This window comes from Eulemur rufifrons, chromosome 15 (genome assembly GCF_041146395.1).
Source record: "Eulemur rufifrons isolate Redbay chromosome 15, OSU_ERuf_1, whole genome shotgun sequence".
NCBI lineage: Eukaryota > Metazoa > Chordata > Mammalia > Primates > Lemuridae > Eulemur > Eulemur rufifrons.
In genome coordinates this window covers 2,988,834-3,133,012 of record NC_090997.1, presented here as the reverse complement: position 1 = coordinate 3,133,012, position 144,179 = coordinate 2,988,834, and the positions used below count along the sequence as shown (strand labels likewise).

Below are 144,179 nucleotides of genomic sequence, written 5' to 3'. Positions count from 1 at the left end.
GGAGATGATATGATTGTTTTCCATGAAAATCCTTACAAATGTTCTGTGGAAAGTAATATAGAGATATCCCAAAGAGCTACAAGGAAAACTACCATTTGATCCAGCAATCCCATTACCGGGCATCTACCCAAAGGAAAAAAAGTCATTCTATAATAAAGACATCTGCACTTCAATGTTTATAGCAGCAAATTCACAATTGCAAAAATGTGGAAACATCCCAAGTGCCCATCAATACATGAGTGGATTAATACAATGTGGTACATGTATACCATGGAGTTCTACTCAGCCACAAGAAACAATGGTGATCTAGCACCTCTCGTGTTATCCTGGATGGAACTGGAGCCTATTTTCTACTAAGTGAAATATCACAAGAATGGAAAAACAAGCACCACATGTACTCACCATTAAATTGGTCTTAACTGATCAACACTTGCACACATGGAAGTAGTATTCATTGGGTGTTGGAAAGGTGGGAGGCGGGCGAACGGGATGGGTAAATTCACAACTAATGGGTGCAGAGTGTACTATCTGGGGGATGGACACGTTTGTAGCTCTGGCTTGGGCCATGCAAAGGCAAAAAATGTAACCAAAATGTTTGTACCCCCATAATATTCTGAAATTTAAAAATTAAAAAACAAGCAAATTTAGCAAGATTACCAGAAAGAAATTTAATATAGACAACTGCATTGCTTCAGTGATCTATCACTATGTAACAAACGACACCAAATTATTGGTTTAAAATCACTAACAAAACTAGCAACTTAAAACAACTATTTTGCTCATGAATCTAAACCTGGGTAGGGCTCCATGCAGAGTGCTTCTCTGCCCCAGGCAGCTTCCGCTAAGGTGGCTTGAAGGCTACTGGATACCCCACGCTTGAGGCTGAGGTCAGCGAGAGGCTCATGCACGTGTCTGGTACGAGATGCTGGTTATTGGCCAGAACCTTCCCAGGGGATTTGTCTCAGGTGGCCCTTCTTTGAGGCTGCGGCTTCTTCCCAGCATGGTAGCTGGGTTCCAGGTGTGAACACAGGTATACATACTACCTGTCACACAATTTGGGGGCGATATAGAACTGCCAAAAGGAACATCATAGATATTCAGCTTCTGTCACCTGACAAAAAATTTAAAGCACACCAGTGACATTGGGTTGTGCCGTGCTAACCTATCAGATCTCATGCGAAGTGTTCTTATCAACAATAATAAAATGAATTAAAATAAACTGGAAAAAAGAGGTGGCTCAGAATTATAATTGTTTTTTTCTTTTTTAAAAATTTTTTTAAATTTCAGCATATTATGGGGGTACAAATGTTTAGGTTACGTATATTGCCCTTGCCCCACCTAAGTCAGAGCTTCAAGAGTGTCCATCCCCCAGATGGTGCACACTGCACCCATTAGGTGTGTATGTACCTAACCCCCCCTTCACATCTGCTGGACACCCGATGAATGTTATTACTATATGTGCACTTAAATGTTGATCAGTTAATACCAATTTGATGGTGAGTACATGTGGTGCTTGTTTTTCCATTTTGAGATACTTCACTTTGTAGAATTGGTTCCAGCTCTATCCGGGATAATGTAAGAGGTGCTAGGTCGCCATCGTTTTTTGTGGCTGAGTAGAATTACATGGTGTACATATACCACATTGTATTAATCCACTCCTGTATTGATGGGCACTTGGGTTGTTTCCACATCTTTGCAATTGTGAATTGTGCTGCTATAAACATTGAAGTGCAGATGTCTTTATTATAGAATGTCTTTTGTTCTTTTGGGTAGATGCCCAGTAGTGGGATTGCTGGATCAAATGGTAGTTCTACTTGGATCTCTTTGAGGTATCTCCATATTGCTTTCCACAGAGGTTGTACTAGTCTGCAGTCCCACCAGCAGTGTATGAGTGTTCCTATTTCTCCACATTCATGCCAACATTTATTTTTTTTTTTTTGGAATTTTTGATAAAGGCCATTCTTACTGGGGATAAGTGATATCCCATTGTGGTTTTGATTTGCATTTCCCTGGTGATTAGAGATGTTGAGCATTTTTTCGTATGTTTGTTAGCCATTAGTCTATCTTCTTTTGAAAACTTTCTATTCATGTCCTTTGCCCACTTTTTGATAGGATTGTTTGATTTTTTTCTTGCTGATTTTCCTGAGTTCTAAATAGATTCTAATTATTAGTCCTTTATTGGATGTGTAACATGAGAATATTTTCTCCCATTCTGTAGGTCGTCTGTTTGCTCTGGTGATAGTTTTCTTGGCTATGTAGAAGCTTTTTAATTTGATCAGGTCCCATTTCTTTATTTTTGTTGTTGTTGTGATTTCCTTTGGGGTCTTCTTCATAAATTCTTTGCCTAGGCCAATGTCTAGAAGAGTTTTTCCAACATTTTCTTCTAGAATTCTTACAGTTTCATGCCTTAGGTTTAAGTCTGTTTTCCACTGTGAGTTGATTTTTGTGATAGGTGAAAGGAGTGGATCCTGTTTCAGTCTTCTACATGTGGCTATCCAGTTTTCCCAGCACCATTTATTGAATAAGGATTCTTTTCCCCAGTGTATGTTTTTGTCTCCTTTGTCAAAGATCAGATGGCTATATGAGGATGGTTTTATATCTGGGTTCTCAGTTCTGTTCCATTGATCTATGTATCTGTTCTTGTGCCAGTACCATGCTGTTTTAATTATGATAGCCTTGTAGTATAGCTTGAAGTCTGGTAAATTGATGTCTTCTAATTTGTTCTTTTTGCTTATGATTGCCCTTGCTATTCAGGATCTTCTCTGGTTCCATAAGATGTGTAGAATTATTTTTTCTAGATCTGTGAAAAATGATGTTGGTGTTTTAATAGGGATTGCATTGAATCTGTAGATCACTTTGGGTACTATAGATATTTTAACAATATTGATTCTGCCAACCCATGAGCATAGTGTGGTTTTCCACCTGTTTATGTTCTCTGCTATTTCCTTCCTCAGTGTTTCATAGTTCTCCCTGTAGAGGTCTTTTACCTCCTTAGTTTAATATATTACTAGGTATTTTACTTTCTTTGTTGCTATTGTGAAAGGTATTGAGTCTTTGATTTGGTTCTCAGCTTGACTGTTGTAGGTGTATAGGAATGCTACTGATTTCTGTACATTGATTTTGTAAACTGAGACTTTGCTGACTTTGTTTATCAATTCCAGTAGTCTCATGCCAAAATCTTTGGGGTTTTCTAGACATAAGATCATATCATCATCAAAGGGCGATAGTTTGACTTCTTCTGCCCCCACTTGGATGCCCTTAATTTCTTTCTCTTGTCTGATTGCTCTGGCTAGGACTTCCAACACTATGTTGAATAGAAGTGATGATAAAGGGCAACCTTGTCTGGTTCCAGTTCTAAGTGGGAATGCTTTCAATTTTTCCCCATTCAGTATGATGTTGGCTGTGGGTTTGTCATATATGGCTTGTATCATTTTTAGGTAAGTCCCATCTATGCCTATTTTGTTAAGCGTTCTTATCATAAAAGGATGTTGAATTTTGTCAAATGCTTTTTCTGTGTCTATTGAGAGGATCACATGGTCTTTGTTTTTGCTTCTATTTATGTGGTGAATTACATTTGTAGATTTGCATATGTTGAACCATCCCTGAATCTCTGGGATGAAGCCCACATGGTCACGATGGATTGTTTTTTTGATAACTACTTGAATTTGGTGCTAGGATTTTGTTGAGAATTTTTGCATCTATATTCATAAGGGATATTGGTTAGTAGCTTTCTTTTTTTGTTGTGTCGTTTCCTGGTTTTGGTATAAGGGTGATGTTTCCTTCATTGTTGGCAAGGATTCCTTCCTTCTCGATGTTGTGGAATAATTTCTCAAGATAGGCACCAGTTCTTCTATGTAGGTCTGGTAAAATTCCAGTGTGAAACCTTCTGGTCCGGGACTTTTCTTTTTAGGAAGTTTTTTATTGCTGTTTCAATTTTGGTACTTGATATTGGTCTGTTCAGGAATTCTATTTCTTCCTGATTGAGCCTAGGGAGGCTGTGTGTTTCTAAGAATTTGTCCATTTCCTCCACATTTTCCAGTTTATGTGCATATAGGTTTTTATAGTATTCATAGATTATATTTTGCATTTCCATGGCATCAGTTGTAATTTCTCCTTTTCCATTCCTGATGGAGCTTATTAGACTTCTTTCTTTTCTGTTTCTCATTAATCTAGCCAGAAATGTGTCAATTTTATTTTTTCAAAAAACCAACTTCTTGTTTTATTAATCTTCTGTATAGTTTTTTTGTTATCAATTTCATTTAGTACTGCTTTGGTCCTTATTATTCCTTTTCTTCTGCTGGATTTGGCTTCAGTTTGCTCTTCCTTTTCCAGTTCTTTGAGATGATTCATTAGATTGATTATTTGTGATCTTTCTGTGTTTTGGATGTAGGCATTTATGGATATAAATTTTCCTCTCAGGACTGCTTAGCTGTGTCCCACAGATTTTGATAACTTTTGTCTCCTTTATCATTTAGTTCAAAGAATCTTTTGATTTCCATCTTGATTTCCTCCTTAACACAATAATCATTCAGCAAATGGTTGTTTAGTTTCCATGACTTTGTGTAGAGATGAGCGTTTCTGTTGGAGTTGATTTCTAATTTTATTCCACTGTGGTCTCAGAAGATGCATGGTGTAATTTCTATTTTTTAAATTTTTTTGAGACATGCTTTGTGGCCTAGGATATTGCCAATTTTAGAGAATGTCTCATGTGCTGATGAGAAAAGTGTATATTCAGTAGTTTTCGGATATAATGTTCTACAAATGTCAGTCAGTCCCATTTGTTCTAGAGTTCTGTTTAAGTCCATTGTTTACTTGTTTATTTTCTATTTGGAGGATCTTTCCTGTTCTGTCAGAGGAGTGTTGAAGTCTCCAGCTGTTATGGTGTTGCTGTTTATCATTTTGTTTATATGAAGTGGGATTTGCTTTATGAATCTGGGTAAACCTGAGTTAGGTGCATAAATATTTAGAATTGTTATGTCTTCTTGTTGAACTGTACCCTTCACCATTATATAGTGGCCCTCTTTGTCTTTTATCACTTTCATTGATTTGAAGACTAAGTTATCTGAAATTAGAACTGCCATGCCAGCTTTCTTTTGGCTTTTGTTTGCTTCAAATATTGTTTTCCATCCCTTCACCTTGAGTCTGAATGCATCCTTGTGGGTTAGATGTTTCCTGAAGACAGCAGATGCTTGGATTTTGTGTATTTATCCATTCACCCAGTCTATGTCTCTTTAGCAGACAGGTCTAGCCATTCACATTTATTGAGAGAATTGATAAGTGGGATAGATTTCTGTTCATCTTGTTGAATTTAACTTTGTTGCTTTGTTTTCTCTCTTGGGCCAGTGTGGTATCTGGCCTTTGACCTTTAGCTTTTGGATGATTTTACATTCATGAGTGTTTATTGTGCTGATCCATGTGTACTACTGTTTTGAGTACTTCTTGGAGGGCAGGTCTTGTCTTAATGAATTCCCTCAGTCTTTGCTTGTCTGAGAAGGTCTTTATTTCTCCTTCATATACAAAACTTAGCTTTGTGTGGTACAAGATTCTAAGCTGGACATTATTCTATTTGAGAAGAGTGAGAATGGGTCCCCAGTCTCTTCTTGCTTGTAAGGTTTCGGTTGAGAAATCCGACATTATTCTGATGGGTTTTTCTTTGTAGGTTACCTGCTTCTTTTACCTTACAGCTCATAGGAGGGCCTCTTTGGTGGTTATTTTCATCAATCTGATGACTATGTGTCGTGGTGTCTTTCTGTTTGCAATTAATCTCCCAGGAGTCCTTTGAGCCTCTTGTACCTGGATATCTAGATTTTTAGCAAGGCTTGGGAAATTTTCCTTTATTATATATCCTCAAATAGCTTATCCAACCCTTATGTATTTTCTTCTTCACCCTAACGGATGCCTATGATTCTCACATTAGGCCTCTTTACATAATCCCACATTTCTCGTAGGCTTTGCTCTTTTCTCTTATTTCTCTTCTCTCTCTCTGTAACTGACTTATTTAATTGAAGGGTGTTATCTTCAATCCCTGAGAGTCTTTCTTGTGTTTGATCTACCCTGTCCTTGAGGCTTCCACTGTGTTTTGTAATTCCTTGAATAAATTCTTCATTTCCAGAAGTTTGGCCTGATTTTTCTTTAATATTTTGATTTCTTTAGTGAATTTTTGTTTCAAGTCCTGGATTTTTTTGTGTGTGTGTGGTTTCTTTTTGTTGGTTATCCACTTTTTTTCTTGCATATCATTGAGTTTTCTTACAATCCATCTTCAAAATTTTTCTTCTGTCATTTTAGTGTTCTGAATTTGATTGATGTCATTGCTAGAGAGCTGGTGTTCCCCTTTGGGGGTGTGCTTTCCATTTGATTCTTCATACTTCCAGAGTTCTTTCGCTGATTCCTTCCCATCTGGATCAGTTGTTGCTTCTTACCTTTAGATTTTTGTTTGAATAATGACACACCCTGTTTAGTCTCTGAGCCAGTAGGTGGTGTTTGTGGGTGAGATTCGACCACACCCTATATGATGAGTCAGTAGATGTAGTAAAAGGGTGTGCAGAATGACCTTCCTGTCAGTAGGTGGTGCTTGCTGGGAGGGGCAAGCTGCAGTGTTGTTTTGGGGTCCTGTAACCAGCTCTCCTTTCTTTGGAGAGGCACTCTAGTGCCTCAGGTGGTCGGTGGGGCCCTGGGACTTCCAGGTGTGTCCTTATTCTCCACCTCAGTAAGGGGAGGTGGAAGAGTGAGTTTGGGCAGAGCTGGGTTGGGTGAGCCTGCCCTCAAGCACCATAAATGCTGTTAGCAGGTGTCAGAGGTCTGTTGTCTGCTTCTGGGCTCAGCTGCCATGGAGAGGCTGAAATGGCCCCACTCAGCCGAAAAGTCTGCGTGTGGGGCTAGGGCTGTCTGAGACCTGTAGTCTGGAGCAGTCCTCACTCCTTTCCACTCTTCCCTATTCTGCAGTTTCTCCCAGGTCTCTGCCAGCAGGCAGGACCTCAAGCCAGTAGATCTCTCCTGGGTGCAATACCAGCTGGGAGGGTCCCTGCCTAGGATTGCAGCCTAAGCTGGGTGCACGGCCATCCTGTGAGAGGAGAGCTGCCCCTCAACCATGCTGATCTGCCCTTCAAGGTATAGACACTTCAGTAGGCTTGTTCACAAATATCCCTTCTGTGCCCCAGGGCAATGCGATCGAGACCTTGTTGCATGGGATCTGGTCTGCAGGCCTGTCCCCTGGGCCCTCGAGATCAATCCCTGACCCAGCCAGGGAGAGGAGTGCTGGTCTCAAGTTACCCCCAGGGCACCCAAGCTGAATCCATGTCTCTCTGCCTCAGGATTTGCCCAGCTCTGCTGGAGTCACCAGGCAAGCAGCACCTGGGAAGGCTGGCAGGTAGGGAGCTCACAGTCTGAGTACCCCTCAGTCCACTGTAGGGCCCCAAAAGGAAAGGTCCCCAAAAGGAAAGGTCCCATTCCCTGCAGATGTCTCCAGGTGGTGGCTAAATTATCTCTCTTGGGTAGGGAAGGGGAAGGGGAGAATGAAGTGATATGGGGCCTGTTGATCAGCTCAGGTCTGCAGGCCGGGAGGTGCCCTGAGGGAGCTGGGAGCCCGGTGCCCTGTCCGCAAGAGGCTCACCACTCACTGGCAGCAGCTGTTTCTGGACTGGTGTTGGCAGATCTCTCCAACCGCTCAGGAGCCCAGCAGCAGTCTGAGGTGCAAGGAGGGGAAACGTAACTGCTCCACTTACCCTTGTCGCTGGTCTCCACGCCTCTTGGGTACCTTTCTCCTTCCAGTTCTCTGCAGCTTCTTCCCAGGGAGTCTCCTGTAGTTTCAGGCACCCTTCTTTCTGACCCCCATCTGATCTATGTTTGCCTGTTTATTTTTTTTTCACTTTCTTCTAAACTCTGTCTTTCTTGCAGAGACACTCTAGCTGGCGCTTTCTCTCGTACGCCATCTTGCCCTGCTTCTGCAGAATTTATAATTGTTACCAGCAAGAGGGTTATTTCAATACAAGCTCTTCCACCCAGAGGCCAGAACTCTCCTTCCAGAGCTTTTAATTAACACCCAGGGAGGTCTTCATCCCTGAAAACATCAGTGAGAGTTTCAGCCCTGAACTTCAGTATTCTCCAGCCCAGCTTTCAGCCTCCAGTACCTTCAAGAGCCGGCGTGGAATGGGAAGCCTCTCCTTGTTCTTGCCACAGACCTGGGCCTCAGGCAGCTCCAGAGACTTCGTGGGGCCTCTGGAGTTTCGGGCCTGACTCACAGTCCTGTGCTGCACCAGGGCTTGTGGGGAACCTGGCAATGAATTTGAGACCCCTCAAATATCTAATTTCTTATTCAGTCCCTGTGTCACTGCTGAAGGCTTACTTGGTCCTCCTTTCTCCAGCAGATGCCCTGGCTGGGTCCGTGGCCCCTGGTCTGAATTGGCAAATGCCCCGGGGCAGGTGGGGGGCAGCTGGTGACTGCCAGCTCACCTCAGAAAGATTCTCTCATCTCTAGAATTCTATCTCATCTGGTCCATGGTGCTTCCACAGGTCTCCTTTTCCTTTAAAATATGAATTTTAGGCTTAAACTTTTTTCTAGCTGTTATACTGGAAGTGTTGGGTTGATCTGACTGTATCCTACATGGAATTCAAAGTCCTGTTAGTCTGCTCTTATTTTCTGTTATTTTTTTTCCAGCTTTTTGATACTTTTTGTCTTCTTATATGCCTTTTTGTATTGAGGCCATTGCAGAAGAACAATATGAGTGATAATATGAGGCTGCAGATAATGTTATATTTCTCCAGAGGTTATTGAGTTTTGCTGTGAGACAGGGAGGCTAAGGGCACTGATATCCCCATATCACCCAAATCTAGTCTAGGATTGAGCCGATTGGAACTTGGGCGTCAGCCCCTGTGAAGGATTGCTATTTCCATTTCACCCCTATTCCTCATATTAGACTTTCAGGGTTTCTGTGGAAAGTGTACTTTTATCTTAGGGGGCTCCTCATTTATTTGTGAGCCATAAATTCCAAATTTGTCTGTCCAGCCTCATGAGCATGGAGATGCCCCAGTGATTCCTTTTTTGAGTGTTTTTGTGTAATGGGAGTTGAGTCAAATGAAAAGAAGCACAAATACCAAATGCCATGTGGAGCCAACACAGCTAACCACTGGCCTTTCCACTGAACCAGTTTGCTCCTCACGTAACAGACAGCACTGTATTCTCACCAGACCGGAGCTGGAATCCTAGGAGCAGCTTTTGCCTTTGCCTGTACGTCTTCTGGTCTTCGCTGGATCTGAAGGCATCTGGAGAGTTGACTCTCTCCTGCTTCCTCTCAGCCAGTACCTTGTTCCTGTCTCTCATTCAGAGGAATTATCCAGACAGTGGATAATTTGGAGCTGGATAATTCCCTGGATAATCATGGTGTAAAGTGGTGTTTTACTCCCCCATGGTTAGCGGGAGTGTTTCCCTCCCATCACCTGCCTAAGTCGTTTCCAGGCTGCCTGTGCTGGACCCGGCAGCCTGAGATGAGAAGATACCAAATCCAGGCCTCCACGTACCTGGGGCTGTCGTGTGTTCAGTTGTCTTTTGCATACATTGACGCATATCAGCGTGTCTGCCTCTGTGATAGCCCAAGGAGGAGAGAAAATATCAAGGATGCACAACTTTGGAGCTACTGATTTGCTTTCTTTGCTTCTGAAGGTGGCATGATTGGGTTCTTCCTTCGTGATGCCGTATTTCTGGTGCTGATGGCACAGGCTGCAGCTACATGGTGCTCGTACTGCACAGGCGTTATCAGAAAGTTAAACACATTCCATTTCTAGCCTTCACCAAGGATCCTCCCCTTTGAATAGAGCTACAAAAAATATCCTTATGCTACTGAGCCCTTTTTTTGTTTGTTTTTATTCACTTGATTCCTTGTTTCTACTTTATAAAAATTATTTTTACAGGATCCTCAGTGGACAGTATACACCTCTGCCTTTCTCTCTGGCCGCTTCCCAGCTCTCAGTCCCTCATGCTGCTGTTCAGTGACACTCACCTTTGTCCTCTTGACACAACATGGGGAATAAGTAACTTGAATCTAGAGGCATTTCGGGTGTCATTCCACCTGTGCCTTCTCTTGAAGACGTGCTCTGTGACAGAGCCCTTATGAAGAGTTATTCCTGAGGACAACTCAAGCTAAAAAAAAATAAAATATGCCAGCCAAATCTTTTGGTTGTGAATGACAGTAAATGAAGCTTTGGAGAAATCCCGCCAGCTTTGTCAACTCTCAGATACAGTCATTACCGGGCGTGCAGTCTGCATGGCGAGGAAGACTGAAAACCCACGCACGGTGTGGTAGGGACGCCTCTCTATGGCGCCTTCTTTCGCAAAGAGCTGAGATTTGTAACGTCAGGGAACATGATACGAGCATCTTGTTACTCCAGGAACACAACTGTGGAGAAGAGGAATTCCTCTGAAATCGTGATTTGTTTGAAGTGAGTGGGTAACCTTGGCTCCACCTGAAGGGTGGAAATTGTTGGGCAGGAAACGGGGAAGCAGATGACGCAGAAACACACACTGCGGGGCAAACTCAGACTGGGCCATAACGTGGGGTGACGTCTGGGCTGGGGAGGGCAGAGCGCAGCCCCTGTGAGGCTGCTGTCCTGCAGGGCAGCTGGGGGCCTCCCCTGGCATGGCACTGGGGCAGGCTGGGATGTGACCCTGGTGGGGGCAGTCTGTCCCCAGCCAAGAATGGAAGGGGTTGGGATAGTCATGCATTGTGTACAAAAATAGGCACCATTACGAGAATGTTTTGGAAATCCTCAAACATGGGAATTATTTTATTTTACTCCTCATTCCTTTTCTCCCTCCTTTTGACTCCTTTTCCCTCCCTCCTTCCCTTTCTCCCTTCCTCCCTTCCTTCTATACATCCTTTTCTGTCCTTGGTTTATTTTTTTCATTAAAGATCTCACCCAGATGAGCATCTTGGAGGGTGGGGCCTGCCAGGTGACAGGTGGAAACCAGCCAGTGAACTCAGTACTGAGAGATCTGTGATCACACGTCGGTTCAGTATCAGAAAGAGAAGCGTCAGCTTCAATCCGCAATAACTTGCTATAAAAAGTGACCATTCACTTCTAGAGGACAGTGGCCTCTTTAATAAAAGAGCAAAAGGCTCCCAATGCATGGTCTGCTTTTCCTAAGACCTCCAGCTCTCCCATTGATTATCTGTGAATAAATATCAGGTGGAAAATATTGCAGCGAACACCACAAGATGAATTTAAAAAAAAACTATAATTAGAACTCAACTATCAAATTCAAGTTTGTCATGATGAATTGAAGTCTCCACTTTTCTTCCTAAAGGGGAGTTTAATGCAGGCAGGGCTCAGACCCAGCAGGGGAGACCCCGCCCATGAGTGCACACGCAGAGCCCCGGGGATGGCACCGACTGCGGGCACAGACCAGCACCCGGGCAACCGTGGGGACCGAGTCAGGGCGGATCCGCTTCACACCTGGGGATCTCCCAGGCTTCGCCCTCCCCCGTCCTATCCAGGGCACCGAGAGCGGAAACGGCCAGCAGTGCACAGTGCAGACTGAGGACTGGAGCTCCCAGACCAAAGGAAGAGAGAACAGCCCTTAACTGGCCTTAGAGTCACAGGGTGCATCAGCGTGGGGTGTGTCATAGGGAGAATCGGTGGGTGTAGGACAAACAAAAGGCTGATCTTAAACAAGTTTTAGACTGTTTGATTGAAGAAGAGATGGAAGGATCTCAGAAATTACAATGTGACTCTATATTCTAGGGTAAAAATGTCTGGTTTACTCCAGGGCTATTCCAAAATCCATGACTGCCTCCACATCAGTCCACGTCAGCGTCTGTGTCACCTTCCACTCCGGGCAGAAGGCTTTCCCTGGCAGCGTTTGCTTCTAGGCCGAGGCGGTTCTCAGCTCCGGGCACCCTCAGGATGCCGGTGTGTGGAGGGAACCACACTCAGGGGCTAAGACGTGGGACCTTGGGGCCTGGAGCTCCTTGGGCCCCAGAGCTGCGACGCTCCTGTCAGCTGAAAGGACAGGACTTTGCCTGGACAGGGAATTAGCGTTTATTCCAGCTGTAAATCTCTATCCTGCCATCCTCCAACAATTTCAGCTATTTCCCCCTGCAAGCCCCAGTAAAGGGGAATTTGTAACAGCTGAGGCCAGTGGTCCGAGAAAGTCCTTCCCTGCCCTTTAGGGTGGGGTTACAAGGGCCAGGACATGCAGATCCAAAGACCCCCGTGCCTGTGTGCCCAGCTCTGGGCAGCCCCTCTCCCTCTGCGTGGACCTTGGCTCTGTCATGCAACGCAATGAGCATTCTCGCTGCCACCAGCGTGTCTGCTTCGACGCTTACCCAGCTAAAGGGCTTTCTGAAGTTCCACCTTCCTCTGATCCCTCTTTCCTCACCTTCCTGTAGTAAGACCATGGCCCAAACCAAGACCCTTATCACCACCATTTTGGGATTCACCAAAGCAGCAGAGAGTTGGGGGGTGGCACCCCCACATGCTCATCACGAAGTCTAATAATCTATAGGTTTAATTCCACGTGACATTTCATATTTCTATTTCCCTTCATTTGCCCCAACCACCATCACATCAAAGCACTAAAAAAAGCCTATCGGTTTTTAAAATCAGGTATTTGTCCTCAGGGCACTACTTCTATTCTTTAGACTCTCACAAATTTCTATTCTTTAGACTCATAAATTTGTTTTTTGCATAGTGTCCCTCCTGCCGATTAACAGTGCTGCCTTGGGAATCAAGAACTCTTAGCACTTTTCTTTGTGAATTGCTTAGCTCCTACCAGAATGGATAGTTCAGGTTTTCAATATCTGCCGATTGCAGGAAGGTGGATTCCCTATGCTTTGAAAGGTCTCTGGGCACCTGTCCCTCTGTGGTAGCCTGTTTGCCATCGCCTTGATGCGCCACGCCTCTTCCCCTAGCACAAGCCTGGGGGCTTCCCTAAAGGGCCCTCTGGACCTCACCTGCCAAGCGATGGCCAAACAGGTCCTCCCTCCCTGGCGTGGGTTGGTCCTCATCTGGGCTCTAAGCTATCCCTGGGATGCTGGAGAATGGAGATGCAGAGAGCAGGGAGTCTGCTGAGAAACAGTGAGATGAGAGCTGCCATTATTGACACTTTGGGCATCTATTGCCCACACCTGGAGGACCTAGTCCTGGGAAGGAGCTTTCATAGAGCTTGGGGTAGGTCCCTGACAGTGACCCCACATGAATGGTGGGGGTATGTTCCACACGTAGCTGCTCGCACCACACCTCCTACGGACCATGCACCACTGCACTCACTGTGCATCAGTAAGCGACCAGGCAGCTGGTGACACTTCCTCTGTGAGTCCCCCTGGCAGGCTGATCTCCGTGGCAGTTGGGTAGAGTTTCCAGCCAGCTTGCGTGAAATCAATGTCTTGTGGGGGTGAATAACTCATCGTATCCGGCTGCAGCATCTAGGGCTGTTTAGCCACTGGTGAGTCGGCCGAGTGACTGTGGTCCTGGTCGGCAGCTGGAGACCCACGCCTGCTTGTGCAGAGCCTCGAGCGCACACCTGGAGATCAGAGGGAAAGCCCACAGCGATAATCAGGCCCCTACTCCCCTCCCAACAGTCGGAGCTGCTTCTGCTTTGTGCTGGCTCCTGCCCGGAGAAGGCACAAGGACGAGGTTTCCGGCAGGGGTGGACGTGCAGAGCTGGGCTGTGAGACAAGGGTGGGGACGAGGTGTCAGGGCTGCCCATGTCCCCAGCCCCACCCTGCCTATTCAGCCCCAAATTCGAGGTTACAAAGGTGAGTCTCACCAGAGGGCCAGTGCGAGAGACACTGAGAAGAGGTAGCATGGGGTTTGGCAAGTGCTCATGAGCTCCAGCGAGAGAGAGGCCTGTTGGCTGTTCTTTGGACGATACTCAAGTTCTGGAGGCATCCTGGGCCCTCGCACCTCTGAGGAAGAAGGTGGTGCCACCACCCGCTCAGCAGGCCTCTCGGCGAACGGCCCTGGCAGTTGGAGTACTGCAGGTGCAGAAAGTCAGGGGCCATAGATCAGTAACGGACTGGGCTCCAAGACTGGCTCCGGGCTCTAGGGGCACGCCAGGGTTGGAGGGCGCCCCAGCACTTTGCTGAACAAAGTTTCCTGCCAAACCTCTGCCCTCACTCTTCCCTCTTCCGCTTCATTCTCTTCAGTCCTCCACAGCGAAGCTTGCCCAGGGATACTCGGGCAGAGTTACACGCAATAGAAAGCCTGGAGACAGCCCGGGTGTCTGCTAACCAGTGACCAGCTGAGCGAATGCAGTGGAGGGTAGCTGGTAACAGCAATGATGGGGGAAGGGAGGCGACACACAGCGCCACAGAGGACAGGGCTTTAGGCCCAGGCTCAGCCGCAAATGGTCGCTGTGGTAGCAGAAACGGCAACTGGAGGCAGAAGCTGGAACTGGCTCCTGAAAGCAATAATGTGGCTGAACACTGCAGCAGGAAGTGTCACTTACCCGGAGAGTTGCCTGGTTCTGCCAGCCACTCCTGCATTTCTCCCACTGTGGCCTTCCTCTTGTTTAGATACTCCTCCTTGATTAAACCACTCAGAATTATTTTTCACCCTTATTTATCTGATCCAGAGAAAAATGTGGCCATGACAGCAGTCCTAAGCAATAGTGTCCCCGTGTGGCATGCTTCAACAGACGTGATGCTTCCTGTTTTTTGCCTTCAGATTGTGTCAACTACACACCAGTCATCACTGCGCAGGGAATTAACTTCAAATAAGCTGATCTTACTTGAGCAAGGAGCGAAGGCTGTGGGACTACTGAGGGCTTCTGGGAGACGGTCGCCTCGTAAAGGCGGCACATTGTTTACACAGCATGGCCAGCACAGAACGTCGTCTGAAAGTGGTTACCGCAGGAGCGTGACTCCATCTGCCTTCATGGGAGCCTCAGCGTGGACACAGTTATGGCCATTCCTAATGAGCCAGTCTTACTTGACTTCTGTATCCTAACTGCCGTCTCTACCTGCCGCACTGCCCCCTGCCCCTTCTATTTGCCAATGCCTGATAACAGCATGCTTTTTATCTCAGAAACCCCAGGAAAGAAACGCTACAAAACTCATTGTTAGATGACATAACGATAGCGCACCAGCACACCAAAGGAGAGAGGCAATTCACAAACACACACCCTTTAGAAAATCTAGGTGAAGCCCATTTCAACAGCCCTAAAAAATGATTTATTTGCCCATAATTGACATGAAAGTATATAAAGTTATTTATCCATTTGACTGTTAATGGGTACTTGTTTTCAATGTTTTGCTATTATGAATACCGTTGTTATGAACTTGCAATAGTTTCTCCAGGTATATATTCAAGAGTAGAGTGTAGTATAATTTGTATATATTTTCAATGCTACTACATAGTGTTGACTTGTTTTCCAGAATGAGTCTAACAATTTATATTTCTGTCAAGAGTATATTGGTGTAACATTGTACCACATCCAACTGATACATTTTGACATTTTTATTATTTTTCCAGTGTGGTCTTTATTTGTATTTTTCTGATCAGTAATGAGGAGGTTGGAAAAACTTTTCATGTATATATATGTCATTTATGTACCCATGCTATAGAGTGTTTCTCCTTGCCTTTGCCACTGTTTTTCCTCAGATGAATATACTCGTTTACTGACTGGTTTGTGTGTATGCCTTAACTAATTGATTTGTGGGAGGTCTTCATATGTTCTGGGTACTGATTCGTTTATGGTTTAATATACTGCAGCTGTCTCCTCCCAGTGTACTAAACTCCCTCTGCAGTGGATGATCAATCAGCAAACAAACGCACTGTGGTATTTCCTTTTCCCTGAATCCAACTCTGATAATGTACTTTTACTTCTAAGTCGAAGGAAATCCCTAAAAATGTTGGCCGCACTTGTCATGTCCATTCCCCTCCACTCTTCCTTCAACCTACACAAATCAGGAAACAGTCCATAACTTTAGCTGAAATCCTTCTTGTAAATGTTGTAAGTTAGCTCAGTGTTGCCAAATCCGATGGCCGTTTCTAGGATGCTGATTTATTCATCGTATTAGAAGTATTTTTACATACTTGATCACTACTGCATAATCAACATATTTTCTTAATTTGTCACTAAACATTACTCTCTTGGGATTCTCATCACACTGGACTGACAGCCATATCTGAGGCTGCTGCACCGATTCCCCTCGTCTTCCCAACCTCTAAATGATAGAGGGCTCCGGGCCCATCTCTTGCATTTGTTTTCTGTGCACCTTCGTTCTCTAGAAGCTCTCATCCTTGCCCACAACTAAGCACAAGTTTTTGTCATGTCTCTCTAACTTGCATCACTAGCCCTGACATATCACCTGCAGCTCTGAAGTGTGACTGGAAACCATGTTTTGAATATTTATTTTGTTCTTCTTTTTCAGAATACTTTTGGCTATTTTAGGTCTTTTGCATTTCCATATAAATTTTAGAATTATCTATTTCTACAAAGAAACTCAATGGGAATATTGACCAAGATTGTGTTGAAGAGACTTGGTATTTCAACAATATCAATTCTTCTGAAAGCAAAACATGTCATATCTCTTCACATATTCAGGATTTCGTTAGTTTCTATCATCAGCGATTTGTGGTTTTCGCTGCAGAGACATCGTGTATCTTTTGGCTCAATTTAATTGCTCAGTGCTTTCTGTTTCTGTTGCTATTGCAATGAAGTTACCTTTTATTTTATATGCAGGATTCTACTGCTGGTATATAGAATTATAATTGTTTTTTATATTTTATTAAGTTCACACGTTCCAGGCATTTTTTATAGCTTTCTCAGGGTTCTATATGTAAACAATCATGCTTTCCGGGCTGCAATGTTTATTCTTTTCCAAAGGAGTATAAAATTCTGTGAACTCTGCTTGGCTCTAGTTATTTTGTTTGTTCTGAGATGGAGTCTCACTGTGTTGCCCAGGCTGGTGTCCAACTCCTGAGCTCAAGTGATCTTCCTGCCTCAGCCTCCGGAGTAGCTGCGAATATAGGCACACACTACTGTGCCCATCTTTAATTTTTAAAATAGCATCATTTTGAAATACAAGGCCAACTCAATTTTCAAAATTGAAGAATGCTTTAAAAATTGTTTCTTATACCCAATTTTATGTTAAATCATAACCTTTTAGTTAAATGTCTTATATATGATCACGAAGCTAAATAGCAATCATTTCCACATTCCAGTTTACATCACTTTCAATGGCTAGGGTATCTCTAGGGGTATAGTTTCCCTTTCTCCCTGCTAATTTATTAATTATTCTTTGCTCTGTATGTGCCCACACGTACATTTTCCCCTGATACTGAAAACACCGCGTCTCTCATAGAAAATGCTCCAACGTCCTGCCGCGCAGCCCTGAATGAAATACGAGCGATCCCTCACGTTCCGCTCTGCACCACAGCCTCCACGAAGGTCTTCGTCACTCCGCAGTCACTGAATTATTGTAATTTTAGCGCCTGTATTTTAGAGTTCCCATTCTTAAAACTGCAAATGACTTTGAGAGCTGGATTTAAAATGTTTTTCTCCTATTCTTTCTCAGGAGTGCCTGGTGACGAAAGGCGGTGACAATGGATTTAAGGCAATGAAGCCGCCCTCTCCCCTCTCCCCTCTCCCCCTTGTCCCTCTCCCGCTTGTCCCTCTCCCGTCTCCCAGGGTGGTTCGTCACAGAATCCCGCCGGGGCCCCAGGAGATCGAAGCATATTCAGCGGCAGCAGTTTTCCTATTCCTGTCCCCGTTCTGCGGGCTTTGAACTGAGTTTACCACGAAATATAAAAACACAAGTTAAGAAAGCAAGAGATTGGAAGTTAAGATCGGGGACGGTTCGGAGCACGACTCAGTCCTTCCCCGGATTCTGATTCTCTGTGCGCTGGAAACGCCGGGGCTCCTTCTCGGACAAAATGTGCCATCTGCTGGTCACCTGCGGAACTGCAACGGCCCGCTGGGGAGCGCGCTCCGCGGGGAGGGAGCCGGCAGAAGCGCCCAGACCCAACGAATGAAGCCGGGGAGAATGGCAGGCTGGGTGCGTGCAAATGCAGGCGGCTCAGTTCTTTAACCTTCTTTCCCCAACATTCGGAATGTTCTCCTACTGCCAGTGTGAGACATGCCTGCTGGATATCCGCAGATTTCGGGGGTCCTGGGAGGAGTGTGAGGGTGTCAAGGCACATTCTGGGACCTCCTAACTCCCCCAGGGGCATCTGCCTTGGTTTGAGAGCCCACTGGTGTGAGTTTCTCCTGTGTTTATATCTCTTCATTGGGACGTCATTCTAATAGGCTAACACCTGCAGTGGAGTCAGTCTTATGTAATTTATCATTTTCCAAAAATAATGGATGACAATTGGTGATTGCTTATACTTTTGTAACTTTTTCCTAAAAGTAAATTTAAAATTTTTTAAATTTCAGAGGAACTGGTTTGGCAGACATTTTCTGGATTCTACGACGACAGTTGAACAGTGCAAAGAGCTCTTCAGCTTAGGTGAGTCAGAACCAGAAATTGCCTCAATTTCCCAACCCTAAGTGTTTATTTCGGGTACCACAATTCACTATCCAGAGGTTCTACTGCTTGCTTGCTTGCTTGCTTGCTTTCTCCTTTTTTAAACTGACATCTGGTGGCAAATCTCTGGTATGGGAAGATTTGCAGAGACATCTGGGTCTGGATGAGAGTCCTGGGACCGTTGCAGTTGCCCTGTTCTTGTGGCATGAACTTTAGGCATCCCAGTCTTCTTCATTCTCCTTTCAGCGAGCCCTCAGTCCATGGGCTCTCACTCTGTGGACGATTCTCCTTCTTCCTGGGGCTTTGACCAGATGGCAGTGCTGTGCTTCCCTTTTGTTTGAAGGAGCATTGTCACAGCGCTCAGCCCTGGAGGACTCAAGGGGCTCAAGAAGGATGGACGCTCAATTCCACATCCATTGCGTCTCCTGCTGAGGCCACGGTGACACTGGGTGAGGTGGGGGTAGGACAAGGAGGCATTCACACCAGGCACTCAGAGCTGCTTCCTGGTAGTTCACTCCCACAACATCTCCATCTCTGTGGATCCTGAGCTATCACAGAGGGTTCCCGATACAGTCATGGACACAGAGTAACTCCTTTCTGTCCCTACAGGACTTGAGCTGATCCCCAGAGTATTTATGCCTTGGGACACACACCCTGTGGGGGCAAACTTCCTGGAGGCCGGGGGTGACTTGCCCCTGTTTAGTCAGCTGAACTGTCCTCCTGCACCCAGAGCCCCCTCCAGGATCTGCTTCCACCCCTTAATGACCTGGTAATGGCCAGCCCGAACCCATCATTTCAGGCTCAAGTATTACCTTCAAGTGAGGGAATCATTCCCCTCTCCCAAAGCTGGGAGAAAAATACTTTTGCAAAAGGACCAACCAGTAAGTATTGTTTCAAACACTAATTCAGAGCCTCAGGCTTCTTCTAAACAACAACAGAGTCGGTTTCTTTTTTGTGTGTGTGTGCGCTTTTTCTTTCAATTCAACATAAAAACAACTCATACAAAAAGTCTAGATAGGAGACAGGAGAAATTTCAAAAAAGAATATTAAAAGTTAACACTTGCCTAATGTTGATGCATCAGTGCTAGGCTAATAGGAAAGTTGCTCTTATTTTGATCTTCTAACCAGATCAATAATAACCTTTCCATTTCAATAATTAATCTACTTTGCTGCTTAGTAATAATTGATGCTTTCATTGGTGCACAAGCGTCAGGTTCTTGTCTACGGTGGTTCCAGGGTATTAAGGGTGCTGAGGGAGGAGGGAAGGAAGGAGTGGGATCCCCTCCCGAGGTGCTGACTGAACTGTGGCCACACTATGAGGAAAGGCCACCGTCCACCTGTGGGCACCGCCCTCCCCTCAGCGCGCCCAGGAATTCCAGGCCCCGGCTCAGAATCTGGGTGGGCGTCTCAGGAATTCTGCCAGTGCTTTCTCCCCTCTAGCAGGGAGCAAAGCAAGAGGTCTGTCAATGACAAACTGCTTTGCCACCACGAGATGGGGACTGCTGATTTTTCTTTCCTTTCCCCGAAGGAACTCCACATTTCCAAGTCCCATAGCTGGAGGACTCCACAAAATAAGTTCTCCTTCTGGCGAGTTGACTGACAACTCTCAAAAAAGCTTTCCACCAGCTCCCCAAGAAGAAGTTGATGACACTCGCCTGAATTTCTCCATATTCATAGCAAGACTCCTGACATCTCTCAGATTAATGTTGTTTTCTTATACTCATTTCTTATTTCCTCCAGTTTTTTAGTCTACTTTCTTTCCAAGACCCTCCACTACCAATTACAACGCCTTATATCTAAGTAGGGATTTTGCATCATGATTATCTTTTCACTCTACCTTTTTAACAATACTTTAATGTGAGCAGTGCACACAATATCCCTATGTTAAATCTAAGAAAATTGAGACCCCAGAAATGAACGGACTTATCCAAAGTAAAGCTTGCCCAAATTTGCAGCAAACATAGAATGAAAATGCCAGACATCCTAAGTTCAGGCCCCCTTTTGTCATCTAACAGCTGAGGGTACACAAGACAGCCACATTTGAAGGAGGAAACATCCCTAACTGAATCGTTTCTTGAAGAAAAGCTCTGAGCCTGTCTCTGCTGCCCTCTGGTGGCCATGCAGATCGTGACTCCCTCCCCTTCTGTTCTTTCTCCTGCCTTCTCTGAGATGCTTGTTTTTGCCTCTCCTCAGTGCTATGAACGTTTGTCTTGTTATCCTCCCTCTCCCAGATATGGACTCAAATCAGAATGACAAAGAGACTGTGACTCTTTTTTCTCTCCCACATACCAATATGTCCCTACACAAAATGGCCGTGTACCTTACGTAGTATAGTTTAGGACACAGTTCTTGTTTCGTATCTCAACACGGATGGACCTCTGCGAACGTGCATGTGAACGGTTTGCAAGAAAAGATGCACAGGAGTTGAAACAGAGCTTCTTCGCACAGTCAGCTGGTGCTAATGTCGCTGACCACACACAGAAATTCAGAGACGGACACCAAGGCTCCTGCAAGAATTCCAGCACCAGGTAGGTGACGCTGATGCAGAACCTGCGCCCTGGGGAGTCCGTTTTCACACCATGCAGGTGAGAGAGCATAAATTTCTGTATTTTCTACTACTGATTCCAATTCTTGTGCTGAGCACTATTATGTCTTATAGCGGAGGAGTTAACGCGGTAATTTCCAGATGAACTCAGCGGCTTTCACACAGTTATTAAATAATTTAAAAATATTCCCTGCCCAGGGCTACTTCTGAGTTCTGCGGTGGGAGGTGGCGCGGGGTTGGTGCAGAAGGCTCTCCTCGTGTTTCCAGCACCGACTCTCCCTGTGTGTCGTGGTCCCATGGTGCGCCCTGGTCGGCGCTGTCCTTCCCACACTCCAGGACGCCACTCTCCTCTTGCTAGAATATTCTATGCCAGCATTTTAGGCAGCAAACTTTCCTTCCACTGTTGGAGCCTTCCAGGGCCCACCTTTTGTTGCCTTGGGGGACTTTTCCTTGCTGCTACTCTTCAGTGTCATTGCAGGAGAGGGACGTCTGTGGGCGCCACCCCACCGTTCCAGGGACCAGAGGTGAAGTGGGGTGCCGTCCCCTCTACTCTAAGAGAGAGAGAAACAGAGTAAAGAGACACTCATAACCTCATCTATGTTTAATTATTCATATTTCTTTTTCAAGCCACTCAACCTTCAGAGTGGGAAGGGCCTTTATCTGGACTGAAGGATGGAGGCGGAAATTCTTACATTTAGACCAGTAACTCAAGTTAGGGGCCCAATTACAGGCTGCTCATAACAAGGGGGGGAAAGAAATTTCAGGAAAGAAATCTGCTCAAACCTTATGACATCACAATGCCACATATGCTTATACTATTACATTGAAATGAAAATCTAAAATTAAATTAAAAATATTCCTGGAGAACTCTTGAAACCCTGAGACTATATCTGCAGACCTCCCGTCTCAAAGTTAAAAAAAAAAAAAGAAAACAGACTTAATAGAAATGTAGAAAATGTGGCTTAAACAAAAACACACACAAAAATGTGCCTATAAACCCTAGCATTATACTCTTTGCACACATTGTGTTGAAAAGTCTATTATTAATAAATTTCTCGGCAAATATCCGAGAGCAATTAAACCCTTTATTACCTGGCAAGGGGAGATAAGAAGCAAAGTAAAAAGGGCAGTAAACCAGCCCACGGGGCCCTGGCCTGGTGCGCGGACCCCGGAGAGGGCAGTTCCTTTCTCCCGGCCTCTACTTTTCCATCAGTTAAACGAGGGACGGGACCTCTGATGCTCAGTCTTGCCTCCAGCTCTGCAGCCTACGAGTACCGCGCTCAGGTGGACACTTGGCACCGGCCAGGGGTCTTTGGCGTGTGTCCAGGTGGAGGGAAGGGGAAAGACAGACGCGCGCGAGGTGCTGCTGCAGGGACGGCAGGTCTGTGTGGGGGCCCGACTGGGGATGGCACAGACGGGGTGTCGCGTGGGGGCCCAGCGGGAGTGCCCGGGCTTTCCGGGGAGGGTGAGGAGTGCCAGTGTCACAATTTTGTCTGCAGGTCCCCAGGACCCACAGCTGAACCCAGTCAACGTCCACTTGTCCTCTGAGTTTCACTTTTGAGAGGATTACAATCGACAGGAGGGGCACGTGCTACCCTGATTCCAATCTGGTTTTCAGAGGGGATTTGGCTCTGCCCTCCGCTTGGGGGAGGCGGCCTAGATCCTCCCTGCACCCGAACCCCAGAGGAAGCGGGGGCCACCTCCTCCCTCTCTGGCTGTCCTGCGGTTCTGTCCCTGATCAGTGCACCCCAGAGCTCTGACCTGTCTTTGGCACCTGCTGTATGCATGAAGGATACACCTGACACCAAGGGAGGAGAAGACCCGGCAGCCCCCGGTTTCAGCCCGGAAGGAGACACGTGAGTGGTCTGGAAGGTCCCTGGTGACGGGTGGCCCTGGCAAGCTGGGGGAGCTGACGAAGCTGGGACAATAGAGCAGGCAGAGTCGGCGTCCTGCAGGGAAATGCCGCCACCTGGTACACTGCGTCCCACGCAGTCTGCACACGCACATTCACGGCGCGGTTTTCAACGCGCTGTCAGCTCATTTGGTCCTCGGTGTTCCCGCACTGCAGGCTGGGTGAGGAGGGGGCGCTAGATTAAAAATTAAGAAACCAGGATCACATTATTCATTTTTCATGTCTCTGAGCCTTGATCTCCTCTTCTGTCACGTGGTGATGACACAGTTGGAAAAATGTTAGGGTGATTGTCTCCATCAGAGAGGAAAGTAGAGGTTTAAGAAAGTAAAGTGAGATGTCCAAGGTCACCGTGCCTCCTAGAACTCATATTTTATTTTGCTTTCGCTTTATAAAAATATGTTGCTTTAACATATGATGAGCTATAGCTGTTTTTAAGGTCTATATAGATACATAAGCTTCAAACTTCGTGAACTGAATTTATTCTCACTACTTAATTATTATGGCTATTTGGCATTTTGAGGATTTAACATTCAAGGCTCTTAAATGAAAAAAATCCTAATGTCCCATGATATGTAGTAATTTGTAGTTTTCTTTAATATGAATTTTAGTAGCACAGGATGAGCCTTGAAATTCAGAGTTGTCATTCACCTAATGCCTGAACACAAACTACCACTTACTGTTGCATTCTAGCACCTACACTTCATCCAGAAAATTAAATCAAATATGGGATTTTAAGAATTTGATGATACATCTACATATTAGGTCACATATCTTGACATTAACAAAGTTTGCCACATTTAATAAGAATAGCAGTTTCAGAAGATTCTTGCTCTAAATTCAAATGGTCAAACAGAGTTGTCAAAAGCTTATAATTAAATGTTTTGATTTAAATTTCCAATTTAAGTCCAGATATTTATTTACCAAAAAAATGTGCCAAAGATTTGCAACACACTGACAGCAGACCCCATGGCAAGGTTTTTCCTTGGCCTTATTGACATTCAGGGCTGGATGAGTCTTTGTTTGGGGCTGTTCTGTGCATTGCAGGATGTTTAGTAGCTTCCTTGACTTCCACCCATTATATGTCCCCTCCCCCCCAGTTGTGACAACCAACAGTGTCTCCAGATGTTGCCAAATGTCCCCTATGAGCAAAACCATCTCCTTCCCCATTGAGAACCCTGGTCCAAGGCGGTTATTCTCCCCTTTTATTGTCTCTCACGAATCTATCCCTGAGCACCAGAGAAGGTTAAGATGTAGTTTTACAACATTCTTCAAAGCTGCATTGATTTGGGCAATGGTTTTTAGGGTTCATTTGTAGGCTTCCCCACCACCCGCTTTAACACAATTGACCTAAAAGAACACAAACCTATGCAGTGCTTCTTTTTAGTTCACACAACTGAGGAGTGGTGCTTGGTGTGGTCTTTGTGGGGCTTTCTTTGCTCTTACTTGGTGAAAAAGATGTTTCTGCTTTTCACAAGAGGAGTCGAGGGAACATCTGCGCCATCCTCAGTCTAAGGCAGTGACTGATGAGATTCAGGGGCGAGGCACCGCCGGTCTGTGCTGTCTTGTAAGGCGCAGTCCCACTTTTGTGTAAATATGGCAGTGCTTTTTTAGATCTAGGTATTGTGACTGGGCTCATGTCCATTTCCTTAGATATGTCTTAAGTGAAAGTACATATTTTTTTAGAAAGCAAAAAGAGTAATATTTGAGTAATAATAATCTCCTGAATCATCAGTTATTCATCTTCATTTCAGACTGTGGATTCTTCCCCTGCCCCACAAAATCTTACCAGAATTAGTTTCTGGGGAAAATGAAGCAGGAATTAAGTCAGCATTGCCCCTGAGCTGGTTCTTCTACTTGGTGTGAAGCAAATTTCTTTCAATAAAATACTTGACACATCAGATATAATATGTCTTAGGCTTTGTTCGCTCTAAATTTTTCATTTTTCAACAGCAAACCTAGCATTCAATCTTTGTCCTTCCCGGTGAGTTTCAGACTTCTTAGCTGTGCAGGAGTTTTATTATCATGCCCATGGAGGGGGCTTCTTGGGTTTGCCAATCTCTGCCAGTTAGGCTATTTCTTTTATCCATTCCTACATGTTTTCAAGATCCTAAAAGGTTGTTTTAAAGGTGTTTCCTTGTTCATCTGCTGAAGCCCCATTTTTTCCTCCGCTTTCTGAGGCTTCCCGGTGCCCCTAGGCTCTCTGAGTGTTGGCACTGGATGTCGGCTTCCTGGCTGCAGCGTGGGGAAGCAGAACCTGCTCTTTCCTCTGCATGTGGAAAACTGTAGTGAGGAAGGACTTTGCAAGAGAAGGTGAGAGGAGGATGAGAAAAAATATTTAAATTCTCCTCTAAAATTTCTGCATGCTCACAACAGATGGACCTAAGGAGTGTTGTTTTTAAAAAAATATGATAGTCCTGTTAGCTCAAGAGTGCATTTCATTTCAATCAGAAAGCTTCCCTTAGGCTTAAAAAATAACTTAAAGTACAACACGTTAAGTGGGGGCTGGGATGTGGTCAGTAACTGCCGAGAAATGGAGCCAAGCCCATTGCACTGGTTGTGAAAGGGTTGATGTGGATTCCTTGTCCACACTGCACAACCAGTGGAGACGGTGGAGTGTGCTGGGTGTGTCACAGCCTCACTTAGGCACATTCTCCTTTCCCTTGTGTTTGCTCTAGGAAGCATGGTGAATTTTCCAGGGTACAGTCTGTCTGGTGTGCTCGCCTCCTTCTTCTTCATCCTGCTGACCACGAAGCCGTCAGGCAGGACTCCCTTCTCCCCTTACTGTGTACTTTAACCTCAGGGAGCCAGTCCAGTGCAGGATCCTAAACACAAAAGGGCTAGAACAACATCTAAGAGCATAGGTCCAGTGGCCAAGGCACCTGTGTTCTTAAAAGGGCTCCTCCACTTCCAGCAGGGTCACCTTTGGAGAGTTATTTGAGTGCTTTGTGCCTTAGTTTCTTCACCTTTATGATGAGAAGAACAGCAGTACCTGTGTCTCAGAGGCCAGCAGAGGCTTTGGGGTTACATGAGGTGTGAAAAGCACTTGAGCCAGTGGCTGGAGCATGTTAAGTTCCTCATCCATCCTCCCACTTCCGCAGGACAGCCCTTTGGGGGCAAGAAAAGCAGCTGCTTCTTGCCATAAATCAAGCAGCATAAGAATACTCGGGAATAAGGCACTGGAAGGAGACTTCCAAGAAATGGACGTGGAAATCTCAGTATACGAATTTTGTCAGTCAACATGTTGCACCTTGAAAAAGGATTATGGAAATTTAACGTCAGAGGGAGGTATCAGAGCCCCAGGGAAAATGCAGCACGTGAAGTGGGAGGAACCCTGGGCAGGGCATCAGAAGGCACAGGCTCTGCCCAGAGCTGCAGAGATCCTGTGACCTGGGGCTGCCTCCTCTCTGCGCTCCTGCTGCAGTTCCCACCTGTCACGGTCAGTCGCATGGAATGACCTTAGTCCCAGCTTCGCAGGTAGGCTCCATCGTGAAGGGTGCGAGCAGATCTCCACTCAACCTCTGTGGAGACCTTTCGAACAGCATCTAGAAAATCACAGCCCTTAACCCACCACAAAATGTCCTCGTGAAAACTGCATTGTACATAGTCCCAGTACCTTCTCCAGAAAAAAAAAGCACGGTTCCTCGAGAGCAATCCTGAAAGCTGAAAAATCTAATCAATGAATTTATTACCTAAATTTTAGGAAGATGACAAAAGTGTTAACACTAATGATAATATATTAATAGCTTCCAATTTAAAAAGTCAATTTACCTATTAACTTATTTCAGCATAAATATAACCCAGAGAGGGTGGTTTCAGTGTCTTAAAGATGAAGAAAGTAAGACTTCAAATCTCAAAGTGTCACTGAGAATAATAATAGATTTGTCCCCAGTCACACAGGTGATAAATGACAGACTCAGCATCTGATCTCAAATTTTTGACCTGCATTTCTTTTCAGTACACGAAATTGTCTCTATAACAAACAAATATGCAAATCGTCAGGCTGGATTTCTCTAAGACGTTGAAAATGAAGCCCTGGCTCCTCTCCGTGCCTCCCTTTTGATGGGCCTGACACCCCAAAGCAAGCACATCGGTTCTCTGCGTGGCGTTGTCTGGTTCCTCTTTTTCTCTCTGTTTTATAGATGACTTTAGAGTGGTTGGTCCTGCCCGTCCTATCCTGGCCAGGGTAGGGGAGGACGCGCTGCTCCCTGTCAGCTCCTGCCCAGGAGGACGGCCGTGCACATGGAAGTGCGGTGGTACCGCGCGGAGCCTGGTGCCCCGGTGTCTGTGCACCGGGATGGGGCGGTGGTGACCGAGATGCAGGTGGAGGAGTACAGGGGCCGGGTAGAGTGGACAGAGGACGACGTTGCTGAGGGACGTGTGGCTCTGAAGATACACAACATCCAACCATCTGACCATGGGCAATACCGGTGCCGTCTCCAGGAAGGAAACTATGGTGCAGAAACAAGCTTGCTGCTCAAAGTAGCAGGTGACTATTTGGGAAAAGACACGGGGTCCCGGAGGGAGAGTTATACTCATTTGCAGTAAGCTGATTGTCAGTTGGAGAATTCCCTTTGAATCACCAAGGCAATTCCTAATGCCCAATCCTCTACCCTGATTCACTTGAAAGCAAGCGCTTCTGGAGTTTTCAAAGCAAGCTCACTGGAAAAATATTTTCCTAAATTTAACTTAAATGGTTTTGAGTATTCTTTTTTTTAGTGTAAAATATTAAGGGGATACAAATGCTATTGGTGCATGGATAGCTTTTATAATGCTTAAGTCAGGACTATCAGTGTGCCCATCCCCGGACTCCTGCTTACTGTACCTGTTAGGTAGGTTTTTACCTGTCCCTCCTGCCCCCTCCCCCCTCCTGATTTCCAATGACTTTTACTTCTCTCTGGGCCCCCGTGTGCACATGGATTAGTCCCAAATTATTAGAGAGTGCTTGTAGTGTTTGTTTTGACAATTCTTGAGGATTATTTGACATCCATGGCATACAGGCATTAGCAATTTCAAGGCACGAGCTGTGCCACTCAAGGCTGGTGTGCGAGAGCCAGTCGCCTGCTGGGTGAGCCAGCCCGGATGCCTGCCCAGCGCCCGTATCTCGGGGAAATGGTTGCTTTCTACCCAACCTCATCTGTGCAGTAACTGAGATGTGAAAACTTTGTGTCTTTGTGAAACTCCTCCAGCTGGGAAGCTAGCGCTGAGACCAAGAGGTTAAGAATGTTGTGCTTTTATGGAGATTATCATATACCGGGTTCGATGAACTGGGGACTCAGAGGTGCTTCTGGACACAGCCACTGTGAATGACAAGGATCTGCAGAACGCTGCTGTATCAGCAAAGCAGGAAGGGGTGGGGAGGAAGAGGCCAAGCGAAGAATAGATCTGTCTTACGGAAAAATAAGCATTTGAACAGTAAACTGTCCTCTGCTTTTCTGACGGGAATAACTCCTCCATGTCCTAAAGAGAACATCAGGCGAATCTACCGTACCAGGGAACTAGTTCTCTGGAGATGCTAATGGCCCTGGCTGGCGCTGCTTCCCGCCCTATTCCCCCATGCGGCAGCTTCCTAACCTTTTTTTCCTTGACACCCATGGCTGTTATTATTACTGTTACTATATTCATGGTGATTCAAAATGGATTAAGGAATCCATGTTTTTCTGACATGTGGGGGGTGAGGAGGGAAGATACTAATGCATTTCGCTATCATCGACCTTCACAAATAAGCCACAAATTCTCTAAGGCTCCAAGGGAAGAGAGTGGTTTCTTCCCCAGCAAGTGATAAAGACAGAATTTCCATCTGTGGAAAAAAGGGTCCGCTGTTTGGATTTGGAAGTTTCGTTTTGAATAGAGAAAGAACTTCTTGATTACATAGATCTAAGCTAGGATTTCCCAAAAAACATTTTCCCCAATGAACAGGATATTTAGATACAAAGAACTTCCCATGGAACTTCCCATTTCCCACGCTCCAGTTTATCCATTCACATCCCAAAGTCGTGACCACCACCAAAAGAAATGGGAGGGCCAGACCCCAGGGAAGTGATTTCTGACTTTATATTAAATATTCCATCTAAATTGGAATCCAGATATCATCTAATATGTCAGACAAAGTGCCTGATACAGATAATATTAAGATGAAAAGGCAGAGTTTGAAGCATGGAGAAATTCCTGAGTGAATTACTCATCTTTGTTTGCAGTACTAGAGACATAGCAAAATGTCATTGTAGCCCCTTCTCATAGTCACCTGTCTGCATCTGAAGAAATACACTAGTCAGATGGTAAAATGTAAAGATCCAGACTGGAGAACAAATAAAGTGTAACTGATCTCCAGTTTGAATGGGGAGAAGACTTTGTCCCCCTTTCTCGTCCCCAGACCCCTGTCCCTGAGAGCACCGTCACTGGGATCTCGGTCTGCGATTGGTGCCTCCGTGGGCTCCGGGACTCAGCGCCGCGGCTTCTCTCTGCAGGTCTGGGCTCTGCCCCTGACATCCACGTGGAGCGATCTGTGGGAAGCGGAGTCCAGCTCGTGTGCACAGCAAAGGGCTGGTTCCCAGAGCCCCAGGTTTACTGGGAAGACAGCCGGGGAGAGAAGTTGCTGACTGTCTGAGCATCACATCCAGGACGAAGCTGGCCTGTTCTACGTGGAAGACACGCGTGTGGTCGGGAATGTCCCTGTGGAGACCGTGTCCTGCCTCATCCACAACCCCACCCTGGCTGAGGAGAAGAGGTCAGTCATCGACATCGCAGGTCAGTGCTCCGCCTCTAGGATCAACATGCCCAGGTCAGCAGGAGAGGCTCCAGGGGCTGCACCAAAGCACCTCACATTTTTTATCAAGAAAAATATCTAACAGTTAGTAATATGTATTAAAAACTATAGGACATTTATGACTGGAAATATAGGTACTGCATTTTGATTGACTAGCCGTGAATGGCACTTCAGTTATTTTTGAGTTCTACCTTTTCTTCTACTGCATTGATTCGTTTAACTCACAAATATGCATCACATTGTAAAGAAAATGACACTATACACCTTCAAGGGACTATTTTTCCTGTGCTGTGTTGTGCTTAGAATAAATTTACTTCTAGAAATTTATTACAAGAAGATAATCAGAGATGGAGACAACTATTTATATAATGGAATATTAATTATACCCTCATGTATAAATAACAACAAAAACAACCAAAAAAACCAGTGTTGAGTATTAAGTTTCTTATGTTACTATAAGTTATAGCATTGATGAAAAATGGTATTCTCCAATAATTCCAATGATAAAAAAATCCTCATGATGTACTATTCAATGATAAAAGATTACATCTATCTACCTATAAATAGATTTCCAATCATATAAAAATTATCAGCTTTAAGTAACTTATAGCTGCACTAAGACTTTTGGGATGTCCTCTATATTTGGATACAAGAATATAGTTGTTCATATAAATGGATAAAAAGCTTAAAGTAAATGTTATATTTTAATATTGAAAGAAGCTCATAATATGTTATATATATTTAGTCTCTGTATATACTATATATATAATCTCTGTTTGCAATATAGGTGATAATTTCCCATGTGCATATAATTTTATACTTTTCATGCATCTATTATATAAAAGGAACATGTATTATTTTTATAACTTACACTTAAATATTTATATGCTAAATATCAGCAGAAACAAACAGAATCATGGGGAGATAGAAGTGAGAGCATTTTTCTTGTGCAGAGAAAAGAAAAAAACAGTTGTACCACTGGGTGATCCTTGGGAAAGAATGAATATTTTTCTGCATTTCGTATTTTTTCTATGAATTGAGCTTTCCTATAAAATGTAGAACTTGCTTTTATTTTTTTGAAACAGTTTCTCTCCATTCCCTTAGACCAAATTCCTTAATGTGTGATTTTCCCTTTGCAGAGAAGCTCCAGGCTGCGCTGGGTAAGTAGGACGTGCAGCGAGCACCCTGCGGGGAGACTCTGCCGTCCTCAGCGTGTGAGAGTTAACGTAAGACCTCATGAGCCAGAGGAGAAACTGAGGCACAACTTTACCGAATCCTATGTTCAGTGAGCACCAGAGGGGACCAGCAACCTGCAGCCTCCTTAAGAGACTTTTCCACTGGGTCACCTGCCACTCTAGGGGTTCACAGGGATTCCCCTGAGCCTCAGCTGGAGTCCTGCAAGGAGCAGGGGCATCACCTCTGCTCTGTGCAGCCAGAGGAAAGGGCGCTGCCTTGGGGTGGAGGGAGATGGAAGGGGACAGCTGGGCACAGCTGGCCTGGCTCTGGAGGCCTGTTTAAAGCATTTCAAGGGTAAGTGAAGGCAGTGTCATCATGACAACTGGAGGTCACACCCACCCCCTCCACCCTTGGCCCTGCTCTGGGCCCTGCACCCGCAGCTCACTCCAGTAGGCCCCTAACCTCATCGCTGTTGGGAGGGCGCTGCTGCTTCCTGGGTACAGCGTGGGACCCTGTGACTGGGGCGACGATTTTCCTTTTCCTTTCCTTTTCTTTTCTTTCTTTCTTTTTTTTTTTTTTTTTTACCATGTAGCTGGACTTCAGGTATTATTTTATTGTACCTAAGATAAGTGGTTTAAAAAATAACCAACTGATATTCAAGCCCCTTCCAGTTGCTCCTTTAGCTCCTTACCGTCTCCTTCCTCTTTATGGCCTCTTCTCCCAGCCCGAGAGGACCAGCCCAGATGCACTTGACCCTCGTTGCCTCCTTCCCTCAGTACCCTGCTCTCCCTTGCCACCTTCTGCAGAAATGCGTGTGTGCTTGTGTGTGCTTTAGGTGAGCTTACGGGCTCCTTTCAGCACATGTAGAAGTTTTTTGAGGAAAATCAGATGACAAACACACTCCAATCCCTGCCACAGTCTACTGTGGCACCCTTGACCCCATCGGGTCATAAAGATAAAGGGAAGGGTTTCGGGAAGGTCAAAGGTAACTCCACAATGTGGGGAGAGACGCACCTGAGAGCCTTCTGCCTGGGGCAGCACACGTGTCTGATCCCACAGAAACCTTGACGGGCAGCGCGTGTTAGTTACAGATCAGGACGTCAAGCCAGTGTGTGGGGCAGGCTGACACACACCGCTGTCCCTCAGTGAGGAGTTGCTCCTCAGAGTTCTCTGAGACAACTTGATGCACCCATTGGAGACCCAGCACACAAAACACAGTCCCATGTCCTGCTGTGCCTAAATTGTGCCGACCTTCGGGAACCACAATACAACAAGGAGGAAGGAAGGAGCGTCCCTTTGCTCCCTGTCGGTGGGAGCAGGGCTGTGGTCCTGGAGCTTTGCCGGTGAGTGCGGTGACTGAAGAGCCCACGAACTCCACAGCCGCCCCTGTGTTGTCCTCATGAGTCTGAGGCCCAGAGGCAGGACCCACCGCCAAGGGCAGCCAGGACACCCAGCTCCCTGTAGAAATCCCTGCTCCTACTCTGGCAAACCACGTCATTCAGTTATAAAAATAATGACTACTTTTTTTGAAATATTAATTATATGCCAGGCACTACGCTAAGTGCTTTGCAGGAATTCTTTTATTTTTTTTTTTTTTACAATAGTTACAAAGCTGAATAGATTTATCCTCATTATACAATTAGGAAGTCATCTTTGAGACATACGTGGTTTGCAGAAAACCACAAAGAAATTGTGATATTTGCCTTGTAGTGTACGTCTATCTAATTGAAGGGTGCAAGTTCTTAATCACTTATGTGTGATTTTGTCAGCGATTAGTCTCTATTTTTCTCATCTTATAAATGAACAGGTTGACCTTAATCTCCAATGTGGTGTGCAGTTCTCAGAGACCAGACAGAATGTAGTTTAGCATATTTGAGAAATGAGATAGTGCACTTAACGGAATATGCTAATTGAAAGAGGATTGTATGGTATGGTGACAAGATTATCAAGTCTCAAGGAATTAGTGTATAATTCAATGTACTTCACACTCCAGAAAGGATTTAATTTTTCAGTGAATATTCAGAAGGTATTTCAGGAGCATACATACAATACTCAAAAAGAAAACAACAATAAATTTGAACACAAACCGCATGGGAAGCTGTGAACTAAACTGTATACAAAGGGGAAATTATGCGGAGCTGCTCCCAAGGAGCTCGTACTCTAGTAGAACATCAATAAACACACAAGGCTGCAGGATTTGTCTAGTACTTTCAACTTTAGTTTTACTTGGATTCTGGAAAAATAGGAATTTTGTCTAATTACAATGTATCTAATTAATTGAATCTCCACACTCTATTTTGCTTCCTTTAGTCTCCATTAAAGTCAATTGTAGCTCTTAATTACCTATGTCTAGCAGGGCAGACCAATTTGAGATTTGATATATGCCACAGGTCATGGACAGGGAAGAAAATCCTCAATACAAGTAACAGAGATGAAGAAACAGTGTGTTTTATTAAGTAATTTCCTGTAAGACATATAGCTGGAGAAAGAGCTGCAAACTAATCCCCGGTTCATTTTCTCTGCTTCTTACACTTATCTTCAGATTTTAACAGGTACCTAGGGAAAGGGATAACATTGTTTTAGGTGAAAGTGCAGGACAAAGCAAACAAAATGCTGGAAGTAATTGGGAGTCAAATATTATTAACAGCCAAAATAGAAGGGAGTAAACTGAAAATTAGAATTGTGTTGATAGTGACCTTCCTCTCTAGAAAGCTACCTAGCAGTTTTTGGCCAGTGACATGATGGGGATGTTATGCCTTTGGCCACTGACTCCGTGCAGAAAACCTACAATTTTATGACTGTATTTCTATTATAAGTGATCACAGCACATGCAAAACCATTCTTATCATTCGATAGAAGAGGATGACTCTCAATTAGAATAGGGCAAAATTGGCATGGCCAGGGCCTGATGAGATGGAAGTTGGAATATAGCTGGATCCAGGAACTCCCTCAGAGATAATCTTCCCCGCTCTCCACAGTGGGAGAAGTAGATGCCTTTTGTGCATTCATCGTTGTTTCACGGTTGTATTTTGTGGACCTTCTCAATTTTTGATCTTGAAATGTTTCTCAAAGTTATCTGAGGACATTCAGCTTGGTCTGGGTCTACAACCCCACACATGTGGAACATTGCAGAAAGAAAATATGGTGGCTGGACCAGAATTACAAGGCATTATAAGACTACCCAGAGGGAAGTTTCTTAACTTTCATTACCAAAAATCCACATGGGACTCCTGTCCAACCCCACCATCATCAGGGCAGAGGGTGGGGTTGGCTCCAGTGCCCTCAAGCCCCACAGGTCCGTGTGCCTCTGTTCACAGCATGTGGTCATCCAGGTGCCGTATACAGACACAGCAACCTTATCATATGGGGAGGAATATAGCAAATTTATAGCTTAAGAAACTGAGACACAGACAGATTAAGAATTAGTTTAAGATCATACATGTTGCAAGTATTAAAAGAAAAATTTTAGACACAGTAAATTTAGCAGAGTTGAATTGAGCCAAGAATGATTCTGGAATCAGGCAGCCCTCAGAACCAGAACAGATTCAGAGAACTCCAGGCAGCAACTTGATGGGACAGCATTTCTGGACAGAAAAGGAAAGTGAGGTACAGAGACAGCGCCATTGGCTAGAGCTGGCGTTTGCCCGTTGGAACGTGGCTTGGACAGTTGTTCGCCTGTAGCTGGCTCACGTGGGGCTGCGACTCAGTTTGTCACTACCGAAGTGCACTCCTAGTTAGGCTTTCAGTTACCTGATATACCAGGTTAGGTTGCAGTTTGTTACATAAGGACTCACGTACAGAGGTATCCTCAGGCCAAATTTGTAAATCCTTTATTTTATTCTGGGAGATTTTACTGCAAAATTATTTTATTATCAGTCTGTAAACTGAATAAAATTACAGGTGGGGCTGGTGAGGGTTCATCTACTGATTTTTTTTTTTTTTTTTGGACTGACACACATCATGGATGGTCCTTCCTTGAACAAGGACATCATCTACCTGGAGGCCACGAAACCCCCACCTCTCCCAAATATGACCTTGGCCCTCACGGATCCCCTGGGATGCTCATGGGTTCTAAACCCCACTAGAGATTTTCTTGCTGAGGATATAATTTGCCCCATTTTGATACTTTCATTGTGTTTTGTCTGCTGTATTCAACAGCTTCCTTAAAAGTGATTGGACCTTCCCAGCCCACCCTTGTCAGAGTGGGAGAAGACATAGAGTTGACCTGTTACCTGTCCCCCAAGGCTAATGCACACAGCATGGAGGTGAGGTGTGTCCGATCCCACCGTTACCCTGCTGTGCATGTGCACACGGATGGGGACCCTGTGGCTGGAGAGCAGATGGCAGAGTACAGAGGGAGGCCTGCGCTGGTGAGTGACGCCATCGACGAGGGCAGATTGACCCTGCAGATACGTAGTGTCAGACCTTCAGATGATGGGCAGTACCGCTGCCTTTTTGAAAAAGATGGTGTCTACCAGGAGGCCAGCTGGGATCTAAAGGTGGTAGGTAAGCATTCCAGATAGATGTTCCTACAACTTTAAAATTTCTCTGCACCTGAAATTTTCTTAATGCACATTTGTCATCAAATTTATATCAAACCCTCCAACATGCAGGAAGTGTCATAGATACTTAAAGTCCACAAACTCAAATGGACCAAATGTAATTCTTTAGATAATAGAGCTTGTATCCTTCCCAGTATTTTCAAAAAGTGACCATATATTTAGGGAAATCTAAGAATTTTACTCCATAAATTTACATAAACCTCATTAATTCACAGTTTGCTATTAAAATTCTGGAAAATATGGTTACTAGGAAGTATAATAATTTGAAAGATAAACTGGATCCACTGCATAAACAAAAATCATATAGATTGACAGTGTTGGCAGGGATGGAGGAGGAAAGACAAAATCACTCTCTGCATCATGATTTCCCACTGACTACCTCTGAGAGAATCATTTTCCAAGGTTAGCAAATGCCATTGAGTGCAGAGGCCCAAATCCTCGACAGTCTGCACTTTTCTCCCATGGATTCTGAATCTACATTGATAAATGTATTTAGGAAATATCCACAGGGACACATGCTGAGAAGTCAAATGGGCCTCGTCATTTTCTGCTATTGGACGTAGATATTTATAAGATTTTGATCTTTGAGAATATTCTCTCACTGATTTTTTTTTTCTCCTGTCTGTGTGATCCATGCCCTGTCAAAGTTATTTTGTTCTGAGGGACAGAAGAATTATATTGGATTTGAAAATATGTCTTATCTCTTAATCTATCCCAGGATGATTTAGGAATACAAAAAATAAAAATAAAGACAAATAAACAAAACAAAACAAGATGACCCCCCAGCCAGACTCTTCCCTAGGTGGAGCTTCGCTGTCTATCCCCACCCCCTCCACTCTTCATACCCCGCCCCTCTCAGTGACGTCACTGCCACACAACCCCCAGAGAGACTCTAGGCCTTGGTTCCTGGATCTCTATCCCCAGGTCTGGGATCTTCCCCACTGATCACCATGGAGGCCACCAAGGCTGGAGAAGCACAGCTGACATGCTCCTCAGATGGGTGGTTCCCACGGCCCCAAGTGCAGTGGAGGGACACAGAAGGGAAGACAATGCCACCAACTTCTGAGAACCTGACTCAAGGCAGCCATGGGCTGTTCCACGTGGAGACATTTCTGTTGGTGACCAACATCACTGCTGCCAATGTGACTTGTTCCATCAGCAGCCCCCTTCTGGGTGAGGAGAAAACGGCCACTTTTTCTCTCTCAGGTTGGTGATTTCATATGTTCTCCTCAGATTTGGGAAACAAACGTCAAGACCAACCCAAACTTACTCATTTTATTACTCTTCTTTTAAAAATTTTTATTTTCTTCTCTGCAAGGAAGTACCCTGCTATCTCTTGGGAGGCTGGCTTCAGGACACCCAGGGGTCTCCTGCCCTGAGTGTTCCCCCCGCATCCCCAACTAAGGCCTAAAGTAATACTTTTTGTTGGGTGTAGACTAAGTTGAGTCTGTCTTCACTATAACTCCAAACTCTCCTCTTCCGATGTGAAAACTATTACAGCACTTTGCTTTTTTGCGCCTCATGGTAGATTTTCTTCTGGATTAGAAACTAATTTTCCCTAAAACCATCTTCATGGCTGTGGCCTGGAGAATTTTATCCTTTTGCCACCTCACTTGTTCCAGTGATTCTATGATATCATCAGAAGAGAGAAGAGAAAAGCGTGTGTGTACGCGTGCATTTCTGAGAAGAGGGAACACTGAAGTGAGGCCTAAGCTTAGTCTCTGCTCCGTCCCTACAGAGCAGGGAGGAGCAGACCCACCACCTGCCTGAGGGGCCCAGTTCCCTCCTCCCCAGCCCAGGAGCTGCTCAGATGAAAAGGATGATCTTGGTATTGTCCCAGTTTCATGATTTACTGGGATTCTGGGTTGCCGTTTTAGAGCCCCAGATGACTTTTTTGTGGGAGCTACTCCTTCTTTGGGGATTGCTTCTCACTGCGGCTGTAGGCCTGACCAGGAGGAGGAGCCGTGGCAAAGGTGAGTTGGTAAACAGTGCGACACTCTGCGGTGGACCGTGGACCGTCTGCGCGCTTTCCCCAGCCTCCCTCGTCAGCACCTCCACGGGGGCTTTGGAGGAGTACTCGGTCCTGAGAGCCCACGGCTCACGCCCAGGTAATCGAGGCTCGGTGCCCAATGGGGCCACAGTTTACAGTGGCAATAGAAGCAAAAGGACTAAAAGACAATAATTTGATTCCATACTGCCCATCTCCAAGCGATCTAGGGAGAGGAAGAAAAAGGTCAGTGGCTAGCCTCCTTGGTTTTGCAGCTGGGAGATAAGGATTCACTGAGATTCCGTTGGCATGAACATTTCACTACGATCTTTAAAAATGGGGGCACCCACTTATGGTGATTCCTGCTCGGCCAGCGGAGGACTTCCCACGTGTTGACAGAAAGGCTGTTTTGTGCACTCTGTGAAGTTCTCCCACTGTAAATTTCTATGTCAGGGAAAATTTGTTTGCCTGTTTGGATGTTAACAGCATAGAATTAATACTTTTCAATATTGATTAATTATCAGAATGGATTTTCTTTCTTTGCAGTGAATGTGCCACAGGATCCAAATACGGCTTACCGGAAACTGATTCTTCCTGAGGGAAGCAAGGGTGTGTCCCCTGGACATTCCCGCGGCCAGACGTCCCCCAGAGATTTGACTACCTGCTCTATGTGCTGGGCCAAGAGGGGCTCAAGGCAGGGAGGTGGTGCTAAGAGCTGGGGGCTGGGCATGGCGCAGGATGGACCCCGGGTGTTGCCAAGGACAGTGCTGTGAGGAAAGGAGTCATCTCTGTGTCACCTGGGAATGGGGTCTAGGCAATGGGTTGCTATGGAAGTGACGCCTGGGCCATCACCTCTCCTCCAATCCTCCTCTCCCTTAAGGTGGCCCCTGGATAGGTCAGAACCTCCCTGACTGTGCCTCTGAGCACCTCTCCTTTTACAACGCGACCAGCAGGTGCCCTATCCACACCTTCCCCAAGACTTTCTGGGACTCTGCATCCTCTTCATTCTTTGGTTCCTTGATGTAGATTCTCTGGGAATTTTTCTGCACCCAGAAGGGGATCTTCAACATCTCCAAGGAAAACAGCAACTTTGGATTCTAGAAACCCAGATGATGTTCTGAGTCCCAGATCTTTTCTTCTTTCACCAACTGCTTGAAGGGACTCACATGATCATAAGTGCCAAGTCCAGTGCTTTACTCTCACTCTGGCTTCAAATCCGCCTGGAGACTGGGCCCTTCAGAGACCTGTCCTACTGCAGATTCTCTGCTGCGCAGCCTACTGATCACAGCCTCATATCCGATGCCCAGGCACCCTTAGGAAGTCCAGTAGAACATGCACTTTAGCCTAGAGGAAGAAATGAAAGGAATAGTCAAGTATTTGATCAGTTTCTTTAAGATGATGACAAGTAATTGTCCATGTAAGTGGAGCTGAGAAAACAAAAAGCACAGTTAAAAAAGACTGAGATAAAATACAGTTGAATATAAGGAGAAAAATATAATTACTAAGATATAATCTTGAAAATCAGATGAAGTGTTGTGAAATCCCTACTTCAGAAGGTTAATAGACGTTATTGAGTGAGGAAAAATATTAGGCATTCTAATCCAAGAGATAAATTAATTATGTATCATGTATACGAAAATGTCAATTTACAGAGAAAAATAAAATGCACAATTTAAAATTAATAATTATAAGAAACATAAGCAATAAATGCAACACAGAGTAAAAAATATTTTAAAGTCATAATGATTTAAAGAAGAGAACTGCATGTGAAAGAAAAAAGAATGTGAAAAAGAAAGATTTTCGGAAAATCTTAAAATCTTATGAAGTGAGAAAGAGGAATATGGCCGATGACACTGGCTTCCTAGGCGGCAGTTGGCACATGGGCATCACGGTCCCACGTGGCTCATTCGCTGACAGCACTCTGGAGCTTCTATTCCAGGTCACAATTTTTTTTTTTTAACTCAAGATAATATTTCAAACTATGTATTATTCTTCCACAAATATTTACACATTTATTTTATTTTATTTAAAAAAATGTTTCAATTGTGATAAAATATGCCTAACAGAAAATTCATCATTTTGACCATTTTAAAGTGTACAGTTCAAGGGTGTCTAGTACATTCACAATGAGACCATCATCACTATCTAGTTCCAGAATATTTTCATCATGTTAAAGTAAACTCCATACCCACTGAGCATTACTAGTAGTGCTTCAGTTACTACCCATTTTTTCCCTCCCCCACCCCCGGCAGTCTCCTTTCTCTCTCTATGAACTTTCCTATTCTGGGTGTGATTCATATAAATGGAATCATAAAATATTTTTCTGTGTGTGGCTTTCACCTAGCATGACGTTTTCAAAGTTCTTCCTTGTTGTAGTACGTACCAGTACTTCATTCCTTTAAAAAAAAATTTAAAAATACCATTTTAAGACAGTTTTAGGTTTATAGCAAAATTGTATGGAAAATGGAGAGTGTTCCCAGATCCCCAAATCTCTCCACTCTCTCCCCGTAGTTTGTGTGGGACATTTGTTACAACTGATGAACAAATATTGATACATTATTTCCAACAAAAGGTCATAGTTGACATTAGGGTTCACTTTTTGTGTTGCACATTCTATGGCATTTAACAAATGATTTATACATTACATTGATATCCCTTTTATATTTTGAAAACTTAAATTTATTAGTAAATATGCTAGCTTTGCTGGAAAATATTTTAATGTTACTCTATTTTGATTTAATGTAATAAAATGATTTATTTAATAATGCTTGAAGATTAACTGTTATTTTTCGTTTATTTTTGAATCTTCCTTCCCAGTCAATCTGGTTCTTTGCTTGTTGGTCTGTGCTTGTGTGAGCCCTTTAAATAAATATATAGGCTTTCCTGGGAGAAAGTCTCATAAGAATTTTATTTTTAATCAGTCACATTCTGTCAGTGTATACTAAGAAACATATTTCCCTGTAGCTTCCCAAACTGGCAATTAATTTAGTTTTTCAGTTCCAATTCCAGTTAGACCAGGGTGGCTTGAGGACGATGCCCCCGGTCACTGGGACAGTCACTGTGGCTGATGGATGAGTGACTGGATTGGCCCGTCAAGGAGGCAGCCCCTTCCCAGTCCTAATGTGCAGACAGCTGGATGTAGTCACGGAGAGCATGACGACTCTCCAAATAGATGCATGGACGGCTGGATCTCAGTTTCAGGGGAGAACAGGAGGAAGCCAGAGAGACTAAATTTGTCAACCTCCTGCCTGTTAATCTCCTTCCTTTGTCAGCATGGTGTAAATTCGTGAGGACAGTGATTTTGTCTGCAGATGTGTGTATGTCCCCACAACGTAGAAAACTGGCACATATTGGTTGATCAATAAACATTTGTAAAACACATGTATCATTTCATAAAGTAGATATTTATTGAATATCTTATCTATAGAATGCACCCGGCTAGGGCCTAGAGATACAATCCTTGATAACACATAATTCTTGTCCTCAGACCTTCCTTCATTCTAGGGGAGTCACTTTGTTTTTTGAAACTCTTATTATACCTTCATAAACCTTACTGAAAATAGGATTGCCAGAGTAGTCCAGTAGTAAAGAATTGACTGATGGCGCCAGATTGTGACTTCACTTTGCCAGAAAGTATAGGCTACTTGGAGACCCTGCCCTGCTTATTGACCTACCCACAGCCACAGTGGGGACAAGGTGGGCTTTGTTATCCCTGACACTTCTACAACGCTGATTCCAATAGACCATCTGCCTTCATTTTTCTCTCAACATCCACCTCCAGTCACTGCTCCTCAATCCCCAAGCTTAGTTAGAAGGACAAACACACATTAAAATGAGCGGAGAAGTGATAAGTGAAAGAATCTTGTTTTAGAAGAAAATATAAATTCAGCTCCTACAGGAGAGATACTAAAATCTCCTTTGGAAACCTCGTGCTGAATGTCCTGAGTGTGTAAGAAAAGTTAAACATTCAGAGCTGAACCCATTATGCTTCTTGTTCTATGTCACAGTTCCATGCCCCTTTGTTCCTGTTTTGTCGTTACCCCCGTGTATAGGGTTTATGCCCACAAATCGCTTCTTCCCCACCACGTCCATTTGATTATACCTATTAATATTTTCCCACCATTTAGTTGCCTCTCTCCTGCCTTTATCATTTCTTGCTTGAATTATGTAGGTCTTCCGTCTAGTGTCGGTGAAGTTAAGATTCTGGGCTCTGGGTTGATTCTTCCTGGGTTCCACTCCTGGTTTTGCCACTTAGTGACCGTGTGCCAGGGACATTTCACCACGGAGATACATGTTTCAAGAGAGGGTGTTAAAGGACTTGTGGTTTAAGGATCTGGCAATAGTGCAGAAAGACCTAAATGGATCTCTTCCGCCGTCAGGAAGAGAGGGCTCATTTAACAGCGGAAGCTGGTACTCTGCGTCCTTAAAAGCATAAACTTGGTGATAAGCAGCTGGAGAAGGCTGAGGTGCGGTGAAGACAAGGGAAACCCTCAGCAGTGGGAAAAACACAGAAAGAAAATATATGCTAACGTTAGCAATGGCTCTTTCTCCATGAAGGCTACAGAGGCTTCTTCATTCCTACTTAACTGTTTTCTCCCTGAAAGCATAAACTACAACATCAATCCTGTTTTCATTCGCCATTCTCCACAGGACACAATTCTGGACTTGCTCGCCAGTGAGAAATTATTAAAGAAAAGGGCTCTTTCCTCCCAGAAGGCTTGGACTTCCGCTCCAGTGGTTTACAGCTGACATCAGACTTCTCCCTCCCTAGACAAAGTCCAAGATTGAAAGTCGATGGGACACCAGAGCCTGAAGAATGGGCAAACTGAGCTATTAAATGTCGAAAACTTGAGCAGATTTCTGTGTCTCTCCCTCCAACAGTGGGAACGTGTAGTGAGAGTTCACTCAACCGTGACCCTTCCTTTTCAGTCCCACCCTCCTCCATATCTGATAACAACAAAAAAAAAAAAAAGAAGAAGAAGAGAGGTTTTCTCTTTAAATATTGGTTTAAAAATATTTACTTCAACACAACTCAGCAAGAAAACAGAAGAGAGATGCAGGCACTTGTTTAGAATTTTCTTGTGACAAACTGTTATTGCCCACACAGAGACTGGATTTCCTTGATGGTAACAGTAAGGACATTCCCTTGGCATCTTCCCGTTGTCTCATTTCTCTCTCTGCCTCTCTCTCTGTGGAAAAGCCTGGAATCAAACCTACTGAAATGGAACTCCCTTAACCACTCTACCCAGAGAAAACACCCGTAAGAAGCTAGAGCGGAGGCAGCAGAGGTGCCCAGGGACTCAAACATTTGCTTCTTAAGGTGAAATAGAGAGTTCGCTTGTATCACAACTACTTAAAGGAGTTACAGAGGTCATTGGAAAGAATCAGGGCAATTTTCACTGTGACCGGAAGCTGTGCAGATGGTCACAGATGTGCCAGCCCCCTGAAAACTAACATAAGGTTGGACATTCCACAGGTGACTCCAGTGAAGGAATAGATGTGGGATCCACCCACCATGTTGTAAAAGGACACAGCCCCAGCCCCCCAGTCCAGGAACACTTCTGTCCTGTGGGGCGCTGCCGCAGCAACAGAGATTCTGACGGGGAGGTAAGAGCCATGACTTTCCCTTCCTGGTAGGCCACCACCCAGAAAGCCTTCTCTGGACTTTCTACAAACCACCTCTCTCTCTTCACTGTATCTGAGCAAACACCCAGAGCCCAAATCATTCCAGGTCCAACGTCTGTCCCCATATTTACTTCTACCTCCCAATAATGTCTCCCTGCGGTAAAGCAATTCTGACCCAGAACGCAGAGGACGGTTCCATATTCTCCTGGCCCTTGGTGTGTTGGGGCATCACAGTTCTGAGGGACGTTGTCTATTGAAGAAACATGTCTTCTACTCTCAGATACAATGAGCTTGGGATGAGCTGTGTCTGGATCCAGAGAAGCAGCCACTGTGGGTGTGGGGGAAAAAAAGAGGTCAGTCCACAATGGAGACGGATTGGCCTTAGGAAAGATGCAAACACTGGAAAAGCAGGATGGAAGAAAACAAGAGAGAGGAAAATGGAAGAGTAGGTAAAACAATTTATATTCTATCCTAGTAGACACATGATGTGTAAATCATAGGAGCCCAAGGGCGGGTAGGACCCTAGGTGACTATCTGTTCCAGATAGGCTGAGACTGTCTAGCCAGCATGGTTGTCACACCTGAAAATCCCCAGGGTCATGTATTTCAGGATGACGTCTCTCTGTTCTTCAAATGCTTGTTACTCTACTGCTTGCTCTCAATAATTATGCCCTGTCATTCCTCCAGTCATGGCGAGCCCACTTTCGTTTGAGCCTCTTCAGTGTCATTTTCTATGGGCTCATGCAATAGCTGAGTCACCCACGTCTCATACACCCTTATTATATTTCTACTCGTGGAAAGCCTGGTCTCTGTAGTCAGAAAGATCTGAATCTTGATAATCACTCTGTCCTTAGCAGCTGTGATCTTGGTGAAGTTACTTGGCTTCTTTCAGGCACACTCAGTTCTCATGGTGATGTACATAACTATGATACTCAGCATAGGGCTATTGTGAAAAATGAAGGAGACAGTGTGTAGAGAACTGAATACTATGTCTTGTCCACTTGGTTAATTTTAGCTTCCAATAGTTATAGTAACACTAATACCAGCAGTAATAGTAGCAATAGTACTAATACTATTAATCATAGTAATTAATCTGCTTCCTGTCAAATCAAACTTCTTCAATAATTAAAGTTTTTCTCACTAGAATTTGCATATGGGAATTATATTTAAATTTTTGGAGGATTCAATTAATGAGGAAATATTTGTAGGTGCAGGGATATTCAGAGTAAAGTAACATCACTAGAAATTGACAACCCACAATTCTGGAAAGACTCTAAGATGGTCAGGGGCTATTTTCTACTTCAATGAGCTACAAGAAGCTCTTCTCTGTCTCAGGCTGTACTCCTGCGTGCACAAATGCAAGAGTTTCTCACTTGTGTAGAAGAGGTATGTGGGGCAAAACAATAAGGTCACCCACCTGCTTCAAACTGTTCCTTTCTCCAGTCTAAAAACAAGAACAAAATAATCACATGGAAAAATATGCCAAGAACATGTCTCATGAACTAGTGAAATACTCCCCTCCCCCTACTCCCTGTATCTTTCTGGACTCCCAGCTTCAAAATATTATAAAATCTCCAGAAGATGGCACCTCTCTGGAAAATGCCCAGATAATGCTTCATGAAATCCTGGGGCAACTGAAGCCATGAGACAAATTGGAGTTACTCACCAGCATATAACTTTGCATTTCTCCAGTCTGAAATAAAACGAAGGAATTAGATTATCTCATTCCTAAGATCTTCACTTCAGAATATAAAATTACTGTGACTTTATGAAGTCTGAATGTTTATGATAGTGCTATAGTTCTTTGCTCAACATCTCTTAATGACAGTTCTGGGGCATTTGTCTTCTTTGACATCTCCTGTTCTTCCGATCCCATTTTCCACATTCCACCAGTCTGAGGGGCTGGTCCTTTTGGGAGAAGGAGACAATAGGCTTGAATTGTGGGGCTGTGTCGTTAAGCCTAAACTTTCATGTGCTGCCTTGACATCTTTGAGCCTCACAAAGCTCCAGACGCCTGACTGTGGGTTCCCCTGTTCTCACCAGATATGCCCCCACCAAGCAGGGAAGCCCCCCACCCAGCTAATTCCCCCAACAGTCAAGCAGGCTGAATCCTGCTGGGTCCTCGATCGGGGCTTCATCTCCCTGTCAGCGTGGAACGTTATTCAAACAAGCCAACCACAGACTGCCGCAGGAAACAGGGGCCCCTCATCCTCTGGTTGCGGCAAAGCCTGCTCCTGTACCCTTGCTGGTTTGCTCTGCTCCCCCTGGCAGCCCTGCGATCCGCGTGGCCTGAGCCCTCCTCCCCGGACCGTGAGTTTATGTGACTAATAAGCTGCTGTCCAGCCCATCTTTCCAGTGCTGGGTGTCACGTGTTTGACCATCTTACTCCATTTAGGGCGCAGATCCCTCGCCCGCCCAGAAGATGAATTGGAGGCAACCAGCACAGCGGGGGGAGGAGGCAGTTGGCCCAACCACAAAGTCAGTGCAACTCACCTTGCTCGTATAATTCCTTCCTTCCTGCTGAAAAGAAGTAAAACAGCCTGTGAGATGCCAAATACACAGAATGGAGTAAGGACTCTATTTCTTCTATTAATACAATGGCGAAGAAAAGGAAGAACTTACGAAGTTCCTTCATGAGTGATTCTAAAAAGGAAAGAAAATAACAAAACAGATTTTCCAAAAAAAGAAATGCCCAAAGTTTATTTTCTAGTTTATATTACAATCCCAGATCCTGAATGCCACTTGCATATAAATAGATCAAAACCTTTACTTTAATTGAGCATTACTATGATTATTTTTTCCTAACTCCATGTTTATACCAGTAAACTTTCTTTCTCCATTGGATTCTATTATAACATTTTTCTCACAGGGGCCCTGGGCCCTCGGTCTTGCTGGAGGTCTGGGGGTTCTACCTTAGTCTCCCACACGTCTCTGTGTCCCAGCAGGTGCCATCCATACACACAGCCACGCTAACAAACCCACCAATTCACAAACCCCACCATGTCTGATTCATAGATTTACCTTTGGCTTTGCTTTTTCCTTTTCTTCCTTGGCCTTCCATACTCTCTTCTTTTCCTGTTTTTCTTTCCAGGCCAAAAACACAACAGCACTCATGCAAACCACAAGTATGGGGAAAGTCACAGCAAATGCTACCTTCCTCAAAAACATGCCCCAAGCAAGCCGATCCCATCCCAGGTCCCAAATATCCTCTCCTTACTCTTGTCCTGTCCCCAAAATGATCACCACCACCCACCTGGGATAGAAATAGTTTCCATCTGTTCTTGTCCAAAGAAAGGGTTCTTCATGGAGCAGGGCAGTTTTCTCCCTGAGCCGTCTCCCACAGTGAGGGGTGCCTCTGTCTGGGACAGCCCGTCATCATCTTGGGTCTCGTCCTCACAGAGAGACGGTGTCTTCTCTCCCCTTGTGTCTTTCCGCTGGGCCTCAGGCTAGGGAAACCATCCCCTTCCTGTGCATGTCAGCCTTATTCCTTTATCTCCTGGACTCACCATAAGGACGTGAGGACCAGAACACAGCCCTGGAGAAGAAAGTCATTCATCTGAGACCTGGCCACTTTTTACCCTGAAATGCCCAAAGTTACACAGTAGCACCAGTGTGTGCAGGTGGATGAAGCACCATAGTTTTTGGCAGGAGAAGAGGGCGTTTATAGTTCAAAAATCACAGCAGACGTGAAGCTGGTCCTAAGGCTTATACCGAGGCCTGTCACGCATTCTGTCCCCAAGCACATCTGCATTTAGGTCCTAGAGGGATGAGAGAAAAGGGGCAGGGTGAAATTTGCCGATGTTGCATTCTTTCTGAAAAACATCCGTCTATGTCTATATCTATTGATTCTGTTTATTGGAGTCTCAAGGAAGACTATCTTTCTAAGATTAAAATGAGACTTCTGGTAGTCAGTTCTTTAAACAATCTCCCCTTGTAGCTTTTTCCAAACTATTTTTCTTCCTCCAAGTAGACATTATCTAAAAGATGAAGGCAGCTGGGTAAGGCTAATCCTGGAGTCAAGGTGTTTTTACTTTTTGCCCTCACCCCTCTCTTTCCCCTCCTACCATCTCTCTTCTTCAGCTCAACAGAAGCTGTATCTGCAAGTGGATCCATGTAACCAGCGCCCATATCAGAACATACCATTACCACTATGCTACAAGAATCTACCCTGTCTTTGAAAATAATGACTCTCCTGAATTCTAAGACTACATATTATTTTGCCTTTTTGGACTTGATGTCATATGGTACGATCTCCCTATGTCTGGCTCAGTCCTACTCCAGTTCCTCAGCTGCAGGAACTAGATTAGAATTCTCAGCTACATCATCATTTTTTTGGCTAAAAAATGTAACACAGCTAATGTTTACTACCAGACCCTGACCCACCAGGGAGGACACACTCCTGGAAAGCAGAAAGCAATCTGAAAGGCAATGCATCTTCTCAGAATTGTCTGAGGCAGCCTCCAAAGGAAACACCTATGTGGGTAAAACTGGTCCTGAGCAAAGCGGAGCAGATCAAGGCCTAGAAGCAGGAACTGCCAATAGACCAAACAGACCTTGCACCTCCCAGAGGCATATAGCCACTGAAGTCCCAGTTTGAAACAAGTAGACAAGAGCAATACATATGTGGAGAAGAACAGGAAGGGATGCCCATTCTTGAGCACATAAGTGGCTGTACTTGGCAAAGGTTAACTAACTGAATGGAAGGTCAGTGTGGATATATAATTAACCAACTGCTTCTAAAGATCAATTTGTCTTTACACCCATGAGTCAATGAACTGATTTGGGAAAGATACCGAAAAATGCTATGCTCCCAGGAGGTTAGTTCTAGGCTGTGAAAATCTGACCTCTTTCTGAGAGGATCCTAAAGTGGGCTCACAGTAACAGGACTGAGAGAGTCTGTCACCGTTTCCTTCAAGATCTAATGAATTTGGTCTCTTCCTACATAGAGAAGGAAATTTGACATAAAGAAGACGGATAAAATTTCTTTTTCTTTTTGTTTTTCTTTTCTGTTGCCTGGGCTAGAGTGCCATGGCATCAGCCTAGCTGACAGCAACCTCAAACTCCTGGGCTCAAGCGATCCTCCTGCCTCAGCCTCCCAAGTAGCTGGGACTACAGGCAGGCACCACCAGGCCTTGCTAGTTTTCTTATTCTTTTGTAGAGATGGGCTCTCACTATGTTGCCCAGCCTCATCTTGAATTCCTGGCCTCAACCAATCCTCCTGCCTCTGCCTCCCAAAGTGCTGGAACTACAGGGGTGAACCACTGAGCCCAGCCAATATTTACTTTTTAATGAACATTGACAATTTTCAATTTTATATCATGACAAAAATGATGAAACACACATACAGTAAACCTTCACTTAACATTGATATGTTCTTGGAAACTGTTATTTTAAGCAAAATGGTACATTGAGAAGTTTTTGATCCTTGTTTTGAGTCATGATCTTCATATTGAGTTATGAAGGTAATAAAATTCATGTTTAAATCTGGATGTTTGAGCTGGGTGCAGTGACTTACACCTGTAATCCCAGAGGCTGAGGCAGGAGGATCACTTGAGCCCAGGCATTGGAAGTTGCAGTGAGCTATGATCCTGCCACTGCACTCTAGCCTGGTTGACAAAGCAAGACTCAGTCTCTAACAAAAAAAAAATTCTATGTAATGGAAAATTTGCAATCATAAAAGAATACAATCTTTTGTAATTTGTCTATTACATATTGTTAAGGAGGAAATGGCAAGTGGCAGAAAGAACACATTGTGAGATATTTTAAGTGAAAATATCAGTATATGTTAAGGAGCAGGATATTACTTGACATTTTAATAGTGTTAACTTTGCTTTAACTGCTACTTGAGCTTTCCTCTAAGTTTTTCCATCTCCTGATTCCAACTATAATATTTCAGCTTCAGGCATATTTGTTTGGCTTAAAGTAGGAACTGTATGAAGAAGACCTTTCTTTCTATATTGTCAAATGCATACGTTAAATAGAGCAATTGTATAATACAAGTGGGAAAAAAAATGTCTATGAGCTACTGTCCTCAAGGAGAACAGAAAGAAGCTTTGATAGAGTGAGGTGGAGTTTTCTCAGAATTTAAGGAAGGGACTCATAGATCTTCAGATTCTTCTTGAAGAGTTGTATCAAAAGTCTTGAACTATATTCATGACAAGCTTCCTGGAGGCAATGGTGGAGTGATGTAGCAGCCTAGGATGATGAGCATCCCAGTGCTAACCACTGAAGGGCCCAAGCTGGAAGGGATTTGCTGAACCCTGGATGCTGTGGGCTGCACTAGACTCCAAGGAGCTTTGTACAATCATTACTCAGGGAAAAAGGGGTAGGAAGCTCAATTATAACTAAGACATAATCCTCCCCAGCCTGATTGGCTGAGGAATCAAAGACAGTTTTTAAATAAGTTAACAGAAACGTTTTTGAACTAGTTTATTATCAGAGATTAAGATCTGATTCATAAATATATGGTTATGTAAAGAAAGAGATGTAGAAGGGCAGAGAACAATCTGTTATTAAATGTTACATTGGAAGAAAAAATAAATACTGAAGGGAAAGGGAGGATTATCAATTTATATTTTATGCCTTTTTAATCATTTGTGTCTGAGACAGCGAGCTTATAATTTTATTGTAATTGTAAATAAAGCAGCACCAATAATGGCAAAACCCATGGTGGTCAACTCAGTGTTCTGTAGACTTTTCCTCAGTCTATTCTTGCCTTTCACACTAGCCCCTCTCTTCAGGGCCCTTTTATTTCCCGAAAAGCCGCTCTGATATTGGTTTTCTCTACTTCTGCCTCACTTAGGTACTCAACATTCGTTATTTTCTGACCTCAACCCTCTGCTGATAATTTTTTTCCCTGCAATATCAATCCATCATGTCACAACGCTTATGAGCTCTTCCTCCAAACGGTGCAATCAAGACCTCGCCACCAATGCTCACAGCTCAGCCTTGGTTCATCACAGAAACCAGCTGGGGTGCTGGTCTCTGAGATAAATGGTACATTTTGGTGATCAAGGTGCTTTCCTTCAAATGCATGGGGAGACATGAGTGAGAAATAACTTACCTATTTTTTATAGTAGATATTTAGAGAAGTGGTTCAATTTTAAAGTACAGCACAATAAATGCATAGATAGATCAAGAGCATTTGAATGAAATCCAGTGTCCAGGATGTTGTCCAGCTCTGAGCACACCTGCGTGTTTGTCCTGTTCATGACCCTTCCCCAAAGTCACACACAGAACACTTACATTTCCCTGAGAGTGATCTGCACGCTCAGGTAATCACTCACCTATCACCATTAGCTCCACAATGGCTTCTTCAAAATCAATGCCTTTTCTAAAAAAAACATGTCTACAGTCCATTGTCTGAGGCCTGGAGATGGTGGATTCTTTTTTTTCCCCCCTAGGAGTTTAAATGTTTTATTTTTTTTATTTTTTTTTAATTTCAGCTTATTATGGGTGTTAAAAAGTTTAGGTTATGTATATTGCCCATGCCCCCCCACTCCCTGATTCTTTTTTCTTATTGATACATAATAATTGTACACATTCATGGAGTACATGTTACATCTTGATACAAGCACACAACATACAATGATCAAATCAAAGTAACTGGGACATGATTCACCTGAAACATTCATCATTGCTTTATGTTGGGAGCATTTGAAAACTTGTAGCTATTCTGAAATACAATAAACTATTGTCAACTATAGTTGCCCCATTGTACCACTGAACATCAGAGCTTCTTCCTTCTATTAAACAGAATTACTCCTTCGCCACCATCTCTTCGTTACCCCTTCCCACCACCCGTACCAATCTCTAGTAGCCACCATTCTATTCACCTCTTCCTTGAGATCAATTTTTATTTTTAGGTCCCATATATGAGTGTGAAAACGAAGTATTTGTCTTTCTGTGCCTGGTTTATTTCACTTAATGTCCTCCAGATCTATCCATGTTTCTGCAAATGACAAAATTTCCTTCTTTTTCCTGGCTAAATAATATTCCATTGTGTACATACACCACATCTTTTTTATCCATTCGTCCCTTGATAAACACTTAAGGTGATTCCACATTTTAGCCATTGTGAATAATGCTGCAATAAACACAGAAGTGCAAATATTTTCTGGTTACATTTTATGTCTTTGGCTCACCCAAGCGAGGTTTAGAGGCATGCGCTTCCCCTCTACAATGCTCACTGTGTCTGTGACCCTTAGCTGTGAGTTTGTCCCCCCCAACCCCTTAATCCCTGGAGAATATTACTACCATGTGAGCACCATAGTGTTGATCAGTCAGTACCAATTTGACGGCGAGTATATGTGTAGACTATTCCTCGGATCTTGTGATACCTCACTGCGGATAATGGACTCAAGCTCAATCCAGGAAAATATAAGAGGTGCTAGATCACTGTTGTTTCTTATAATTGAGTAATATTCCATTGTATACATATACCAAATTTTAGTAATCCACTCATGAATTGACAGGCACTTGGGTTGTTTCCACATCCTTGCGATAGTGAATTGTGCTGCCATAAACATTCGGGTGCAGATGTCTTTATTATAGAATGTCTTTTGCTCTTTTGGGTAGATGCCCAACAGTGCTATTGCTAGATTGAACGGTATTTCCACTCCCAGCTCTTCGAGGTATCTCCGGATATTTTTCCACAGAGGTTGCACCAATCTGCAGTCCCACCAGCAGTGTGAGAGTGATTCTGTCTCTCCACATCCCCGCTACCATTTGCTGTTTGGAGATTTTTTGATAGAGGCCAATCTCACTGGGGTTAGGTGATGTCTCATTGTGGTTTTGAGTTACATTTCTCTAATGAGTAGAGATGTTGAGCATTTTTTTATGTTTGCTGCGGAGTCGGTGGATTCTCACAGCTACTCTTCCGTCAGAGATGTGCTCTTTCACCGACTCTGCTCTCCCTTTGAAAGCCACCGGCTGTTCCCGCCGGCTCCATTCCGTCGTGATGCGCGCACACAGCCACCGCACTGCCACACTCACGGCTGGGGACACACGGAGGGGCAGGACTGCGTCCGCGCCCAGCGTGGCTCCAAGGGCTCTGAGGAGCCACTGACAAGAATGAACGTGTGGGACAGAGCCACAAGGGAAACGAAAGCCCGCATGACCTGCCTGGGATTTTAGAGCACAGCGCGTTCCCACCCCGGGGTCCGGCGACATCTGCCACTCACACAGTCACGGGCTCGTTCAGGCTGAGGGGTGGCAGTGAGCAGGACAGAGGATTTCTAACCTCAGGGGGGCTTACAATCGACAAGGTAATCTCACATTAAGAAAATTTTTGAAATTTTATTTAATTTTTAAAATTTCAGTTTTTAATTGCAATGGCGGTAAATTTTATCAAGGGGGAAGAAGAGTGCTGGGAAATCATGGAAGCAGGGTTTTTAATCAGGTCTTGGGCATCAGAACATGTATTCCTCCTGAAGCTGAGACCTGAATGAATGAGAAGGTACTAGTAGAATAATTCTACCTGGTCCTTCTCTCTAGAATAATTGTATACTGTGTGGGCAAATAAATCATTATATCAAAATATTAATGAGGATTTCGAATTAATCCAGGTATCTATGAGAAGTGATGGAGTGATTTAATCCTTCTATCCAGAGACTAAGAGAACTCAGGTATAGAAAACATAAAACATTCTCACCTGAGCCCCACACGTACACCTGGAGGAGCCGGACAGAGAGCGGGTCTGTTGGCAGAGACGCGTCCAGGCGTCGCACCGCCTTTCTTAGCGCAGGGGACAGTGGCACAGGGGGCGGTCCTGGCGATCGTGCGGCAAAGGCAAGAATGGGACCCACTGGTAGAAAGATCACGGCGAGTCGTGAGGTCCCTCATTCCATTAGACAGAGATTTGGAAAGGCAGGACACACTTCAGCTTTTGTACTCTCCTTCCGCCTTACTCCAAATCGAATAGGCGAGCCCACCCAGGGAGGGGTACACAGAGCACGGGCCGGGCCCCAGCCGCATCTGCACCTTCGCCCCTCCGAGCCCCTGCATCCAAAACCTGAAACCTTCACTCTTTATATAAGAGAAGTTTTTGTGAAGGGAAAACTCCTGGTTCCTTGCTTGTCTGGACCTTTCTTTCTTTTGCCTTCACACTTAAGTGTTAGTTTTGTTGCTCAGGTAATTCCAGTTTCCACTCAGAAATATAAAGACTAGGTTCAGTTGTTTTCCTGCAATGAATATTGAATGACAGATGTATGATGGAATCGGATTCTTTTTCTTTTGTTCGTAACACATTTCCTGGACTCTGGAAGCTTGGAAGTTTTTGTTTATTTGTTTGTTTATCCATGGAGCTCCAAAACTTTGTAAGAATACATGTGTAAATGACTTATTTTTTTTGTTCCAATAATCCAGCTTTTTATGAAGTGTCCTTTGAATCCAGGGACCTGATTCTTAGCCCTAATTTCCTTCATTCCATTCTAGAAATCCTATTACATGAATGTTGTGGTTCTGGATCTATTGTGCTTAAGTCATGTTTCCTAAATTTTATCTTTTTGATTTAATATGCCATATCCTTGGAGAATCTAGAAACTCCATCTTTTTAGCTCAATATTTTAATCTTCAGTGGCATCTACTCAGGTATTTGACTCTTCCATTTGGTTTCTATTTCAAGCCAGTTTTTTATATGCAAGAATACTGATTGCTTCCCCAGTCCTGGATTCCCTACAAATGAATCCTTCCTGTTATACTTCATATTTTCATTTAAAATATTTTATACACATTATTCTTTCCTTTCTCATATTAGAGAAGTCTGAAAATTATAGATAAACAAAAATTATAGGTAGAAATACCCATTTTTGCACGACTCAGAAATAAGTACCATGTCATTTTTTGCGTGATTTTGATGTTTATCCTTCCATTTTTCTTAAACAAATAGGATCATATTGCTCACACTGTTTTAAAAAACGCTTTTTGAAATCAATAAGCTCTTGTAAGATATCTTTCCTTCTCTCTCGACTTCCATATCTTTCTCTCTGAAACACACAAACACTGGGTACATACATACTCGGTGTAATTTCCTCAGAATGTTCTCCACAGATTACTCCACTTTACTCAAACAATTCTCTATCATTGGGGAAAATATCTAATACATGTATATGAATTTCAAATTTATTTTTTCAGCTTTATTGGAAATATATATCAATCTATTTACATTTTGGACTAGAATATACACACAAACACATATCACAAATTTCAAACAAAACAAGGCAAACAGTGTTTTCAAACTTTCCCTTTTCTCCTTCTTTTTTTCCTTCCTATTCCCCAATATTTCAGACCTACACTATGAGGTGGATGTCAGCGCCCAAGGAAGACAGGAGGCCTCACAGAGCCCCGCGGGCCGCGGGGCCGAAGGGCATGGGAGGAGTGAGGAGGCCTGTGGGGGTGGCGGCAGCCAGGAAGAGAACGGCCGGAGTAAATATGCATAAAACACAATATTGTGCAGCAGTAAAAACAAAGTACTGATACGCACAACGGGGTTGAGTCTCAGAAAACATTCTGTTTCTCTAAAGAATCCAAACACAAAAGCATAATACTGTATGATTCTTTTTTACTTGTTTTGAAGTTTAATTTTTATTTTTGTAAAATTTTTTTCTTGAGGTAAAATATACATATATAATTTACCATCGTTACCATTTTTAAGGGAACATATCAGTGGTAATAAATACTTTTTTTTTTTTTTTTTTTTGACGTTTTGGATTAAGGCAAGATTAAGCTACCATGATTTATATTAGAATACTTTTTTTTTTCTTTTTTTTTATTTCATCTTATTGTTATGGGCGATACAGAATTGCAGGTTACATACGTTGCCCATGTACCGCCTTTCCCCCCAAGTCAGAGCTCCAGGCGTGTCCGTTCCCCAGGTAGTTAGCATTGCACCCATCAGGTAGGTATATGTCCCCCCTTCCCGAGTCAGCACCTTCAAGTGTTACCATTCCCCAAACGGTGTGCAATGCACTCATTGTGTAGGCATACCCCCATCCCCTCCCCCACCCCCCACCTCAGTCTGATATCCGATTGGTGTCGTTCCTAGATGTGTATTTAGGTGATGTTCAGGGAAACCAATTTTCTGGTGAGTACATATGATGCTTGTTTTTCCATTCTTGGGATACTTCACTTAATATAATGGGTTCCAACTCTCTCCAGGAGAACCATAGAGATGTCATATCTTCATTATTCCTTATAGCTGAGTAATATTCCATGGTATACATATACCACAGCTTACTAATCCATTCATGAATTGATGGGCATTTGGGTTGTTTCCACATCTTTGCGATTGTGAATTGTGCTGCTATAAACATTCGGGTGCAGGTGTCTTTTTTACAGAATGACCTTTTTTCCTTTGGGTATATGCCCAGTAATGGGATTGCTGGGTCAAATGGCAGGTCTACTTGAATCTGTTTAAGATACCTCCATAATGCTTTCCACAGGGGTTGCACTAGTTTGCAGTCCCACCAGCAGTGTATTAGTGTTCCTGTCTCTCCGCACCCACGCCAACATGTGTTGTTTTGGGTTTTTTTGATAAAGGCCATTCTCATTGGGGTTAAGTGATATCTCATTGTGGTTTTGATTTGCATTTCTCTGATGATTAGGGATGTTGAGCATTTTTTCATATGTTTGTTAGCCATTCTTATATCTTCTTCCGAGAAGTTTCTATTCATGTCATTTGCCCACTTTTTGATAGGGTTGCTTGATTTTTTCTTGCTGATTTTCCTGAGTTCTAAATAGATTCTTGTTATCAGTCCTTTATCTGATGTGTAGTATGCAAAATTTTTTCCCATTCTGTAGGTGGTCTGTTTATTCTCGTGACTGTTTCTTTGGCTGTGCAGAAGCTTTTTAATTTAATCATGTCCCATTCATTTATTTTTGTTGCTGCTGTGATGGCCTTAGGGGTCTTCTTCATAAATTCTTTGCCTAGGCCAGTGTCTGTAAGAGTCTTTCCTACATTTTCTTCTAGAATTCTGATTGTATCACGCCTAAGGTTTAAGTCCGTTATCCACCGTGATTTGATTTTTGTGAGAGGTGAAAGCTGTGGGTCCTGTTTCAGTCTTCTACAAGTGGCTAACCAATTCTCCCAGCACCATTTATTGAATAGGGATTCTTGTCCCCAGAGTATATTCTTTCCCGCTTTGTCAAAAATTAGGTGACTATATGAGGATGGTAGAATACTGATTGTGATTCCTGGGATGGATTGACTGACAGTGAACATGAGGGAAATTTGCAAGAGATGCAAATGCTCCAAGTTTTGATCTAGGCGGTGGGGGTTACATTTGTATAAGCATTTTTGAAACTTCTTGAAAATGTGCATTTTGAAACCATGCATTCCATTGCATGGAAATTACATCTAAATAAATTTAATTTCTTAAAAAGCCAAATGCACTTCACTAGGTCTAGAGAATATTTATTTAGGATCTCAGTATCCCTTTGCCAGATTGTTAGTGGCTCAATACTAATATTTATGCAATTGCTATTTGTGTCCCTGGTTATCTGGAAAGCTTGTGTGACATGAAGAAATATGAATTAAACTTGGGAAGAATACAACATGGAAAGAAAACTCCTTCTGAGCACACTCGATGTCTGGCACTGTACAATTGTGTTATTATTTGTTATCCTGTTGGGAGCCCCATGGTTCTTGGAGCACAGAGCCTTCTATTTCTAAGCTCTGATTTTCCCCGGCGCAGCTCCGCACATGCCCTCCAACGTCAATTATGGTGTGGTAGGAAAAGTATGCTTCTCTTGGATGTATTCTCTAAATCAGTTAACTTTGTGAGTTGAACATTGGGATGACCTGCAGACCTGAATAGCATACAGGAAGATGATTTCCTCCCCCGATAATGCAGTTTCAGCCTTTTGTAAATGGGAAAAGGGAGCTACGCTGAGAATTTTCAACAAAAGCACAAATCAGAATTCCTATCATTCTATAACTCTGCCCCAACCAAAGTCTCTTGGGGTGACCTTTATTACTTCCACTTTCAAAGTAACTGAAGAGCCGGAGGCAGGCTGTGATTTTCTCCCTAGACTCTCTCTAGGACAGGGATTCAAAAGCCAGGGTATCTTGGCAGCCCTGTTGGTCCTTCTTCCCGAAAATATTTTCGAAATCCAGTGAAGCGTTGGAAACCTGCTGGCCCCAGCCCCTGCAGCCACACTCTTGGATGCTGAGCACAAGAACAATCAGGTGCAGATCGTCTCTGGAGCCAGCCCTGTAGGTGCACCCAGGAGTCCAGGAACTGCCAGGAACCCACCAGCCCAATCGAGATGGTGAGAGAAGTGTGTGGTGATGCGCAGGGGTGTCTGTGGGAGTTGTGGCTACAGAAAATAGTAGGCCTTGACTCTGGGACCCATGGCAAGAAAAGGTTCCTTCCTTTTGGGGGTGAAGCCACAAGAGCTATCTGTGGTAAATAAATAAGTGAATGTAGAAACCTGAAGATAGAGTGGCTGAGGGAGTGGACTGGGTCTGTGTCCGACTTCACTTCTCAGCACTGAACTCAGGGTTCCCAGTTTCCTGAGAGCTCTGGTGAGAAGGCAAATCCTCGGATAAGAAAGAGAGACGCAGAGCCGGAGGGAGCCATTTACAGCATTCTATGCTGCTGGGAACAGCTGGTTTCCAGAAGAAAGAGAAGGAAGGAAAACCCACTGGGGAGGGGGCAGGAGTTGATGGTGTTAGTCTTAAGGTCTGTGAGGCACAAACAGCCAAAAACCTGCGTATACAGTTAAATCTTTCAACAGAGGATTTTTTTTCTAAGAACCTCCATTCCTCTGCCTCCTCACCACCTTCTCCTACAGAGCATCCACCCAGTCATCCTCGCAGTGAACGTTCCCACCTGCCCTGGGGAAGATGGAGGGTTTTCCCAGCTTCTCTCCAGCTGGCTTTCTCCTCCTCCAGGCGTCCACTCCGGGCTCAGCAGGTCAGTGTTCTGCCTCGTGCTTTTGCCTCATTGGATTGTTTTCAATGTCTCCTCTCAGGTAAATGAAAACACTTCCTCACGCATCAGCCAAGAAAACTCCCTCACATCCATGCCCCATGCCCCTGAGGAGACCTCACAAAGCTCAGAGCTGTGACATTTATCCAAACCTTTGCTGAGTGTAGGTGATTTTTAGCCTGCTTACTTTTGATGTGACTGTTACAATATACTTGGTAATGTTGACACTGCCAAGAAAACCTAAGTCTGGGGACAAAGAATTTGGACTCAAGATTCCTGAGCTCTATTTGGTTCTAATTGTGGACACATCACTTATTCTCTCTGGGACATGAGTCTCTCTTTCATAAAAGAAAAGGGCCCCTCCAGATGAGGTTTTCAGACTTCAGGGTTGGAGAGAAACTGGATAGGGGATCACAAAAATGATGTTTCTGTGTTATTATCCCTTTAACTTGATGTCAATCAGGTGATGAGTACCAAAATTTTTAATGTCCACACAAGTTGACTCAGCAATTCTATGAGAATGTCTCCTAGAGAAATGGGCTGCCACGTGCACACACACATACGAGGGCCGTCTGCAAAGTGTCCAGCCATGCACTATGAAAAATAATTTTAGCAATGGCTGGACACTTTCCAGACAGCCCTTGTATATATTATATAATGTTTATTGCAGGACCATTTGTAGTAATAATAAGTTGGAAGCAACGTAAATACTCACCAATACAGTAAAATCTTGAACATGACAGTGTAGGCAGTGCTACAAACAATTAGGAATAGCTGACCATATATACTAAAATGGTTGGATGTCCATTGTTGCAGAAATTGATATATAATGATCTCATATTTGTGAAGCAATGATTTTTTTCTACTACATTGTAGCTACACATAATGTCAAATGCCTTGTTCAAAATTAAATAGCTCACATAACACGTATGGCCAACATCTCCGTATCAGGTAGAGAAGGACATCTATCCCTTGAGTTACAATGGTAGCCTGGGTTTTATACAGGAATGGAAAAGATGGGGGGACCATGGTCTCAGTCTAGCACAATGGCCAAAGTCATGCTCCTTGCCCAGGATGGCCTGACCCATACCCTCTGGGACAGGCTGGTCAGGGCTACTTCCTCTAAGCTCATGCATGCACCATTGTCTTTCGTACTCAGTCCTGCTAGGCACCAACACAGCCATCCCTTTCTGATCTCTTCCCACCCCAGAGTCACCGTATTTGAGGACCCTTAAGTCCGGACCATTCACAGCATCTACGATGTCCTGGGCCTCTACCAGTTCAAGCTTTGTCCAGGGTACCAGTCACCATTTAGTCTTCATGGATTTCTGCAGTAATATGATTTTTAAGTGATGGCTGTAAGTGACTTGATGAAGGAGCATATTTTATAATTCAGACAAAGTCCCCATTGTGGCCTGCAGCACCCTCCCTCCCTCCCCTGGGAAATCAACCACCCTCTCTTCTAAGGGTGCCCTGACTCTTAACACGTGGAGCCACAGGCCTCCAAGTCCTGCACCCCTCACAGGGGCATAATCTTTGTGAAAAAATTCCAAGCCTTCACACTTATTTAAAAACAAACAAAAAGGTCTAGCTCACCTTATAACTCTACTTTTCACTCTGGGATAAAACACTACTATCCCTCATCCCTGCCCCAAACCTGAATCTCAAGGTCAAAATGTGTACTTACGTCCTAGGAGCAGGGTGCCGGGAGACAGGGATGGGGGAGAAGAGAAGGGCTTTCCACTGCCCCCCAAAGATAGTTGCTTAATAAGTTACTTTGCCACATTTAATTCTCAATTAATCTCTTTTTGCATAGATTTTACATAACTTACATATACATACTATTTGGAAATTGATAGAAAAATGTATGTCTTTTTAAATGCCTAACTGTAAAGTTATTACTTCTGGAAAAATGAATACAATTTGTTGGTTGGCATGAGGGGAACACAGCTGAAGAAGATATAAGAGATTTTATATAGCTGTGTACACACACATATATACCTATATTTTTTTAAATTTCAAGACAAATATTACTTTTTTTAAAAAATAATGCAAATAAAACACACGTTTGAGTCCCCAAATAAGGAAATGCAGATGGTTTTTCCCTCTCATTGTCCCTCACTCATTTCCCCAATCTGTCTGATTTTCACCCAGTGTCCAGGTTTTCTGTGAAGGGACCAGCTGAGCCTATTGTGGTGCTGCTGGGGGAAGATGCCACTCTGCCCTGCCAGCTGTCCCCCGAGCAGAGCGCAGCCCACATGGACATCCAGTGGTACCGAGCACAGCTCTCCCCCACTGTGCTGGTGTTCCAGAACGGACAGGACCCCGGCGGGGAGCAAACGCTGGACCCAGCTGGTGGGAGCCTCCCTCGGCAAGGGCGATGTGGTCCTGCAGATATGACAAGTGTGGGCCTCTGACGATGGCCAGTACCGATGTCGTTTTCAAGATGGTGACCTGTTCCAAGAGGCTGTTGTGCAGCTGCATGTTGTAGGTTTGTTAACGGGGCCCGGAGCATCAGTTGTGATGTAAAGCAAAGAGAAGCAAGGGCCTCTGCTCCTGACCTGGCCCTGCTCGGGTCTTCCAGGCGTTGATGTGTTCCTTTCCGGTGCAGAATGTCAGTGCCCTAAGCCGTGCGGTGAGGATAAGACCGCCTACTCTATTTGCTTTAAATACCAAAGAATTTAAATTCCTGAACATGTTTTGACATCCTAAAGGACCCCAGAAAATTCAGTAGTATTATTTGTTCAGATAAATAATGACATTCTCAAACATTAATTTTTACCCAATCAGAAAAGAAAATTAATAGAATTAAACTCCTTTTCTAGTTTTAATTGTCCCCATTGTTTTCTCTTCCTGGAATGACCCCATAGCTCTCTCAGTGCAAGTACAGGGGCAGTACTTGCAAAGACAGTAAGTTGATTTCTAAACTGAACCACAGTACAGCCTGACGCTGACCTCTGAGCTCTGTATACTCATCCAGCTGAATGGCGGTCTGACCTTCAGCCTCAGGTCTCTGAGCCCCCAGGACCACCGGCCTCAGGCACACGCCTTCTCTCCTTAGGCTTGGGCTCTGCCCCTCACGTTCACATGACGGGGCCGAGGAAGGTGGGATCAGAGTGCTGTGCTCCTCAGGTGGCTGGTTCCCCAAACCCAAGGTGCAGTGGCGAGACACAGGGGGAGTGAAGCTGTCATCTCTCCCCAAGTCTCAGACCCAAGACGGAGATGGGCTCTTTCATGTGGAGGTCTCCCTTGTGGTCAAGGACAGCTCTGTGGGCAGTGTGACCTGCTCCATCCAGAATCCCCTCTCTGGCCAGGAGAAAGCGTCAGCCATCTTCCTCACAGGTCAGTGGGGCACACAGGCGGCGGCAGGGGTGGGGGAGGTGAGAGCGGCAAGGGCAGGGATGGGGAAGGAGGGCTGCTGGGAGCCTTGGACTGAGGGCAGGGCCTCCCCCAGCTCCGTCTCTCACTGTGTCTCCACGCGCCCTGTCAGAGCCCTTCTTTCCCAGGGTGTCTCCATGGAAGGTAGCCCTGGTGGGGGCTCTCCCTGCGCTGGGGCTCCTCCTCACCGGGCTCAGCTGCATTGGCTGGAGAGAACATGAAGCCAAAAAGAGAGAAATAAAGAAAAGGAACAAAGAATCCAATGAAAGAGATCAGATGAGGAGCGAAAAGGAAATGGCACTGGAGACCAAATGTAGGTTGGGCACTAGGGTAGATCAGAGGTTCATAGGAAGCTGGAGATACCAGTTGTGTAAGGTGGATGGAGAAATCAAAGGTGCCAAAGGACCCCAAGGGAAACACAGGGTACGAGCATTCCACAGGGCTGAGAGTCCTGTGGAGGGGAGAAACGCACGTGGGAAGCTAGAAGACCAGTGGGCAGTGGTCAGTCATGAAGCCCCTAAAGTGTGGCTCCTCAGTGTACACCATGCTCTTTCATGCCTCTCTGTCGCAACTGCTGTTTCTCCTTGTGGAAATGTCTTCCGCTAAATTCTCTTCCTACTCATCCTTCAAGAATAAGGTTCAGAAACACCCAAGCAATCCTAAACTCCCACAAAGCATAGACATTTCTTCCCCTGTGACCTAGTGGCACTTCCCACTTAACTTCCCTTAGCACTTGTCGTTTTTGATAGGATGTTTGCTAATCTTTTTCGTCTACTTTAACTAGGGGACCCGGAAGGGAAGGCCAAACTTAATTCATTTTGCTACTCCCTAAACTCAGGGTCAGCTAAAACTCGATTTGATGGGTTTTATATCACCTCCTCTTTCAGTGAAACTCAAGGCAGAGCTTGGTGAGTCTTGTTTCTTCTTATGCCTGGTGTGGAATTTGTTTGCCCCCTTCGTACCTGTCTGGCTCTCATCGAATGCTGTTTCTTTCAGAACAGCAAAAGGCATTGTACAGTGAAGGTAAGAGTCTCTGTTTGGACACCATGTGATGTCCCAATGCCCAACATGTTCTCAGCTCCGCTCTTTAGAGGAAAAGACTAAAGATTTCATGATGACTCATGGAAAAAAAAATAAGAAGAAGAAAGGAAAGGAATATAAGGCCACAAGTTAATATCTGACCTTGTCTTACCTGGATTTGTTCTGTTTTAGATTGGAAGAAGGCCCTGATATATCCTGGTAAGGAACTCTCTGGTTTTAAATCTCTCCAAGTGCCTCTGGTATTATGAGCATAATAAGTACAGACATAAACACACAGACACACACACACACCTGTCCACTTGCAAGTTGTAAACATTGATTTGATATCAATGTGTGCTATTTTGTATTTGAAGGCTCAAATAATCCGTTGTTTTCCAGAACAAAGCATGAAGAAGAAATAACTTCTAACTGGTAAATTCTACAACCTGGGTAGGGTGGACTCAGTATGAACTGTTAAGCCATGTACTTTGGAGAAGGAAGGAACAGAACTCATTGATTTTTATGAGCTCTAGGAAGAATAAAGACTACTTTGTTATGTCAGCATTTCTGTAGGACAAAGTTTAAAAGAGCAGATAATATACTTCATATTTGGAAAATATATTAACGATGATTTCACGTATTTTATTTTACTGATTCAAAATAAAGAAAATAAAGTTTCATATACAAGGATATAGATTTTAAGTATTGAAAAACAATCTTTCAAAATATTTTAACATCATATGTAAAAATATATTTATCTGGTGTAGAGAAAATTGGCTATTTTTAATATCCTTCTAATATCTGTGTCTGTGTATTATGTGGGTTTTCAGATGTGTGTGCATGTGTGATATACAGTTGGACTTCATAAACACGCTAGGCCAGTCCTTGAACATGTGCTTGGGCAATTTTCATACGGCAGACACTGTGTGAGATGTTGGTATCGTGAGCCGTTATCGCTGACCCTGCGGAACTGAGAGTGCATGCGGGAAGTGAGCAAGGAGCCAGGCCCCTGCCTGCGGCCCTCTCTGGTGGGAGAGGTCAGAGGAGCCCTCCCGAGAGTGAAGCTGCTTAAGCAGTTTCTATCGACAGTTTTCTTTCAGGAGCTGCTTAAACGTGTTCCCGTGATTCTAAAGGGGAGAGTGAAGTACTAATGATTAGGACACATGAGTCTTAGTTTCAACGCTACCAGTTACAGCAGAGGGATCGGGTCACTTTCTCTTTCTTGACCTCAGTCTCCTTGTGTCTGAGACGAGAAGAGCAGGACACACGTCCTTCTTGACTCAAACATTCACCGGCTGTACACGTCAGAGTGCTAAATTTCTTACTGGAGGTCAGTTCAATGAGGGACCAGTGCGGATCCCATCAAAAATTAAGCATAAGTCTTTATCTGTGTATTGTCCCAGACTCTATGAGACAACCCAATCTCTAAATACAACCACCGGGCCCATTATGTGAGAAGTGGCCCCAGAAAGAAAATGCTGTCCTATTCTCCACGAGGAATCTCACTCTGGAGAAAAATGTAAAACATCTGATTACAGAGGCCAGAGGAACAGGGGACATGGTAAAGGCCTCAGCCCTAAGCTTAAACCCTAGTCTAAGGAGCTCCTAGGCTGGGAAGAAACCACAACAAACTAGAATAAAAGGCTTTTTATGGCTTTCATCCTCAGAGGCGGGCTACACAGGTCTCAGGAGCACAGGGCAAGGGCACCTGGAGCACCAGGCACCTGGTCCAGGTGTGCTCCAAACCCGGCTCAGGCCGGACAAGCTTATTCTCCAGGATCAGACTGAATTAGGGAGTAATTCCTAACCTGAGACAGAGCACAGGAAGCATGCCGCTTGTCCTGCAGTTTCCGCATGTTACCCAGAGTTTGCGAGGCCTGCTGAAGGAAGTGAGGAGAGTTGGGAGGAGAAAGTAATGAGCCCAGGAAGGAAGTGTCTTTTCGTTTTCATTCCCTGGGTATGTTTCCGTTCCAGTCTCAATTTGTATTGCTCTTTTCCAGACTGGAGGAAGGAACATTTCCAGCCTGGTGAGTGTTTTTGTTTCTTTGGCTCCCTTCCAACCTGTCTTCTGATATTTTAGTTTTCATTTCTAAAACCATCCCTAGTTGAAAAGACAGAGGCACCATTGTTCTAGTGAAGGGCAGGAGGAACATGAAGATCATTTAATGTAAGCCTGGGTGAACCTTCCTGCCAGGATTGGCCACGCTGGCTGTGTTTCTGCCTTCCCACACCGACACAGTGAAGCCCACCTGGTTCTGAAAACAGAAATTAACATAGCTCCTCAGGTGAGGAGACCCCTAACTAGATAAAAAGTGCTCACGATGGCAAGAGTACTCCACTGCTCTTTTTAAAGAGGCATGTGAGACCTAGTACAAATTGAAGAACGTGGTTCTAATTTATAGAGAACATAGAAAGAACATTCTCCAGTAAAAGAGGCAAGTCCTGGCTCACACTCTGCTAAGACACTGATAGTAGCAGAGATAAGGTAAAATGAGACAAGTAGCATAGACTCCACGGTAAGAGCGCATGCAACCCCCACCATGCACCGAGAGGGGGGTGCTGTTTTACCACTGGCCCCACATTTTGCCTTTCTTTAAGGTTTCGCCTGTATAACAGCTCTCTGAAATATACAATGGTGACGCTTGTTTTTCCTTCTAGCTGTTGTGACTCTAAATCATGAAATATTTCACCAGAATAATTCTGATCCAGAGAGTAAAGAGAACTGCAGAGAGGAAACACACGATCTATCTCTCAGTAATAAGCAAAGAGACGACAACCTTATCACACTTGATAAGAAAGACTTCACATCAGGGAAATATCATTGGGAGGTGGACATCGGGGACACTGATGAGTGGACTCTAGGCATTTATGAGCATATAGATGGGAATGGATCATCCGAAGAACCATCAGAGATATTCAGAGTCTTAGAGAAGAAGGGATGTGAATATAGGGCTCTCGCCTATTGCTCCCAAAACATTGCCCTGAAAAAGCCTCTCTCAATAGAAAAGTGTCCACAGAAGATTGTGATTTTCTTGGATTATGAGGACAGTAACGTATCTTTCTATGACATGACTGATGGTGCCCACATCTTTTTCTTCACCCAGGATAGATTCTCTGGATCAGTCAACCCTTACTTCAAACATAAAGCCATGGAGCTCTCCCATCTGCACAATATTAAGTGACTTAGCGGGAGGCCTTATACCATGAGCACAGTAGTCTGTTCTCCGTGAACTCCAGGACTTCGGTCCTTAATTGGTGATCTCCAGCACCACTGATTATGAGATCTCTTAGCCTAAGATGCCATGGGTCTCTATGGCCAGAGTTTCTGATTACACCAAGCAGTGTTTTTCAAACAATCTGTAGAGAAGAATCACAGTTTTTGTTTTGTTTTTTGGTTATTGTTATAAATGTTGTTACTTGCTTTATATCCAATATATTACAGACTAGTAATTTTCTAAAATAAAATACTGGAAAATGACATGAATAAAAAGGATATGCAATTACAAGTGGAAATTATTTTATTATGAGGTTCAACATAAGTAAAAGTATTCTGCCAATTTGCTCTAAAAGTTTTGTAACACCTTCTCTATTTCTGTTCTTGTTTAATAAAGAACTGGTAAGAAACAATTTACGTATAGGTACTGGTCTTTGGACTACACTTTGAGTAGCACTGCTAAAGCAATGTTCAAAGGAATAAAAATAAAATAAAACTCATATTTTCAACAGCAAAACAGCAACCCTGAATAAAAATTACAAAGAGTGCTATTTTCAAATGTTGACAGACAAAATAAATTCTAATGTGATAGCAACCTAAGCTGTATCTTAAATACAAAGATAATTTTAAGAAATAAAAAGAAATCAATCACAATCCAATTTCAACAAATGTGATAATGTCAACATGATGGAGACCTAGGGAACCAGAATGGTACAAAACATATTGAGATATTTATTTTATTGGAGGAAGAAAGGGAAATTTTATTTCTTTGCCTAAGATATTAATAAAGGAAATGACTGTTTTATATTCTTGGGAATTCTAAGTGTGTCTCCAGCAAAAAGAAGGAAAGACCTCTATTCTTCCCTCTCCAATCAAATCTATTATACTGAAATAAAATAATTAGAGGAAACAGTACCCGGTGCTGAAACAGGGGTAGGAATAGAGTATGCTTCTATTGGCAAGTCTGGAAAACTCTGTAAATTCAGTAGACACTGGGTACTCAGACACTGTGACATTGGTACTCAGAAGAATCTTGTCTCAGTAGTTGGAAATAGCGCTAGCCTAAAAACAGATCCAGTTTTAATGAACAAATATTAAAAGCAAGACTCAAAAGGCTTAAGTTGTTTGCAAGTATCTTAACTTCATTCCAGAACAAAGCTCAACAAGGCATTTTGACATTCAATCAAAAATTACCAGGCATGCAAAGAAGCAGGAAAATACGCTCATAATGAAGAGAAAAATCAATAGATCAAAATTGTTAGGATGGAAGGCCTAGGAGGTGCTCATGGTAAGGGTGGAAAAAGATTTCTCAGACAGAGATTAAGTTAAAAAGTACATTTTTAACTTAAGATTAAGTTAAAAAGTATAAAAGTTAAAAAGTATATTTTATCCTTTAGAAGGACAGAGAGAGAGAGGAGGAGGAGGAAAGAGAGGGAGAGCAGGGAGACGGCTTTCCAGCACACATCTGGGATGGTGCCTACCATCCTGCATGAGCTGCTGTGGCACCAGGTCTTGAGTGAACTGAACTCCCCACAGTTTCCTGCTAGCTCAGCCTGCCTGAGGAGGACCCCACTTCCTCTGATCACAAGCTAAAGCACTATTTTGGGAGTTTAAAGCTGGGCAGTGCCCTGCCCTCAAGCTGAGTTTGGGCTGATGAAGATGCATCCCCTCCCCACCCAACCCAAGCTCTCCTGCACACACCTAGGTCAATTCCCATTGCACTACTAGGGGCTCCTGTGAGACTGAGATGCAAGCAGACCACACTCCCCACAATCTCTTGCTCATGCTGCTTGCCTAAAAGGGGCCCTGCCCTCTTTGGTTGCAAGCCCTCCACTAGCACCATTTTGAGAGTTTAATTCTGGACCATGGCTGCCCTTGGGCTGAGTTCAAGGTGATATGGCTATAGCTGCCATCTAGCCAGGCAGGGATAGGGGAGACCAAGCTCTCCTAAACACACTTAGGGCAATACCCATTGCCCTGTTACAAGCAGTTGTGGGACAGGTGACTAGCCTGCCCAATTCATTACAGCTAACAGTAACACCATCATGGACCTCTTGGGTCCCAGTAGGTGGTCCCACCACTGCTACTGCCACCTCCCATATCACACCAGCTGCTCAGGGGCTTGAGAACCCACACACACACCTGATCCTCTGCTCCAACTACTAGCTTTTGAGCAAGCCACCTGGAGGCCCAAGAATTGGCCACCCACGACACACTAACACCACTGCTAGTGTAAGCTGACCTGGGGCCTAAAATCAGTCATAGTCAGTCCTCTTCTTCCATGACTAGGATCCACAAACAGATCATCTGGCATTCAATTCCCTCGCAAAACTTTACCACAGCCTTAACAAATAACTGTTCCTTAAGACACCAAGGAAATCAGATACCACTGACCCTGTGTACTAGCTAAAAGATTATACAAAGATCACATTGCTGCAGGCACCCAAAATCAAAGCCAAAGTGACCTACTCAACCAACAACATATATACATCCTCAGGAAAAAATTCTCACTTTCAGAAGCAGTTTCAAAAAATCAGAACAAGAGATGGCTACATCAGATGCTTCCATGGAAGGACACAGAAAACTTTTTTTTTGGAATTATTTGTATTAATACATAATAGCTGTACATATTTTCAGAGTACATGTGATAGTTTAATACATTCATATAATTTGTAAAGATCAAATCAGTGTAATTGGGATATCCATCACCTTAGAAAGTAAATTCTTTATTGTCTCACACTGAGAAAAAACTGTTTACTCAATGCATACTCAATTTTTTATGACCTACCCGTTCTCTTTTATCGTACATAAGTTTCCCTTTTTAAAAAAGAACATACCTCAATAAATACATATTTTTTTTCTATTTCAGCTTATTATGGGGAGTACAAAAGTTCGGGTTACATACGTTGCCCATGTACCGCCTATCCCCCCAAGTCAGAGCTCCAGGCGAGTCCATTCCCCAGACAGTGTGCATTGCACTCATCATGAAGGTATACCCCCATCCCCTCCTCGCACCCCCCTCTCCCCGAGTCAGCACCTTCAAGCGTGACCATTCCCCAGATGGTGCGCAACGCACTCATCATGTAGGCATACACCCATCTCCTCCCCCGATCCCCCACCTCAGTCTGATATCCAATTGGTATCATTCCTAAATGTGCATTTAGGTGATGATCAGGGAAACCAATTTTCTGGTGAGTACATGTGATGCTTGTTTTTCCATTCTTGGGATACTTCACTTAATATAATGGGTTCCAACTCTCTCCAGGAGAACCAAAGAGATGTCATATCACTGTTATTTCTTATAGCTGAGTAATACTCCATGGTATACATATACCATAATTTACAAATCCAATCATGAATTGATGGGCATTTAGGTTGTTTCCACATCTTTGCGATTGTGAATTGTGCTGCTGTAAACATTCCGGTACAGGTGTCTTTGTCATAGAATGACTTATGTTCCTTTGGGTAGATGCCCAATAATGGGATTGCTGGATCGAATGGTAGGTCTATTTGAATCTGTTTAAGGTATCTCCATAATGCTTTCCACAGGGGTTGCACTAGTTTGCAGTCCCACCAGCAGTGTATGAGTGTTCCTGTCTCTCCGCATCCACGCCAACATGTGTTGTTTTGGGACTTTTTGATAAAGGCCATTCTCACTGGGGTTAAGTGATATCTCATTGTAGTTTTGATTTGCATTTCTCTGATGATTAGGGATGCTGAGCATTTTTTCATATGTTTGTTAGCCATTCTTATATCTTCTTTTGAAAAATTTCTATTCATGTCGTTTGCCCACTTCTTGATAGGGTTGTTTGATTTTTTCTTGCAGATTTTCCTGAGTTCTAAATAGATTCTTGTTATCAATCCTTTATCTGATGTGTAGTATGCGAAAATTTTTTCCCATTCTGTAGGTGGTCTGTTTATTCTCGTGACTATTTCTTTGGCTGTGCAGAAGCTTTTTAATTTAATGAGGTCCCATTCATTTATTTTTGTTGTTGCTGTGGTTGCCTTAGGGGTCTTCCTCATAAATTCTTTGCCTAGGCCAATGTCTGTAAGAGTCTTTCCTACTTTTTCTTCTAGAATTCTAATCATTTCACACCTAAGGTTTAAGTCTGTTATCCACCGTGATTTGATTTTTGTGAGAGGTGAAAGCTGTGGGTCCTGTTTCAGTCTTCTACATGTGGCTATCCAATTTTCCCAGCACCATTTATTGAATAGGGATTCTTGTCCCCAGAGTATGTTTTTGTCTGCTTTGTCAAAGATTAGTGCCTACATTAAAAAGTAGAAAGATTACAAATTAACAATCTAACATGCAGCACAAGGAACAGGAAAGCAAGAACAAAGGAAACTCAAATTTGCAGAAGAAAAATAATTATAAACATCAGAGCAGAACTAAATGAAATAGGAACTGAAAAAACTGTACAAAGGATCAACAAAATAAAAAGTTGTTTCCTCAAAAAGATAAACAAACTTAGTAAGCTACTAGCTAGACTAATCAAGAAAAGAAAAGAAAAGACCCCAGTAAACAAACTCAGAAATGGAAAAAAGAGACATTACACAGAAATACAAAAGATTAACAAAAACTACTATAAACAACCATACACTCACAAACTGAAAAACCTAGAGGAAATGGATAAATTCTTGGAAACATACAACCTACCAAGACTGAATCAGTAAGAATTAGAAAACTTGAACAGACCAATAACAAGTAATCCGGCTGAATCAGTAATAAAAAGCCAACAAAGAAAAGCTGAGGACCAGATGGATTCACAGATAAATTCTACCAAACATTAAAGAACTAATACCACCCCCATAATGGCGGCTGCCCACCCACGGAGACACGCTTGTAGCCCTGGTTTGGGCAGGGCAAATGAATTACATGTAGCCAAAATATTTGTACCCCCATAATATCCTGAATAAATTAAAAAAAAAACAATGAGATACCACTTCATACCCACTAGTATGACTATAATGGGTAGGATACATTAAATATAAAATATATAAAAAGATGGTCAATAAATCTCGGCATAATGAGCAATCTTATCCATGCTGATGGTAATAGCAACTGTTGTAGCTACTCTGGAATACAGTCTGGCAATTCTTGAAATGGTTAAACATAGAATTATCACATGCTTTATCAATTCCACTCCTAGGTATATATCTAATAGAAATGAAAACTAATGTCCACATAAAAACTTTACACAAATGTTCATGGCAGCATTATTCATAATATGCAAAAAGTGGAAACAATCCAAATATCCATCGACTGATGAATAAATAAATAGAATGTGGTATATCTAAACAATGGAATAATATTTGGCAACAAAAAGAAATGAAGTACTCATATCTGCTACAACACTGATGAGCCTTAAAAACATTACGATTCATGAAGAAAGCTAATCATAAAGACCACCATGTCATATGATTCCTTCTGTATGCAATGCCCAGAACAGGCAAATTTGAAAAGGCAGAAAGTAGATTAAGTGGTGCCAGTGTCTGGTGGGAGGGAGGAATGGGGGAGTGATTACTATTGGACATGGGATTTCTTTTGGAGTTATGAAATATTCTGGAATTATTTAATAGGTAGTGGTGGTGATCGCACAATCTTGTAAATACATTAAAAAACTACTGACTTGTAAAAAAAAAAAAAAACTAATACCAATTCTTCTCAAACTACTCTAAAAACTCAAAGGACAGAGAATACATTCAAATTCATTTTACAAGGCTAGCATTTCCCTGATACCAAAGCCAGACAAGGACATGGCAGGAAAAGAAAACTACAGGCCAATATCCCTGATGAACAGAGATGCAAAAATGCTCAACAAAATACTGGCCAACTGAATAGATTGTGCCTTCTAGCTGTGTGCTTCCATGGTGAAAGGGGCAAGGCAGCTCTTTAGGGCCACTTTTATAAGGGCACTAATCCCACTCATGAGAGCTCTGCTTCCCAAAGGTCCCACCTCCTGACATCATTACATTGATGATTAGTTTTCAACACAGTTTGGAAGGACATGAGCATTCAGACCATAGCAAATATATTTATAGATAGATAGACAAATAGATACACACACACACACACACACACACACATATATATATTTGTTTATATATTTATGCATACAAGGGGTGTCCAGAAAGTATCCAGCCATGTAATGTGAAAAATAGGGACATTAATTATATTATATTAACAATGGCTGGATACTTTCCAGACAGCCCCATGCACATTTGCAGATATAAATGTGTGTGTGTACATACATACATATATATATTATACATACATAGTCAGCCCTCCGTATTCGTGGGTTCTGCATCTGTAGATTCAACCAACTATAGATCAAAAAAATTGGGAAAAAAAATAATTAAAAATAATACAAATTTACCAGCCTGAGCAAGAGCGAGACCCTGTCTCTACTGAAAATAGAAAGAAATTATCTGGCTGACTAAAAATATATATAGAAAAAATTAGCAGGGCATGGTGGCGCATGCTTGTAGTCCCAGCTACTCGGGAGGCTGAGGCAGTAGGATCACTTAAGCCCAGGAGTTTGAGGTTGCTGTGAGCGAGGCTGACGCCACGGCACTCACTCTAGCCCGGGCAACAGAACAAGACCCTGTCTCAAAAAAAAAAATAATAGTAATAATACAAATTTAAAAATACAGTAAAACAACAATATAGCATATACACTGTTTTAGGTAGTATAAGTAATCTAGAGATGATTTAAAGTATATGGGAGGATTTGCATAGGTTACGTGCAAATATTACATCATTTTATATCAGGAACTTGAGCATCTGAGGACTTTGGATTTTGGTATTCATGAGGGCTCCTGGAACCAATCCCCTATAGATACTGAGGAATGACTACGTATATGTACATGTACTGATTTATCTGATAATCCCCTTATTCTAACCACATCCTGAAATACACATCAAGATGACATCTTACTCTAAACAGAAAGTTTTAAAGGAATCACATTGCAATTACTCTATAGCAGAAGCAGAGGTAATTATTTTCACCCATGTATTAAGCATGTCTTTTATTTTCTGTATTTTGATGTTCTGACATCCATTTCTGACCCCAGAGGGTTAGACAATTATTAATGTTAGAGATAAACAATTTGCCCTAAGCGTGCTTTGCAAATGAAAACCACCCAATACAGGGTCGATAAGAAAACCACCTCCTATGTTGGGCTCTCACACACCGGACCACTATGTACCTGTCCAAATCACCCCAGAGCCAGACAACAAAGAATAAGTCCATTTGCCCTAGAGCCTGCTGAAACTTTTCAAACTAGTCGACGTAAAGCCTTCTTACCCTGCCTCATCCATTCCTTCCCACAGAAACCACAATAAAGACTCTTGCCCACAGTTCCTCCACTCCCTCTGACTCCTGACCAACCCCAGTGATCACACACGGTGGCCTCCTACGGCATGGGGTGCCTTCTCCTCCTGGGAACTGTAAATAGCAAGCTATATTTTCTTTTATTTTTTCCAGGATTTACTCAGGTATGACTGACAAGTACAAATTGTATATATTTAGGGTATACAACATGATGTATGTATGTATGTTTGTATACATTGTAAAAATATTGCCAATCAAGCTAATTAACATATCTGTCACCTACATAGTTACCATTTTTGTTTGTCTATGTGGTGAGAACAGGGAATAATACTTTCTTAGCAAATTTCAAGTATACAATACATTATTATTATTAACACTAACTATAGTCACTACACTATAATTTAGATACCCAGTATTTATTCATCTTATTAGTATAACTGCAAGTTTGTGCCCTTTGACTAATATCTCCCCTTTTGCCAACCCCACAGCCACTGGTAACTACCATTCTACTGTAATACTGAGTTCAACTTTTTTAGATTCGACATATAAATGAAATCATGCAGTATTTGTCTTTCTATGTCTAGCTTATTTCACTGAGCATAATGTCCTAGAGGTTCATCCATGTTGTCAAAAATAGCAGGATTTCCTTCTTAAGGCTGAATAATATTCTTATATATTATATCACATTTTCTTTATCCATTTATCCTTCTATGAACACTTAGGTTGTTATCATATCTTGGCTATTGTGAAAAATGCTGCAATGAACATGGGAGTGTAGACATCTCTTTAACATACTGATTTCATTTATATATATATATATATATATATATATACACACCCAGAGGTGGAATTGCTGAATTATATGATAGTTCTATTTTTCATTTATCAGAGAAATCACAATACTCTTTTCATAATGGCTATACCTCAAATATTCTATGAATACACTGTATTTTGAAACACCATAAATGTTCTACACCAAAGTCATCCATATGTCATAGCAGAATTCTCTAATCTCAAGAATAACCACCTTAAGAATTTGAACAAATCCAAAGCTATTTCATGAAAAAGTGCATGGCCATAAATATAAGCTTTCCTAGTCCATCACAATGGGGTAGAGAAGTTTTCTTCATTTAAACAGAAAGTCAAGGTCATCCTGTGCCCAAAAAGTTGCTAATATTGCTGTCTATCAAGGATATTTAAATTATAGGCATATTCCCATCAATCAACAATATATAATATGTGCACTTTAGATACCAGCTAGCTATATTACCATTAAAATTTCTCATCCCATCCAAATGCCTCAATTAAAGGACAAGTATGACTTTAATCTATAGGCTTAATTATTAGTCCTTGGCAAACTACTTAGTCAAGGGGATGCTTGTAATTCATTACTCTACCTTTCCTAAACTTTAACCTCTATCAGGACAAATCCACTGAAAATTACATATATGAACTCTTTGCACATTATTTCTTTCTCCTCGATAGTAGCCTCAAATCCCTATTGTATGTGGTCAAGTTTTCTAAAATAGATCAAATGTCCCTCTGGAAGGTACAAAGAGCCCATAGGTAGTTTTTTTTAGTACACACTGTACTGTATTGCCAATAATTAGATATTTGGCAAAGGGATATGTCAGGGCTCTCCAGAGAAACAGAATTAATAAGCGGTATATAGAAAAATGTATTTTAAAGAATTGACTCACACAATTATGGGGCCTGGCAAGTGAAATCTGTAGGATAGTTCAGCAGGCTGTAAATTCAGGTAATAGTTAATATTGCAGTCTTGAGTCTGAAATCCACAGGCAGGCCAGGCAAATTGGAAACTCAAGCAGAGTTTCTATGGAGCAGCCTTGAGGCAGAAATCTCAGTCTTCACTTTGAAGACAAAGATTGGATGAGAACCTCCAAAGCTAACTGGATGAGGACCACCCACGTTATAGAGGGGGTAATCTGCTTTACTAAAATCAGACTTAAGATTTGATTGTAACTCTTCATCACTTCTAAGAAATGCTTTCACAGCATCACCTAGACTCATGTTTGAGCAAACAACTAGGCGCCACAGCCTAGCCAAGTAGCATAAAATTAACTATCACAAAGAGTATTTTGTTTTGTTGGTTTAGTTTGGGTTTGCGTTTGGGTTATGATGGGAATACAATAAAATTAACACATTTTCGCCATTAGAATTTACATTTAGTTGACAATAAGAGAGCTGCAATTCAGAAACAAGGCTGAGGTACTAATCTATTTTGTAAGATGTTATTATGTGACTAAATTTGAATAATTCTATTATAGTATGCTATTGACATAGTCAAAATTATACAATTAATCATTGTAATTGAATATTGGACTTGCACTGGTTATAATAACTATAATATACCTTCAAAATGAACCTGTATCAATAGGCAAGTCTTAATAAAATTAAAATATGGAGTAAGTATTGAAATCCTGGTAATTTAAATTTATACATATAAAATTTTTAAATGATCCCTCCCTCATCAATCTAGGCCACAAAAATAGGACAAATCAGAATTTTACCATCAAGGTTCATTTAAAAAAACAAAGTAGTCCAGAGCTGCCCTAGACCTGACAGATTAAGCATCCTAAAACTAGAGGGCATCACTGTCCTCTTCTAGTGGCTGAATGCTCACCCTAGAAAATATGACCATAGACAGTAGGCCTCCAAGGCTGAAACAAAATGCGACTTTGTGAATATAGTGTGTGCTTTGGAATCAGAAACTGCCATTTGTTGGCTGGGCAACTTCTGGTGTCTCTCTGCATCTAGAAGTATTTCACTACGAAGGTTATTGGGAATTAAATGAGTTTGTGCTTGTAAGGTCCTACTAGAGAGCCTTGTAGTTAACAGGCACTTGAGAAAGGTGTTTATTATTCTTCTTGTTCTCCACAGTGGCTTATGAAATCTCATTCAATCGTTCACTTTTCCTAGCACCACAGACCTCTGGACTTCTCCTTGCTACCTAACTTCAACAACTTGGCTTCTTTGGTTCCCCTTTAGTTGTTTCAAAACCACTCTTTTCATAATAAATATAGGAATTTTTTCCACTTTTAATCATCAAACATTTACAAAGTGTCTATTCTGTGGAAGGTTCTCTGTCTCAAGAGTTACAAAGATGAGTGAGACACAATTGCTGGCCTCAAAATCTCTGGAAATTAGAAATTATTCTAAAGCCCAGGTAGAGTAAGTTCCCTTCTAACATCTTATATAAGTTAAGGTCCTCCAAAGCATTCTTAAATCTTCCCAACCTCTTGGTCTTTCTCTTTCTTTCCTCTTGTCTCCCTAAAGTTCTAAGTCTTTGTTATGACATAGATTTCAGAACTTTCACAGGCCACGCTCCCATAGTTTGCTCAGGTCTGATCAACCTGAGCCACAGAGTTTTTCAGCAATCCTCTGCATCTTTGTCTACAAGGGCCTCCATGACACTCAAGTTCATACTGCTCATAAACAGGGAGCCTGAGTTGTTCATTTTATCTTGATCTCCCTCTGACAAAGAAACACAGATGATGCGAAACCCACTGAAGACAATACCTGGAAAATGGCAGTCTTGGGTATGGACTGACTCCTTCTCTAAGGCTTCCTTCACTCTCTTGGCTCAGGAGTCTTCTCTTAAGGACTTTAACACAGCTGCTTTACCTTGCTGCCTGCCTCCTTTTCAAATTCAATATCCTTTCTTTCACTCTTATTGATTCTCTGGGAGCCTGGGAGAAAAAACCCACAGTCAGTTCAGTTCTAGAGTAATAGTGCTGATTTCTCCTTTGGTATCTAGAGTTTGAGCTTATCAAAGAAAATAACCACTTTCCATAACACTAGGAAAATTTCTGAGCCCATTATCTCCCTCCCTGTAGTACTGTTCACCCTATGATCTGTCTCAACTCTGAGAAATGGAGACTTCCACTTATTTTCCTCATAAATAGGGTGAACCATCTTCTAACTGCTCTACAGCCAGAGCACTTCAGACACCATTCAAAGGGAGTGCTACTGCCCAGAACCTTAATAGGAGTACACCACCTAGTTGTCCCTCCCTCCTCCAAGGGTTATTTCACATTACTCAAAAAGTTCTGACTCACATGATAGAGTCCAGATTATTTACTCTTCACTTTAGTGGTGCATTAAGAGCAAATCTCCAGTGGTTGATTTGGCAGGAGAATTTTCTCACATGACCAAACACCTAAAATACTCAGTAGATATGTGCCTAATCTGCTCTGATTGGAGGTGTGTGTGATTACATCTTGAGGTGGATTCACCTATTCCTTTTTTTAAGTAGCCTTAATCTTGCTGTAATCTGTTAGCCTATGGAATTCAATATTCTTCAACATTTTCACTGTCACAGGCAGATTTAAGGTTGATTTGTTCCTTCTTTCCTCACTCTCTTCTTTTTCTCTCTTTCTCTCTCTCTCTTTCTTTATTTTCATATCCTTCATAACCTTCATTCTTCATAACCATAGGACGTTGTCTAAGCTTTTTCTCTCCTGTGACTGCAAGACTATATCTTACATTAATTGAATGCAAATCAACACATAAACAAACACAGGTTAGTCAGTTCCAGCATGCTTTATCAACCACAGTAACAAACTTCACAAATATTCATCTTATCATGAGGGGTTTGGTGAGTAATAACTGAAAGGTCCTCGGTGATAAAAAATTCAGTGATAACTGAAAGGTCCTCTGCTACGACTTTCACATGACCACTTTGCTCAGCATCCTTTAGTCAGAGGCCTCCAAAGTTTTTTAATTGCTCATTCATGTAAAACTTTTTGAGCATATATTCTCTCTCTCTCTATATATATATATATGTATATATTTATAAATGTTATAAATGTACAACTATACTAAATGTATGTTTTACAACAGAAAATCTTAAAATTTTAAAGGTATGAGACAAAATTATACAAAAATGAAGTTCTAATATTTCTTCTCATACCCCATAGCAGGCTACTGCTCCTCTCTAACTTTCCTATGCCTGGGTAGTATGATATTCAATTAAGGAGGACATCTGTCAGATTGCCCACTCTAAACCAAGGTACTCAGCATCTAAGGTTCTTAGTATACCACCAAAAGAATGAATATAATAGCTAAGAAATGGGCAAGGGCAGAAATCTGGGGACAGTAAGATAAGGAAGATAAGGGAATAAAGGAGTAGAAGTAGCAGGAAAAGGAAAGCAAAAAATGTCTATCTGGTGGACAGTAAGATGTGATCAGAAGTTGTCTCTGATAATGACCTTCTCTAAATAAGCATACCTACAGGTGAATTTGTATTTCAGAAATAACTTTGGCTGTCATCCTGACTCTACTGGGACTTGCCATTCTGGCTATTTTGTTAACAAGATGGACACGACGCAAACAAAGTGGTGAGTATTAATGAGTCAAAATGAAGCTCTCCTGTTAAAGTCACAGAGGGAGGGATTCCAAGATTCAGTCTCAGCTCATCTCTACTTATCAGATAACTAGAGACTTTGCCAATATTTTGGGAATCTGTTTCAATACACAAGTTAAAGAATCTATGACCCATTAGTAATTCCGTTACAATTTTAAATTCCCAAAGCTTACATTATCAATGATGTCAACAAAAAAAAATCAAAGAGATTAACAAAAGTTATAAGGATACTTTTTAAAAAATTTATCTGAGCTCCAAGGGAAATTATCTGAGTTAAAAAAAAAATGGAAGTGAGAAGACAATATGCTAACACACACCGATATCCAATGTTATATGGAAAGAGGTGAGGACTTTTAGAGACTTAATATGGAGAGATGATAAAAAGAGACAAATACAAAGTAGCACTTGTCAATGAAACAGACATGGAAATCATAAAAGCAAAGACCTATTTCTATGTCATGGTTCCTTTTCCAGAATTTTTCCATTTCTCTCCCACTACCTTCTAATCAGCTATATTCCCTCCCTATTTTCCATCCTCAGTGTCTGTGAGCCCTCAAAGAAGAGGTAGTGTAAAAAGATAGAACAGGGCTGGCTAAAGATGCTGAAAAGGGGTAAATCAGTAAAATCAGTAATGCATTTTTTCAGGAGGACCACCCTGGGAGCAAAGAAGCACAGCTTAGAGTGAGGAAAGTTGGCTCAGGGGAAGAATACCTCTCACAAGTAACTAATAGAAAATTTTTCTTAATTCTTCCACAGAAATTTATGTCTCCAGATACAGTTCAGAACAAAGTAAGTACTCAAACCCAGGATAAAAAGAAATATAGTATTTATGAAATTTTTATACGTCAGGAATGAAATCTACCTTGTTTACCACTTTTCTAGCACTTTGTGTGGTGCATGATTGCATGAACTGAACTTCTAAGTTACTATAAGAAATCTACCAGGGATTTCTGAGCAGTGCTGAATGCAAAACTGGAGTTGGGCAGAATGAATCAGTAGTAGGTAGGCCTGCATGATTCTGAGGTGCCCTTCAGATGCTTTCCATGGTCTGAGAGCAGCAATGGAGATATCAAGCCATAGAAATAGCAGACTCCTTAGATACCAGAGTAGATGGTTCAGCAGGTCTAAATCTGCTAGTGAAAAGGGCCTCTGTAAGGTGGCTGGATAGAAAAATCTAAAGTATCCTGGAATAATAAGAGTGAACACAGCTGAGGTGATTATGATTGAAAAGAAGAGTACCAACATCAAATGTGAAGAGATGAAGCTGACTTTCCATGGAAAGACCTGGAGAGATGTCAAAGGTGCTAAGAAAGATAGCCCAGGACTGGCAAGAGGAAAAAAACAGGAGCTAGGTGCTCAAGTACCAAGAAGTACAAGCAACTTTGAAGCTCCTTTTGATTATCATTTAGCTTGGCGAATATTATGAATCTAGCAACTGGCACTGTCACCTATCATCATCTGCTCCTGTTACTTATGAACAATCCCTAGTTCTTGCAACGTAAATTAATGTACGTCATTATTCACTATCAGGAGTTCATGTTTACATTAGCTCTCAGGGCCTTAAATAAAGCCCCACTAATAATCAAGAAGCAAAATCGTGAGCTCTCTCTTCCTTTTTTCTCTAGGTGCTGGACTTCTGGACTGTGAGGATGGTAGAGGTAAATAGATTATGAACTACTAGAGAAGTAATGGAGGAATGTATTCTTTAGAGAGCAGGACCTATTACGTCAGCACATCTTTTGTTGTTATAATATCCAACTGCCTATCAATCTCTCTCTCAATAAATAAATTATACACATACACACACACACACACATGCATGAATTGTGTATTTTTCTGGGAAAAGGTAAACAATTCCCTTTCTTAAGACCATTAAAAGAATTCAAGTTCCTATTTACCCCAAGAGCTTAGAAAGCTAAAGGAACCTCTCTGAAACAATTTCCTGGATGTTTAAAATGCAGATAAAATATATAATTCACAGGTTTGCCTGAAGATTCAATAGAACAGTATGTGTAAAAAGACTCTTTGAAAGCTATACAATATAATATATGAAGTAAATAAAACATCCTCATTCTAGAAGATGAAATTTCTAATGTCAAAAGATTGACACTTAACTCAAGTACACCTACCTAAGGGAGGAGTTGGATATCGAACCCAGGTTTTGAAATTTTATGGTTATGGTGAGAAACCAATGCACTGTCTACTTGTCTTCAGGGACACACACATACTACTAATTTCAGTGTACTGTGGCTATCCTTAACACTCACACTCCAACACTCAATGTTCTCTCTCAACATCCACTCACCAGGGCTGCCTATGGATGTCTCTCTGACTAGTCCTATCTCCAGAACTCAATAACAGCCACTAGAACTCATTCCTGCTAGAGGCCACTAAAGTTGTTCATACTAGGCCCATCAACCAAACCAGAATTATAAGGTTATGAGGTTGTGGTTGTGTAAACAATTACATACACACACATACACACATGAAAATGCACACACACACATGCTACAAGCATATAGATCCCTAAGAATTGAGGAAAGAAGAGGAGGAACCTTGGTCACTCTGCTTGCTGTCCATGCGCCACACTCAGATTCTTGGTCCATTCTTCTCCTTCTTATTTAGTTCATCTGTAATGAACATGAGGGAGGAGCAAAGGGCCACGGCATCCCCTTTTCATTTTCTGAGATGGAATGCAAAGAAAGTGGGAATATCTGGAAAAAAGGAACAAATCGGTTAGTATTTGGATTGAGACTAAGGATGAACTTATGTCTTAAGACGCTGTTGGTAAAGTTAATGTTTTTTTCTTTCCTAAAAGATTTTTCCTCTCAGACATCTGAAAGAGGAAGTGGTAAACAGATTTTCATCTAATAAGAAAATAGATATACTTGTCAAGGTAGAATCTCATTATGTTTTCATCTTCTCTTTTAGGATTACAACATGCATATTCGACGGAAAGTGGTAAATAAATTAGATATTTATTGGATTGTTAAGAAATTAATACAGAAATCTGCTTATGAGAAATTAATAATCTTATATTTTTTCTTTGATCCTCTAGACACTTCATACAATGACCGAGGTGAGTATATTTAGAGATTGTGGTAAAATCAAAGAATAAGCAATGTGTCTTCCTGCCATAACATAAAAGGCTGTGAAACCTACTAAGGTTAAAAAAAAAAAAAGAAATCAAAGCAGCAGTGTATAAAATGTTCTGGGAGTGGTAACTATGTGACGTGGATGGATATATTTATTAGCTTCATAGTGGTAATCATTTCAAGATGCATATGTATATCAAATTATCACACTGTACATCTTAAATATATGCAAGTTTTAGTTGTCAATTATATCTCAATAAAGATAAAGGAAAAGGGAAAAAATATTCTAAGAAGTGTTTGCAAATGTTCAGCTTCACACTATGAGGTGCCATTATCCCTAATGCTATGCAATTCCTCTCCTATCCATCTTCTAATCACTTAGCAAAAATAATTGGAGAAAGTAACATGAGCAAGGTAGTAGAATAGGAACTTTCTTTACTGTCATCCCACACAGAAGCACCAATTTAGACAACTATCCACAGATGAAAGTACTTGTGTGGAAGTCCAGGAATCCACCAGAGAAGTTTCAGCACAAATTTGGGTTATAAAATCCTAGAACAGATGTATTGACAAGGATAAGAAGAATACTTTCATTTTACCTACATCACCCCTCCCCCAAGGTGGCACAACTCAATGCCAAGAGAGACCCTTTTGGCCTACAGTTTCCCCACAGGATAAAGTGAAAGCATAGCAAGTGAGGGTCCAACTCCTCCAGCCATGCAGGATGCTGCCTAAGAGACCCACTTCTTTCTCATCCCTCCAAAATACTGAGGTGATTAGCATGGTTGAGTGATTGGGAGAGGCTGGGAGCAGGAAAAAGAGACTGCAGCTCCCTTTAATCACTCCATCAGGAAGCCTGTCCACAAGCCACTTGAGAGGCCTTATCCCCACCTGACCCACAGGCACTCTAAATGTTCCACACACCTCACTCCCTAATCCAGGCTGGCTCCCCAAGTGTACCCCATTGACAGCAAGTGAAAACATCACACAAAGACTGTCAGTTTGACTTTGCAGGATTGAGAAAAGGCACACAAACTTTATAATTCCAGGGCACTGCTCTAGGGAAAACAAAGGGGAATCTCTCGGGACCTAGACTGGCTCCACAGGATCAAGAGGAGGCATACAATCTTAAGAAATCCCACCCAAGAGCTATGGAACAGTTAAGTTCACAGAAAAGCTGTGAGACAGACTCAGATCCCCAGCCAGGCTGTTTGGTGAAGCCATTTCTCTCCCAAAGACAGACAATAAATACTGGAGGGAGTGACTGATTCTTCACATGTGAAAGAGCAATGCAATATTTCGAGGACATAAAAATCAATGAAACACGACACTAACTAAAAGAACACAATAATATTCCAATAATTAACCACCCAAAAATGGAGATTTGCCTAAAAACAAATCTACAAATTGCCTGATAAATAATTCAAAATACTTGCTTTAAGAAAGCTCAGTGAGCTACAAGACAACACAAATAAACAATTTAATGAAATCAGAAAAACAATGCAAGAACAAAAGTAGAAGTTCAACAAAGACACAGAATTTTAAAAAAGAGCCAAACAGAAATTTTGGAGCTGAAGAACATAATGACTAAACAAAGAAAAAAATCAATAGAGAGTTTCAACAGGACAATGGATCAAGCACAAGAAGGAATAAGAGAAATTGAAGACAGATCATTTAAGATTATCCAGGCAGAGAACAATAACAAAAATAACAGTGAACAGGCATGAAAAACACCTATAGGATTTAAGGAACACCATCAAAATAGCTAACTTTTGCATTAAGGGAATCACTGAAGGAAAAGAGAGAGAAAATAAGGTAAATGCTTATTTAAAGACATAATGGTTGAAAACTTCCCGAATCTAGGGAGAAATATGGACATCTAGGTACTTGAAATTCAAAGCTCTCCAATTATATTCAACCCAAGGAAGACTTCAGTTCATTATATTAAACTGTCAATAATTAAAGATAAAGAGAGGCTCTTGAAAGAAGCAAGAGAAAAGAAGCATGTCACATACAAGGAAATGCCAAAAAGGATATCAGCATTTCTAAGCAGCTATTTTATAGGCTAGAACACAGTGGGATGATATATTCAATGTGCTGAAAGAAAACAATGGGTATTAAGAATACTATCTTTCAGAAATGAAGAAGAGAGAAAGAATTTCTCAAACAAAAGCTGAGGAAGTTGATCACCAATAGATCTGCCTGCAATAAATGCTAAAGATAGTTTTTCTAGTGCAAAAGAAAGGCTGATAATTAGATGAAAACATATTGGCCGGGCGCGGTGGCTCACGCCTGTAATCCTAGCACTCTGGGAGGCCGAGGCGGGTGGATTGCTCAAGGTCAGGAGTTCGAGACCAGCCTGAGCGAGACCCCGTCTCTACTAAAAATAGAAAGACATTATATGGACAACTAAAAATCTATATAGAAAAAATTAGCCGGGCATAGTGGCGCATGCCTGTAGTCCCAGCTACTCGGGAGGCTGAGGCAGTAGGATCGCTTAAGCCGAGGAGTCTGAGGTTGCTGTGAGCTAAGCTGACGCCACGGCACTCACTCTAGCCTGGGCAACAAAGTGAGACTGTGTCTCAACAAAAAAAAAAAAAAAAACATATGAAAATATAAAACTCACTGGTAAAGGTAAATATTAATATATCATCAATTTAGAATACACTAATACTGTAATGGTGGTATGTAAATCACTTTTAATGTTAGTATAAAAATTGAAAGACAAAAGTATTAAAAGTAGCTATAGCTATAATTATTTGTGAATGAATATACAATATAAAAATATATAAATTTGGCCCCCAACACATAAAATGTGGGGGTAGTAAAAGTGTAGAGTTTTTGTGTGCAACCTATGTTAAGTTGTTAGCAGCTTAAAATAGACTGCTGAAACTATAAGATATTTTATGTAAACACAAAGCAAAAACCTATAGTAGATCCACAAAACGGAAAGAGAAAGAAATCAAAGCATACCACTATAGAAAAATCATCAAACCACAAAGAAAGACATTAAGAGAGGAAGAAAGGAACAAGGCTCTAGAAAACAGCCAGGCAACAATTAGCAAAATGGCTATAAGTCTTTACCTATTAAAAATTACCTTGAATATAAATGGATTAAATTCTCCAATCAAAAGACAGAGTAGGAGGCAAGATGGTGGACGAGAAACACTTCCACCCAGCGTGTCTCTGCAAGAAAGAGAAATTTTAGATGAAAGAGAAAAAAACAAACAGGCAGATAAACATAGATTAGATAAGGGTCAGAAGAAAGGCTGCCTGAACATAGCCGAAGACTCCATGGGAAAAGGTTGTGGAGCAGAACAGGAAAGTGAAAGGCACTGACAGGGATTAAGTCCCGAGAGGCTTGTAGACCAGCTAAAAGGGTAGGTGAAGTGGCTAAATTTCCCCTCCCTTGCATCTTTGACTGCTGATAAGCTCCCAAGCTGCTGGAGAGACCAGTTGATACCAGCCCAGAGACTGCTGCCGCCAGTGAACAGACAGCCTCTTACGGACAGGGAACCAGGCTCCCAGCTCCGTGGGGGTGCTTCCCGCCCCACAGACCCCAGCCAATCAGCAGACATCGTATTGTTTCATTTTTTCCATTCCTTTCCCATACCTGTGGCTGCAGAAAGAGACATTTAGCCACCACTGGGAGGCATCTACAGCAAACGGGACCTTTCCTTTGGGGACCCTGCAGTGGACTGAGGAGTGCTCAGACTGTGAGTTCCCTACCCACTATCCCTTCCTGGTGGTACCTGTCCAGTGATTCCAGCAGAGCAGGGCAAACCTCAAAGTGGAGAGACATGATCCAGCTTGGGCACCCTGTGGGTGACTAGGGACCAGCATTCTTCTCCCTGGCCTGGTCAGAGATTGAATCCCAGAGCCCAGGGCACAAGCCAGCAGGCCAGAACCCATACACTCAGGTCTTGATCGCATTGCCCCTGGGCACAGAAGGGATATTTGTGAATTAGTCTAGTGAGGTATGTGTGCCTGCAGGGACAGATCAGAGTGGGTCCTAGCTGCAGTGCGCACAAGGAGCACCCCTCCTCCCATGGGAGGGCCACACTCCCAGCTTAGGCTATGATCCTGGGCAAGGAAACTCCCAACCCGCATCACAGTTGAGGGGGAGCTCAGCTGGCTTGGGGTCCTCCCTGCCAGCAGAGGTCCAGAAGAAACCACCAAATAGGAAAGGGTGGAAAGGAGCAAGGCCTGCTCTAGACTGCCAAACTGCGGGTCTCAGAGAGTCCCACCTGACATGCACACTTTCTGGTTGAGTGGGGCCACTTCAGCCCTTCACTGGAAGCTTTGCCCAGAAGTGGGGAACAGACCTCTGACCCCTGCTAAAAGCAATTCTGGAGCTAGAGGGCAGTTTCACTCAATCCAGCCCCACCAAGCCTCTCTGCCCCACCAGCCAGTGCTGAGGTGGAGAATAAGGACACACCTGTAAGTCTCAGGGCCCCAACCACCACCTGAGGCACTACAGTGCCTCTCCAGATGGATGAGAGCTGGTTATAGGACCCAAAAACAACATTGCAGCTTGCTCCTCATGGCAAGAGCCACCTACTGACAGGGAGGCCAATTTACTCATCCTTTTACTGCATGTACTGACTTATCACCCACAAGCACCACCTACTGGCTTAGAGACCAAACTGGGCATGTCATTATCTAAATGAAAATCCAAAGGTAAGAAGCAACAGCTGCTCAAGTTGGGAAGGAATCAGTGAAAGAACTCCAGAAGTATGAATAACCAACTTGAAAGGATACCCCCCAAAAAGAACACCAGCTCTCTAGAAATGGATACCAACAAAATTTGGAACACTGAAATGACAGAAGAATTTTGAACACAGATTGTAAGAAAACTTAATGAAATGCGAGAGAAAATGGATACCTAACACAAAGAAACCAAAAAAAAAAAAAAAAAATCCAGGACATGGAAGAAAAATTCACTAAAGAAATTGAAATATTAAAGAAAAATCAAACAGAACTTCTGGCAATGAAGAATTTGTTAAAGGAATTGCAAAGGACAGTGGAAAGCTTCAAGAATAGGAGAGATTAAGCAGAAGAAAGAATCTCAGGGATCAAAGATAACACCTTTGGATTAAACAAGTCAGTTGCAGAGACAGAGCAGAGAAATAAGATAAAAGAAGGCCAGGCGCGGTGGCTCACTCCTGTAATCCTAGCACTCTGGGAGGCCGAGGAGGGAGATTGTTTGAGCTCAGGAGTTTGTGACCAGCCTGAGCAAGAGTGAGACCCCATCTCTACTAAAAATAGAAAGAAATTATATGGACAGATAAAAATATAGAGAGAAAAAATTAGCCGGGCATGGCGGCACATGCCTGTAGTCCCAGCTATGCAGGAGGCTGAGGCATGAGGATTGCTTGAGCCCAAGGGACTGAGGTTGCTGTGAGCTAGGCTGATGCCTGGCACTCTAGCCCTGGCAACAGCGTGAGACTCTCTGTCCAAAAAAAGAAAGAAAGAAAGAACAAATAAGATAAAAGAGCAAAGCCTACAAAAAAGGTAGTATTATGTGAAGAGGCCTAATATAAGAATCATAGGCATCTTTGAGAGTGAAGAGGAAAATACACAAGTGTTGGATACACTATTTGAAGATATAATGGAGGAAAATTCCCAGGCCTTGCTAGAAATCTAGATATCCAGAAACAAGAAGCTCAAAGGACTCCTGGGAGATTCATGGCAAACAGGAAGACATCATGACACATGGTCATCAGACTGGCCAAAATAAACATGAAAGAGGCCCTCCTACAACCCCTAAGTCAACAGCAGCAAGTAACCTACAAAGGAAAAGCCATCAGATTAACTGCAGACTTCTCAACTGAGACCTTACAAGCAAGAAGAAATTGGGGACCCATTCTTATTCTTCTCAAACAGAATAATACCCAGCCTAGAATTGTGTATCTTGCAAAACAAAGCTTCTTATATGAAGGAGAAATAAAATCCTTCTCAGACAAGCAAAGACTAAGGGAATTCATCAAGACAATATTTGCCTCCAGGAAGTACTCAGAACAGCATTACACACAGATTAGCACAATGGACACTGACCAGTGTAAAATCATCTAAAACCTAAAGGTCAAAGGACAGATACCACAATGGCTCAAGAGAGAAAATAAAGCAATAATTTTCAACTCAACAGTATGAACAGAAATCTGTTCCACTTACCAATTCTCTCTATAAATGTGAATGGCTTGAACTGCCCACTAAAGAGACATATGCCGGATGAATGGATAAACATACACACGCCAAGTATCTGCTTTCTTCAGGAAACACATCTAACCCACAAGGATGAATTCAGACTCAAAGGTGAAGGGATGGAAAACAATATTCCATCCAAATGGAAACCAAAAGAAAGCTGATGTAGCAGTTGTAGTTTCAGATAACTTAGTCTTCAAACCAACAAAAGTAATGAAAGACAAAGATGATTGCTATATAATGGTGAAGGGTACAATTCAACAAGAGACATAAAAATTCTAAATCTTTATGCACCTAACTCAGGTGCAACCAGATTCATAAAGCAAATCCTACTTGATTTAAACAGAATGATAAACAGCAGCAACATAATAGAGGGGGAATTCAATATCCCTCTGACAGGACAGAACAGAACAGAACAGATCCTCTGAACAGAAAATAAAGAAACAATGGACTTAAACAGAACTCTAGAAGAAAAGGGCCTTACTGACATTTACAGAACATTCTACCCAAAAACCACTGAACATATGTTTTTCTCATTAGCTCATGGGACATTATGTAAGATTGACCATATCCTAGGCCACAAAACATGTCTCAACAAATTTAAAAAAAAAGAAATTATACCATGGATCTTCTCAGACCACAGTGTAACAAAAATTAGAAATCAACTCCAACAGAAATCTCATCTCTACACAAAATCATGGAAACTAAACAACTCTCTGCTGAATGATTATTGGGTTAAGGAGGAAATTAAGATGGAAATCAAAAGATTCTTTGAACTAAATGATAAAGAAGACAGAAGTTATCAAAATCTGTGGGACACAGCTTAAACAGTCCTGAGAGGAAAATTTATATTCATAAATGCCTACATCCAAAAGACAGAAAGATTACACATCAACAATCTAAGAAATCATATCTAAGAACTGGAAAAGGATGAGCAAAACAACCCCAAACCCAGCAGAAGAAAAGAAACAACAAAGATCAGAGTAGAACTAAATGAAATCAATAACAGAAACTATATGGAGGATTAATAAAACAAAAAATTGGTCTTTTAAAAATTAAACAAAATTAACCCACCTCTTCCAAGTTTAAAAAGAAGCAGAAAAGAAAAGACTCTAATAAGCTCAATCAGAAATGAAAAAGGAGAAATTACAACTGATACCACAGAAATACAAAATATTATCTATGAATACCATAAAAAATCTCTATGAACATAAACTTGAAAATGTGGAGGAAATGGACAAATTCTTAGAAACACACAGCCTCCCTAGGCTCAATCAGGAAGAAATAGAATTCCTGAAGAGACCAACATCAAGTACCAAAATTGAAACAGCAATAAAAAAAAAAAAAACCTTCCTATAAAAAAGTCCTGGACCGGATGGTTTCACACCCGAATTTTACCAGACCTACAAAGACAAACTGGTGCCTACCCTGCAGAAATTATTCAACAACATGGAGAAGGTAGGTATCCTCCTCAACACATTCTATGAAGCCAACACCACCCTGATACCAAAACCAGGAAAGGATGCAACAAAAAAAGAAAACTATAAACCAACATCCCTCATGAATATAGATGCAAAAATTCTCAATAAAATCCTAGCAAACTGAATTCAGGTGCTTATCAAAAAAAAAAATAATCCATCATGACCAAGTGGTCTTCATCCCAGTGATGCAGGTTGAACATACGCAAATCTATAAATGTAATTCACCACATAAATAGAAGCAAAAACAAAGACCATATGATCCTCTCAATAGATGCAGAAAAAGCATTCAACAAAATTTATCACCCTTTTATTATAATAACACTTAACCAAATAGAAATAGATGGGACTTATCTAAAAATGACAAAAGCCATATAGGCAAAACCCACAGCCAACATCATACTGAATGGGGAAAAATTGAAAGCATTCCCATTTAGAACTGGAACCAGACAAAGTTGCCCTCTATCACCACTTCTATTCAACATAGTGCTGGAAGTCCTAGCCAGAGCAATCAGACAAGGAAGGAAATCAAGGGTATCCAAATGGGGGCAAAAGTGATTAAACTATCATTCTTTGCTGACAATATGATCTTATATCTAGAAACCCCCAAAGATTCTGCCATGAGACTACAGAATTGATAAATTCAGCAAAGTCTCAGGTTACAAAATCAATGTACACAAATGAGTAACATTCTTACACACCAACATCAAACTGAGAACCAAATCAGAAACTCAGTATCTTTCACAATAGCAACAGAGAAAATAAAATATATAGGAATACATTTAACTAAGGAGGTAAAAGAACTCTTATCAGGAGAATTATGAAACATTGAGGGAGGAAATAGCAGAGGACATAAACAGGTGGAAAACCATACCATGCTCACGGATCGGCAGAATCAACATTATTAAAATGTCTATACTACCCAAAGTAATCTACAGATTCAATGCAATCCCTACTAAAATATCAACATCATTCTTCACAGATCTAGGAAAAATAAATCTGTGCTTTGTATGGAACCAGAGAAGACCTGTATAGCAAAACCAAACTTAAGCAAAAAGAACAAATTGGGAGGCATCAATTTACCAAACTTCAAGCTATATTACAAGGCTATAGTAACCAAAACAGCGTGGTAGTGGCACAAGTACAGAGATATAGACCAGTGGAACAGAACTGAGAATCCAGATATAAAGCTATCCTCATATAGCTATCTGATCTTTGACAAAGCAGACAAAAACATACTCTGGGGAAAAGAATCCTTATTCAATAAATGGTGCTAAGAAAACTGGATAGCCACATGTAGAAGACTGAAACAGGATCAGCACCTGTCACAAAAATCAACTCACAGTGGATAACAGACTTAAACATAAGGCATGAAACTGTAAGAATTCTAGAAGAAAATGTTGGCAAAACTCTTATAGACATTGGCCTAGGGAAAGAATTTATGAAGAAGAGCCCAGAGGTAATCACAGCAGCAACAAAAATAAATAAATGGGACCTTATCAAATTAAAAAGCTTCTGCACAGCCAAGGTAACTATCATGAGAGCAAATAGACAACCTACAGAATGGGAGAAAATATTTGCATGCTGCAAATCTGATAAAGGGCTGGTAACTAGAATCCATATAGAAGTCAGGAAAATCAGTAAAAAAAGAAAAGAAAAGAAAAGAAAGAAAGAAAGAAAAATCAAACAACCTCATTAAAAAGTGGGCAAAGGCCAACTAAAATATATATATATAGAAAAAATTAGCCGGGCATGGTGGCACATGCGTGTAGTCCCAGCTACTTGGGAGACTGAGGCAGGAGGATCGCTTGAGCCCAGGAGTTTGAGGTTGCTGTGAGCTAGGCTGACGCCATGGCACTCACTCTAGCCCGGGCAACAAAGCGAGACTCTGTCTCAAAAAAAAACAAAAAAAAAAAAAAGTGGGCAAAGGACATAAACAGAATCTTTTCAAAAGAAGATAGACCAATGGCCAAGAAACATATGAACAAATGCTCAACATATCTAATCATCAGGGAAATGCAAATCAAAACCATAATGAGATATCACTTATCTCCAGTGAGAATGGCCTTTATCAAAAAGTCCCAAAACAACAAATCTTGGTGTGGATTCTGAGAGATAGGAACACTCATACACTGCTGGTGAGACTGCAAACTAATATAACCTCTGTGGAAAGTAATATGGAGTTACCTCAAAGAGCTAAAAGTAGAACTACCATTTGATCCCATTACTGGGCATCTACCCAAAGGAAAAAAAAGACACTCTATAAAAAAAAGACGTCAGCACTAGAATGTTTCTAGAAGCACAATTCACAATTGCAAAGATGTGGAAACAATCCAAGTGCCCATCAATACATGAGTGGATTAATAAAATGTTGTATGTGTATATCTTGGAGTAGTACTCAACCACAAAAAAACAATGGTGATCTAACACCTCTTGCATTATCCTGGACAGAGCTAGAGCCCATTCTACTAAGTGCAATATCACAAGAATGGAAAAACAAGCACCACATTTACTCACCACCAAATTGGTATTAACTGATCAACACTTATGTGCACATATAGTAGTAACATTCATTGGGTGTCAGGCAGGTAGGAGGAGCAAGAGGAGATGGGGATATTCACACCTAATGGGTGCACTGTGCACCGTCTGGGGGATGGACACCCTTGAAGCTCTGACTCAGGTGTGGCAAAGGCAATATAGGTAATGTAAACATTTGTACCCCCGTAATATACTGATATTAAAAAAAAAGACAGAGTGGTGAATGGATAGGGAAAAATAATACTCAGGTATCTGCTGTCTACAAGGGCTCACTTCAGCTTTAAGGATATGTATAGAATGAACATGAAGGGATGGAAAGAGACATTCCATGCAAATGGAAAACAAAAGAGAGTAAGAGTGGCTATCCTTAGAGTATACAAAATAGACATTAAATCAAACACTGTACCAAGAGGCAGAAAGACCATTACATAATGATAAAGGTTCAATTCATCAAGAGAATATAATTATATGTGAACCCAATATGAGAGTACATAAATATATAAAGCAAATATTATCAGAATTTAAGACGGAAAAGGGTAACAATACAATAATAATAACAGGGACTTCCATATCTATTTTCAATAATAAATAAATCGTCCACACAGAAAATTAATAAGAAAAGAAACATTAGGCTTCAACTTAATTTTAGACCAAATGGACCTAATAAACATACAGTAGCAGAATATTCTATACAACAGCTGCAGAATACACATTCTTCTCAAGTGCATCTAGAATGTTCTGAGGATAGATCATATGATAGACCACAAAACAAGTCTCAATAAAATTAAGAAGACTGAAATCATATGAAGTTTCTTTTATGACTATAATGTTATCACACTAAAAATCATAACAGGAGGAAAACTGGAAAATTCACAAATTTGTGAAAATTAAACAAGACCCTCCTGAACAACCAAAGGATCAAAGGAGAAATCAAAAGGGATATTAGAAAGTATCTTGAACCAATGAAAATGAAAACATAACATAACAAAACTTATAGGATGTTGCTAAAGCAGTTCTAAGAGAAAAGTTTATAGCAAAAAAATTTGCATGAAGGAAAAAGAAAGGTCGTAATTAATTAACATCTCAACATTATACCTCAATGAACTAGAAATAGAAGAACAAACCTAGCCCAATGTTGGTGGATGAAAGGAAATAACAAAGGTCTACGTTAAGTGAGCAGGGGGGGAAAACATGAGGAGATCACGAGTGGGTAGCTTTACAAACAAGCATAGATGATGTCTTATATTAATATATGACTTCCAACAACATTAGATTGGCTAGAACTCAATCATGTGGCCACACCTAACTGCAAGGGAATCTTGGAGAAACAGTCTAGCCACATTGTATTAGTTTTCTATAGCTGCTATAACAAATTACCATAAACTTAATGGCTTAAAATAACCTGAATTTATTATCTAACAATTCCATAGGTTAGAAACCTGCCATACATGTCTCATCAGACAAAAATTAGGTCATCAGCAGCAGGACTGCATTCCTTCTGTAGGTTCTAGGAGCAAATCTTTTTGCTTGCTTTTTCAGCTTCTAGAGGCTGCCCATATTCCTTGGCTTATGGCCCTCTTCCTCTATCTTCAAAATAAAAATAAATCAAGCCCTCACATCACATCACTCTGACCTTCTTCCATTGTCAGATCTCTTTCTCTGACTCCCTTGTACTTTCACTTTTAAGGACCCTCGTGATTACATTGATCCCACCCAGATAATCCAAGATAATCACCCTATTTTAGTCAGTTAATTAGCAACTTTAATTTCATTGTCAACATAATTCCCTTTTGCCAGGTAAACTAACATATTCACAGGTTCCAGGGATTAAAACATAGAAATCTTCAAAAGGGCCATTAATCTACCTACCACACACATGCCTAAAAGAAGGAAATTAGTTTGGCGAACAGCAAGGTAGTCTCTGTTATACCATCTGCTTATTTCTCTGTGGTGGGTCCTGAATGATTTCCCTCAGATTTATTTTCCAATTCACTAATTTTTCCTTCAGTTGAGTCTATTCTCTTTGTTTATCCACCTAATGATTTTTATAATAAAATGACTATATTTTCCACATCTGCTATTTTTATTTTTTCTTTACCAAATGTACTTGTTCCTTATTCATAAGTTATTCTTATTTTGTGAATTCTACTCCTTCCTTTGTATCTTTAAACATCTGAAACACACTTGTTTGAAAATTCCTTTTGAATTGCTCTTCTAGTGTGTATTGTCCCATTTGCTGTGGCTGTCTGCCATGGCAGTAGGTTTCATCAAAAGCTTTTTAACTTTTGTCTGTGAGCTCATTGGTTATCATTTGTTTGAGTTCATCATAAACTCTATGTTGTTTAATAATTCTATTGCTCCATAGTTTTCATAGGTCAGTTTTTATAATAGTTTCTGTACTCATAGTTTCTTCCCTACAAGAAGTGCTCAAATGTGGGCTTTATATCTGAATTTTCAGCCTTCATTGAGGGTTCTCCCATTGCTGAAGACTCAATTTCCAACAATGGCCTGGTATAAATGGGTTAATTCCTGGCATACTCTGACCAACAGGGATTAATAGTTCCCTTTCCTAGATAATGCTTTTGTAAGCCCTAAATTCGTACAGGAAGATAGTCTCAAGTTCTTACAGTGCCTGAGGCCTGTGGCTTTGATTTCTGATGATGATTAGGTGTTTAAGACTCAGCCCCCAATAAGATACTGACATAAGTGGTGAAACTTCTCATTCACTATTAAGATTACAGGTTTCCTCTGATATATTGCTCTTGGAGACTTCTCTTTCTAGTTTTCAGTCTCAGCTATACATTTTAAAGCTTTTAAAAATATTGTGTCCAACTTTCCCAAGTGATCAAAGGAGAGGATGACATATTAATCTTGACAGCAACCCCCTTTTCCCCGCTTTTACTCTTTATCTTCTAGTAGTCAAGAACTTCCTGATTTGATCTCTTGCTATTCAGCATTCCCATAGGATACAAGAGGTTTTCGGAAAGTGGAAATCCCTTATTGAAGCAGTTAGGTAGTAACAGTTTGGTGTAACAAAGGACCTTCCAAACAAAGGGAGAAAAGAGAAAGAAAATTAAGGAGAGAAAGGAGGAAGAAGAAGAAAGGCAGAGAAGGAAAGAACAAAAGCAGCAAATCAGCACTGAAAGAAGACAGTGGAGACAGAAAAATTTCCATGGACTGAGAAACTGGCAATTTCCCAAAATATTTGTATTCTCTTATTCAAAGAAATTAAAAGACAGATTGCATAGATCTTGCAGTCCTACCCTACCACAAAAGTATTACCTAGGAAATATACAAAAGCCTGTGGCTTATGCCCAAAAGACAATCCACAAATGGATATCCAGCTGCTCCCCAGTTGCATTGCAACTGATAATAGAAAATGGGATCTAACTCATTTCTACCCTCCTTCCCACAACGTTTTTGCAGTATAGTGTCTATGGCATCTAAGTTTTCCATGGGACCTGCAGAACTCATTCTTGTTTTGATTTGTTTTCTTTTAGCACTGTCTCGTTCAACTATCGGTAAGTTCCTTTACTTTTTTTCAATTCTCCTGACATTTAGCCCTGTTTAATCAAGAGTACATTTTCCTAAACTGCCCAGACTTCCTCCACTGAAGCATAGCAGAAGCTTGAGCTTCACATTTCTTCAATTTCTTTGTTCTTCATAACCAGACACCTCAATAATCAGTCAAAAATATAGAAGGAAAATGAAAGTTTCTAGTGGCTTATTATAATGACACGTCAGCAAGAAAAAGAGCAATTTCCAAACCTGAAGTGCTAGAAAAACAGGATAAATAAAGAAAGAAGAGAGCAAGGGGTTAGTAAGAAAAATGAGATAGGAATAGAGATCATATAGAAGGAGAGACAAATAGTATTACCTGTCTCCTGAGAATTTCAATGCTTTGGCTGAGAGGAAGGGCAGCCTTCCTTCCCAGAAGGTATCCCCAAGTCAGGCTTGCGGCAATGCAGAAGAGGCCTAATCCCTGACCTCCCTAACCTGCAACTGACGCCTGGGGTTTATTGTTCCCAGGGACTCCTTGTTCTGATACGCACCCCATCCCCCTCCCAAAGGGAAAGAAATGTGTAATTTTTTGAGCCAACCACATAAACTTTTTTATTTGTATTTATTTTTAAGAGAACAAAGGGGTAAGGTCCCTTCTATTTCCAAATGCTAGTTCTCTTTGGTGTGTCACAGAGATGAGGAACATTTAATAACCCTGCCGAGCTCTCATTCCTCGCCCTTTCTTCCTTACCCATCCCATCATTAAGCATTTTATCTGAAATTAATAAGAGCTTTGGAAAATGAGAAAGCCACTGATTAGCAAAAGAATAAAGAGACAATTAAAATGGTTTCAGCTACCAATGATGGTTTCAGCAAAACAAGTATAGCTTCTTTAACTTAGAAATTGGAGAGAGAAGAAAGAGGGTTGTGAAGAGAGCAGGGAATGGGAGTGGGGACAAGGAGACGGCTGCAATTAAAGCTTATTTTTACAGATATTAGAGATGAGAAAGCTGAAGTTCAAAGACATTACTTGGCCAAGGGTATATACCTAGTCAAGGGGTAAAACTAAGGCTCTAAATACTGGTCTTTTGACTCCAAGTTCTGTGCTTGCCCAACTACCCCCAGAAGACCATTAAATGTAGCTAATCTTCCAATTCAAAGTATCTTTTGAAGTATAAGGTTTGTTTGAAGGAATTTAGGAAATTGTGCATATATAAAAAACATTATTTCAATGTTTCAAATGTAATTTGAAAATCTTAAAATGTAAATTAATCTAATTTCAAAATTAATGTTCTCGTTCAATACTGTACCATAACCTTATCCTATGAATAACCCTGTTTTATTATATATATGACACTTAAAGTGTGCTCTTGGAAAACTATCAAGATCAATATTTTATTATTTTCATAATTAAAACAGGCTTTATTTAGTTTTTATTTATTTTGATCTAATTAAGTCATAGAAAGGATAATGTACTATAGGAACAAATAAAATATCTCTAGGTTGAAATGTGCTAAATAATAAACTCAGATCTTCAATTTCTCCTGTGAAATTTTCAGGGGACCCATATGAGACTGGCTTGCCATAAAAGCCCTCCAAATCAGAAATAATTCCGTGGGTTCCAACTGCTATGGCTAAGATAATATAACTATTGCACAGAGAGCATAAGTTCTAGTGAGGTAAGGCAAAGTAAATATGTAAACAAGCAAATAAAATAATTTCAGATCATCCTAAATTCTATAGAGAGACTAAATTAAAATAATGTTATAGAGCAAGAGCAAGGAGCAGCAACCTTTAGCAAGGAGATTAGAAGAAATGTCTCTGAAGAGATATTTGAACTGACACGGGAATGGTGAAAAGGTGGCAGTTGCGTGAAGATCTTAGGGAAGAGTATCCCAGGCCAAAAGAATACCAAGTTCCTGAGACAGGAATGAGAGTGGCAGGTATGAATGACTGCAAGAAGGCAGTGGTGAGTGATGGTGGAGGAGTTGGAGAAGTAGCGAGAGGCCAGATCATAAAAGATCTTTTAGAATAAAATATAGAATACAATTCTGCTCACCCAATAAGCCATTGGAACGTTTTAATCAGGGAAGGGATAAAGTCATACTTATGCCTTAAAGAGACAACCCTGGCTTCTGGAAGAGAATGAAATGGTAGGGGATGACCAGCACACTGCTATCTATGACAGCAACAACAAGGGGAGTACAGAGGAAAATCTCTTATGTGCTTCAAAGGCAACAGGGGTTTCCAAAGGTGGAGAAATTATTTGGAAAGAGCAATGGGGAGCAAGGATGACATTTATCTACATCCAGGCCCTGTGGCATACGGGTATGGAATTTAAAAATAGCCATCACTCAGAGGGCTGCAAGAGACATGGCATTTTTTTAAAATTTTCATCTATTATATTTTTAATTTACAAAAATTACATGTATTTACTATACAACACAATGTGTTGATATATGTATACATTGTGGAATGACTAAATCAAGCTAATTAACATATCCATTACCTCACATACTTTTTTGTGTGGTGAGAACATTTAAAATCTACTCTCTTAGCAATTGTCAAGTATACAACACATTATTAACTATAATCACCGCGTTGTATGCTAGATCTCTTGAACTTATTCCTCCTGTGTAACTGAAGCTCTGTATCCTTTGACCAACATCTGAGACACAGTATTTTAAAGGACAGTCAGGCAAGACTGTAAAGAGAAAGTTTGCAGAAATTAAAGATATAGAGGAATTTGCTGATATATTAATAATTACAGGCAGCATGGTGTGCTTTAGAGAGTAAGGGGAGGTGGGAGGGACATCAGATTAGGAATTATACCACGAATTATAAGTATCTTTAAGATGAGGATTACCCTCTGATGGTGAGTAAATTAAATGAGGATATAACACATGTTGGAATTAATCTCAAAAGAAGGTGAGTAATTAGCTATCATATAGAGTATTTAGCGGAAAGATGTGTGGGGCCACCGAAGCCATTCATCCCTGGAGCTCAAGACGATGTGTGGTCCTGCAGAACGCGTGAGGCCGTCCTGAGAAGTCATTCTCACAGACAGTTCACTGGACTGTGATAACTCGGGAAAGAGTTCTCAAACCAGGAGCTCAAAGGACTTGATCCTATTATTTCTTTGAAAATCTCAAACCACATAGTGCCCAAGGCAGAGGATGCTATGGTGCACTTCCCCTACAGGTATACACAGATAAAGATTGCAATTTGAAATAATGAGGTAACAATTAATATCTATTGAGCATTATGTTCTGGGCTCTGTCAAAAGCACTTTATATCTTCATAACAATCTTATGAAGCAGATATTATTATAAATCCTATTTTTGAAACAAATAAACTTAGGCACAAAAAAGTAACAGGCAAGGTAGCACAGATAGTAAAGTACAGGAACTAGGATTCAAAGCCAAGCACTCTGGTGGTTGACAGCCCTTTCTATTTAATGAGACCTGATTAGGATCCCCTTTCTAAAATGACTCAGCAAGAATTATATCCTTTATAAACCAATTAATCTAGACTGATGTGGATTTTTGTTACTATTCCTCAGTGTCAACTCCAGGAACCATATTTAAGTTCTTTTCTATTTCTCAATTTAGAAAAGAGAAATGAGAGTGAAGAGGTAAAAAGAAAGGAGTACAGAGGGAAAGTAAAGAAAGTTTAATCAAGACTAAGTTCCTCCACCTCCTCAAAGTGTGTAGAGAAAAAAAAAAAAAAAGACTAAGGTCTTCCAAATTCCCTTAAGAGCTTCAACCTTTAAAAAGGCTGAGCTATATCTCTTTCTGGGCCTTGGCCATAGCACCAAAGTATGAGATACTTAAACAATCCATGACCAAATCACACTGCATCTGGCACAGAGGATTTGATGCTCCCTGGGGAAGGCAGTGTGAGCGCTTTTTTCTGATGCTTCTCTTCCAAGTGGGATTAACTCTGATACTTGTAAGCAGTTGATCTCATGAATGTATGGGTGTGGCCATCTAGCACAGCTCATAAGGGAATCGAACAAGTTTGCAATTGTTCATGCACCATGAATCCTTGCTGTCTAGAGACCTTGTCCTCCCTGTCTGCCTCTTTATAGGCAGACCCTAATTCTAGAATTCAGCCTTTTTGCTTCCCCTAGCAAAACTTATCCTGGAGTTTGTAAGTTAAAGCTGACAGGCCCAAGTACACAGGACATCAGTTTGTGAATTTAGACTTACTGAATCATTAACAGTTGAGCTGAAAATAACATTGTTAAACCCTGTTGTTTTAAAGATCAGTTAGATGAGGTTCCAAAAGATGATGATAATTTTCAAATTTTGCACAGCCACTTAACAACCAACGTAAGACAAATAAGACTAATGCCTGGCTTGTCTCCGTTGCATAGAGTGGGGGTTGACTCTATGGTAGCTTGTATAATAAAGACTACTATCAAAATTAACATCATTAAAGTTTCCACAAGCCTTGCCCTAGAATTTAGATCATTTTATAAAAGAAACATTTCATAGATAAACACAAAGAACAGAAAAAAAAAATGTTGAGGAGAGGAGAGGGTCAGTATACAGGAAAGAAGTTAAAATACTTTTTAAAGGAATATTCCAGAAAGAGGAGAAAGTTATGAGGAGTGTGAAGGAATGCTCACTGAACTTAGGGTCAGGAAAACTGGAGGCTAACACTGCCTATAATTTTTTTTTGCACACTCAGTCACAGCTTCTCCTCCTTCCAGTCTCAGTTTTCTTTTGTTTTGTTTTGTTTTGTTTTGTTTATAAAATTAGAACCTTCTTAACATTGCCTTTCTTTGGTTCTTGAAGCTATCACATTATGGAAAGGAGACTCTCCAAACTGAAAAGGTGAAAGAAAGAGGGAGAGAGAAATGGAAAAGACAGGGGAAAGGTGGTAAATGAAATCAGAATATTGGAAATACAGTGAGCCTGGATATTCCCCTGGAAACTCTCAATCCTAGACAGTGTCCAGGGGGAGAGGAAGATATGAGACCACCTGCAAACGTAGCAACTTTATGTGTCTACTGGAGAATGGAAGGTCTAATGTAACCTGAGGGCACAATTTCTGGGAAGACTCTTGGGAAATGGGTGGATTTTTGAAACCATTAACTCTAGACTGATTTGAATGTTTGTTATTGTTCCTTAGCTTCATCTCAAGGATCCACAAGTAAGTTTTTCTTCTTGTTTCAAAATCTGGTATTGTTGGGCTTCCACACTAGGCAGAGGACCTGTCCCTGTCTTATCTGTTTCCTGCTGTCAAGGTGACAGGGCTTGAGGCTCACGATTCTCCACCCTGTATTTCATTAGCCACCTTAACAATGTCATGCCTACTTTTATCACTTTTCTCCCTCTCCCTCTCTCTCTCTAAGCAATGAGACAGCTCTCCTTGCTTAAGCAAATTTTTCCACTCTTGCCTTTGACCACACCCTCCCATCCCACCTTATCTCTTCAGGAGTCACCGCTTTTCTCTTCTTTAAATTAACTCCTTCTCCTTAAGGTATAGAGCATGTTGGATTTTCTCCCATCCCACACTGATCTCCCTCAGCCATGTTCCCCTTTAATTATAGCCCACCCGCAAAGGAGGAATTATGCTGTTCACTCTGTGAACTTAGGAAAAAGTTATTGCTCACTTCTTATCTGAACTATGCACTATTTCTTCGTGAACTGAGAGTAGTATAATAAGACCTGCCAAAAACCACTTTTAAAATAAGTTTTCTTGCTGTTTAAAGTATTCTAGGCTGGGCGCGGTGGCTCACGCCTGTAATCCTAGCACTCTGGGAGGCCGAGGCGGGCGGATCGTCTGAGCTCAGGTGTTCAAGACCAGCCTGAGCAAGAGGGAGACCCTGTCTCTACTAAAAAATAAAAAGAAATTAGCTGGACAACTAAAAATATATAGAAAAAATTAGCCGGGCATGGTGGCGCATGCCTGTAGTCCCAGCTACTTGGGAGGCTGAGGCAGAAGGATTGCTTGAGCCCAGGAGTTTGAGGTTGCTGTGAGCTAGGCTGATGCCACGGCACTCTAGCCAGGGTGACAGAGTGGGACTCTGCCTCAAAAAAAAAAAAAGTATTCTGATATACAGAGGACTGCTAATCAGTTAAACATACAGGCTTCCGAGCCAGGTTAATTGGAGGTGCATCCCTGCTCCCTACTTACTAATTATTTGAACCTAAGCAAGTTATTTAATCTCTCATTAAGTTGTTGAATAAGTTGCATAAATAATTTCAACAGCCAGGTAAAAAACTGATCAAATAGAAGAACAGAGAAGTGAGGGAAGGTGGAGGAAATGAATAGAGAAACCAGAAAATTCAAAAATGCAAAGTTTAAACAAATCTGAAACTGATTTCAATTGGTTGTCAAAACAAAATGAATGTATCTTCTAAATGAAGGGAAGATTGAGAATGGAATGAGGAGCAGAAAAGTGAGTAAATCATGGAAAAATCAGAACAGATAATACTGGTTGGACAGGTTTTTTTTTCCCTGAACTATGTGCTTGTGTTAAATTTTTCATATTGGATATTATATTTTTGGTTGCATAATATGGTCATTTCTTATACTAGTAAAGTTGTTTCTTGTTCAAGGATGGAATTAAATATATCATATTTCATGATTTTCTCTAAAAGGTATCACAACTTCCAGATGCTTCATAACCTGAACAAGTTTATCTATTAATCACAGGTTTTGATTAAATGTGATCCAACCAATACTTATCCTTAAAATAATGAAAAGAAAGGGATTCACATGGTCTATCCCAACTCAGGCCACCACCCATATGATGCTGATGTCATACTGCATGGGTGCTGAAGTCTGTATGATGCTTACATACATCTCTTCCTACTTCAGAGTAGAGCTCCCAAATTAGCCACCATTAGCCCAGTGCTATCTTTAGATGTATTTTTTTTTTTTTTTTTTTTTGGCCAGTATAGCATTATCTTAAATTTTCAATTTGAATGCTTCTAGATAGGGCATGCACTTTTCAAATGGCCAACATCTCCACTATCCCTTATAACTGGCCAATTCACAATCATGACACCTGTTGGGCCCCTGAATGCAACTTAGTTTGTGACCTCCACAAAGATAACCAGGATTTCTGTCTGGTATGGAAAATTTGGTACTCTCTAAGAGAACTAATTCTGATGTTCTCATTAGGAAGAATATCCACAGAGACTGTGTCCTTAATCCAAAAACACACAGTATTTAGTATTTTGGCAGGATATCTCCATCTTATAATTTTTTTTAATCTGCTTCTCCACTCCAAAAGTCAATAAGTAAATACCTTTCATGCTTCATCTGGGACCAGAGAAGACCTCGTATAGCCAAAGCAATCTTAAGCAAGAAGAACGAATTGGGAGGCATCAAGCTTGATTACAAGACTATAGTAACCAAAACAGCATGGTACTGGCACAAGAACAGAGATATAGTCCTTTGGAACAGAGCTGAGAATCAGATATAAAAACATACTCATATTGTCATCTAATCTTCGATAAAGCAGGCAAAAATATACATTGGGGAAAAGAATCTCTATTCAATAATTAGTGCTGGGAAAACTGGATAACCACATGCAGACAACTGAAACTGGATCCCCACCTCTCGCCTCTCACAAAAATCAACTCACGATGGATAACAGACTTAAACCTATTATTTTTCTAGATCTATAAAGAATGATGATGGTATTTTGATAGGAATTGCATTAATTCTGTAGATCACTTTAGGCAGTATGGACATTTTAACAATGTTAATTCTTCCAATCCATGAGCATGGTAGGGTTTTCCATCTGTTTACCTCTTCTACAATTTCTTTTCTCAGTGTTTCATAGCTCTCCCTATATATGTCTCTCACCTCCTTCGTTAAATATATTCTAAATATTTAAATTTCTTAAGGTGTGAAACCTTAAGAATTCTAGAAGAAAATGTTGGGAAAACCCTTATAAACATTGGCCTAGGCAAAGAATTTATGAAGAAGACCCCCAGAGCAATCACAGCAGCAACAAAAATAAATAAATGGGACCTGATCAAATTAAAAAGCTTCTGCACAGCCAAGGAAACTATCATTAGAGCTAATAGACAGCCCACAGAATGGGAGAAAATATTTGCATTCTACACATCCGATAAAAGGCTGATAACCAGAATCTATGTAGAATTTAAGAAAATTAACAAGAAAAAATCAAACAGCCTCATCAATAAATGGGCAAAGGACATGACCAGAAACTTTTCAAAAGAAGACAGAATAATGGCCAGCAAACATATACAAAAATGCTCACCATCTCTAATCATTAGGGAAATGCAAATCAAAACCTACAATGAGATGCCACCTAATTCCAGTGAGAATGACCCTTAACAAAAAGTCCCAAAACAACAAATGCTGGCTTGGATGTGGAGAGAATAATTGCAAAGATATGGAAACAACTCAAGTGCCCATAAAAACCTGAGTGGAATAATAAAATGTGGTATATGTATACCACAGAAATCTACTCAACTACAAAAAACGATGGTGAACTAGAACCTCTTATACTATCCTGGGTAGAGCTTGAGCCCAGCCTTCAAAGTGAGGTATCACAAGAATGGAAAAACAAGCACTGCGTGTACTCGCCATCAAATGGATACTACCTGATCAACACTAAAGTGCTCACATGGTAGTAATATTCACTGAGTGCTGGTCAGGTGGGGGGCGTGGGGGGGAAACTCACAACTAATGGGTGCAGAGAGCACTGTGTGGGGGAAGGGCACACTTGTAGCCCTGGCTTGGGCGAGGCAAAAGCAATATATGTAACCAAAATTTTGTACCCCCATAATATTCTGAAATAAATAATAAAACAGTGCAGTGATATATAAAAAAGAAAGAAAAATAGGTAGAAAAAGTAAAATAAAGTGGAATACCTTGCATGCAGTGAAAGCTTACTACTTTATAGAAGTGTTTCATTCCTTTGTAGTTACTGAATATTTCTTTCCATAACATTTCTAATAGAACTTTTCAACTTTTCCAACTGTCACTACTCTTGATTTTTCACTATAGCTTCACAATATAAGTAAGACAAGAGATACAATTTCCATTTTAAAGATGAGAAAATTAATGTTCAAAATATTTAGTGACTTGCTCAAAGTCATAGAACTACAGAATAGCAAAGTGAGGACTTGGGTCTTTAACCTCAAGACTATTTGTACCTCACACCTGTAGAGGAGGGTATGGGATCATCTACCCTCCATGTCTTCTGAAAGTCTAAATCTAAGTGAGATTATATTTGTCAATTTTTATTATAGGTAGTACAAAATGTTTGAAGACAACTCAACAACTTCAAGGTACACATGATATTTTGGTACATGCACACAATGTGTAATGATTGTGATCTTCTACAAAGTGCCTACTATTGGGGAATGAGGAGGATGGTGTGGAGAAGACACTTACGGAAGTTTTTTCTTTCCTTTACCAGTGTGAGGAATTTGAGGTTGATTTCAAGATCCCCTAAGTAATTGACTATTTTTTTTTATTTAGCAAAGTGAAATCTCTGCTAATAAATTAATTAATTGAAAGGTGTGGCCGGTTGCGGTGGCTCACGCCTGTAACCCTAACACTCTGGGAGGCCGAGGCAGGTGGATCGCTCGAGGTCAGGAGTTTGAGACCAGCCTGAGCAAGAGTGAGACCCCGTCTCTACTAAAAATAGAAAGAAATTATCTGGCCAACTAAAATATATATAGAAAAAAATTAGCCAGGCATGGTGGCGCATGCCTGTAGTCCCAGCTACTTGGGAGGCTGAGGCAGTAGGATTGCTTAAGCCCAGAAGTTTGAGGAAGTTGTGAGCTAGGCTGACGCCACAGCACTCACTCTAGCCAGGGCAACAAAGCGACATTCTGTCTCAAAAAAAAAAAAAGAAAGAAAGAAAGAAAGGTGAAAGAAAAATCCTAGGGCTGTGCAGAGTTGTTTATCTAAAACTTTTAGAATGATTTGGCAAGAAGAAGATAGTGAAAATTATGGATAAGAAAAATAATTGCAAGGAGTGTGATTTTAACAGTCTTCTAAGGAAAAAAAGAAAATGCAGATTTACCTTCTTGCTGCCTTTCCCTGTAAATGTAATATGTAATAAATGCTTGATCTGAAACTCCCTGAAATAAACAGCCTTGCATCATGCTCTCTCCACACTCACTTTTTTTGTTTGTATTTTAGCTGGCACTCCAGGACCCATCAGTAAGTTCTTTTTCTTTTTAATTCTCATGTGCTTTGCTTTACCACACTGTTAGAATATGTAAAACACTTATATTGCTGGATGTTTGGGGGTTTTGTCTGTTTGTTTTGTGTTACTGGGAATTCCCTATCTTCTATTGGATGTTTCTATTTCCTTCACAAATTGTCAATTCTTTCCCCCTTATTTGTTTCATATTCTTATCTTAATAAGCTGGTGTGCCTCTGTAAAAAAGGACTGTTCCTTTTAATTTTTCCAAAATCTTGAGATCCAACAGCAAAAGGAAAAGTGTTAAGAACAAAAATGGTAAAGTGAAAGGTAGGCAGGTTCGCCTGCTAGAAATCCCAGCAACACTCAGAGGAAGAAGCTTGGTGGTGGCCATTCTACTCAAGACCCATCAAGAGAGTTTTGGTGACCAGCTGTGAGTCCAGCTCACTGACTGAGAGTCCCCAAGCTGTCATGGATGATTTTGTGGGATGTATATGTCCTGATATGAACAAAGAATAAGTCTGGAAGAAGCATCCCAACAGAATTTTAAATGGCACTGCGGCATACACTGTGTCAGAAGCACTGGGAGGGAATAGAGAGGTAAGTGAGAGGCAACTGATACAGAAAGCAAAGAACGGTAAATAGAAACAGTGACATTTAAATGAGCTGAGATTTCACCAGCCTTTTATGGCCTGGATGCTTAAAGTGTGCCCAAGGACCTGCACTGGCATCCCCCTGGAGTTGTCAGGGGTGCAGAATGTCAGCCTAATGCCCACCCTGATCTACTAAATCAGATTTTGCATTTAATGAGATCCCCAGTGATTTGTGTACACACTGAAGTTTAGGAACCATTGCTCTACAGCTTTTCCATTGCTGCAAATTCTCCATGCCATGAGTAGCCTTAAAGCGAAAGACAAGAAAGATGAAACTCACCAGGGTTTAATTCATTCTTTGACACATTTCCATCAACATTTCTGAGGATGTTCAGAGCCTGAGCTCCTCGGGCAGGGCTAACTCTGAAGGAAAGAGGAAAAAGAATGATTTGAGGATTAGGGCTCATGGCCTATCATACCCTGTGTCTATTCCTCTTAAAGTATTTGTATATATAAAACATAGTTATAATAATCAAAAGTCAGGCCAGGTACAGTGGCTCACATCTGTAATCCCAGCAATTTGGGAGGCTGAGGCAAGAGGATTATATGAGGTCAAGAGTTTGAGACCAGCCTGGGCAATACAGCAAGACCCCATCTCTACAAAAATTTAAAAGTAGCCAGGTGTGGTGGCACATATCTCCTAGCTAGCTACTCAGGCAACTAAGGTAGAAGGGTCACTTGAGCACAGGAGTTCAAGGTTACAGAGAACTATATGGCCACTGCACTCCAGCCTGAAAGACAGAATGAGACCTTATCTCTAAAAACATCATAATAATGATGATCAAAAGTCAAACTTCATGAGAAAACCCTGGGGAAGTACCACAAAAGCACACAGAGCCTACAAGTTGTAGAGAGGTGCAGTGTGTATATGTTTGTGTGTGTGCGTGTGTGTGTGTGTGTGTGTGTGTGTGTATAAAGAAGGAAAAGACCATTATTGCCAAGTATGCAGGTCTAGTGTCTCAATTCTTTTGACCTCTAACCACACCTATGAATGTCTTAAGTGTATCTAGCAATTTCTATTCCCTCTTATACTAAGATATTGCAGGTAAGTTACTCTGTTGAATAAGGGACAAAGTCACCATAGATGCAGGAATCACTACTACTTTCTTCAGAAGATGAGGCTATGGATTCTAGCTTAAACAAGCTCAGATTAGCCTAGCTGGAAGAAAGGCAATGGCCTGTGTAATCTTCTGAGGTACGAACAGGACACCCATTGAGAAAGGGGAAGGAACCCTGACTACTGCATCCCTAAGGTTCCAGCTGTCAGATCCCAGCAGTCGCTGGGGTCCTCCAAGGTGAGAAAGGAAGTATTTGTAAACTTTATTAGTTCCTCCATGGAAGTGGAAAATTTGCCCCTGGTGTCTACATTTCTGATGTTTTCCCAGAAAGAATTTCAATGCAAGCTGCATTTTTCTATGCCAAAGAACCATTCTCATTAATTCTGTTTTGTTTTTTCCATATTTTAGCTGGAACTATTGGACCTATAAGTGAGTTCCTTTTCTGTTTCCTAATTCTAACTCTCTTTGGCCTCTGTGCAAAAGGGAACCTCTCCACACCCTACCTGTTGCCATTTCTACCCTGCAGGGTTTTTCTCTCATGTTTCTTGATTGTATATAACTCTGCTGACAACTCCTGATGCCCAAGCCATCAGAAACATTGCCCTAAATTTTCACTGAGTTTAAGAAAAGAGAAAGCCAAATAATTCATATTTTAAATTTTATTTTTTGTTTTCATTGTTTATATTTTTCATTTTTTTTAATAAAAATTTCTCATTTAAGATGGACATTGAATGACTTGATCTAGCAGGTGGGTTCTGGGGTTTCCAAACTAAAATTATCTGTAGTCCTGCAGTAGTTGTTCTCCCTCTGGTTTTTCTTCATAGTTTCTTTAGAGAGAATACTGGCAGCATGAAAATTCTGTTAATGCCAAGCCACACTGATTTTCCTCCTTTTCCTATTTCAGTGCAATTCACAGCACCTGTCTGTAAGTATCAAGTTCGTTTCTCTACTCTTGAAAGGCGTAGTCTTGCAAAAATAGGCTTTCCACCCCAACATTCGGCTCCCTTTCATAGCTAACCTACAAGGACTTGGGGCCTGATCTGCCTGCTTCTTGACACCATGTTCCTCAGCTCCCCTAGTAATCCTATTACACAGTTTCCAATGACGCCCTGCATCAGTGCTAGCAAATCCCACAGGTTTCCATGAAAAACAGAAAACAAAAGGAAAGAGCCCTCTTAGTAACAGTCATAAAGCCAGGCAAGGAATACTTTGCAAATAAACCATAAGTCTCTAAGAAAATGATGGGGCATGGGGGAGAAAAATGTAGGAAGTAAAATAGAGGTATAACAAATTAACATGGAATGAGTCTTTCCCAGTCCTCTGAAGGGTTTCAGCCATCACTGAAAACAAGCAGAGGCCTCCATTGCTGTAGGTCTCCTATGCTGTGCAACAGGCAGCCTGCCTGAGGCTTATCATACAAGCAACCCCTGATCTTCCCAGGGGCTTCTATTTAAGATACTCCCTCCGGAGTGAGTGTTGAGAAACAAGTATTTCCTTCACAGTAGTGAAGCATACTCATATTTCTCTCTTTCTCCCTTTCTCTCTCTCTCTCTCTCTCTCAGCTGGAGCAACAGCACCCATCAGTAAGTTTGCTAATTCTCTGTGGAGCACTTTAATTTCCCACTGTATCTTAGGGATTTATACTTTGTTTCCATGTTGGGATTTCAAGGGCTTGGAGTTCATACTTTCTTGGTCTTTTGGTTTCTTCTACCTAACATTTTAATAACTCATGAGTGATTCTGGGAATGCACATTTTACTGATAAATACAAACTAAAAAGCGAAGGACAAACCCTTGCAGAAGTTTTCCAGTGGCTTATTGGCACACACAGAGGATTTCTGTGATGTGAAAAAGTCGGAAAACAGAGTGAGCCAAGGTTGGTGGCTCACACTTATAACCCCAGCTACTCAGGAGGCTGAGATAGGAGGATCGTTTGAAGTAGGAATTTGAGACCAGCCTGGCAACATAGCAAGATCTCATCTCTAAAAAAAATTTTAAAAATAGGTGGGTGTGGTGGTGCGTGCCTCCCAGCACTCAGGAGGCTGAGGTGGGAGGATAACTTGAACCCAGGAGTTCAAAGTTATAGTGAGCTATGGCCACTGCGTACCAGCCTGAATGACAGAGTGAGACGCTATCTTTAAAATCATCATCATCATCAAAAGTCAAACTTCATGAGCAAACCCTGGAGAGGTACCACAAAAGCACATAGAGCCTACAAGTTGTAGAGAGGTGCAGTGTGTGTATATGTGTGTGTGCGTGTGTGTGTGTGTGTGTGTGTGTGTATAAAGAAGGAAAAGACCGGCCGGGCGCGGTGGCTCACGCCTATAATCCTAGCACTCTGGGAGGCCGAGGCGGGTGGATTGCTCAAGGTCAGGAGTTCGAGACCAGCCTGAGCGAGACCCCGTCTCTACTAATAATAGAAAGACATTATATGGACACCTAAAAATCTATATAGAAAAAATTAGCCGGGCATAGTGGCGCATGCCTGTAGTCCCAGCTACTCGGGAGGCTGAGGCAGTAGGATCGCTTGAGCCCAGGAGTTTGAGGTTGCTGTGAGCTAAGCTGACGCCACGGCACTCACTCTAGCCTGGGCAACAAAGTGAGACTCTGTCTCAACAAAAAAAAAAAAAAAAAAAGAAAAGACAAGACCATTATCGCCAAGTATGCAGGTCTAGTGTCTCAATTCCTTTGACCTCTAACCACATCTATGAATGTCTTAAGTGTATCTAGAAATTTCTATTCCCTCTTATACTAAGATATTGCAGGTAAGTTACTCTGTTGAATAAGGGACAAAGTCACCATAGATGCAGGAATCACTACTACCTTCTTCAGAAGATGAGGCTATGGATTCTAGCTTAAACAAGCTCAGATTAGCCTAGCTGGAAGAAAGGCAATGGCCTGTGTAATCTTCTGAGGTACAAACAGGACACCCATTGAGAAAGGGGAAGGAACCCTGACTACTGTATCCCTAAGGTTCCAGCTGTCAGATCCCAGCAGTCACTGGGGTCCTCCAAGGTGAGAAAGGAAGTATTTGTAAACTTTATTAGTTCCTCCATGGAAGTGGAAAATTTGCCCCTGGTGTCTACATTTCTGATGTTTTCCCAGAAAGAATTTCAATGCAAGCTGCATTTTTCTATGCCAAAGAACCATTCTCATTAATTCTGTTTTGTTTTTTTCCATGTTTTAGCTCGAACTGTTGGACCTATAAGTGAGTTCCTTTTCTGTTTCCTAATTCTAACTCTTTTTGACCTTCTGTGCAAAAGGGAACCTCTCCACACCCTACCTGTTGCCATTTCTACCCTGCAGGGTTTCTCGTCATGTTTCTTGATTGTATTTATCTCTGCTGACAACTGATACCCAAGCCATCAGACACAATGCCCTAAGTTTTCACTGAATTTAGAACAAGAGAAAGCTAAATAATTCATATTTTAAATTTCATTTTACTTTATTTTTATTATTTTTATTTTTTTAAATTACTTAAATTTTTCATTTAAGATGGACATTGAATGACTTGATCTAGTGTGTGGGCTATGGGGCTTCCATGCTAAAATTATTTGCAGTCCCACAGTAGCTCTCCCTCTGGATGAGTTCCTACATAGTTTCTTTAGAGAGAATACTGGTAGCATGAAAATTCTGTTAATGCCAAGCCACACTGATTTTCCTCCTTTTCCTATTTCAGTGCAATTCACACCTACCCGTAAGTATCGAGTTCGTTTCTCTGCTCTTGAAAGGGGTAGTCTTGCAAAAATAGGCTTTCCACCCCAACATTCTGCTCCCTTTCATAGCTAACCTACAAGGACTTGGGGCCTGATCTGCCTGCTTTCTTGACACCATGTTCCTCAGCTCCCCCAGCAATCCTATTACACAGTTTCCAATGATGCCCTGCACGAAGTGCTAGCAAATCCCACAGGTTTCCATGAAAAACAGAAAACAAAAGGAAAGAGCCCTCTTAGTAACAGTCATAATGACCCCTTAGCCAGGCAAGGAATACTTTACAAGTAAACCATAAGTCTCTAAGAAAATGATGGGGCGTGGGGGAGAAAATGTAGGAAGTAAAATAGAGGCATAACAAATTAACATGGAATGAGTCTTTCCCAGTCCTCTGAAGGGTTTCAGCCATCACTGAAAACAAGCAGAGGCCTCCATTGCTGTAGGTCTCCTATGCTGTGCAACAGGCAGCCTGCCTGAGGCTTATCATACAAGCAACCCCTGATCTTCCCAAGGGCTTCTATTTAAGATACTCCCTCTGGAGTGAGTGTTGAGAAACAAGTATTTCCTTCACAGTAGTCAAGCATACTCATATTTTTCTCTTTCTCCCTTTCTCTCTCTCTCTCTGTGTCTCTTAGCTGGAGCAACAGGACCTATCAGTAAGTTTGCCTTCTGATTCTCTACTATGGAGCACTTTAATTTCCTGCAGTATCTTAGGGATGTTTACCTTGTTTCCATGTTGGGATTTCAAGGGCTTGGAGTTCATATTTTCTTGGTCTTTTGGTTTCTTCTACCTAACATTTTAATAAGTCATGAGTGATTCTGGGGATGCACATTTCACTGATAAACTATAAAGCAGAGGACAAACCCTTGCAGAAGTTTTCCAGTGGCTTATTGTCACACACAGAGGACTTTTGTGATGTGAAAAAGTCTGAAAACAGAGTGAGCCAAGGGTGGTGGCTCACACTTGTAATCCCAGCTACTTGGGAGGCTGAGGTAGGAGGCTCACTTCAGGCAGTAGTTTGAGACCAGCCTGAGCAATATAGAGAGACCAGGTCTTTAATAATAAAAAAAAAAAAAAAAAAATCCAGAGTGAGATGGCAAGATGTGAAATAATGGATAAGGATTTTTCTAATCCTCTAGAGGAGTTTAAATTGATCAAAGGGTGACCTCTACTTAGTATCTTTGCTATTTGCCATCTCAGTGGATCCATTAAATGGAGAGGCGTTGATATGTATTAGCTTGCCATAGCATCCCAGCTAAAAAGTCGACATTTCTACTACCCAGCTGCAGCTGAACTTGAGCTTAGTGATGCCAATTCTTAGCAGGGAAAGTTTATAAATGAGAAATAAGGTCTCCTGAGCCTGAAAGCATCCACTGATTTCTTTTATTTCTTGTTTGTTTGTTTGTATGTTTAGAGCTCTCTCAAAAAACCATCGGTAAGTCATCTGAGTCTCAATTATAATGTCTTTCGGTCCTTTACAATACTCAGAATGCCAATCTACTTCTTGTTTCAATGATTCATGTCCAAAGACTCAAGGATCAAGTGCTTCCACCACCTCATAACCCCACCCAGAACTCGTCTAGGTTGGATTCACCCAGGTTCTGCAATAAAAAGATATTAACTATGAAGCTGAAATGCAAAGTGAAAAAATACCCCCTAGAGATGTTCCTTCCTGAGCTGTTTCCATTAAGTATATAATCTAGCTTTTTAGAGCCAACATAAAGACCTTCTTTTTCCACTATTAGCTTATCTTCACTTTGTAAAACAATGTAAATTTTAAGTTTCTTTTCATTTTAATTGCTCTGAAAAGTTCTCTCCAGAACAGTTAGGTTCTATTTTCACCAATTTTTAGCATCTTGCCCTATTATATTTTTCCACAGAAACATTATGTATACATAATGCTTAGGTTCTAAGACACAGTTGCTCATAATTACATGCTTATAAGCTGAGACCCATCCATGTACAAATAGTTTGTTTCACACACTGGATTATAATATTACTAACAAAAACTAAGAATTTTTTTAATTACAAAAATAAATATGATTTGAATTTCCTCTATAATCATGTGATAGAATGAATGAGTCCTATATTTGTACCTAGTCACACTGAGCTATTCCTATTCTGTCTTAATAATGTTTTCCTAATACTCGTGTGCGTTATTCTGTTAGATCTACACAACATTCCAATGGCAGTAGGTAAGGCAGGTATCATACCCATACTTAGAGATAAGGAAACTGAGGGTTAGGAGTCATTTCTCAAAAAAAAAGTAATAGAGAAGAGTAGGAGGAGTAGTTAATAATAAAATTAGGAATGACGTTTTAAAGAGTCTTAGTTCTTTCCACTACCATTTTTAGGTGTTATGATAGGCTACTAACAATGAACAAAATGAACTTCTAATATGAGATTAAAGTGTAAAAAAGGGCTATGGGGAAAGGCAATGAGTGAAAGAGCAACACACAGAGTAAAAGAGAATGAAGATGCAGGTTAAAGAGAGACAAATGGAGGAAAATTTTAAAAGAACAAAAGTGGGAAGAAAATTGAAAGGAGAAAGATTAAGTGACTTGATATAGAAATACCATTCATCGGGCGTCAGGCAGATGGGAGTGGGGAGGAACTAGGGTCTTTGGCCTCCAATCAGTTGAACGTGGGAGCTTCCTGGCTTGGAAGCCAAAATGTTCCCCAGGAGCTAAAATCTCCTAGAAGAACCCCATACACATCCCCTGCAGGGATCCCCTAAGCCTAGGAATATGCCCAAATACGTGGGTCACTATGCTCAGGGAAGCCCAAAGCTATGGCTTCTTGACTATTTATAGTTCTCCCAGTTCAGATGCAGTTTACTAAGCAAGGGTCATTCTTTGTAAGTAATGATGCCAAGTAATATAACAGGCTTTCAATCTTTATCAGATCACCAGGGGATAAGAGCTAGAAAATCAACTGAAGGCTGATTTCTCATTTAAAACTGAAGGCTTTGTGGACCCTTTGCTCACAGACACTAAAGCTAGTCGAAGCAGCAGTCACCACTCTCTCAGTTCCCAGTGAGCTGGAGGTTGTGAGAAGAGGGAACCGGATCTTTACCTCCTACCCTAATGCCTATCACTGGAACATATTAGTTGCTCAGAAATAAAGATTTTAGTGCAAGAGTAGTCCCTTGAGAAAGCAGTATCTTCTATTTTTACTGATAGAGTTTCACCTTTCCCTAATATCAATAATATTGATACCTAAAATCCACACCTGATAACAAAGTTTCACCTTTCCCCAATATCTCTCAGGTTGATAAAGATCCTACAGAAACCCACATTTCAGGCTGAAATATTGCAGTAAATGCTAAATATCCCTTTTGCTCTACAATTAACATAGTTGGATTGGTTCTCCCTAATGATCTCATAACTGATATCACTTCCTCTCCCCTACTCTATCCCTTCAAGCTTCATCTCTAGAATAAAATTGATGAAAAAGATGCTCTTCAATCAAATAACCATACTAATATGCCAATTTGAATTTCTTTCTAGTGCAAACTACAGGACCTATCAGTAAGTTTTCTGTATATATCTGTATCAACTTATCTCTGGTGGCTTCCTACCATGTTTGAAGGACTTTGGCTTCAACTATTTACATTTCTGGGTTAAAGAAGCTAAAAATGTCCAGGCAAGGTGGCTCATGCCTGTAATCCTAGCACTTTGGGAGGCTGGGGTGGGAGGATTGCTTAAGGTCAAGAGTTTGAGACCAGCCTGAGCAAGAGCAGGAGCCCATCTCTATAAAAAATAGAAAAATTAGCCAGGTGTGGTGGCACATGCCTGTAGTCCTAGCTGCTTGGGAGGCTGAGGCAGGAGGATGGCTTGAGCCTAGGAGTCTGAGGTTGCAGCAAGCTCTGGTGACACCACTGCACTCAAGCCAGGGTGATAGAGCAGGATCTTGTCTCAAAAAAAAAAAAAAAAGAAGAAGGTGAAAATCACATTTCTCAGGCTTTTATTTCCCCATATCCTAACCATCTTTCTGGGCAACCAATCCTATTTTATGGAAATTCCATTATCTTAATGTTCATAATAGGCAGACACTTTTCTAATAATGATTATAGCCGTTTGTCAATAATCATTAGCAGAGCTTTTCAAAGTAAAGATGTAAGAGAGAGATCTGGAGAAGGATGTAAGAAATGAGCAAGAACACAAAAGAAAGATGACAAAAAAGAGTGAAATAAGAATGATATGAGGAAGAAAGGATGGGGGCAGATGAAAAAAGTAATACAATTGAGAATTTCACCTCCAGCACTTATAATGAAAAGCAAGAATGAAGTGGTTATCCTTCTAACTAAAACACGGTTATAAGTCTCTTCAAGGAAGATCTGTTTCTTATGGAAAGGCTATATAGTACAGTAGCAGTGCAATAAAAAAATGTTTAATCCTGAATAGCAGATTTAGTTATTCCTGAGAAAATCTGCTCTGCTTTGAAAAACATCAATGGTATAAGTATTTTTTACATTCAGCAGCCACAATAATTTGTTTCTTTTTATTTTTAGTACGATATACTAGATCCAGTGGTAAGTACCTTAACAATTGTTCCACTTCTGGATTCCTTGATCTTCTACAATGTCTAGAGGGCCTGTTCCTTGCCCTAAAAGTGTCTGTTGCCATAAGAGCAGTGGTTTGAAACATGTTTTCATGCTTCACAGTTTCTGCCTGAGAATTCTCCAGGGCTATTTTTTTTTAAACAAAAAGAGTAAGAACAGGAGGTTGAGGCAGGAGAATCACTTTAGCAGGAGTTGATGGTCACAGTGAGCTATAATCGCACCACTGCACTCCAGCCTGGGTGACAGAGCAAGACCCTGTCTCTAAAAAACAAAAGAAAGAAAGAAAAAAGAAAGTAAGAAAATTCCCCCAGTAATAGTCATGATGGCTTATACAACAATATAGAAGAATTTTCTAAAGTAACAGAGAAAGAATAAGAAGGGCAGCTTTTTAGTTCTGAAGTGCTTTGTAATTTCTAAAGGTCCTACTCGAGGATAATGCAGACAATGTAAAGAAAATGAGAAAAGCAAATTTTAAAAATAAATGTAAAAGGGAAAAAAACAATAACATAAATAGACTGAAGTCTTATCAGTTTTCTCATGCAAGTCTACCACGAAATACTATTCAAGGTCTAGTCTAACCTGAGTTCCCGAGACTTCTTTCCAAAAACCTTTCTCTTTCCTCATGTCCTATCCTGCTCCCTCCTCCCTACCCCCGGAGACCCCCTCAACCTGTCACCACACACACACAAAGATAAAAAGAGAGAAAAACAACACTTCATGGAACAGAATATTACAGTCATTGGGTTGCAATTACAATAATTGGCAGAAGCATCAGGCAACTACAAATCCTATGTGGAAAAGAAGAAAAGGGAAATTTCATAGTGTGACAATCTAGGGAAAAACCAGGGTCAAAATCGAGGGTGTCAAAACCAACCCCTGCACATGGGAAGTTCTGAGTCTAGGAAGTAAGTGATAGCATTCCCAAGTTTAAGCCAAGCAGGAGGAAATTATCAAAAGGCAAGTTAGGTGTTTCTTCATTGAGCTGAGCTCCTACCATGTATCAGATACTGAGCTAAGCACTAGAGATAAGGCCATGACTAAGAGAGAGAAAGAAGTGGTTGGTCTCTAGTGCCATGGAGTTTACAGTCCTACAAGGTAACTTGGGAAAACAAACTCAAAATCTTGAGAAGACAGGTAGCACCCCACATGATCATACTATGAAAAATTGGATGTTTCCTGCCCTAAATGCTGATTCTAAACATCCTTCTTATGAATGAATAAGAACCATCATTTATTGACTATTCCCCTGAACCAAGGCTGCCTCTCCGTACTCATAATTACTGCCAAGACCTACTGCCTTGAAAGTTCTCATAATTCTTACAGGGAGGAAAAAATTAGAAACCAGCTCACCTGAGAGGATCTCACTGGGTCCCATCCAGTCTAAAGTCCCCTAATACCACCATGTGCCAGAGAATCTATATGGATGCATCACCCTTCTTTTCTCTCCTGCTTAACTCCCTCTCCCCTATGTGTAAACACTTTAAAAATATAATGTATAAATGAAAATTATATTGCCATTTTTATTCCTTCCTAGATTTCACCCTAAATTTTAGGAGATTTGGAGAGAGTGAAAAATGCACTGATTAAAATTTAAAAGATTTTAACAAAAATTAGTGGCTCCCGACAGGCCTAGTAAAGAGAGGAGGAGGAAAAAGACTTTCAAATCAATTAGCAGGTTAGGTAGGAAAGAGTGATTAAAGAAAATGAGAATGATGAAAGTACGTAGAAGTACAAGTTTAAGACATTATGAATCTCTAGAAGTATTCCCAGCATTGACCATCCTTAAATGGAATAAGAAGGATGAACAGAGGCTCAGTTTAACACTTTGGAGCCACTCTCCTCTTCCAGACCAGCAGAAACAGGCTGGAGAGTGCAAAGCACAAGGCGGGGCACTTGCGCCCAGACACCATATAAGCTAACAGGCAGGTTTAGAGACCCTGCATTTTCTCTGCAGTTACCCTTGTTAAGCCTATCATGGGAGAACTGAGTTCTCTTGGTTCTACACATGCTGATTTCTCCTTTTTTTTTTTTCCTTCCATTTTTCCATCAGCTGAAACTTCAGAAATGACCAGTAAGTTCCATGTCTGTTCTTATATGATAGCTGCCTTTGGCTTCCCAAAGCCAAAAGGAAAAGGTCTAGGATCCTTTTCCTCCCTACTTGTTTCTGTCCTGTATGTGTAGAAACTCATGTTCCTCCATCTCTTTTGCTTATTCCACAATCTAGGGGCCGCCCTACCCCTTGAAAGCAATGAATAAAGGAAAATACCCACCCCACTGACCAACCCAAAATATAGAGATGAGAGGAAACTATCCAAAGTTTATACTGATTTGTCAACAAGGGAAGGGGAGGATATTTGTATTAATGAATGAAAGCTTGCACAGGATGGCAGAAATAGAGAGAAGAAAGGTAAAGGCAACACAGTTTAAAGAAATTACCAGTCCCCTGCAGGATTTCAAGCAGTTACGAGTCACTGAAGAAAGGGAAGAGATAAATCATCTCCCTTTCCTGCAGACCCTCCATACTAAGTAGGAGGCAGAATCCCCCCAAGGCATGATGGCAGGTGTATTCCCCAGCACAGCACTCCATGCCCTTCCATTAAGGGGTTCCTCCATTGCCATTTCTCATATTTCCTCTCAGAAGAGTAGAAAAAAAACTAGTTCCTTTTTTCACCAGCCTGTCCACACTGATTTTTCTCTTTGTTTTTCAGCTACAGGATCATCTTGTAAGTTTGACCATCTCCCTTTGTGATGAAACTCAATTGTCTCAAACAATGTCTAATATATCGTAAGCCAAAATTTATCCATCTGTGTTAGGATACAATAGCTTAAAGTTCTAATTTCCTTGACCCCTTGTTTTTCTATTACTCAGAACTCCACTACCTTTCTAGAATATCCACTGAGTCACATAAAAATAAAAGAGTAGATAAAAAAATTCTCCATGGTTCTAAATATTGTTAGTTAGGAATTTTCCAAATGGAAGAAAAAAAGGAATAGAAGAAAAATGATACCGATAACATTTCTGTTTTCCAGCTGCATTATCTATACAAGCGATTAGTAAGTTGTTTATTTGTTTCTCTGCTGTGCACTTATCAAAGTCCAGTGATGTCTAATGGAACTTGAGTTCTAATAGAAGAACTTGAAAATCCTATTTTCTTAGCCTTTTGCTTTCCCATTATCCATAATTCTACTGGCTAATAAGTAGTTTTCTGGAACTTACTAATGCCTCTGATCAGGAAAACTTTTCAGGCAAGTATATCACTAGGAAATTTATTGTTATCATTTAGGGAAAAAATGAGGAGAGGAAGCAAGGAGGGAGTAATAAGAAATCTCTGCTTATTTTTCAGTCACGTCACCTTCTCGAGCAGTTAGTAAGTCTGTGTGTTCATTTAATTCTATCCCACAGGACTCAGTTGGTCTCTAGTGGGACCCAGGAGTCTTTATCTGGCCATATTGAGATACAAAGGGCTTGAGGTACTTCTTGGCCTCTTGCTCTCTCATTATCAAAACCCTTTTGGGATATTCATGATGTACTGAAAAGTTCTAAGACTACTGACTTACAAAAATATGAAGAGCAGAGCAGAGAAAAAAAATTACGTAGTTATAAAGACCATCAACAAGAGATTGTCTACAGAAAAGGAAAAAATGATAGAAGAGAAAGGAATGGATAAGAAGTTTCTATAACCCTTTTTCATCTGGACCTCCTGCCCTACCAGATCTGTTTTTCCACATTTAAATTCCAAGATATCTGAGGAAAATTTCCCTGACCATATAGGGATTTTAGGCTCTCAGCTTTTAAATAATTATAGGAAAACTATCAAACTTTACTGATTTACATAAAAAATAAAGAGCAGACAGGAAAGTTTCTGAGCAGAGCAAAATGATATATTCCAAAGGACTTCACACATTAAAAAAAAAAAAAAAAAAAAAAAAAAAAAAACGTGAACGAGGAAGAAAGGAAAAGGAGATAACAATTTTTTCTCTGTTCTATTTACCAGCTGGATCGACTCTACCTGCCATCAGTAAGTCCATGTTCCCAACACTTTCGGGTCCTAGAATATCGCCTTGCCCTGGCAGGGCTAAGATTTCTGGGTTTGGGGCGCATACTACTTACCTTCCATTATCAAAATTCCATGAATATTTTATAAATTCTGATTTGTAAAATCAGAATTTACAATTATTTATTAATGATTTTTTATAAATTCTGATTCTGCCAATTCAAATTTAAAGTCAATAAATACCAAAGGGAAAGTTTTCTCTATTGTTATAATGACCTACCATGAAGAAACTCTCTAAATAGAAGGCAAAAAATAGTAGGAGACAGAATTGCTAAGGTACTTCTCTATTTTTCAGCTGGTCCACCTTCAGTGCCCAGCAATAAATTCAGTTTGTTTTTCTACTGCTTTCCATTGTTGTTCTTGTTGTTCTATACAAGGCCTAGGGACCTGCCCTAGGGACTTGTCCTAGGGACCTGCTCATTTTGAACTCTGTGTGCAGCAACCTGAAGCTCACAGCTTCCAGTTTCCTTTGCCTTCCGCTTATCTACTGTCTTCTTGTAAAGGAAACTTACACTTACTTAATTTCAAACACATATTTACTTTGTGCCTCCTACAAAAACTATATAGGTCCTTTAATTATATTATCTCATTTAATCCTTAGAGTAACTCCCCTACCTCCTTTGTAAGGGATAAGGAACTGGGTCAAATACTTGCCCAAGATTACACAGTCATAGAACCATAATTCAAACCCAGACCTGTGTGACTACCAAGCTTTTCCCCCCCCACAAATATGACTCCCTAGAAAGAACCTTGTTCCTTTCAAACAAATCTTCAGTGATATCTAATTTGGTTTTTTTTTTAGGTTCGTCCCTGGCACCCATAGGTAAGTATTACACCTGTTTCTCTACTTTGGTTCTCTTTGGTCCCCTTCACTTCGCTTCTGTTAGTGATCTGAGTTTCTCATTCCTCTCTTGCTTCCTAATTACACAGGTTGCTTTACATTATAGATAATTTAAGAAAATACTAACTAAAATAAAGACTAAGCTAGAATTTATCAACAAAAAACTGAAGAATGTTATGAAATAACAGAGGTAGGCAGAATTTTTGAAAGAGAGAGAGAAAGAACATAATGATGTTTAAATGGAGAGAGACCTTGAGTGTTCTCTCAAGATTCAAAGGAAACAGAAAGATCCAGTGGTCTTTACCTAAGACTAGACCCAAAGTTGTTCACATCCATTCATTTAGAAGGGATTGTTAAAAATAAAAAAATTAAAAATTAAAATTAAAAAACAAAGTTCTTTGGGTCCAATAAATGAAGAGGGCCTTTAAGGAAACCCTTTCTTTGACTTCATCATCACAAGACCACTGCCTAATCTTACATCCAAGTTTGCATTGCAACTAATCTATAGGGTTGTTTGTGATGCTTCCCTCTTTGCCCACCTAAGCTTTCCCCTCACAGACTATACCAAAACATATTAGATAATAATAAGTTTTTGCTATTTGAAGAAAATTAAATGGATTTCTTTTTGCTTATTTTTTAGTGCTTTCACAGAGAACCACAAGTAAGTTCTTTATTTCTCAGCTGGTCATATGTGGAGACTTTTTCATATCTTAGATGTTCTACTGCTAAGTGCCCAAAAGATTGGGAATCATGTTTCTCATATCCATTTGCTCCCACATAACCCAAAGTCCTCCAAATTAGGACTCAAGACAAACTTTTTAATTCATAACTGTGGGATTTCCCATTATTTCTGTTCTTAACTCAATTTCCCAGGTAACAGACTCCAAGAGTGACTCAATATTTAAATGAGATCAAGCACCGAAAATGGTGATATTTTACATAGTGTTCATGAAATCACCTTTCACACTATGTCCTAGTTTTCCAGAATGCAAATCTGGTTCTCATACCTAGGTTACAAATGATTTCCAAGCAAATCCCATATCCCCTGGGATTCTCGTCTGACTGAAATTAAATCACATTAACATTAAAACTCAAAGTTCCTGTCAAGGTTAAGACTTCAGATGCCAACAAAGCCCAGGCAGGTAATGTAAATGAATAAGGTGAGGTAAGTCTCCTAGAAACTATTTAGAACTGGGAGGACACGTGCTGTCTGAAGAGCTTAGTTGCTGCTCAACTCCAGCCAACTTCCCCATGCAAGAATACAGATCTAGAGTTGCCAAAGCATCTCATTTAATCCAGATTTTAGGTAAAATTTCCCAATTTTTAAACATAGTAGACATCTGGATTACTCTGTTTGTAAGCATGCATGCTAATACACTCCCCTCCACTTCCATCTAAACATACTCTGAATATAATATAATTTTTATAATAATAACATTTCAGTAATTTCAATAATGTTAGGACAAAGGCATTTGTCCTGACAAAAGTATTAGAGTTGAATTGGAGCCGTCAACTCAGAATGAGCTGGTGCCCCTCTGAAGTTCCCATCCACACATCCTTTCTGAATCCTGAGCAAAGGGGCTGATCAGCTAAATAGTCTCCCCGCACAGATGAAAATACAAAGTCAGTGCTCCAGACCCAAGGATGAGGTTGGAAGCTCCAGATGTGCATGTTTGAGCACAGGCTCTATCATTGGAAACAGGGACCAAGGCTCACCTGAGGTCAGCAGAAGGGATTACTGGTTTTGCAGCTAGAAGTTGCACATTGAATGTATAGTGTCTTTTTCAGTGGAGTCATCAGAGAGAATAGGCAGAACAGAAATGTAAAAATCCAAGACCCAGCGGGTTGGGAAGAGGAAAAAAGGTACGCTAAAGTAACTGAGGACTATGCCACCTTCTTTTTGGCTGGCTTAGTCTTGGCTGGTAATTGTCTTTAATTAAAAATACTCAGACAAACTTAAGCACAGAAAAGGAGGGTGGAGTTATTTCCAAGGGGCAGAAAGTGAATATAGGAGCACACTGTGAGGAGACGCTAAAGCTAAGCTCTTGATGGGAAAGGTGAACGGATGAAGAAACAGAGGTAGCAGTTTTGTCTGAGGAACACAGCCAGAGTTTCAACACCTGCTCCCAGATGGCAGCCAAAGCCTCAGGCCACAACATGGTGGAGAACAGGAATTGGGCCACCCTGAGTGAAACCAGAAGCAGAAAATATACTGCCTGTCCATGAAGAGGAGCCAAAATATCTTCACCCGTCTGCCCCAAGCATGAAAACAGAACCACCCACACAGGTCCACACCTAAATCTGCCCAGCGTGCAGAGCCCGGCTAGCGGTGTGCTCTCTAGGCAGTGTGCATATCCCAATTCAGCACAGTTGAGATCTGGTTTGGTGACGGTATGCCCAGGAAGCTGGGGCAATAGCAACCACAGAATTCCCCACAAGAAGGGATCCACAACCCAGGGTATTTTTATAATAAAATATCCATGAAAGATAATTCCCAAAGAATAAGAAACTACAAAAAAAATATGAAATCTATGAGGAAATTCAGCACAAGCCCAACAAATTGGAGAATTCCAACCCAGAGAAAGATGGAAATTTTCTCTAGAAACTGCTAGACCAAACTGAAGACTAAAGTAAGAAACTTAAAAGTCTTCAAAGACATTAATGAATTTAACAAATATATATTGGCCTGTTCCAGGCCAGGCATTATCCTAAGCACTGAGAATATAGCAGTAAATAAGACAAAATCCCTACACTCAAGGAGTTGATATTTTGAGATTAAAAACAGGCAAATAATAGCAAATAAATATATAATGTCAGGCAGATAAATGCCATAAAGAAAATTAAAAAGAGTAACAGACTAGACTAGAGAAAGATGGATAGAAAGGGGAGAAAGTGTGCTCCATGTAAAGGGAACAAGTACAAGGGACCTGCTAGTGGGGATGCAAAATGACAGCCCAGCTAGAAAGAAGGAGGCAGAGCAGTAGAAGATTAGGTTGGAGGGACAAGAGCTAGATCACGTGGGGCTTTGCAATCTTTAGTAAAAATTGCAGATTTTATTCTAGATGTGGTGAGAAGCAATTGGAGGGTTTGAATAGGGGAGTGATAAGAGTCTACTTTCTAAGTTTAAAAGATCACTCTGTCTACTGTTATGGAGGATTAACTGGGGTGAGAGTGACAAGGCTCAAGAGAGGAAGCAGAAAGATCGGTTAGGAGGCCTGAAACTGAAGGTGAGTGTCGCAAGGAGAAAAGTGGTCTGACTGGAGGGGAGGAAAAGGCTTCAGATTCCATTTATCTTGGGGACAGTCAACAGGGCCTGCTATTGGATCGAATGCCAGCCTGTGGGAAAAAGAAGACTCAAGTATTACTCCTAGGTTTGGAGCCTAAGGAACTAGACAAATGGACTATTTCCTGATCTAGGTAGATGGGAAGAAGAGTAGATTTAGAGGAGGTAATCATGAGTTCAGTTTTGCACATGTTAGATTCTGGATGCCTGGGACATTTAAGAGTAGTTTATTAAATAATGTGAGCTAGATTAACACAGATCCCTTCCCTGTCCCTTAATGATATCTTAGAACCCATAATTTTCTAGTCACTTTAAATTATTAAAAACATTCAGGCCACCCCTCTTAAAACACTCAGCTCTCCTAGTAGCCAGTCTTAGGCCCACTGACTCAGCATAGGGAGGAAGTACAATCTGCGTCTCCTTCCTGCACACTCTCCATGTTGTTATAGTTCCCACTGAGTTGAGGCTGGAAGGATGGATTTGGGACATGCAATTTCCCTCCTCTGTTAGTTGTAGGCCCTTTTCTCTGAGAACCTGAGACTGACTGTCCTTTAATGTCATCTAGGGCAGGTACCCAAATGTCTTACAGAATGCATATTTGAGTTCTTCAAAGGAATCTGCAAGAGCTTGACTAATTCTGAGGGCTCCACAGCACAGTCTCTGGTGTGGGACTATCAATTCTAGTCTTGTCTGCTCCGGAGCCCCTCAGTTCCCTCCCCAGCAATACACTTCATAGCCTGTACTACAGATGTGCCCTCACCAAGTAGGCCACCCACTTGAGTGGTGTACCAGCAAGAAGACTCAAGCCTGGATGTCTTTTGCACTGCTCATTGAACCCTCAGTAAGCTCAAGCATCCTTGTCACCCAAAAAAAAAAAAAAAAAAAAAAGGACATTGAGCACTGCTATCTCTCTGTAACTTTATTTTCCTTCTATTTAAATAGGCACAAAACAAATCAACAAATCCAATAAGCAGATAATTCAATCAGGGGATGAGTTGCCACACATCCTTTCTCAGATACGTCCCTAATTTTTGTAAGCAAATCTCAAAGTCCTTCTCATTTGCCTTCAGAAAATAATGCACTATCTCTTCCTCCTCCACAACACCATTCCTCAGTTAACTACTCACAACTCTAAAGATTGACTTAAATCTCCTTCCCCTTACAGCTATTTGTTTATCTAGGCTTGGGAAAAGGGGGATATTTGGGATAGGAGAGCTTTTGGCCATCACCTGTTAAAGCCTGAGAGCAGCCCCTCTGCATTGCACAACTCCAGGAATCCTTTCCCAGTGTATTCTGGAGTTGGGCAGTGCTGCAGCCTTTCCTGAGGATTCGTCTCATCTCAATTTGGTGCAGAGAGAAATGGGAGGTTATAATCTCTTTTCTTCAGCTTTGTGTTCCTACTTTTCAATTTTGGGATAACAGCAAAAGTCTCACTCAACATCCTGTTCCCCATCAAAGCATATACTGTATATCAAAAAGCAATTAAATATTTCAGTCTGAAGATTTAGAGAGAAATCAAGTAGAGAAAAAATTTGACAGTAATCAGCACATAAATAATATTTTAAACTACTGGACTAAATTAGATCACCAAAGATGTGTGTAAAAGATAGAGTGCTAAGGGTTAAGCTCAGGAACACCAGTTTTATGGAAGAAGAGAAAAATCTAACTAAGTATATAGAGAAGGAGTGAGCAGGGAGAAAAAAGGAAAATGAGGAAAGGGGGATCTCACAGAACTCAAGGGAAAAAAGTATTACATTTCAACATACAAAGAATGAAGAAATGCAAACTAGTGCAACCCTTGTGGAAAGCAATATGGAGATACCTTAAACAGATTCAAGTAGACCTACCATTTGATCCAGCAATCCCATTATTGGGCATCTACCCAGAAGAACAAAAGACATTCTATAAGAAAGACATCTGCACTCAAATGTTTATAGCAGCACAATTCATCACAAAGATGTAGAAGCATCCCAAATGCCCATCAATACATGAGTGGCTTAGTAAAATGTGGTATATGTATACCACGGAGTATTACTCAACTATAAGAAATAACGGTGATATAGACTCTCTTCCTGGAAAAAGTTGGAACCCATTCTACTAAGTGAAATATCCCAAGAATGGAAAAATAAGCACCACATGTACTCACCATCAAACTAGTTTCCCTGATCATCACCTAAGTGCACATTTGGGAATAACATCAACTGGGTGTCGGGCAGATGTGGGGGGGAGGGGAAGGGTGTATACCTACATAATGAGTGCAATGCACACCGTCTGGGGAATGAACACGCTTGAAGCTCTGACTCAGGGGGGTGGAGGGGCATGGGCAATATACATAAGCTAAACTTTTGTACCCCCATAATATGCTGAAGTCAAAAAAAAATTAAAAAAAAATGTAAATGGTTAAAAAAAAAAGAAATGCATCAAAAACTCTAAGGAGTAAAGTTTTGGACTAAGAATTGACAATGAATTTTGCAAAATGCTGGAGCTCTGGTGGCGCAATCAGTCAGCATGCAGTACTTGTATGAATTTTGCAAACTGAAGGCCATTAGTAGTAACCTTGATAAGATAGGAGGAAAAAAAGCCTAATTGGAGGAGTTAAGGAGATAAAATTTTAAAAGGTAAGGCATCTGATAAAATCATATAGCAGCTAGTATACCATGAAAGGCCACCAAAGGCCAGAGCTCCTATAGGTTGTGGCTTACCTAATGGGTAACAAGAAAGACTATCCATTAAAAAAAAGATAAAAGAAGCTAATACTTATTTTAGAGATAGTTTGAAGAAAGAATAGGTAGATATTAAAAAGAATCAAACTGAAATCTTAAGAATGGAAAATGGTTATTGAAATTGAAATGCTAGTATATTAACATTTATAGTTCTATACCTATATATAAATAATAGTTAAGTATTATATTAATCATAGTTTAAAAGAGAGTGAATTGGAAGATAGAACTAAGGTACTGAGAATAGTACACAGAGAAGAAGAGAGTGAAGATATTAAAAAGAAGAGCTGGGAATAGAATGAGGTCAAGTGAAATAGGAATTAGATAAGAGAGAATTCAGAGAATATTTTAAAAGATAATAATGGGTAATATTCCAGAAGAAAAGACATATAAGTCCTCCAATCAAAAGGATTCACTGAGATCTGAAATTATTAATAGATAACTTGAAAACAGATATACACACACATAAACACGCACGCATACACTCACATGTGCCAAACTCGGCATAGTAAACTGGCAAACAGGCATAAAAAGAAAATCATAAAGATGACCAGAGAAGCAGATCACCTGCAAGGAATCATGTGAACACTAGACTTCTCATCAGCAATAATATATGCCAGAATACAATAGAACAATATCATCAAAGGACTGACAGAAAATAACTATAAACCCATATGACACAACCAGCCAAATTATCACTTATGAGTGAGAATGAAATGAAGTCATTTTCATATATTCAAGAACATAGAAGCTCACTAAACACAGATCCTCAGTGAAAGAATTATTGAAGGGACATACTTCAGTGAAAATAAAACTCAAAAAAGAGTTAGAACCAGGGAGTATATGTAAAAAAATAAGTTGACAAAACATGATGGTAAATCTAAAGTATTAACTGTAAAGAAGAAAAAGGGAAGGGAGAAAAGAGGAAAAGAAGGAAGAAAAGAAAGGGAAGGAGAAAGTGAAGTGGAAGGAGAAATCTATTAGTGTGCTTTAAAATGAGTAGACCTAAAGCATTAGAAAAAAATAACTTAGTGACAAGGCTGGTAATTATGGATGAAGTTAATCTGACAAAAGGACAGAAGTCCTTTTCAATTTATTAAAATATATATATTTGAATATGTAGGCCAAAAAAAAAAGACAACTGTTAATATAATAGACATGCAACACACATCTTCTGAACCCATAGGGAAAATAAAAGAAAATCAGAAAACTGTATTCATCCAAAAGAAAGCAAGAAATGAGAAAACATGAAAGCAAATCAAAGCAATTTTTTAAAATGGAGGTCCAAAAAAATCTAAATATGTCACTTAACACAACACAATAATGAGTTACACTCAGATGTAATAAGAAAAGAGTTAGAAATTGGTACTTCCTTATGTGCACATATAGAAGCAACATTCATCATTGATCAGGCACGTGGGAGGGGAGAGGAAGGGATTCATACCCAATGGGTGCAATGCACACTGCCTGGGGCGTGGGCTTGTAGCTTTGAATCGAGCAGCGCAAAGGCAATTTATGTGACCAGAGCATTTGTACCCCCATAGTATTCTGAAATTAAAAAAAAAGAAAACTATTTTTTCAATAGTACATAACGTAGGCAATTTATATTAATACAAAAATAAAAAGTTAGTTATATCCTGAGGTTAAAAAAAAGAAAAGAGAATTTTTAAAATTTTTCTATGAAAAGTATAAGAAAAATAGGTAAATTCTATTAAGATATATACCTAAAATATGGTGACACACAGAAGAATTGAAATAAAGGAATTTTAAAACATATCAAGCAATTAACAACAAAACAAAATCTGATAAATTATTCAAATATGAGATAAGATAGAAGACAAAGAATGACATTCCATATTGATAGAGGAAATTTTTAACAAAGACTATGTAGTAGTCATGACCTTATAGCATAGCCTTAGAAATACATAACATAAAAACTGACAAAACAGCAAAGAAGAATTCAATACATTTACAATTAAATGGAGAGATTTTTATGTCTCTCATAAAATAAATAGATAAACAGACAAAAATTAGTAAGACTAGAGAAGCTTTGACACAATTTTAGACACAGAACCTTCCACCCAACAAGTACAGATGGAAAACCTATTAATTTGATCACCAACTCTGTCAACTAGAGAGTGTCTCAAATACCTCCAAAACACATTTTTAACATAATATAAATCACATTTTCTGAGCACAAGGCAACAAAATTAGAAATAACTAAAAGTTAATATATATACTTAGGAACTAAAAAGCATACTTCTTTTTTTTTTATTTCAGGATATTATGGGGGTATAAACATTTTGGTTACATGTAATGCATTTGCCTTGCCCAAGCCAGGGCTACAGGCTTGCCCTTCCCCCACACAGTGTGTTCCGCTTCCATTAGTTGTGAGTTTACCCGCCTCTACCTCCCCACCTGACTGGCACCTAATGAATATTACTACCATGTGAGCACCTTAGTGTTGATCAGTTAATACCAATTTGATGGAGAGTACATGTGATGTATGTTTTTCCATCCTTATGATACCTCACTTCGAAGGATAGGCTCAAGCTTTATTCAGGATAATACAAGAGGTGGTAGTTCACCATTGCTTTTTGCAGTTGAATAGTATTCCATGGTATACATATACCACATATTATTATTTATTTATTAATCCACTCATGTTTTGATGGGCACTTGGGTTGTTTTCATATCTTTGCAATTGTGAATTGTGCTGCTATAAACATTCTAGTGCAGATGATTTTATTATGGAATGTCTTTTTTTCCTTTGGGTAGATGCCTAGTAGTGGGATTGCTGGATCAAATGGTATTTCTGTTTTTAGCTCTTTGAGGTATCTGCAAATTACTTTCAAAAGGGGTTGTACTAATTTGGAGTCCCACCAGCAGTGTAAGAGTGTTCCAATATTTCCACATCCACACCAGCATTTGTTGTTCTGGGACTTTTTGGTAAAGGCCATTCTCACTGGAGTTAGGTGATATCTCATTGTAGTTTTGATTTGCATTTCCCTAATGATTAAAGATGTTGAGCACTTTTTTATGTTTGCTGGCCATTATTCTGTCTTCTTTTGAAAAGTTTCTGTTCATGTCCTTTGCCCATTTATTGATGGGGTTGTTTGATTTTTTTTTTTCTTGTTGATTTTCTTAAGGTCTATGTAGATTCTTGTTATGAGCCCTTTATCGGATGTGTAGAAAGCAAATATTTTCTCCCATTCTGTAGGTTGTCTATTCACTCTAATGATAGCTTCCTTGGCTGTACAGAAGCTTTTTAATTTGAGCAGGTCCCATTTGTTTATTTTGCTTTTGCTGCTGTGATTTAAAAAGCATACTTCTAAGTAATCAACAGGTTACAGAGGAAATTGTGAGAGAAAGTACAGAATATATAGAAATAAGTGAGAATAAAATCATTACATATCAAAACACTTAGGATAGAGCAAAATATCATTTAGAGAGAAATTATTAGAGTAAATGGTTTCAGTAGAAAGCATTCATTATCAAAAATAGATGAACTAAACATTGAGCTCAAGAAGGCAAAAAAGAAAGGGAATAATCCCAAAAGTAGAGCACAATAATAAAAATATAAGCAAAATTCAATGAAATAAAAAATATTTAAAGTGATCAACAAAAAATTTATGTTTTGAAAAAAAATTTTAAATAGAGAAAAGGAAAAGAACAAAAAAGAAACTTATAGGTACAGCAAAATTTCTTTAAAATCATAAAGAAATGCACTAAAAAATATATGGAAATACTGCAAAATGAACACTTCGTTAGCCTAGCCTGATCACCCATTTTACCTGAGGATTTAAAATTACACATGACAGTCAGAAAAACCTTATATCTTGAGGTAAGCTTGGAGGGGTGTGTGTAGCAATGAAAAGAGAATGGAAGGAAGAGAGGGAGGGACAGTTAGCCTTAACTGTTCTTAAAGCGATCAATAGTTCTGTTTAACACTGGTGCCTAAATTAAGTCTGAAGTCCATTTGCTCTAAATTGCTGACTTCCCAACAGAAACAATTTTAGTGCTGATTTTTACAAAGTTGATATGTACAAATGTGTAGTGACGCTTGCTGATATATAATCATGATGGGGAATTATCATTTTTCCACTGGTGAGAATAATCAGCAAACTGATTGTAACTTTTTAGATTGTTCCCCTTAAATTCCTTCTACGTCTTTTATTCAGTGAGCCAGTCCTTCTGAAGACAAGGTTCCCTTGCAAGCACTGTGACTTAAAAAAAAGAAGAAAAATGTTTCTCAGCATTCAATTTGCCTTCAGTTTTTATTTGACAATACAACACTTTTAAAAGAACACAATATAAGGAACCCAGAAATAAAACCATGTAGCTACAACCAACTGATCTTTGACAAAGCAGACAAAAATATACACTGGGGAAAGGATGCCCTACTCAATAAATGGTGCTGGGAAAACTGAATAGCCACATGCAGAATAATTAAACAGGACCCCTATCTCTCACCATATACAAAAATTAACTGACGATAGATTAAAGATTTAAATGTAAGGCATGAAACCATAAAAGTTCTAGTAGAAAACATAAGAAAAACTCTTCTACACATAGGCCTAGGCAAAGAATTTATGACTAAGACCCCAAAGGCAAATACAGCAGCAACTAAAATAAATAAATGAGACAATTAAATTAAAAAACCTTCTGCACAGCAAAGGAAATCGTCAACAGAGTATGCAGGCAACCTACAGAATGGGAGAAAATATTCACAAACTATACATCTGACAAAGGACTAGTTTCCATAACCCACAAAGAACTCAAACAAAATAGTAAGAAAAAAACAAACAACCCCATAATGAAGTGGGCGAAAGACATGAAGAGAATTTTTTCAAAAGTAGACAAATGGCCAAAAAACATGAAAAAATGGTCAATATCACTAATTATCAGGGAAATGCAAATTAAAATCACAATGAGATACGACCTTATCCCTGTCAGAATGGCTATGACTAAAAAGTCAAAACACAACAGATGCTGGCATGGATGCAGAGAAAAAGGTATGCTTATATACTATTGGTGGGACTGAAAATTAGTACAACAATACTATGGAAAACAGTATCGAGATTCTTCAAAGAGCTAAAAATAGACCTACCATTTGATCCAGCAATCCCACTACTGGATATCTATCCATAGGGAAAGAAATCAGTTTATAAAAAGACACCTGCACTCAAATGTTTACCACAGCACAATTCACAATTGCAAAGATATGGAATTAACTTAAGGGCCCTTCAATTCATGAGTGTATAAAGAAAATGTGGTGTATACACATATAGTATATATAGTATATTACATGTGACATACATAGTATGCTATATATAGCATATTTAGTATGTGTATACATGCACACACACACACACACACACACACCACGGAGTACTACTCAGCCATAAAAAGGAATGAAATATGTCATTTGCAGCAACTTGCATGGAACGGGAAACCATTATCCTAAGTGAAGTATCTCAGGAATAGAAAAGCAAACACCACATGTTCTCACTAATAAGTGGGAGCTAAACGATGGGTGCACATGGGCACAAAAAGAAGTAAAGGTCATTGGAAACAAAGAAGGGGGAGAGTGGGAGGGAGGTGAGGGATAAAAACTTACCTATTGGGTATAATGAACACTGTCCTGGTGGCGGCACACTGAAAGCCCTGACTTCAGCACTACAGAGTGTATCTGCGTAAAAAAAAACTTTTGTACCCCCTTAATATTTTGAAAATAAAACAAGTAATATAAGACTCGAATAAATGGAGAAATAAAGCCAATTAAAAGATAGGAAAATTCAACAATATAAAAATGTCAATTCTCCCCCAAGAAATTTATAAATTTAATAAAATTCAAATAAAAATCTCCAACAGGATTTTTTGTGGATCTTGACAAATCAATTCTATAACTCATATAAAAGTGAAAAGATCCAAGAAAAAATAACATATTACTAAACATAAAATTGTCAAGAGAGGAGACTCACCCTAAGAATTGCATTTGACGATCATGTCATTTAACTAAGTATAGTGACTGAACACATGTAGTACTGCACAGGAATAAACTAATCAGTGTGACAGAATTAAGAGCCTAGAGACATACCCTTATATGAAAACATTGAGCTCATAACAGATGAAGAATTCAACAAATGGTCTTGAAACAATCGAGTATCTTTATGTAAAAAAAAATTCCAGGTGAATTAAATATCTAAACATAAACTCTAGACTACTAGGAAAGAATGTAGGAGAAGAGATTTATTTTCTAGGCTTTCTTCTAAAAGAGCCAGAAAGATAGCAGAGTAGCGCAGCGCAAGTGTGCTGGGCCCATAAAAGAGCCAGAAAACACCAAACATAAATGTTGACTAACAAAAATTCAAAAATTCTTTTTTTTTATTTCAGCATATTATGGGGATACAAAAGTTTAGGTTATGTATATTGCCCTTGCCCCCGCACCCCCCCCTCGAGTCAGAGCTACAAGCATGTCCATTCCCCAGACAGTGCACATCGCACTCATTATGTAGGTATACACCCATCCCCTCCCCGCCCCCACATCTGCCCAAGACCCGATTAGTGTTATTCCCAAATGTGTACTTACGTGAGGATCAGGGAAACCAATATGCTGGTGAGTACATGTGGTGCTTATTTTTCCATTCTTGGGATACTTCACTTAGTAGAATGGGTTCCAACTCTATCCAGGAAAACATAAGAGATTCTATATCACCATTATTTCTTATAGCTGAGTAATACTCCATGGTATACATATACCACATTTTATTAATCCACTCATGTATTGATGGGCACTTGGATTGTTTCCACATCTTTGCGATTGTGAATTGTGCTGCTATAAACATTCGGGTGCAGATGTCTTTTTTATAGAATGACTTTTGTTCTTTTGGGTAGATGCCCAATAATGAGATTGCTGGATCGAATGGTAGGTCTACTTGAATCTGTTTAAGGTATCTTCATATTGCTTTCCACAGAGATTGCACTAGTTTGCAGTCCCACCAGCAGTGTATGAGTGTTCCTCTCTTTCTGCATCCACGCCAGCATTTATTGTTATGGGACTTTTTGATAAAGGCCATTCTCACTGAAGTTAAGTAATATCTCATTGTGGTTTTGATTTGCATTTCCCTGATGACTAGAGATGCCTAGCATTTTTTCATGTTTCTTGGCCATTCTTTTATCTTCCTTTGAAAAATTTCTATTCATGTCCTTTGGCCAGTTTTTTATAGGGTTGTTTGATTTTTTTCTTGCTGATTCTCCTGAGTTCTAAATAGATTCTAGTTATCAGTCCTTTATCGGATGTGTAGCATGCGAAAATTTTTTCCCATTCTGTAGGTTGTCTGTTTGCTCTTGTGACTGTTTCTTTGGCTGTGCAGAAGCTTTTTAATTTAATCAGGTCCCATTTATTTATTTATTTTTGTTGTTGCTGTGATTGCCTTTAGAGTCTTCGTCATACATTCTTTGCCTAGGCCAATGTCTATAAGAGTCTTTCCTACTTTTTTCTTCTAGAATTCTAATAGTTTCACACCTAAGGTTTAAGTCTGTTAACCACCGTGATTTGATTTTTGTGAGAGGTGAAAGCTGTAGGTCCTGTGTCAGTCTTCTGCATGTGGCTACCCAGTTTTCCCAGCACCATTTATTGAATAAGCATTCTTTTCCCCAGAGTATGTTTTTGTCTGCTTTGTCAAAGATTAGATGGCTATATGAGGATGGTTTTATATCTGGATTTTCTGTTCTGTTCCACTGGTCCTTGTCCCTGTACTTGTGCCAATACTATGCAGTTTTAATAACCACGGCCTTGTAGTATAGTTTGAAGTCTGGTAAATTAATACCTCCCTTGCAAGAGCTATCAGGCAAGAGAGCAGAATCAAGGGTGTCCAAATAGGGACAGAAGAGATCAAACTGTCACTTTTTGCTGATGATATGATATTATATCTAGAAAACCCCAAGGATTCAACCAAGAGACTCCTGGAATTGATAAATGAATTCAGTAAAGTCTCAGGATACAAAACCAATACACACAAATCAGAGGCATTCATATATGCCAATAACAGTCAAACGGAGTACCAAATTAAGGACTCAATACCCTTCACAACAGCAACAAAGAAATTAAAATACATAGGAATATATTTAACTAAGAAGGTAAAAGACCTCTACAGGGAGAACTATGAAACACTGAGGAAGGAAATCGCAGAGCATGTAAACAGGTGGAAAACCATACCATGCTCATGGTTCGGAAGAATCAACATTGTTAAAATGTCTATACTACCCAAAATGATCTACAGATTCAATTCAATCCCTATTAAATTACCAACATCATTTTTTACAGATATAGAAAAAAAATTTTACACTTTGTATGGAACCAGAGAATACCCCATTTAGCAAAAGCAATTTTAGGCAATAAGAACCAAATAGAAGGTATTAATTTACCAGACTTCAAACTATACTACAAGGCCGTGGTTATCAAAAATTCTTATTGACAAAATAACACTACATACAAAGTTAAAAGATAAGAGGCAGACTGAGAAAAAATATTTGCAATGTGCATAACTATCATTGTTTTCAGTACTGAGAATATAAATAAAATCCCACAATCAGAAACAAAAAGGAGAGATATTGAGTTAAGGATAAGAATAAACAATTGGCAAAATAGAAATAATGAATACCTAATAAACCCAAGAAAAGTTACTAGATCTCATTAATGATCAAAAATATAATATAAAAATGAGACACTACTTTTCTCAAAATATGTTGGCAAAAATTTTAAAGCCTGGCAATATCAAGTATTTACTGGAATGTTTGGCGATATGGGAACTCTCATTCTCCGAATTTGTTAGTATTAAACTAAATATGTGCATACCCTATAAATTCTACTTCTGGTTATAAATCCTAGACAAAAGTCTTACATATGTACGTAGAAATATAAGTACAAGGATGTTGTGGCATCATTTTTAATAATAAAAAATAAATTAAGCAGTTTAAAATGAATTAAGTACTGTACATGTTTCTATGTGTGTATAATTGAGGAAAGGTCTTAAACCATGGTGTTAAATGAAACAAGCCAGATTCAAAATGGTATTTGCAGATACAAAATGATATTAAAAGATGACATATGCAAAGTAAGCAAAAAAAAATATTTAAACCCACCAGATTGCTTATGGGTCCACATGTATATGAAAATCACTTTTAAAATTATTAAATGCACATTGAACTCCAAAGAGCAGAGGAAAGGGAATGAACCTGGGATTGATAGTTCAAAGGGATGTTAACCATCCCTGTAAGATTTTCTTTTTTAAAAGAAAAATTGGTAGCAAATGTAACAAATGTTACATTATAGGTGGCATGACTATTTTTTGAGTATTTTAAAAAATATCTTAAAGTAAAAAGAAAGCAAATAAAATAAATATACTGTGTAACTCTAAGAAGACAGGTCACCTTGGCAAATTTGGCTGTGGATCACCAATGTGTCCACCTGCATAAGATCCAACCCTTCTTGCAATATGTCCTGTCTTTTGAAAAATTTCTGGGACTCTCTAAAGGAGTGACTACACATCCTTATCCACTAGTCCATGAGAACAAATCTTCTTTGGTTTCTTGTATTTCGTCCACTGTCCATGAGGCTTTTTGAGTTAGCTCCACTTACTAGCATGGCTAATGCCCTTCCTTGTCAAGAATGCTGCCTCTGGATATTAAAAAAGCCGCTGATCCTCAGTGTCCTGTGGTTCAGGACTGGCGATCTCATACTCCACCCTGATACTTATCTGAAACCCAAAATAGCACAGTCTCATAACAAACCTCAATAAAATTGCTGTTTAGTCATCTGTGAACAAGATGCATATGCTTACACACTCAAGGAATAGTTTTCAACATTAGTGCAACCCAACTTCATACTTAGAAAGCAAATGGTTTTCTTCTGTGTAGGTTTTCTCATTCTCACATGGAGCAGTTTGGTTACTCAGAGTCGTAGTGTATCAAATATTTCCTTTTCAAACCTTTTTCACATGATCTCTGCTTTACTTTTTCATGCTTGGCCCTTTCTAGTGGTTTCCCAGAACAAAAGAACAAACTTCTCCCAATGCTACTTATTATTTCACCTCTTGCTAGAGTGAAAACTCTTTGTAACTTTGAAATTATTACTCCTAGCTTCACTGAGTTTTCAAAATCTTATTTGGGCTAAGGCACAAAATGTCATATGATCACTCCCTCCCCCCCCCCCCCGAGAAATCTCTTTTGTTCACTCTCCCAAATCTTGTGACATTTTATCAAATGACTATATTTCAACTCTTTTCTAAATGACCTATGAGCAAAGAGTAAATTTTTAATTTATTGTAATAGTCTTTATAGTCACTGTTAGCTCACAATTCATAAATGTTTATCTATAATAATTATGTGAAATTAACATTTGATACTAACTGAAAACTCGTATCTAAATATTAATAATTCCTAATACTGCATGCCATCCCCCACTACTCCACGTACCTACCGTTTATGTGAAGTTGTGAGTATATTGATGCCTCCAGCTTTGTCCTCTAGCCTTCTGGAGAAAAACAACAGAGGGGTTGATTTATCATATTTCATTGCAGCTTCCTTCTTAGGAGTGAGAGTGGTCAAGTGGTCTCAGGAATTCTTTGCCTCTCCTGCTATAAAGAATGATTTCAGGAACTTGAACTTTGTATTGCATTGATTTGTTAGAGTTCTTTTCAAAACCCACCAATATGCTGCAATTAAAGTGTCCTTTGGCTTTCCACAGGGTTCTGGTCCCATGCTCTGATCGGCTATATTCATTTATGTTCATTCAAAACCTAAGTGGCACATGTGCACATTTAGTAGTAACATTCATCAGGTGTCGGGCAGGTAGGAGTGGGGAGGAGAGGATGGGTATATTCAGACCTACTGGGTGCAGTGCGCACTGTCTTCGGGATGGATAGGCTTGAAGATCTGACTTGGGTGGGGCAAAGGCAATATATGTAACCTAAACATTTGCACCCCTGTAATATGCTGAAATAAAAAAATAAATAAATATTTAAAAAATAAATTTAAAAAAATCTTAAATGGCATAATTTCCTATCTCTTTTGTGGTCAGATTTTTCTGCATTTTCTAAAATTTTTTATTTTAAGTTTATTTTAAGTTTGCATTAATTGAAAAATCAATTAATGCAAATATGGATTTATCATAAAAAGTAGAATTCCTAAAGTAAGATAGCTTAAGATATTTTTGAAGTAAGGCAAGAAATATAACTAAGTAATGGGGACCTAGAAGAAGGTAGAATGGAAGGTGAAAAATAGAACAGAAATATCATTGGATTAGTGACTGAAATAGGAAGAAAAGTAAAAGAAGCAAAATTTAAATTAAAATAAGCATTACTAACTCTTGAAGAGTTTTAAATTCTCATAAAAATTGAAAAGAAAAGAAAGGGAGTCTAAACTCAACTCCATTTTGCCCACTCCAAAGATATCCACCATGAAAGATTTAGGACTCTAGAAGAGGATCAGGAAATTTAAGCTCTTAGGATTTCTTATTTGTTGTTATAACATCCTTGCTCTGCCCTATTCCAGTATCTCTGGGAAATGTGCAAATAAGAACGTTTGACTCTATGTCCTAAGAAAATCATGTTAGCTTGTGTTAGTATTTTAGCAAAGGATGTGTCTTAGTCAGTTCAGGCTGCTATAACAGAATGCCGTAAATTAGGTGACTTAAACAACAAATATCTATGTTCCACTGTCTGGAGGCTGGGAATTCTAAAATTGAGGTGCTTAGTGATTCCATTCCTGGTAAGAGCTCTTATTCTGGTTTTCAGACAGTTGCCTTCTTGGTGTACCCTCATATAGCAGAGAGAAACCATCTCTCTCATGTCTCTTCTTATAAGGGCGCTAATCCCATTCATAAGGGTTCTACCTTCATAAACTAATCAGCTCCAAATACCATCACATTTGGGATTAGGCCTTCAACATGAATTTTAGAGGGACACAAACATTTAGTCCACAGCAAGATGTAAGCCTAATATATGAATTCCTTTTCTCTCTCTTAGTTCTGCTATTCTTTAGTATCCTAAAATATCTGGAAGATTTCCTGTAACATATGTTATTGCCCAAGCCAGCTTTAGAACTCTGATTAAACTAAAGAGATTATCAGAAAGAAAAACATAGAAAAATTACCATGACAAGAATCTAAAAACTTATAAATAAACTTTCTATACTGTAAAAGAAAAAATACAATGAGAGCTGGCATGATGGTAAGGATTTGAAAGGAAGAGAATAGTGTAAGAGAGAGACGTTCATTAGTCTAGTCCTTTCTGCCCATGGATGCTGCCAAGGAAGTCTCTGTTCCCACTGCGTCACGTGTAAGTCAGAGTCCCTAAAGAGCCCGAACAGCTGTGGAAGCTCTTCATTGGGCGGTTGAGCTTTGAAAAAACCAATGAGAGTCTGAGGAGCAATTTTTAGCATGGGGGAGGCTCACAGACTGTGTGGTAATGAGAGATCCAAACGTCGAGTGCTCCAGGGGCTTTGAGTTTGCCACATATGCCACCATGGAGGAGGTGGACGCAGCAGTGAGTGCACGGCCACACAAGGCAGACGGAAGAGTTGTGAAACCGAAGAGAGCTGCCTCCAGAGAGGATTCTCAAAGACGAGGTGCCCACTTAACTGTGAAAAATATCTTTGTTGGTGGCATTAAAGAAGATACTGAAAAACATCACCTAAGAGACTATTTTGAACAGTATGGGAAAATTGGAGTGATTGAAATCATGACTGACCGAGGCAGTGGCAAGAAAAGGGGCTTTGCCTTTGTAACCTTTGATGACTATGATTCTGTGGATAAGACTGTCATTCAGAAATACCATACTGTGAATGGCCACAACTGTGAAGTAAGGAAAGTCCTGTCCAAGCAAGAGATGGCCAGTGCTTCATCCAGCCAAAGAGGTCAAAGTGATTCTGGAAACTTTGGTGGTGGTAGTGGAGGTGGTTTTGGTGGTAATGACAAATTTGGCCATGGAGGAAACTTCAGTGGTCATGGTGGCTTTGGTGGCAGCCATGGTGGTAGTGGATATGGTGGCATGGGGATGGCTACAATGTATTTGATAATGATGTGATGGAAGTAATTTTGGAGGTGGTAGAAGCTACAATGATTTTGGCAATTACAACAAGCAATCTTCAAATTTGGACCCATGAAGGCAAGAAACTTTGGAGACAGAAACTCTGGCCCCTGCGGTGGTGAAGGCAAAAACTTTCCCAAACCACAAACCCAGGTGGTTATGGCAGTTCCAGTAGCAGCAATAGCTATGGCAGTGGCAGAAGGTTTTAATTACCACCAGGAAACAAAGCTTAGCAGGAAAGGAGAGCCACAAAAGTGACAGGGAAGCTACAGGTTACAACAGAATCTGAACTCAGCCAAGAACAGTGGTGGTAGAGCCTAGCTGCTACAAAAAGACATGTTTCAGACAATACTCACGTGTATGGGCAAAAAACTCAAGGACTATATTTGTAACTAATTGCATAACAGGTTATTTTAGTTTCCTTTCTGTGGAAAGTATAAAGCATTCCAACAGAAGGTTTTAAGGTAGATTTTCTTTTGCACCCATGTTGTTGATTGCTAAATGTAATAGTCTGATCGTGATGCTGCATAAATGTGTCTTTTTTTTTTTAATGCTCTATGTAAAGTTAGTCTACTCTGAAACTATTTTGGTAAACTTTCCGAAAAGTGTGAAGATAGAATTCCTTCAGGGTGATGCCAGGTTCTATTTGAAATTCATTTACAACCTGCTAGGGCGAAAAAGACATTGTCTTCAGAAACCTTGCTGTGGTTGAACTGACAGTTACTGCTGTGACCTGAAGTTCACCATTAAAAGGGATCACCCCAGCAAAAATCATGGAATTATTGGTTATCAAGATGATTGTCATGTTATCCTATGCAATATATCTAAATTGAATAATGGTACCAGATAAAATTAGAGATGAGAATTAACTTTGTGTATCATCCATTATCATGTGTAGTCAATAAATGATTTATACTCTCCTGTTTCATGCAAAAAAAATTAAAAAATTATTGAATGAATGAAAAAAAGAATATTGTAAGACAAAAAAGATGATGAAGAGGGAACATAAGTTAGTAACCTTTAACTATTAATCAGTCTCCTGAAAGAATGTGACCCTGTGTCCTGGTTAAGAATGTTAAAAATATATCTATCTATATCTATATATATATTTGTTTCATTAGAAAAAGTAACTTTTACTCATATAACACATCACATAGGCCTTCCAGAATGGCCTGGATATTTAAGTTATTAAAGTGGAATTAAAACTGACTATTTTAATAATGAATAGCATATTCTTGTGAGATTTAATATTCCCAAAAGTCCCTTTTGTGGTGTTCCAAGTGGATTTTCAATGGGAACTCAGTACATAAATTTTTAAAAGTACTAATTTGTTTTATTTTCTTTTTAGCAATTGCTCCAATAGCAGCCAGTAAGTTAATATTGTCTTTCTCAGTTTCCCCTGGTCTTCTGTAGGATGTGAGTTCCTTTATTTGCACTGACATGTTGGACATATACCTCTCAGAACCCTGGGAGTCACACTGTTTTCCATCTCTTTTCCTCCACATTTTCTAGTATTCCTTTAAGTTACAAATATTTTTTGTTGTTGCTTTTGGTTATTGGTGGTGGTGATGTTGTTTTTGTTTTTGTTTGGTTTGGGTGGGTTTTTTTTGTTTGATTGGTTTTTTTTTTTGTTTTTTTTTTTTTTTGGTAAGGCAAAGGCCCACAGAAACAGGGAACCACAAGGACAAAAGAAAAAAAAATTGTCTCCTGGTTAGAGAATTAAGTTACAAAAGAGAAACAACAGGAAACGACACTGGCAAAATACCCTGGGGTCAGATGATAGGGAAGATCATGGAAATAATACACTAAGAAGTTTATATGAAGCTATAGGGTCACAGAACAAAATTTCACAAAATAAAAGGTAGACGTAATAAAATGAGAAGATGTAGCAACTGAGAGTATAGAGAGGGACAGACTACAAAATGCAAACAAAGAAGCACTAACAAAAATAGAACTGAAGATAAATGAGAAAGGCTGATCTTTGTCTTCTTCATAAAGTTTATCACATTTAAATGTGGACCACCACTGCTGCAGAAAATAAGCCTTTTCTGACTTCCCCTCTTTGAAAGAATTGAATTGGGACTTGCCTGTCATAATAATCACACATATTACAAAAATTTATTTGTGTTTCCATTTAAGAAAAATACTATGGGCAAAAATACACCAATTTTTTATAGTTTTAAAACCTATATTTAACCCAAATCAAATTTTTTCTCCAAATGATACCTCTCGCTAAAAAGTTCCTTTTTTATTTTTTTCCTTTTATTTTTTATTTATATATATTCATGGGGTACAAGTGCAATTTTGCTACATTGATAGATTGCATTGCGGTGAAGTCAGGGCCTTCAGTGTATTCATCACTGGAACAACTCACATTGTACCCACAAAGCCACTTCCCATCATCCACCCACCTCCACACACCCCACCACTCCAAGTCTCCATTGTTCATCATTCCACACTCTGTTTCTATGTGTACACAATTTTTTAGCTCCCACTTATAAGTGAGAATATGCAGTATAAGTATATATAAGTGTTCACATTTCTCTGCATTCTTACCAACATCTGTTATTCTCTGTCTTTTTAGTAATGGCCATTCTGATTAGTGTAAGTTGATATCTCATTGTGTTTTAATTTGCATTTCTCTGATTAGTGATGTTGAACATTTTTTTCATACTTTTTTAGGCCATTTGTATATCTTCTAGTGAAAGATGTCTGTTCATGTCCTTAACCTACTTTTTAATGGAGTTATATATTTTTTAATTGTTGTTGAGTTCTTCATAAATTCAGGAAATTAGTCCCCTGTCAGATGTATAATTTGCAAATATTTTCTCCCATTTCTCAGGTTGTTTCTTCACTCTGTTGATTTTTTTTCTGTACAGAAGCTTTGTAGGTTAATTAAGTGCCATTTGTCTATTTTTGTTTTTGTCGCCTGTGCTTTTGAAGTCTTAGTCATGAATTCTTTGCCTATACCAATGTCCAGAGGAGTTTTCCCTAGGTTTTCTTCAAGTATTTTTATAGTTTCAAGTCTTACATTCAAGTCTTTCATCCAAGTCTTTCATCCATATCCAGTTGATTTTTATATATGGTGAGAGCTAGGGGTTTAGTTTCATTCTTCTGCATATGGCAATCCAATTTTCCCAGCATCATTTGTGAAAAAGGACGTCCTTTACCCAGTGTATGTTCTTGCCAACTTTGTCAAAGATCACCTGGCTGTAAGTATGTGGTTTTATTTCTGGGTTCTCTAGTCTGTTCCATTGATTTATGTGTCTATTTTTACACCACTATCATGCTGTTTTGGTTACTGTCGACTTCTAGTATAATTTAAAGTCAGGCAACATGATGCCTCCAGGTTTGTTCTTTTTGTGCAAGATTGCTTTGGCTATTGGGGCTCTTCTTTGTTTCCATATGAACTTTAGAATTGCTTTTTTTAATTCTGTGAAAAATGACATTGGTATTTTGATAGGGATTGTATTGCACCTGTAGATTGCTTTGAGAAGTATATTCATTCCAATGGCATTAATTCTTTCGATCCTGAGCATGGAATGGTTTTCCATTTGTTTGTGTCATCTACAATTTCTTTCATCAGTGTTTTGAAGTTTTCCTTTTAGAAATCTTTCATCTCCTTGGTTAAATATGCTTTTTGTGGGGTTTTTTTTTTTTTTTTTTTTTGAGACAGAGTCTCATTCTTATCACCTGTGCTACAGTGTAAGTGGCATCATCATAGCTCACTGCAATCTCAAACCTCAAACCTCCTGCCTCAGCCTCCCAAATAGTTGGAACTATAGGCACATGCCACTGTGCCTGGCTAATTTTTCTATTTTTAGTAGAAACAGGGTCTTTTCCTTGACCACGCTGGTCTCAAACTCCTGGGCTCAAGTGATCTTCCCACTTTGGCCTCCCAGAGTGCTAGTATTACAGGCTTGAGCCACTGCACCCAGCCTGAGAATGTCTTCTAGAATTGGTTCTTTGCTAGATCATTATTGGTGTATAGAAATGCCACTGATTTCTATACACTGATTTTGTACTCTGAAACTTGACTGAATTCATTATCAAATCTCAGAGATTTTTAGTGGAGTATTAAGGATTTTTTATATATAAGATAATATCATCAGCAAACAGGAATAATTTGATTTCCTATTTTCCAATTTGGATGACCTTTATTTCTTTCTCTTGCCTGACTATTCTGGTGAGGAATTCAGTACTATGTTGAATAAGTGGCAAAAGCAGGCACCCTTGTCTTGTTCCAATCCTTAGGGGGAATGCTTTCAACTTTTTCCCATTAACTATGATGTTGGCTGTGGGTTTGTCACATATGGCCTTTATTATTTTGGGGTATGGTCCTTCTATGCCTAGTTTGTTTAGGATTTTTATTATGAAGGAACACTTAATTTTATTGAATGGTTTTTATGCATATATTTGAAGATCTTATGGTTTTTGTCCATAATTCTGTTTATGTGATTATCAAATTTTTTGATTGGTGTATATTGAACCATCCTTGCATCCCTGGTATAAAACTCATTTGTTCATAGTGTATTATCTTTTTGATGTGCTACTAAATTTGATTTCCTAGCATTTTTTGAGGATTTTTCCATCTATGTGCATCAGGGATATTGGTCTGAGTTTTCTTTTTGTTGTTATTGTTGTTATGTCCTTGGTTGGTTTTGCTATCAGGGTAATACTGGCCTTATAGAATGAGTTAGGGAATATTCCCTCCACCTTGAGTTTTTGGAACAGTTTCAGGAAGGTTGGCATTAGGTCTCTGTATATTTGGTAGAATTTGGCTGTGAATCAATCTGGTCCTGGGCTTGCTTTTTTTTTTTTTTTTTCTTGGAAGATTTTTTATTACTGATTCATTCTCACTACTCATTATCAGTCTGTTCAGTTCTATTTCTACCTGGTTCAATCTTGGGAGGTTCTATGTTTCCAGGAATTTATCCCT

General features: G+C 40.6%; 2 protein-coding genes and 1 pseudogene across 2 annotated transcripts in view; all 3 read left to right on the top strand.

The window, feature by feature from the left end:
* Positions 1 to 23,713: 23,713 nt before the first annotated feature.
* BTNL2 (butyrophilin like 2) lies at positions 23,714 to 39,143 on the top strand. The gene is given in 10 exon segments (XM_069487942.1): positions 23,714 to 25,680; positions 27,061 to 27,123; positions 27,126 to 27,407; positions 29,386 to 29,515; positions 29,517 to 29,665; positions 30,824 to 30,844; positions 35,019 to 35,366; positions 36,347 to 36,628; positions 37,300 to 37,395; positions 37,956 to 39,143. Coding segments are annotated over 10 exon segments (1,677 nt in total). The 5' UTR covers positions 23,714 to 25,601; the 3' UTR covers positions 38,183 to 39,143.
* Positions 39,144 to 79,514: 40,371 nt separating this feature from the next.
* On the top strand, positions 79,515 to 139,449 carry LOC138395647 (heterogeneous nuclear ribonucleoprotein A1-like; annotated as a pseudogene).
* Positions 139,450 to 142,576: 3,127 nt separating this feature from the next.
* Positions 142,577 to 144,179, top strand: part of TSBP1 (testis expressed basic protein 1) — a 17,031-nt gene continuing 15,428 nt past the window's right edge. The window contains exon 1 of the mRNA XM_069488498.1: positions 142,577 to 142,589. Within this exon, the coding sequence (XP_069344599.1) occupies positions 142,577 to 142,589 (13 nt within the window). The remainder of the gene's footprint in view (positions 142,590 to 144,179) is intronic.